The sequence below is a fragment of the Dama dama genome, chromosome 20 (assembly GCF_033118175.1).
Source record: "Dama dama isolate Ldn47 chromosome 20, ASM3311817v1, whole genome shotgun sequence".
Taxonomy (NCBI): Eukaryota; Metazoa; Chordata; class Mammalia; order Artiodactyla; family Cervidae; genus Dama; species Dama dama.
The window spans coordinates 97,295,569-97,406,386 of NC_083700.1; the positions used below are offsets into that span (position 1 = coordinate 97,295,569).

General features: G+C 40.3%; 4 protein-coding genes and 1 non-coding gene across 12 annotated transcripts; 2 read left to right on the top strand and 3 right to left on the bottom strand.

The window, feature by feature from the left end:
• Window positions 1-2,111: 2,111 nt before the first annotated feature.
• On the bottom strand, window positions 2,112-6,635 carry TMEM69 (transmembrane protein 69). Of its 2 annotated transcripts, none has more exons than XM_061122029.1 (3): window positions 6,498-6,635; window positions 4,393-4,532; window positions 2,112-3,212 (listed from the first exon to the last, which is right to left on the bottom strand). In XM_061122029.1, exons 2-3 carry the CDS (start codon window positions 4,444-4,446, stop codon window positions 2,499-2,501), a joined length of 768 nt encoding a protein of 255 aa, XP_060978012.1. In that variant the 5' UTR covers window positions 4,447-4,532; window positions 6,498-6,635; the 3' UTR covers window positions 2,112-2,498. The 2 variants fall into 2 exon arrangements, with proteins under 2 accessions (XP_060978012.1, XP_060978013.1); XM_061122030.1 differs by having other exon boundaries at window positions 4,393-4,529; window positions 6,498-6,611.
• Window positions 6,636-7,738: 1,103 nt separating this feature from the next.
• On the top strand, window positions 7,739-68,896 carry GPBP1L1 (GC-rich promoter binding protein 1 like 1). Of its 5 annotated transcripts, none has more exons than XM_061122035.1 (13): window positions 7,739-7,871; window positions 36,490-37,513; window positions 38,356-38,470; window positions 40,933-41,062; window positions 41,451-41,737; window positions 55,307-55,379; window positions 56,474-56,667; window positions 63,329-63,358; window positions 63,491-63,631; window positions 64,078-64,236; window positions 65,157-65,281; window positions 66,664-66,766; window positions 67,832-68,896. In XM_061122035.1, the coding sequence occupies exons 3-13, from the start codon at window positions 38,411-38,413 to the stop codon at window positions 67,982-67,984; spliced, it is 1,455 nt and encodes a 484-aa protein (XP_060978018.1). In that variant the 5' UTR covers window positions 7,739-7,871; window positions 36,490-37,513; window positions 38,356-38,410; the 3' UTR covers window positions 67,985-68,896. The 5 variants fall into 5 exon arrangements, with proteins under 5 accessions (XP_060978018.1, XP_060978016.1, XP_060978014.1 ...); XM_061122033.1 differs by having other exon boundaries at window positions 7,771-7,910; XM_061122031.1 differs by lacking the exon at window positions 7,739-7,871 and adding an exon at window positions 8,371-8,527.
• A 1,213-nt stretch (window positions 68,897-70,109) lies between these two features.
• On the top strand, window positions 70,110-74,614 carry CCDC17 (coiled-coil domain containing 17). Its single transcript, XM_061122040.1, is given in 12 exon segments — window positions 70,110-71,011; window positions 71,121-71,343; window positions 71,437-71,599; window positions 71,772-71,855; window positions 71,952-72,121; window positions 72,313-72,448; window positions 72,451-72,790; window positions 72,907-73,004; window positions 73,157-73,360; window positions 73,531-73,741; window positions 73,815-73,925; window positions 74,221-74,614. Coding segments are annotated over 12 exon segments (2,337 nt in total). The 5' UTR covers window positions 70,110-70,687; the 3' UTR covers window positions 74,494-74,614.
• Window positions 74,615-76,050: 1,436 nt separating this feature from the next.
• Window positions 76,051-105,105, bottom strand: NASP (nuclear autoantigenic sperm protein). 3 transcript variants are annotated; one of them, XM_061122038.1, is made up of 15 exons: window positions 104,933-105,105; window positions 91,029-91,079; window positions 88,520-88,630; window positions 86,279-86,359; window positions 85,122-85,231; window positions 83,427-84,407; window positions 80,142-80,221; window positions 79,419-79,504; window positions 79,234-79,307; window positions 78,556-78,744; window positions 78,252-78,418; window positions 77,806-77,862; window positions 77,630-77,707; window positions 76,786-76,848; window positions 76,051-76,243 (listed from the first exon to the last, which is right to left on the bottom strand). In XM_061122038.1, exons 1-15 carry the CDS (start codon window positions 104,989-104,991, stop codon window positions 76,163-76,165), a joined length of 2,268 nt encoding a protein of 755 aa, XP_060978021.1. In that variant the 5' UTR covers window positions 104,992-105,105; the 3' UTR covers window positions 76,051-76,162. The 3 variants fall into 3 exon arrangements, with proteins under 3 accessions (XP_060978021.1, XP_060978020.1, XP_060978022.1); XM_061122037.1 differs by having other exon boundaries at window positions 76,720-76,848; window positions 104,933-105,104; XM_061122039.1 differs by lacking the exon at window positions 83,427-84,407 and having other exon boundaries at window positions 76,720-76,848; window positions 104,933-105,102.
• Window positions 105,106-106,617: 1,512 nt separating this feature from the next.
• On the bottom strand, window positions 106,618-106,690 carry TRNAS-GCU (transfer RNA serine (anticodon GCU)). Its single transcript has one exon. It is a non-coding gene; the product is annotated as a tRNA-Ser (tRNA).
• Between the last annotated feature and the right edge of the window lie 4,128 nt (window positions 106,691-110,818).

Here is a 110,818-nt window from a genome sequence, read left to right on the forward strand (position 1 = left end):
CCCATCACTTCATGGCAAATAGATGGGGAAACAGTGGCTGACTTTATTTTTCTGGGCTCCAAACAAGTTACTACTCTAGATTATAATCTTTCTACAGAATCACTGAAGTGGAAATTATATGTATATAATTTACTTATGAAATTTCTTACCTAATATTTGAATATTTATACAAAGGTAGGCAACCCACTCCCGTATTCTTGCCTAGGGAATCCCATGGACAGAGCCTGGCAGGCTTCAGTCCGTACAGTCCTTGGGGTCGCAGAGTCGGACACGACTGAGTGACTAATAGAGAGAGAGATACAAAGGTTATATATATCATATCCATTTCCTAATTTATATTTACACTTTAAATGTTTTTTTCTTTTTATGCAACTAAGCATCTGAAAAGACTAGGTTTTCAAGTTAGAATCCAAGGTATTGTTTTCACTGTTTTAAGAAGCTTCTGTATGAGTTGACTTGCAAAACTAGATAGAACATTATAAAAATGACTCCAGATTGACTTTTCCTAGCTTGTACATGTGTGCATGCTAAGTCATGTCAGTAGTGTCTGATTCTCTGTGACCCAGTGAACTGTAACCAGCCAGGCTCCTCTGTCTGTGGGCTTTTCCAGGCAAGAGTACTGGAGTGGGTTGCCATGCCCTTCTCCAGGGGATCTTACTAGTCATTTTATTCTTTTAAGTATTTTTTTTTTTACCAGTTCGTGTTATGTTTGGAGACAAGTTCTATCTACTTCTTGTTGTTCAGTTGCTAACTTGTGTCCAACTCTTTGCAACCCCATGGACTGCAGCAAGCTAGGCTCCTCTGTCCTCCACCATCTCCTGGAGTTTGCTCAAATTCATGTCCATTGAGTCGGTGATGCCATCTAATTATCTCATCCTCTGCTGCCTCTTCTCTTTTAGCCTTCAATCTTTCCCAGCATCAGGGTCTTCTCCAGTGAGTCTGCTCTTCGCATCAGGTGACCAAAGTATTGGAACTTCAGCATCAGTCCTTCCAATGAATATTCAAAATTTATTTCCTTTATTATTGATGGCTTGATCTCCTTATAGTCCAAGGGACTCTCAAGATCCTTCTCCAGCATCATAATTCAAAAGCATCAATTCTTTGGCGTTCAGCCTTCTTTATGGTCCAACTCACATCTGAGCTTCCCTTGTAGCTTACCTGGTAAAGAATCCGCCTGCAATGCAGGAGACCTGGGTTTGCCCGCAGTAACCATCCACATTGATTCTGGAGCCCAAGAAAACAAAATCTTTCACTGCTACTTTTTTCCCTTTTTGTCATTAAGTTATAGGACTGAATGCCATGATCTTAGTTTTTTGAATGTTGAAAGCTTCAAGGCAGCTTTTTCACTCTCCTCTTTGACCCTCATCTAGAGGCTCTTTAGGTCCTCTTCATTTTCTGCCATTAAAGTGGCATCATCTGCATATCTTACGTTGATGATATTTCTCTTTGCAGTATTTGATTCCAGCATGTGATTCATCTAGCCTAGTATTTGCATGATATACTCTGCATGTAAGTTAAATAAGCAGGGTGACAATATACGGCCTTGTCATACTCCTTTCCCAATTTTGAACCAGTCAGTTGTTCCATGTCCAGTTCTAACTGTTGCGTCTTGACTCACAGGTTTCTCAGGAGACAGGTAAGGTGGGTCTGGTAGTTTAACAACCCCGTGAACAGTATGAAAAGGCAAAAAGATATGACACTGGAAGATGAGTCTCCCAGGTAGGAAGGTGTCCAATATGCCAGTATGCTACTGGGGAAGAGCAGAAGGCAACTGCTAATAGCTCCAGAAAGAATGAAGCAGCAGGGCCAAAGCCGAAACAACACTCAGTTGTGGATGTCTGTGGTGGTGAAGGTAAAGTCCAATGCTATAAAGAACAATATTACATAGGAATCTGGAATGTTAGGTCCATAAATCAAGTTCTGTCTATACTCTGCCAAATATCCTGATAAAACCAGAAAATATGTCCAGCTTTTCTTTGAACACAGCTTTCCCTTGTGATAGTGCTTCCTACTGACTTTTAAAGCCACAAATCCTTTCAGTTCAAATTACTAAGTTATGCCAGGTAAAATGAGCTTGGAGATGCAATTTCCAGGGGCAACTGCAATGAAAACTCCACACTAGAGCCACCTTTTATTTTCAGACACTCATGAAGTTTTCCTCTGAGAGTGTATGTGTGTATGTTTTCCATGACTGTAAAGCTCTAGCACAGTGTTTTTCATCTTTTTTTATTTACATTTTTCAAAACAATTAAAACATTGAAAATTTTAAGTGGATGCCTATAACTCATAAAAGACTGAATGAGAATTTTACTTAAGGGTTTTCAAGCTGCTTCTCAGTGATATCTATGAGAGAAAGATTTCTACAAATGAAAAACAGTTTGTAAAGAAAATATCACCTTTCCTGGGAAAAAGCTAAACAGGAGAGGTAGAAAAAGATGACTGCAAAACACAAGGCTTCTAACCAACATGTTAACATTATCTATAGAGTAGTTTTATATTTATTTTACTTGCCCAAGTCTCTTGGGTCCTTTCTCTGGATAAAAATCCTTCACTAGTAAAGTGATTACAAATGAAAAAAAGGCCACTAAAGTGACTACTATCCTTAGGGCTTTGAACCAATTGGGATAATGGGGCAAGAGAAAAAGTTCAGTGTGTAACGCTATCCCCAAACCTATTATGACTGTGACTATAGCTTCACTGAGTCTTTCAGAAATAAAGAAAGCAAACCATGAAAACACAACAGGAGCTATACTATTAGCTAAATTGAGGAAGTCTGGTTTGGCTGGACTACCTTCTGGCAGAGCAAAACCCCATCTGATTCCTCCCAAGAAAGAAAGGAAACTGGCTCCATAAGCCATCTGAGTAAAAGCTAACATAGGAATATAAGTCTTTGTCATCACCATGACCAGTGGTGGAGCAACGAAGGGGATTAGTCCTGCCAGAGTTATGTATAATGCTGGCTTTGGGCTGTCAGGCAGGAAACTGATGGTTCGTGGTGGCTTGGCTGGAAGCACTGCTTGCTCTTGCTTCTTCTTAAAACTGCATAGGGAAGTATGATAATACTGTGTCTTGCTCACACATGCTGGAAAGGATGAGAAAAGCCAAAGCCTTGGAAACAAAGGGGGAAAGTTCTGCTGAAGATATGTCTTGTGAGAAAGTGTTTCTATTCTCCTGCTGGCTCCTGGTCTGACTGTGGAAGTGTACTTCAGCATCTATAGGGAAAACAGAACCAGAAGACAACAAAGCAGACTTAAAAAAGAAAATCACCAAATGTTTTAGTCACAATATGAAACAATATAAAAACCATGTGCTTTCTGTTAGCATGTCAAACTTAAAGTTTGGCGTATAGGGTGATGTTATTGCTGCAAAGACTATTACATAGCTATACAACATGCAAAAGAAGCTACTACTGAATAGAAACCGTGATAATGTTTTGGCCTACCACAATATTATCCCATGAAAGAAATATCTGGAGGAACAGGTAAAGACTAGGCCTTTAGCTTTTGGCATTCTAAACTGCTTCTTCTATTTATAAATTGAAAAAGAAGCTGCACTAATTATTATGGCAATTCTGTTTTATGTAAAGAAAATTAAGCTTTAGACACCACATAGTTTTCATAGCTTCATGCCTTTCTACAAGTCTCTGCCTAGAATTTTAGATTACCATTTTTCTCTCTAGGGAACTTACCTTTCAAAATTCAGCTGAAAACCTTCTCCAATCTGATTTAATTCTGCTATAAGTTAGTACCCTATGCACACTCCTATCATAACTCTCACAGTGAATTAAAATCACATGTTCACTTGTCTGTCTCAGTAGACCTGAGGGCTTGAGCCATATTTTTTTTTGCCTTAAAAAAAAAATCCCCACTGCTATTCATGGCATATGGCCAAAGCAATAACCTCTTCTGCTGATTCTGTTCTTTAGTGAGTAGATGCCATACTTCAGTAGTTACACAGATCAACTGTAACTCAGAAAATACTGGATTAAAGAAAACAAAAGAGCTATTTAAAGAATCTTGGTAGTTACTCAAAATTGCTAGGAATGATTCCATCTTGAGAACTGTTTTTTTTCTTTTTTTGTCTAGAATGTTCTTCCCTGAGGTATCTGCATTGCTCATTGCCTCACTCTGACCACCCTATTTATAAATGCAGTACTTAAAAGTCTACTGTCCCTATTCCCCTTCCCTGCTCTGTAGTTCTCCACAGCACTTACCATTTGACATACTAAATATTTCACTTTGACATATTAAATATTTCACTTATTTGTATTTTACTCTTACCCAGATCACCTAGAGTATGAAGATAAGGATTTTTGTCTTCTTTATTTTACTACTATTGTCCAGTGAAGCAGTGCTTGCAAGTAGTGCTCACATATTTGCTGAATAAACCAACCTTTGAAGATGCTTGGGAAAACTTCTGGATGAAGTGAAGCATACTGGGTCCCATTGAAAGTCTTGCTTAGGAAGATGCCACACAGTTCTGATTACTGTATTTTTACAGCTAAGTGGAGGATCTGAATCAGAAGCATGCTGCTGTGTACAAAATAAGATGTCATTTAATGTTCTTCACTTCATACATAATTTTTAAAAATAGGAATTTGGGGGAATTTCTTCCATATAATAGTTTCCTTTGGAAGCAGTCATTAATGTTTTAAAAAATTTGTAACATGTAGTAAATAGATCCTTTTCTTTGAAAGTTATTTTAGCTTTTGCTGTTGGATGTAAAGAAGAGTAATGCAGAGACAATGTATCTAGATTTTTACAAATACCTCTATCATTTCCCAATTGTGTGACCTTGGATAAATTGCTTCCTTGAAGTGCCAGCCTTCTTATCTTTAGCACTGAAAGTCATAGCTTATCTGCTTTCTTTTTTCCCTTTAGTTATTTATTTTGGGGCTTAGGAGTTTATAGCTTAAAAGTAATGACAATAGCAATCAATACAACCAGCTGTGAACCAGGCATTATAACTATGTGTTTTATATGCACTAACTTATTTAATACAATCACCTCATCAACTTGGTGCTGAGTGATATTAATAACCTGTTAAGAGTGCAGATTTTGGAGTCAAATGACCTGGGCTGGAATTCTGGCTCTACCATGTATTAGTTATGTGATTTTGGACAAATTATTTAACCTGATTATAGTGCAATTCACTCACCTAAGGCTTTTAATAACTACATAGGGTCGCTGTAAAAATTAAATAAGCTAATAGATGTAAAAAGCTGAGCACTGTCCCTAACACAAAGCAGGCACTAAAAAAAAAGAAAAGAAAACCAAACTAGCTATTATTCCCACCTTACAAAATGAAAGCAACCAGTAAGTGGTTGAATGAGAATACATTAACCCAGATCTGTTATGTTTACATGAGTCCCAGTATAAACAAGAACAACAGAAGTGTCTAAAATCCAAAACCCACAGTTGCTGCTTAATTTAAAAACTTGGGGACTTATCTGGTGGTCCAGTGGTTGAGAGTCTGCAGTCTCCCAATGCAGAGGATGTGGTTTGAGACCTGTGGAGGAACTAAGATCCCACATGCAAAAGCAACTAGGCTCTCCAGCCACAAGGAGTCACATCTAAGATCCAACACAGATTAAAAAAAAAAAAAAAAATTGGCAGAGCCCCCTTGCATCTCTCAGAAGATTTCTTTATTAATAAATCTATTTCTCGCCTATTGGGGAAAAAAAACAGTGAACTAATTTCTTGATCACAGATATTAGGGCTGGGTCAAGAAATTCTGTATACCAGACTGTCAATGTCTCTCTCTCCATATATGGAAGCAAGTAGGGAGTTAAGTTATCCCGGGTCAATTAGATAATAAGGGCTTCCCTGGTGGCTCAGATGGTAAAGAATCTGCCTGCAATGCAGGAGACCCAGGTTTGATTCCTAGGTCAGGAAGATCCCCTGGGGAAGGGAATGGCAACCCACTCCAGTATTCTTGCCTGGAGAATTCCATGTCTACAGTGCATGGGATCACAAAGAGTCGGGACACAACTGAGTGACTGCACAAACACACACACACACTTCCTGACTCCCAAACACACATAACTTGCAGGACCGACCTACTCACGTTTGTTCAAAATCACCTTTTTACGGGATTTCAAAAATCTACATGCTCCCTCAACCTTCCGAATTCCCTAGGCACTGTGACAAGTGCTTTCCAACTCAAGGGTATTAAAGCAAAAATGTGCTAGCCTAAAGCCCGGAATGACAACGGGTGAGGAGATTAAGGACAAAGACCCAAGAGTTAATCCACTCAATCTAGGTGAAAATGCTCAATACTTTCACTGCGCCAAACTGCAACTGCAACTCTTAGAGCCAACATCAGTAGAAACTGATGCAACTCTTAGAGCCGACATCAGTAGAAAAGGGATGAATTCTGGACGCAGAGATCCCTGGGAAATAGTGTTCAACAGTGCCCGCAGCTTCAATTTACACCAAAGCCTTGGAGCCCCACCACTTTTCCCAACCTGCACCTGTGGCAACAGCCCTGCTACTCACTTGCCAGCGTCGCACACAGAGGTAGAAACCCGAACTGCAAGAAGAGCTCGGACTCTGGAAAAAAGTCTTCCGGCAAGTGAGAATAAATAGTGCCCCCCTCCGCCCCCACTTCCTGAGAGCAAAAAAAAATGAGTCCGGGTGGAAACTTGACCAGCGCTAGCTAGTTCCCACCCTGGGTTTTCTGTAAAATCTTAGTTCTAGTAGAAACTGGCTTTTGAAGTCTGTAGGGTATATAAATGGTCCTTTCCTTTCTAGTCCAGGTTTCCCAGCCAAGAAAATCTGCCCCACAGAGTTCGGGAAGATAGAGTGCAGTTACTGAGTGATGGTGGTAAAGAAAGGTAGGAGATTTGGAGTCTAGGCCAAGTATGACTTGGCCAAATTGCTTGCTATCTCTGGAACTCATTTTTTCTTTTTAAAAAATATTTATTTGGCTGCACCGGGTCTTAGTTGCAGCATGTGGGATCTAGTTCCGCGACCAAGGATAGAACTGGAACCCCCTGCACTGAGAGTGCGGAGTCTTAACCAGTGGCTCACCAGGGCCAGTGAAGTCCCTGGAACTCATTTTTCACTTTGCATTTAAAAGGGGTTTCTAGGATAGCCTGAGCATATCTCACAGCTCTTTAAGGTACTGAACTAACACTACTTAAGGGGGGAAAGTTCCACTTCATTCTCTTTGCTGGTACCTGTAAATTTTGTTAAGAAATAAAGAAAACAAGGGGCAAGACTTTTCTTTTCATGAAAACTGTGATTAGAGCCTTTAGGGTGACCCGTAAGTTAGATTATTCCTCCTGTCACTCTCTAACTTTTATTTGTGGGCTTTGTGACCTTGAGCAAGTCCCTTCCCGTCTCTGGGCCTCCATTTCACAGTCTATCAAAGGAAACACCATCAGGCAATTTTGTTTATCTGAAAACAAAAGGAGAGCTGCAGGAGTCCACGCTAGCCAGTTCCTCCATTCCTCCCGATTCTTGGTAGTCTAGCTTCCTGGTTGCCGGCTATCACTTGGTTTAGCCTCTCGTACAGAACAGGTTCACAGCGAATTCTTCGTAATAGTAACACTTTTCAGTCGCCATAAGCTTTCACTTTTATTTCCTTCTCGGCCGTGACTGCGCCGCCCCTTCCCGTTATGCGATACCCAATGAGACTTAGAGCCGAAGAAACAGCTACTCCGCCCTGGCACTGGAGCAGGCTCTGGCCAGAAAACCGCCCAGTACTGGGACAGGGGCGTGACGCCAGCGGTCGGGCGGAACTACCACTCCCAGCGGGTAGTGCGTCGGGACCAGCCACTCAGGCCGCCAAAGCCCGGCCGTGCGGCCTGCTGGGGGCTGGAGTCTTAACGGCGCGCGCACGTGAAAGGAGGAAGGAAGGAGCCGAAGGTGCGAAAGGGTCGGAAAACACACGCGCCTACAAAACCGGTTTGTTAGTACTTGTAAGGTAGTTTGGAGAAGTGCGCTTGCTGAGAGGTGGGGTGTGGGAAGATGCAGAATGAAGGGGCGGGGGAAAATGGGTGCACATATACACCCCCACCCACCCATTCACCGGCGCCCAGGCCCTAGTGCCTGGAGAGGAGATATGAAGGGGAGTACCAAACCCAGCTGGTCTCCGCCTCTGAGGCGGCGCTAGGAAAGACTGTGTTCAACTCTGTAGAGGGGCGGGGGCGCCGCCAGGAGCCGCAGCGGAGGGAGCTGGGGGCGGGGCGAGGAATAACCGCCATCCTCTCGGCTAAACGTTGGCTGCTTGGGGCGCCGGCGGGGGTCACCCGAACTGGGCTCATGCGCATGCGCCTGCGCCCTTGTGGGCGGTGCGAACGGGTGGGCGTGTGTGAGGCGGGATCAGATTGGGGGAGGGCCAGGCTGGTCGTCGCTCCTCCCCCTCCACCCGGTCTGCCCCTCCTGGGCCGTGTGGGCCGGGCAGCCATTTTGGGAAGACCTTTGTTATGGTTGTGGGCTCTCCACCTCTGCCGGATCAGGAAGCTGGGGACGCACCCTCAGACGCCGCGACTGGTCCCTAACTGTAGCCCCTCCACTGCCCGGTGAGTGAGAGTTCACGACAACGGGCAGAAGGGGATCGTGAGTGACCCGGCGCAGGGCTCCACCCGGTGCCTGACTGACCGGCTGTTGAAACAAGTTGAAGGAGGCTCTCACACAGGTGGTTGGGTGTAGGTCGGTCCGGGGACCGCGAGCAGAGCCCACGGGTCGTGTGGTTCGAACGGGGCACCTTCCCCCACGCGTGGAGCTTTGCACACGACCGTCGTCGAGACTCTGCCAGAGCGCTCCTACTTCAACTTTGCTCTTCGGGTCGGAACACACCTGCGGCTCTCTGGCTCCTCTCCAGGCGTTCCGGCTTGTTGGTGATTGAGTAGCTTGGTTTACGGGTTACTTTTTCTTTCTCTTTCTTAAATTAGAGCCAAGGGCTTTTGTTTTCCAGTGATGGAAAAATCTAAGGGGAAAAAACGTGTGAGTCAAATGTGGGGTATCAGAGGAAAAGAAGAGCTTTAACCCCGCACCCCTGCCCCCAGTGTTCCGGTTCCCCTTGGTAGCGAGGTGTTTTCGTTGATTTAGATTGTCTGTCCAGCCCCTACCGACTCCTCCCTACCTGGAGAAAAAAGCTGGTCGATCTTTAAGTGTTTTAGTGAGGACTTTTTCTGTTTTATATCTACCTCTCCCTACTCCCCGTGAAACTCAAAAGAAAGGCTGAATCTAAAATGGCTGTAGCTTGGGGAAGTGCCCCGAGCATATTAACTTAAATACGTTAACAAATCTCGAATTCTTAGTTATTTTTCCTTAGTTGTTTTTCAACAACTGGGTCTTTTGATCTTACTGTTGTCTTATATTGAAGAGTCTTTGCTAGGTGAAAACAAAGGTGAGGCTAAAGTAGTTTGCTTACTCCAAAAGTTTACATAAGAGTGGGTGCGGTTTTTTTGGTAGTTGCTTATAGTTTTGAAATTGTGCTGTGGTGTTAATTTTATCAGCCAACTTTGTGCTGTTAAAGTTGGTTTGTCATATTTGTTAAAATACTTGCTCTTAATGTTTATTGCTTATCTGGGAAAAATAAAGTTTATGATGGCTCATGTTTTAGTTTAGTAACATAAGTCACATTCTGTGTAATTCTTTCCAAAAAGTATAGTGATTGGTCTTCAGTAGACTTAGATTTGCAGTTTGGTCGATTGCTGGCCTTTTCTAAGGTCTTTTATTTTGGGACATGTCTCAGAAGAATGTAAGACAAATGAAAACAAACTTTTAAGTGCAGTGCCTTATTGTTGTGCCCTTTCAAACAAAAGGCTGTTTTTTTGTTTGCTGCTTTAAAAAAAACGATTAGATCCAGAGGTTTAACTGAAAACAAAAGGGCTTAGAATGGAAATCAAAAACAGTTAACTTCAGTATTTGGGAAGATGCTCCAGTTTCAAGTTGAAATCTGTCTAAAAGATAAAATAACAAAGTGCTAATTTTGAATGAGAAGTTTGGAATTAATAGGAAAATAAACTGTTTTACTTCATCTTCCTTCCCTAGGGAGTCAGTTTCAATTTACCTTTCCACATTGGTTCAATACAAAAGTTTACTTTTGTCAACTCCCCTAGGATTTGTTGTTGTTGTTCTTAAATTATTTTGGTGGTTTTACAGAAAAAACGTTTAAAGTGCTTTATAGAAATTACAAGTCAGTTGCTTTGTGTTTTGCTTTTGTTGACTACTGAACCCATAAACTTGGGTGAGAACTCATTTTTTTAAAGGTTCAGCTTGTGCATACTGATACAAATATTCTTTCAATTGATTCTGAATAGTATCTTATCAAAGTTCTTGAAATTTGGTGGTGGTGGGTGTTAGGAAGCCATTATTTTGAGTAAATTCAGCTTGGTTTTCTCATCAGTGGCTGTTTAGTAGTTTGGTTGAGGACAGCACATGCAGCCATTTTAATAAGTTTGGAATGACAAGAAATCTGGGACATATTTCTGTTTGTAATTAATATTTAAATACTTACATAAAACATAACAATTTTGAATCATACTTCCAACAAATTGCGTATCCTTGTTTTATGATTAAAACATAAAGTGTATGCACTTAGTAACAGGAGTAACTAATGTGCCATTGGCTTACAGTTGCCTGAATTGCTTTATATTTTTATTAGTTTATTCCTGTGAGGTAGATATTGTTTTATTCCCATTATTTTAGTTGAGGAAAATAAGTTCAGATATTCATCCAACTAGTATGTATTTAAACCTAAACAAATTTTAAAATATCCCAACTGAAAAGGTAGTTTGTGGAAAAGGCAAATTGTGCTATGTATTTATGGTTTTTCAACTAATTGTAATGGGGAGGGAATCTAGGTGATACTAAGGTGAAAAACTTGAATGAAGTGTTTGGCTTTCCCCATTCATAGAAAGGGACTGCCCTGGTGGCTCAGGCGTAAAGCGTCTGCCTACAATGCGGGAGGCCTGGGTTCGATCCCTGGGTCAGGAAGATCCCCTGGAGAAGGAAATAGCAACCCACTCCAGTACTCCTGCTTGGAAAATCCCATGGACGGAGGGGCCTGGTAGTCTGCAGTCCAAGGGGTCGCAAAGAGTCGGACACGACTGAGCGACTTCACTTTCTTTCTTATCTTTCATACATAGAAAACATACTACTTCGTAACTGACTATAGTTGCCATTGCAGTTTGAAATGTGGTTGTGCTGAGAGGTAGCTGCCCAAGTCACTTCAAAATCAGACTGATTTTTAAACCCACTGGATTTCTGCTCAAAACAAAACTGGCTAAAATCAACCTTGAAAAATAATTGAGTGAGATGAGCAGAACTTCTTTTGTCCACAGGTATATCTTAACTAATAAGGTAAAATATTGCTTATGTTATGAATTTTATAGGTGATTTCAAATATACTCCACAAATATTTAAAGGCATCTGATTCTGGGAGGGATTGGGGGCAGGAGGAGAAGGGGACGACAGAGGATGAGATGGCTGGATGGCATCACTGACTCGATGGACATGAGTTTGAGTAAACTCCGGGAGTTAGTGATGGACAGGGAGGCCTGGTGTGCTGCGATTCATGGGGTCGAAAAGAGTTGGACTGAGTGACTGAACTGAACTGAACTGAATAGTTGTTTTTATTTCCTGGAGCCAATAAACAGCCTTTTGGTCAGACTTCCCTGGCAATCCAGTGATTAAGAGTTTCGCTTTCATTGCAAGGAAACCTGGGTTTGATACGTGGCTGGAGAAGTAAGATCCTGCATGCAGCATGGCATGACAAAAAATAATAGTAATAATAAAAGTTATTTATTATTTTTTTAAACATCGACCTTTAACTAATCTGTTGGACATGTTATTTTTCAAACAAAATGGTTCAGTCATTCTTTTAAGAAACACTAAGAAATGCTGGAGGCTATACTGTGGTGCCAGTTTCAGCCTGTTAAGGTCTAGAAATGCCTAGGTGACTATAAAACATTCCTGCCACCCAGGAACTTAGTAGTTTAGCAGATAAACACAAAAATATTCACAGGATAACAACACAGAAAGCTGTCTTTCTTAAAGCAGTTAATTTTTAACATAGTCATTAAGCTTACCTTCCTTTTCTGTAATAAAACTACTTTGCCATATATTAATCAGATGTCAGACAAGAGGATCATCAGTATGAACAAAGTTTTAGTGCACTTATCTGAGTAGCAGGTCTGTATGTGTGGAATAAGTTGGTTGTGTTTTTGGTTTTTTGTCTTACAAGAATTAAGTTTGATTATACTTTATATTGCAAACTCTGGTTTCTGCTGATTATAAGTTTGAAAGTGTTAGTCCCTCAGTCATGTCCAACTCTTTGCGACCCCATGGACTGTAGCCCACCAGGCTCCTCTGTCCATGGAATTCTCCAGGAAAGAACACTGGAGTGGGTTGTCATGCCCTTCTCTAGGGGATCTTCCCAACCTAGGGATCGAACGTGGGTCTCCTGCATTTCAGGCAGATTCTTTACTGTCTGAGCCACCAAAGGTTATATATTTAATTGTCATTATATAAAAAAGTTCTCTTCTGAATTACTGCTGTCCTTGAAGTTTACAAGTATGTTGAAAAGTTGGTTTGGGGGTTCTTTAGTTAGTTAATTAAAAGGTAGAACTGTCCAGTGTTCCAGCTATGTGCTTATGAATTATTAGCTCTGCTTCTAATTAGTCTTAACCAGGTATGGTGGAAGGATAGTGAGAACCATTTATTGAAGGCTTCATAAGCTAGAGGGTGTAACAGAGTCCATTATATATATTCTTGTTACTCCTTAAAACACTTGTTTAAATAGGTGATATTAATGCTTCTATACGTGAGTGTACAGAGGATCCAAGCAGTTCAGTGGTTTGCATAACATAGTGAAAGGTGGGGACTCAGACAGCTGTCTGATTCTGAAGCTGGATTTTCACCACATCATGTAGAGAGATGGTGTGGTGGTATGATGGGCATAGTGCCCTTGGTTTGAATCTCTGCATTACCACTTAAAGCTTTGAAACTTTGGTAAAGTTTTAGGTATGATTTCTGCCTGCTTCTTTGTTAAATGGGGGTAATAATACCGTCTCATAGAGTTTTTGTAGGAAATAAATAACATTTGTATAGTTCCTAGTACAGTGCCTGACCATTGTAAGTACTTCATGATTGTCAAGTAAATCTTTCAAAATTGTCTTTATCTTTTACTCATTGAATTAAATTGTATGGAATCTGAACAGCATATGGGCTTTTTGGTATTCCTTTTTTCCTTTTCTAGTTATTACTTTTCTGTTGACTTCTCTTTATTTGAATCAGTATCCAGGCCCCACACACTGTAGTTGACTGATATTCTTTTAAGCCTCTCTTAGTTTGTATGTTTCTTCTGGGTTTTTTCCCTTGTACTTTGTTGAAGAAACCAGGTTATTTCTCTTGCAGTTTCCCCCATTCTAGATTTTCCTGTAAATTGGTAGCCTTTTTTTTCCCCCTGGTTTGTTCAGTGTTTCTCATATCATTTTCTCACAATTTCTCTGTTGAGCAGCATAGAGTAATTGTATGAGATATTAATCCTCCTTCAACATGGTTGTAAAATGGAGTGTTTGTTTTGGTCCTGTGCCCAATTCAATGTTAACTTTTCCAGGTAGTTTGTTTCTTGTCCTTTTTTTCCCTACCTAGTGTTTATTTGTTGTATTATAAAATTGAGCTAATTATGCTGGGTTTGTAGTGGTTTTGTCTTCTTTTTTGGCTACTAGTGAGTAGTTTCCTCAGCCTGTTTGGTCTGAAAATTTCTCTTCTCAAAACAGCATTTTTTTCCTATTGTTTACGCCCCGCCCTGTGTGTGCGTGTGCGAGCCAGGCCTCTTCAGTCGCATCCGACTCTGTAACCCAATGGACTGTAGCCAGCCTACCAGGCTCCTCTGTCCATGGAATTCTTAGGGTAAGAATACTGGAGTGGGTTGCTGTGCCCTCCAGGGGATCTTCCCCACCCAGGGATCCTGTCTCTTATGTCTCCTGCATTAGCAGTCAGGTTCTTTACCACTAGTGCCACCTAGGAAGCCCATTTCCCTCCTAGTCCTTAACTATTAAGCATTACACCTATGGAGTACTCACTGTAAACAAAACCCTTTTTTTATTTCCCTGAGAAAAGCATCCAGGCACTGTTCTTAACACTTTACATATATTCACTCACTTAATCATTGACTTTCCAACAATCTCCAATTACAGATAAGGATTTGAAGCAAAAAGAGGTGAAGTGACTTGTCCAAAGTCATGCAGCTAGTACATGGCAGATCCAGAATCTAGAAGAGCTAGAAGAGCAGATCCAGAGTCTGCTCTTCTAACTTAAAATTAATGTTTGGATTTTGAGCAAAAAATTTATTCTTGAGAAGAGATTTTTAAATATGCTTGTACATAAAACTAATCCACTTAGTTATCTGACTCTTATAGCCGGAATTTAATGTGTCAGATTGCATCAGGTGATAAATATACTTTTGTAACATAGTATGTTTCATAATATGTTTGTTTATTTGGAACTGTTGTAATTTAAGTAAATTACATTTCTATTAGTGGATAGTATATAGGTAGGTTTGTAGCAGGTGCTTGTGACCTTTTAATAGCAAAATGTTGGAAAGGAGATAACTACCTAGGTTGCAGATTTTAGTCTAAAAATTTTGTACTTTGTGAAATTACTTTCAGGTAATGTTTTTTGGAGAATGAATCAGAAGGCACAATGAATAAAATTTGTTACTAATGGGAAGACTGGGAAGATTTATATGTTGGACATTCTAGTAATTGGACTTGAAAGTTTTTCTTTGTTTCTTTTGTCTGTTTACCATTTAACCCTGTTCCAATATTGCCTTTTTGTGAAACTTGGTGGGAGTGGAAGCTGGAGAAGGACATGTAACTTGTTGGCATATACACTTGTACTTTCTTTCCCAGGCCCCTGGTAGCTGTGACCCAGCTGTGCCAATCAAGTACACTTGACTGGGTACTTGAATCTGGAGTGAGAGAGCTACAAAAGAGCAAGGACAGTTTAGAATTAATTCTGTTGACTTGTGGCAGTGGCATACTAGCTTGTGGGCAGTTTTCTGAGAGACTTCTTCCTGTGATGTGACTTTGGTTGGTGGTTTTGACTGCTTAACTTGACTTGATTTTTACAGGTTTGCCAAATCATTTTTTTTTTTTTTTTTTGAACTCTTAATATCCTGTTGATAAATTTCCTATTCTGCTAATATGCCAAAACCGGATTTCTGTTTTTCAACGAAGGATCCTAATTTGTAAACTTGACTAATAAAATTTGCCCCTTCTAAAAGATACAGTTACTGCCTCTATTTAGAGTGGTGTCCTAACTCAATAAATAAAAAGTCCATGAATGTCTTTTTTAAAGATAAATCTAGGCAGGAATTTTCCCTTTTATCCACTCCCAATTCTTAAGAGCAGTCGTTCTCAACGTTTTTAAATATATATGGGATAAGGCCTGGACACTATTAGTTTATTAAAGCCCCCCGTGTGATTCTGTGTTTAGTTCTTTTATTTTTTTAAAAAACAGTGAATGTGCTGTGTAGAATATTAGAGTATACAGATATGTGAAAATAAAAACTTGACATTCCTGTCATTCAGAAATCACTACTGTTATCTTTTGGTGCATTTCCCCTCCAGATCTTTCTCTAAGCACATATATGTAAGTTTTTACTTTTATTTTACTAAAATAAGATCAGTTTACAGCTTGGCTTTTTTTTAAACTGGGTAATACCCACACTCCATATTCCTTTCCTTTGGTATGCAGGTGCTATTATTCAAATTTCCCCAGCTGATCCAAAAAAAAAAAAAAATGTTTGCTACTGCATCTATCCAAACTAGTATCTGAACCAGGACCTTGTCCATTGTAACCCTTTGTTTAGGGAATTTCTTAACAGTCCAGTGGTTAGGGCTCAGCACTTTCTTTCCATGGCCTGGACTCAGTCCCTGATTGGGGAACTAAAATCCCACAAGCTGTGCAGCGTGGCCAAAAATAAATAAAGTAAAAATAAAAGTATTTTAAAATGCACTTTGTTTAATTTGTCTTTAATCTAACTTTGTTGTTGAGTTGCTAAGTTGTGTCTGACTCTCTTGTGACCCCATGGGCTATAACCCACCAGGCTTCTCTGTCCATGGGATTTCCCAGGCAAGGAAATGGGTTGCTATTTTCTTTGCCGGGGATCTTCCCAATCCAGGGATTGAATCTGTGTCTCCTGCATTGGCAGTTGGATTCTTTACCACTTGCACCACCTAGGAAGCCCTTAACCTAGCTTAGTCCTTACTTTTCAGTGATGCTGACTTTGAGACTGGACTGGTTGTCCTGAGAGTGCTTTTGTACAGTTGCATTCTTATGGTATCACTTAGTTTGTTCCTTTTGTTCCTGTATTTATCTCTAAAGTTTACAGGTAAAAGCTTGACAGATTTATATCTAAACATTTTGGTGAGAATACATCATAGTTCTATCTCATTTTGCATCATGTCATAATTCACGTAATACCTTGTTGACCTACTTTTAGTAGTGCTAAGGTTGGTTCTTGGATTAAGGTGATAATAGTTGTGTCCATATATTAAATAGTAAGTCTTGCTACTTGCAACAAGAAACTAATTTGAGTGTTGCTATTTTATACAAGTTCCTTGTTTGTTGTTAATCATTGGCCTAATTTTTTAAAGACAGCTTTATTGAGATAGAATTTACATAACAAACTACCCACTTTACATGTACAATTTAATGGGGGGTTTTTTTTGTTTGTTTTTTAACTATATTCACAATTGTATAACCATCGCTACTATCTAATTTTAGAACATTTTCATCACCCCAGAAAGAAGTCTCATGACCATTAGCATTCACCTCTTCAACCCTAGGCAGCCACTAAACTCCTTTCTGTCTCTGTGGAATTGCCTATTTCGGACATTACATATAAATAGAATTATACAGTATGCAGTCTTTGGTGTCTGGCTTCCTTCACTAAGCATAATGTTTTTAATTTTCATACATGTTGTAGTATGTTTCAGTATTTTTCTTTTTTGTTGCCATATAATCTATTGTATGAATATTCCACATTTTGTTTTTTTACTCATCAGTTGATGGGCATTTGCATTTTTACCTCTTTGCAGTTGTTAGTAATGCTGTTATGAACATTCATGTCTTGAGTTTTTGTGAGGATATATGTTTACATCTTTCTTGGATCTTTCTAGAAGTGAAATTGCTGGGTCATATGGTAACTGACTTTTTAAGAAACTGTTTTCTGAAGTGACCCCTTGGTCTCTTGGGCATCTTGAGAGAAATATCTCTCCATATCCTCTGCTCGCTTTATAATTGGGTTGTCTTTTTACTGTTGTAGGATTCTTTTTTAATTGAAGTTTGACATTTTATTTCAGGTGTATATGATAATTTTATAATTACAGCAGATATCACAAGATAAGCAACGCAATAAGTCTAGTTAACATTTGTCACCATATAGAATTTTTTTCTTGTAATGAGAACTTGCAACTTTTAAATATTCACTGCAGTATAATCAACAGAGAGGCCTGGCGTGCTGCGGTCCATGGGGTCACAAAGAGTTGGCTACAGCTGGGCAACTGAACGACATAATTAACTGTGGGGCTTCCCTGGTGGCTCAGCAGTAAAGAATCCACCTGCCAGTGCAGGAGATGCAGGTTTTATCCCTGGGTAGGGAAGATCCCCTGGAGAAGGAAATGGCAAACCACTCCAGTATCCTTGCCTGGAAAGTCCTATGAACAGAGGAGCCTGGCAGAATATAGTCCATGGGGTAGCAAAAGAGTCAGACATGACTTGGTGGCTAAACAACATAATTAACTACAGTCACCATGCTATACCTTTTATCCCCATAGCTTATTTATTTTGTAACTGGAAGTTTGTACCTTTTGACCCCTTTAACCATTTGGCCCACCCCACCCCACCTCTGGCAATTACCAATCTGTTCTCTTTATATGAGCTTGGTGCTGCTTTTTCAGATTCTACATATGAGTGAGATCATAAAGTATTTGTCTCTCTCTATCTTATTTCACTTAGCCTTGTACCCTCATAGTTCTCCATGTTGTTGAAAATGGCAAGAATTCGTTCTTTCTTATGGCTGAATAATATTTCAGGGTGTGTGTGTGTGAACATGAATGGGGGTGCATAGCTTTTCAAGTTAGTGCTTTCCTTTCCTTTGGAAAACACTCAGAAGTGGAATTGCTGGATCATTTGATAATTCTGTTTTAAATTTTTGAAGAACCTCCATACTGTTTTCCATAGTGACTGCACTAGTTTACATTCCAATGAACAGTGCATAAGGGTTCCCTTTTCTCTACATCCTTGCCAGTATCTTGTCCTTTTTATAACATCAATAACTATTCTCATAGGTTTAAGGTGATATTTTATTATGATATTATTTGGAATACAAGTCCCTTACATGATACATGATTTGCAGATGTTTTCTCTCTACGTTGTCCTTTCACTTTCTTGACTGTGTCCTTTGAAGCACAAATGTTTTTAATTTTGTTAAGAAAGTTCAATTTATCTTTCCCTAACTTAAAATCACTCCTCTGTTTACTTTTAGCTATTATACTAAGGCTTTTGACCCACTTATAGTTAATTTTTGTGTTATTGTAGTGGACATCCAGTGGTCATTGCACCATTTGTTGAAAAGAAAGACCATTTTTCCCCTGTTGATATATCTTGGCTTCTTTGTTAAAAATCATTTGGCCATACTTACTAGGTTTACTTCTGGTTTCTTGGTTCTGCTCCATTGACCACTGTGTTTATCCTTATGCCAGTAGGCAGAATTGAAGCCCTTATATATGTTCCTTTTTGATTATATATCTTTGTGTCTTTCATCCTGAATTTGGTGTTGGTCATTCTCTTGTAATTTTAAGTGTGCTTTCTTTGACTATATCCCAAAACTAAGGCTTCCCTAGTAGCCTAGCTGGTAAAGAATTTGCCTGCAACGCAAGAGACCCCGGTTTGATTTCTGGGAAGTTCCCTTAGAGAAGGGATAGGCTACCCACTCTAGCATTCTTGGACTTCCCTGATTGCTCAGATGGTAAAGAATCCGCCTGCAATGTGGAAGACCTGAGTTCAATCCCTGGGTTGTGAAAATATCCTGGAGGAGGGCCTGGCAACCCACTCCAGTATTCTGGCCTGGAAAATCCCCATGGACAAAGGAGTCTGGTGGGCTACAGTTGATGGGGTCACAAAGAGTCGGACTCGACTGAGTAACTAAGCATTTCCCAAAACTATCTGATACTGTTACTCCTTTTTTGTTTTTATTTTTTGTACTCATTTTTTAAAACTTTATATGGTATCATAATTTTTTATTTTTAACAACTTTTTTATTCTCTTTTGTGAGAGTCATCAATTTTGTTTGTGCACATCTCTAATGTGATCACTTCCTGCTGTACAGCACTGTACAAACCCACAATTTAATCAGTCTTGTGTTGTTGTTTAGTTGCTAAGTCGTGTCCAGACTTTTTTGCAACCCCATGGACTGTAGCCTGCCAGGCTCTTCTGTACCTGGAATTTCCCAGGCAAGAATACTGGAGTGGGTTGCTGTTTCCTTCTCCAGGGGATCTTCCCGATGCAGGGATCAAACCTATATCTCCTCATTGGCAGGCAGATTCTTTACCATTGAGGCACCAGAGAAACTCTAAATCAGTCTACTGGTGGACATTTAGGTAATTTAGTTTTTTGTCTACTGTATACAATCCTGTAGCAAATATTCTTAAGCATTTTGTCTTACTTTCATGTATGGTTAAGATTGGGTGGGTCATAGATGTTTCACAGCTTCAATTTTGTATTTGTCAAACTGTTTTCGAAAGTAGTTGTATGAGTTTACACTCAAACCAGCAATATGTGAAAATTTCTTGTTGCTTTATATTTTTATCAGCACTTGATAGTTTCAGGATTTGTTTTTGCCAGTTTGGAGAGTGTGAGATAGTACCTCATAATTTTACTCAGGTTTTGAAAGTATGAGTTTATGAGTAATTCTGAGTAATACATTATGTAGTGCTTTATTGTATTTCAGAACACTCAATTATCACATGCATGTCTCTTATGGGCAGGGTAATATGTTAAATATGCATTTATATTTTTTGACAGATAACTTGGTCATCATTGAGTTTGTACTAGAATTTTTTTGTTTGTTGGACTCCTATCATGTAATAGCAGACCTTATTTATCAGTATTCATTTAAATCATGCTGGTAAGTGTTATCTTAACAGACAGAAATGCAGTGAAAGAAATCTTTCTTTGAAAGAAAGGTATATCTTATCTCTTTTTGGTTCATTGAAAGATGTGCTCAAATTTCATGGCTTAGAAGTTGTAGGTATGAGTTAATCTCCTGAAATTAAAAAAAATAAAGTAGAATATGACCCTGGGCTCTTTCCTCTGATGAAATAATAATGTGAAGGTTAAAAATTAAGCAAGGCACCAGTAACCCTGGAGTTCTCCTTATGAAGGACTTGGGAGGGAAACTAATGTGCAGTTAACAAATGCGTATAGACTGTTGTAGGGTTTCTCAGTCCATTAGAGGACTTGAAAGTGGTAGACATTTAAACCTAAGTAATATTTTTTTCAAATCATGAGATTTGGAAAGGAAATTTTAGGGCCAGTGAATATCTGAAGATATGCAAAGTCAATAGTCTTGGACTCTGCAGTTTAAGGAATAAGGAATGTTTAAAGAGAGGTCTTAAGAAAGGTTAAAGGAGATGCTAATGGATAAAGTTACCAACATTTCTTAAAGAAATGATTATTTAATGGTCATCCTGTCTGTACTAAGAGATTACCACATTTGCTCTTAATCCCTATCAAGCATAGGGAAATAAATATATAAACAGGTAAATAATACATGGTGATGGATACCTGAGTATAGGTATGTGCATGATCTAATGCTTCATGAAGTAGAGATTTATTTAAGTCACCCACTTAGAGGTGAGAACTGAAGACTTAAAAATGAATGAGATGGTGAAGAGATTCCAAAGAAACAAAATGTGCTGCATCAGAGCTTTTAGGTAGTGGTTATATTTACAGAGCAAAAGAAAAAGAATAAGGAAAGTAGTAATCACGGAGTAGGGAGAAGAGCAGGATATCCTGATGCAATGGATGGTTGCCACTCATGCTGCTCCCTGACAAAGGTTACACCAGTCCTTTGTGAATATTTTCAGTGTGGATGTGTCAACTTTCCTGTCTCCTTTCCTTCTTTCCTAACATGAATGAGTTGTAGTATAAGAATAGACAAATGAACAAGTGGAACAGAAGTCTAGAAACAGATCCATGCATATGTAGAAACAATTTAAAATTGAGCTGGCCTTTTGAGGGGTAATAGCCCACGGCTTACAGGATCTCAGTTGCCTGACCAGGGATTGAACGTGGGCCATGGCAGTAAAAGCCTGGAATCCTAACCGCTAGGCCACCAGAGAACTCTGAGCTGGCTTTATAAATCAGTGGAGAAAGAATGGTTTGGGACTAGTTACTCATGCAGTAAAAAAAAAAAAAAACTGAACCTGTACTCATACTGGATACAAATCAGTTCCAACTGATTGATATCTTAAATGTGAAAGGCAGAACTATAAAACTAAGAAGATAATGTAGGTAAATTCTTTGAACTTTAGGGAAGAAAGGCTTTTATACTTTAGATTAAAAATATGTATCTTAGGAACTTCCCTAGCAGTCCAGTGGTTAAGACTGTGTGCTACTGCTGCACAGAGGGCACCAGTTCAATCCCTGGTTGGGAAACTAAGATCCCACATGCTGGATGGTGTCCCCCCCCAGCCCTGCCAAATAATCATGTCTTGATCAGCAATTTTGACTACATTTTTTTCTCAGCTTTTTATTTAAAAATTTTATTGGAATATAGTTGATTCACAATGTTGTGTTACTTTCGGGTGTGTTGATTACATTTAAAATAAGAACTTATTCATCAAAAAGAAAAAAAAACCCATGAAGTTGGAAAAAATGGGTCTAATTGTAGTCTCTTACTTCAGATAAAAAGACCAGCTACTGAAAGAATGGTAAAATGATAAGAATAGATAATTTTACCAAAAAATGAAACAGAAAGAGATGATAAATAGATTAAATGATGCAAAGACTGTGGTAGGTCATCATTTTATACCCACCAGCAGAGCAGAAAATTAACTGCCAGTCTAGCCGTATCTAGCTTTGTGAGAGTGTGGAGCAGATGGAACTCTAAAAATAACCACTTCTGCTGGTGTAAATTGGTGACCTGATTGAAAAGCAATATGGCATTACCTTGTGAAGTTGAAGATGTAGTACCTGTTAGTCAGCAATTCCTTCATTTATTTATGTATGCATTCAGCAGTGAGTACCTACTATGTAAGATAATGTTCTTTGTGCTTTGGTTCAGTAGAAGACGTTAAAAATGTACAGGAGATCAGTCCTATAGAAAAATGTTACTTGACAGAATAAAAACAGATTGCTATCAGGTCACTTCTTGTTTTTCACTTTTTTGGATAAAGTTCTAAAAGTGTTATGTATAGTTTGTTAAGCAGTGCCACTGCATTCTTTGAGTCCTTCTAGATTTACCTAAATGATATAAAAAAAAATCGTTCATCAATCCATCATCAGAAGTAATTTTTATGATCTGTTAGCTGAGAAATAGGTTACATCCATTTTCAGTTCTGTGGTATAAGCAGATTGTAAACTATCCTATCTATGAGATGATGTTGCATTCTAGGAAATATGCCAAAAGCTTGTCCAATTACTAAATTGTATCTATTGAGTTTCCCTGTGGTCTGTTTTGCCAAAACTTTCACCTCAGGTTCAAAGGATTTGTTAACAGAATAAGCCACTCATTATATACAAATACATAATACCAATATTTATTAGAGCATTATCTAGCTTACTTTCAATATACTAACATTAAAAGAAAAGAGAACTAGAAACCGCAGAAGATACATCACCAAATTGGTCTTTTTATTTCAAATTGGGTTTTGACAAACATCTACACTCAAGGAGTGCTGAGAAGTCCCTTGTCACAGCACATCTGGAGACCCAACTGGGAAAAGGTCCCAGGCAGCCAGTCAGTTCTGAGGGTGACTGCAAAATTGCAGTTCACGATTCCCAAGGGTAATCCTAGGACGCAAACTGATAGCATCATCAATCTGTGAGCAAACTGAAGCTCTGATTTATGTTCACGTGTAAAACTTCAATTCAGTCGAACAGTTGTGTCTGACTCTTTGCGACCCTATGGACTGCAGCACTCCAGGCTTCCCTGTCCATCACCAACTCCCGGAGCTTGCTCAGACTCATGTCCATTGAGTCGGTGATGCCATCCAGCCGTCTCATCAGCTGCCACCATCCCGTTTTCCTCCTGCCTTCAGTCTTTCACAGCATCAGGGTCTTTTCCAGTGAGTCAGTTCTTTGCATCACGTGGCCAAAGTATTCACATTTCAGCTTCAGTATCAGTCCTTCCAATGAATATTTAGGACTGATTTCCTTTAGGACGGACTGGTTGGATCTCCTTGCAATCCAAGGGACTCTCAAGAGTCTTCTCCAACACCACAGTTCAAAAGCATCAATTCTTTGGCACTTAGCTTTCTTTATATAGTCCAACTCTCACATCCATACATGACTACTGGAAAAACCATAGCTTTGACTAGATGGACCGTTGTTGACTACTCTCTGCTTTTTAATATGCTGTCTCAGTTGCTCATAACTTTTCTTCCAAGGAGCAGGCGTCTTTTAATTTCATGGCTGCAGTCACCCTCTGCAGTGATTTTGGAGCCCAAGAAAATAGTCTGTCACTGTTCCGCTGTTTCCCCATTTATTTGCCATGAAGTGATGGGACCGGATGCCATGATTTTATGTTTCTGAATGTTGAGCTTTAAGCCAACTTTTTCACTCTCCTCTTTCACTTTCATCAAGAGGCTCTTTAGTTCTTCTTCACTTTATGCCATAAGGGTGTTATCATCTGTGTTTCTGAGGTTATTGATATTTCTCCTGGCAATCTTGATTCCGGCTTGTGCGTCATTCAGCCTGGCATTTCGCATGATGTACTCTGCAAAGAAGTCAAATAAGCAGGGTGACAATATACAGCCTTGACGTGCTCCTTTCCCAATTTGGAACTAGTCTATTGTTCCATGTCCAGTTCTAACTGTTGCTTCTTGACCTGCATACAGATTTCTTAGGAGGCAAGTAAAGTGGTCTGGTATTCCCATCTCTTTAAGAATTTTCCACAGTTTGTTTTGATCCACACAGTCAAAGACTTTGGAGTAGTCAATAAAGCAGAAGTGTTTTTCTGGAACTCGCTTTTTCGATGATCCAGCATATGTTGGCAATTTGATCTCTGGTTCCTCTGCCTTTTCTAAATTCAGCTTGAACATCTGGAAGTTCACTGTTGGTTGAAGCCTGGCTTAGAGGATTTTGAGCGTAACTTTGCTAGCATGTGAGATGAGTGCAGTTGTGTGGTAGTTTGAACATTCTTTGGCATTGCCTTTCTTTGGGATTGGAATTAAAACTGACCTTTTCCAGTCCTGTGGCCACTGGTAATGTCTCCAAATTTGCTGGCATATTGAGTGCAGCACTTTCACAGCATCATCTTTTAGGATTTGAAATAGCTCAACTGGAATTCCATTACCTCCACTAGCTTTGTTAGTGATGCTTCCTAAGGCCCACTTGACTTCACATTCCAGGATGTCTGGCTCTAGGTGACTGATAACACCATCGTGGTTATCTGGGTCATGAAGATCTTTTTTTGTATAGTTCTTTTGTGTATTCTTGCCACCTCTTCTTAATATATCATCTGCTTCTGTTAGGTCCATACCATTTCTGTCCTTTGTTGTGCCTATCTTTGCATGAAATGTTCCCTTGGTATCTCTAATTTTCTTGAAGAGATCTTTAGTCTTTCCTGTTCTATTGTTTTCCTGTTTCTTTGTATTGAAAACTGAGGAGGGCTTTCTTATCTTTCCTTACTATTCTTCTGAACTCTGCATTCAGATGGGTGTATCTTTCCTTTTCTCCTTTGCCTTTGATTTCTCTTCTTTTCTCAGGTAATTGTAAGGCCTCCTCAGACAACCATTTTGCCTTTTTGCATTTCTCTTTCTTTGGGATGGTCTTGATCACTGCCTCCTATACAATGTCCTGAACCTCTGTCCATAGTTCTTCAGGCACTCTGTCAGATCTAATCCCTTGAATCTATTTGTCACGTCCACTGTATAAACGTAACGGATTTGATTTAGGTCGTACCTGAATGGACTAGTGGCTTTTCCTACTTTCTTCAGTTTAAATCTGAATTTGGCAATAAGGAGTTTGTGATCTGAGCCACAGTCAGCTCCCAGTCTTGTTTTTGCTTACTGTATAGAGCTTCTCCATCTTTGGCTGCAAAAAATATAATCAATCTGCTTTCGGTATTGACCATCTGGTGATGTCCCTGTGTAGCGTCGTCTCTTGTGTTGTTGGAAGAGGGTGTTTGCTATGATCAGTGCATTCTCTTGGCAAAATTCTGTTAGTCTTTGCCCTGCTTCATTTTGTACTCCAAGGCCAAATTTGTCTCTTATTCCAGGGATCTCTTGGCTTCCTACCTTTGCATTGCAGTCCCCTGTGATGAAAAGGGTATCTTTTTTTGGTGTTAGTTCTAGAAGGTCTTGTAGGTCTTCATAGAATCATTCAACTTCAGCTTCTTCAACATTAGTGGTTGGGGCATAGACTTGGATTACTGTGATATTGAATGATCTGCCTTGGAAGTGAACAGAGATCATTCTGTCATTTTTGAGATTGTACCCAAGTACTGCATTTCAGACTCTTTTGTTGACTATGAAGGCTACTACATTTCTTCTAAGGGATTCTTGCCCACAGTAGTAGATATAATGGTCATCTGAATTAAATTCAGCCATTACGGTCCATTTTAGTTCATTGATTCCTACAGTGTCCACTTTTGCCATCTCCTGTTTGACCACATCCAATTTACCTTGATTCATGGACCTAACATTCCAGGTTCCTATGGAATATTGTTCTTTATGGCATCAGACTTGACTTCCATCACCAGTCACATCCACAACTGGGTGTTGTTTTCGCTTTGGCTCTGTCTCTTCGTTCTTTCTGGAGTTATTTCTCCACTCTTGTCCAGTAGCATTTTGGGTACCTACCAGCCTGGGGAGTTCATCTTTCAGTGTGGTATCTTTTTGCCTTTTCATGCTGTTCATGTGGTTCTCATGGCAAGAATACTAAAGTGGTTTGCCATTCCTGTCTCCAGTGGACCATGTTTTGTCAAAACTCTGACAAAACTTGGAATGTTGTTAAGCCCAGGGCTTGGTTGACCAGCCCCCCTCCAGGGACTCAACAGTCTTAAGATTCATCTGGTATCTTATCTATGCTGCTGCAAGGCTTGCACTCAGACCACAGTCAGAGCAGTGTCCAGGCCGATTAGAAGCAAGGTCAGAGGCCTGCTCTTCTTTGTCTCTGAAGCCTAAATAAGACTATTTAACTTCCCTAATATGGTGCCCCAGTTAAGAATCTGCCTGCCAGTGCAGGGGATATACAGGTTTGGTCTCTGGTCTGGTAAGATCTCACCTGCTCCAAGGCAGCTAAGCCCATGAACCACAACTACTGGAGTCTGCGTGCCCTAGAGCCCATGTTCCATAACACCTCAATAAGAAGCCCCCACACTGCAAGTAAAGTGTAGCCCCCACTCATCACAACTAGAGAAAGCCCTTGTGTAGCAGTGAAGACTCAGCAGAGCCAAAAATAAAAATAAATAAAAATTTAAAAGATAAAGTATACCTATTACTTTTTTACTTAAAAGCAGTTTTTATGGAGCCAAAATTAAAACAAGATTGGCTAAAAATTAGACACTGCATATTTTGGAATTTTCTCACAGATTATTAAAAAAAAATTAAAACCAAACCTCAGTGGTATTGTAGAAGTAACTTTGGAGTTGTCGTATATAGTATAGATAGAAAAGAAATTTCATTTCATGGTTAAAGGTTATGCTTTCATTAAATGAATTTAAATGACAAGTCAGCATCTAAGAGGAAGAAATGATTAAGTTGAAAGAAGTTTTTTTGTTTTTGCTTTGTGGTTTTTTGTTTGCTGTTTGTAAGTTCAGGCCATTATGTCCTAGATTGCATGTTGGGAATATTTGTATTACCTAATATGCAGATGTAGTTTTTAATCAATTTATTTTGCTAGGAACTTTTTTTAAGCAGTAAAACTCTTTTAAGAGTCTTTATAAATTATTAGTCTCTGGTGGTGGTTGTGTAGTCACTGAGTTGTGTCTGACTCTTTGTGACCGCATGTCGTAACTCACCAGGCTCCTCTGTCCATGGGATTTCCCAGGCAAGAATACTGAAATGGGTTGCCATTTCCTTCCCCAGGGATCTTCCCAACCCAGGGATCAAACTCATGTCTCCTGCATTGGCAGATGGATTCTTTACTGTTGAGCCAACAGGAAAGCCCAAGTATGTGGTAGGAATGAGTAAAGGTGCAGTGAAATACTGATATATGATAGTGCATAAATGAATATAGTATCAAATCTTTCAGCAAAAGTCAGTTAAAATGTTTCTTCATGTCTTGAATAGCTGTTCAACAAAATGTAATGCAAATCCCCAACATATGTCTAGTATGTTCCCTTTAATGTTTTCAAACTTTGTAAGTTCCTTTTATTCAGATATGTAATGTTGGTCTCGTAAAAGTAAATTTTTAGGATCTTTTCAACCTCGACAACTTGGAATCATGCAAAGCATGTACTGGGACACATTTTAATGCAGCTAGGACACAGTCTTAAACACAAGTAAATGAGTCCTTGCTGAGCTTCCCAGTAGATTGCTACTTCCCAGAATTCAGGAGCATTGCTAGGATTCTTTCACCTAGGTGAAATAATGCTTCATGCCTTACCCTTATCTAACTTTGTGCTCTCATCATACTTGCTTACAGTAGCATTCTTTGATACTAGTAAGGGACCAAAAAGTGACATCATTAAACAAAAATTGTTATCACTCCTGTCACCACATTCTACAATGAGAACTCTCCAGCCTGAATCAAAAGACTTTCTTCTTAATCCACTTGGAATAGCACACCATAGTAAGATGGGTGAGGAGAAGGGCACTTGTGAAACATGCCTGGGAAAGAAGAATTAACGTGAGGTCTTGACCACAGATGCCTTTTTCTTTTCTTTTCTTTTCTTTTCTTTTAATTTTATTTATTTATTTCTGTCTGTGTCAGGCCTTCACTACTGTGTGGGCTTTTCTCTAGTTGTGGAGAGCCGGGGCTACTCTGCAGTTGTGGTGCATGGGGCTTCTCATTGCATTGACTTCTCTTGTTCTGGAGCACAGACTCTAGCGTGTGTGGGCTTCAGTAGTTGGAGTCCCAGGCTCTAGAGGACAGGCTCAGTAGTTGTGGCCCATGGGCTTAGTCGTTCTTCAGCATGTGGGATATTCCTGAACACAGGGGTTGAACCTGTGACTCCTGCCATGGCAGATTCTTCACCACTGAGCCACCAGGGAAGCCCCACACAGGTGCTTCCTTATACGGAAACTTTATATGCATTTTCAGAGAAGTGAACATATAGAAGTAGAAGGTAGAGAAGTTCCTTTCAAACTCTCTGTCCAATTATCCCTTTTAGCCAAGATCAGTTGGTATAAGCCTGATTACATTTTGTAGAAAGAACCCCTTGTGGCTTCTTTGCATTCTTTCCCTGAGCTAGCTGTGGATATGATAGGTCTTTGGAACTTCATGGCTCAGCAGTTCATGTTCTGAATCATTTTTGCCTGTGATGGAGTTGGATATATGGATCATGTTCTTTTAAGGTATTGGCATGGCTAAATACATGAGATTGCAGTTTTATTCAGATCAGGACCATGGGACTTCCCTGGTGGTTCAGTGGTTAAGAACTTGCCTGCCATTGCAGGAAATGTGGTTCAATCCCTGGTCTGGGAAGATTCCATGTGCCTTGGGGCAAATAAGCCAAGGCCCTCATGGGCCTTGACTACTGAGCCTGCGCACTGCAACTAAAGGCCCTCGAGCCCATGCCCCACAGCAAGAGAAGCCCGCACACCACAACTAGAGAGTGGCCCCTGCTTGCTGCAACTAAAGAAAGCCTGCATGCAGCAGCGAAGACCCCATGCAGCCATAATAAATAAATAAAGTTTATTTTTAAAGGATCAGGAACCATGTACTTTAAAGCCACATTTTTTATGTGCTTCTTTTTTCTTAACACCAAAAGGTTTAATTTTTCGTCATTCAGCTTTACCTGGAAGCCAGCCACTCTTGACTAACTGAGATAAATAATAAGAGAAATAAAGAAGGCAAAAAAAAAGTGTATAAATTAACATCCCTCTTTAGATTCTTGCTCCATAGGATTTTAAGGAATTTGTTCTGTTTTTCTAAGTATTAGAATTATTTCATAACTGGAAACAAATACAGTGTATATAATTCAGAAAGCAGTGAAATTAGAAAATTAGTGTTCTAGACCTAACCCAGTCACTTATTAGATGTGTTAACCTTGGTTAAGTCCCTTAACATTTTAGAGCTTACCTTGGCTTTTTCTTGTTAATCTCTGAGTGGATGGCTAACCTGGTGTTAGGAAGGAAGGAAGAATAAAGTATATGTTAGGAGTTACACAGATTTGTGTTTTAGTTAAAAGTTCTCCCAGAATATGACTAAGTAAACCATCTGGCTTTATATTTCCTTTCATCCACTCTTTGATTGTGTGCTCAGTCATGTCAGACTCTTTGCCATCCCTTGGATTGTAGCTTGCCAGGCTCCTCTGTCCATGGGATTCTCCAGGCAAGAATACTGGATTGGGTTGCCATGCCCTCCTCCAGGGGATCTTCCTGACCCAGGGATCAAACCCAAGTCTCTTACGTCTCCTGTGTTGGCAGGCAGGTTCTTTACCACTAGTGCCACCTGGGAAGCCCTTTAAGAGTCGATAAAAAAGTAATGTGCTGTTTTTATATATTTGTTGGCTTATTAACCTTCAACATGTAAGAAGCACAGCTTCCATTTTAGTGGTAAAGAAACTAGGAGATACTCTTCAAATTTTGGAATTAAGAGGACAGATGAGTGTTCATTGGAGTTGTGGGAAGAAATTAAATTTGCAATGGATTGAAAAATAAATGGGGAGTGAGAAAATGGAGATACTGATAGTACACTGCTCTTTATGGAAGTTTTGTTAAGATTGAAGGGAAATGAACCTAAATACCTAGAGGGATATCGGACTGTGGAGAAAATAAGAGCTAGTGAGGCCATGAACACATGTGGAATGATAATGGGAACTTAACTTAGAGGAAATTGAGATAAGGTCCCTGGCAGGGACATCCTCTCTAGCAACTTATTACAAGGTATAAAATTAGATCATGTTATGAAGTATCTTGTAGATTGCTGGGCATATGGGAAGTAGCCAGAAAGTCAGAGGATTTGTAAAGCTAAAATATTTGACAGATGTTTGTGAATGCATGGTTGGATCAAGTATTCAAATAGGCAGTTCTGATATGCGTGTGCAGGAAGAGAGCATTTTATCTAAAAATTAAATTGTGGCAAAATACATATAAGATTTACCATTGTAACCATTTTAAAGTGTACAGTTTGATGGCAGCAAGTACACTCACAGTGTTTTCCAGCTGTCATCACTGTCAGGTTCCAGAGCTTTTTCATTATCCCAAACATAAACCTCAAATGCATTAAGCAGTTACGTCCCCTCCTCCAACCCCTGGTAACCACTAATTGTTCTCTCTCTCTCTGGATTGGATATTTCATATAAATGGAGTCATGTAATGTGTTGTTTTGCATATTTGGTATCTTTCATTTAGCATAATGCTTTCAGAGTTCATCCTTGGAGCATGTATTCATTCCTTTTCATAGCTGAATAATATTCTATTGTATGAATATACCACATTTTTCTCATCCATCTACTGATGGGCATTTGAGTTTCTTCTTGTAGCTTTTGTGAATAAAACTGCGGTGAACATTCACTTACAAGTTTTTGTGTGGACACGTGTTTTCATTTCTCTTGGCTGTGTACCTAGGAATAGAAATGATAGATTGTATGCTAACTCTGTGTTTAACTTTTGAGGAACCACCAACTGTTTCCCACAGCACCTGCACCATTTTATATTTCTACCAGCAATGTATGAGGGTTCCAATTTCTCTGCATTTTGCTTTGTCATAATCTGTAAAAATTAGTTTATTAAACCTTTGAATCCTTATGCATTCAGGGTACCATGCTAGATGCTGTGTGAGTTTCAAAGAAGGGCAGGACAAGACTTTGTAGAAGCAACAGTTTTTTGGCCTTCTGGGAGTTAGAGTCAACATTTATAACTATCCTGGAAGAAGCAAGTGTTAAGTGCCCTAGAAGGCACAATTAACTTACCTTGAAGATTTTAGACAGAGACTTTACTAATGGGGAAAGGCTTAGTTCTTTTCTTCTTCTCTTAAAAATATTTATTGTATTTTTGGCTACACTGGGTCTTTTGTTGCTTTGCCCAGATTTTCTCTAGTTGCAGTGAGCTGGGGCTACTCTTCGTTCCAATACATAGGCTTTTTCTCATTGCAGTGGCTTCTTTTGTTGAGGAGCACAGGCTTATAAGTCTGCAGGCTTTAGTAATTGCAGTGTACAGGCTTCAGTGGTTGTGGCTAGGGGACTTAGTTGCTCCACAGCATGTGGAATCTTACCAGACCAGGGATGGAACCCGTGTCCCCTGCATTGGCAGGCAGATTCTTAACCACTGTGCCACCAGGTAAGTCCTGAAAGGCTTATTTGTCGACTGTCAGACAGGGGAACTTAAACCCTGTTGTGTAGTTGATAGGAAGCCAGAAAACTTCTGAGCAGGGTAGTAATATAATGAACCTGGACTTTGGAAGAGAAATCTAGCAGCCAAGAGTAGAGGCTGAGGTAGAGGGCGGAAGAGTCTAGTAGTGCCTGTGAACCCAGTTTTGTTTGTTTGTTTTGGCTGTGCTCTGGGACACACAGCCAGGAATCAGTGCCGTGCCCCCTGCATTGGAATGTGGGGTCTTAACCACGCGACTGCCAAAGAAAGTCCCTGGAGCCGGGTTTTTAATTGAAGAGTAACACAGAAATGGAAACTAAGGAGTGGAATAGATAGGACTTGGAGACTCTTATAGAAATCTTTGTAATCTCCTTAGATCTCATCTCTTCTGATTTTAAACATCATCTACCAAACACTGGGCTTCCCTTGTGATTCAGCTGGTAAAGAATCCGCCTGCAATGCAGGAGACCTGGGTTCAATCCCTGGATTAGGACGATCCCCTGGAGAAGGGAAAGGATACCCACTCCAGTGTTCTGCCCTGGAGAATTCCATGGACTGTATCGTCCATGGGATCGCAAAGAGTCGGACACAACTGAGCAACTTTCACTTTCACCAAACACTGACAATTCCCAGAATTCTCTCTCCAGAACAGACCTCTCTGAGATCCAGACTACATACTTGACATTTCATATTTAAATTTTTTAAGTCTTGATAACCACCCTGAAAGAGTTTTGAGTGATGTATTTTTCCTCAGAATTTCTCAGTAGTTAGGCTAAAGTTGCTCCAATTAGTTCTGTAAAAATAGCCACAGCTGCAGAAGGCATAACCAGAGTAAAGACATTTCATTACAAAAACATTTTACTACAAAGGTGAAACAGAATGCTTGTAGTTACACCATCCTAGTAAAACCACTATTGACATTTTAGTCTTTTGCTTCTAAAACAGGAATTTCTTTTTCCTTTATCTGTTCTCTTTCTTCATTTCCCATTTGTCATTCATCTCCTCACCACCACATGCTGTACATGTACATGCACAGACCACACTTTGAAAGCTTGACAGCCTAGTATGTTGGAGATGGTCAGTAAGTAGTTATGGGATATATAACAAATTTGGAACTTTCACTCCAGCAGCAAAGCATCACCAGTTAATATTCCCTCTACAGTCACTGCCTCAGCTGAAACCCTACTAGAGTAATTTGGGATTGAAGACTGACTGGACTTCCCTGGTAGCTCAGACGGTAAAGCGTCTGCCTACAATGCGGGAGACCCGGGTTTGATCCGTGGTTTGGAAAGATCCTCTGGAGAAAAAAAGGGCAACCCACTCCAGTGTTCTTGCCTGGAAAACCCCATGGACTGAGGAGCCTGGTAGGCTACAGTCCATGGGTCACAGAGTCGGACACGACTGAGCGACTTAAACTAAAACTAAACTACTGACCGAAAAGATAATGTATGTCAATTAGAATATGCCTAGTGTGCTTTGTTAAAGGGAAATGTTTGTGTATAAAACAGGTATTTTCCTTCATGTCAATCAGTTTTATAACCTAATAGATGATCCATCTTCCTGCCTTGAATTTCTGGTTCTCTGTGGTTTAAAACAAAATTCTTAAAACAGAAAGGGTGCAACAAATAGTTAATTATGTTATTTTAGATAGAAACTTGATTTGATATTTTTGCATAAGAAACTGTTACAGGGACATTGTCATCATGTATTAGGTATTATAGGTATTGTTGTTGTTCAGTCACTAAGTCATGTCTTTGCAACCCCATGGCCTGCAGCACACCAGGCTTCCCTGTCCATCACTGTCTCCAGGAGTTTGCTCAGACTCATATCCATTGAGTTAGTGATGCTGTCCAGCTATCTCATCCTCTGTCACTCTCTTCTGCTTTTGCCCCTCAGTCTTTCTCAGATCAGGGTTTTTTCGCATCAGGTGGCCAAAGTATTGGAGCTTCAGCTTCAGCATCAGTCCTTCCAATGAATATTCAGGACTGATTTCCTTTAGGATGGACTGGTTTGATCTCCTTGCTGTCCAAGGAACTCTCAAGAGTCTTCTCCAGCAGTTCAAAAACATCAATTCTTTGGCACTCAGCCTTCCGTATGGTCCAGCTCTCACATCCATACATGACTACTGGAAAACCATAGCTCTGATTATATGGATCTTTGTCAGCGAAGTGGTATCTCTGTTTTTTTAAAACACTATCTAGGTTTGTCATAGGATTGTTTCATTGCAAGTATAGATAGACCTAAGTAAAAACAATCCTGAGGCTTTCCTGGTGGTCCTGTCCTGAAGAATCTGCCTGTCAGTACAGGAGACACGGGTTCAATTTCCTGGTCCAAGAAGATCCCACATGCTGCGGGACAACTAAGTGGCAGCTAAGTCCACGCACCTAGATCCTGTACTCCACAACAAGAGAAGCCTGTGCACGCAACAAGAGAATAGCCTCAGCTAACCACAAATAGAGAAAACCTGTGCACAGCAACAAAGACCTAGTGCAGTCAAAAATAAATAAATTTAATTTTTTAAAAAACACCTGAATTATACTGGAGGAACAGTAGCCAGTTAGCTTTTACTCCCTTTATCAGTCAGTGATGTGGTAGTTATTTACCAAGTTACCCAAACTAGAAATCAGAGTGTGAACTTCTTTTTCTCTTTTACTCCCGTATCCCATCAATTATGTAGTTCAGTTTATTTTACTTTTTCCTAAGTATTTTGTGACTTGGCTTTTAATTTGTTTATATTAAAAACTGGTTTTCAAAAAAAAATCAAGTTTTCTCCAGGTTGTGAATTGCAGTCAGTTCTGATTTTCAAAATCTCTAGGCTGGACTACAGAACCAATATCAAGAGATTATCCTTGAACTAACTATTCCTGTCCTCTGTCCATGGAATTTTCCAAGCAGGAATACTGGAGTGTATTTGTGGTGTGGGCTTAGTGCTCCTCAGCTCCTGGAGTTTTAGTTCCCCAACCAGGGATTGAATTCACATACCCTGCAGTGCAAAGTGGATTCTTAACCACTGGACCACCAGGGAAGTCCCTACGCATGATATATATTTATGTTGTGTTTATTTCCTCTTTTTCATGCTGTCTTAAAAAATTATTAATCTGTTTCAAAAGAATTGTTGTTTTAAAAAATCATTCTGATTTTTTCTGACCTTATCTTTCTGTGTTTCTTTAGATTTTTTTTTATTGCTCGTTACCTGTCATGAAAAAAAAAGAGCAATAAAGTTCAGTTTGATTTAATCTTCTTAAAAAATCAGTTTTTAAAGCTTATTTTTTAAGTACTGCTCTAGCTGTTATAGTGCAAATTTATTCACAGTATTTCTTCTACTTAAAGATTTTGAAAGTTTATCTTTGTATTACTTCTCTCACAGTAAGAAATCTGACTCCCATTTTTCCTAATATTTTTTACTTTTTGTTCAAATCCTGGTATGTAACCAACATGCATTTATCATCTCTTCCCTTATATGTATTTCTCCCTAATCACGTCAGAGTTGTAACAACTGTGGAAGGCACATTGCTGTATGGAAGCCTGCAACCCACTTGAATAACGAGGAAACCCTCCTTATTCCTCTTGGGGTTCCCATACTCTGCATTGGACTGTACTGGGACACTCACCTAATGAGGTCCAACAACCTGTGCAGGACTGCTGCCATACACACATTTCAGTATCCTTCCACCCTCGGTGGACACCCTCACATCCTGATTATGCCCCAGTACCTTGCTCTGGCCTCTGGAGCTCCCCCTTTGCTGCTTTTACTTCGCCTGACCGCTCCTAATGGGTTTGTACAGTGTTTCTTCAGGAAGGGGAAGGAGAGTGGGAACTGAAGAGAATATTGTTTCCTGATTTTAACATTGTAAGAGAACATAGACTTTTATTCTTTGGAACTTATTGAGACCTCTTTTACATATTAATAAGGTCACTTTTTAAAATTATTAACGTGTGTGTACTCTGCGTGGTTGATGTTACACATATATGTATTATAAAGATATAAAAAATGTAGAGAACAAGTGAATATCCATCATTCAATTTAATAATGTATTACAGATACAGATGAAGCACCCCGGAACCTTTTTTTGATTCCTTTCCCATTGTTTCCCCACAGAGGTATTTACTGTTCTGAATTTAGTATTTCTTTAAATAGGAATTGATTATATGAGAAATATTCTATAAACTAGTATTTACCAGTGTAGACCAGAATTGTCCATCGATGCAAGCATTCTCTTATATCAGAAAATGCTCTAGCCCTTGGAAGTATGTTAGGAATTTGCCAAAGAAATATTTATGTCATCTCTTACTGCATATCTTACGTCAGAGAATAAGCACTTAAGTCTCTTAATTGATAAGTAGGTATCTAAAAATACGTAAATACATGAGGAATGCTGTGACAGTTGTCTTGTTTTTAAGCATCTAACCGTGGTTAGTACTAAATAATTAAATAGTTGATGACTGTGTAATAAACCAGTTAGTTATGCCTCTTTGACCACCTATGGCAAGCTGTTCCAAATATGAGGGAAAGTCTAAATCTAATGGACTCTAATTTGCATTTCTGAATTGCATTTGATAGCTAATTGGAGAAATGGTAATTTTAAAGGTAGATTTTTTTTCACCTCACTTTTCTAAAATCCTTTTAAAATCCTTAAAAAAATCCTAGCCAGTTATGTTGTTGCTGTAGGTGGTGGTACATTAAATTAATGTTTAAATTGGACTTGAATTTTGTCTCCTAGACCTTTGTCTCCTAGGTCCATCATTTGACCATGTCTCATTTTAGCAATTATATATAGTAATTTTGCCTCTTGTGATACGTTATTTTGTTTTTTCATTTATAGTGATAGATTCCTGTGGCCTTTTAAATGATTGAATAACAATGAAAATGGATCCAAAGTGACTTCTCTACTGAAGCAGAAGATTCTTATTACCTTCCATTAACTCAATTTAGTCTTTGGAAACGGGCAGAACGAGTGAAATACAGAAAACTGAAGAGAAGAAAAACCTCACTTTGGAACTTTCTCCGTGACTGTTCTTAAGCCCTGCCTTTCTACTTGTTTTAATTTTGCTGTGAATTTATAAATAGTGAAGACCAAAGAAATAGAAGAAACATTTGAGAGCTTTATATCAAGAAAACTTGCCTTGAAAGCTGCTATTCTTGGAGGGAAAAGCATATCAAGTTCCTGTCTGTTTTTTTTTTTTTTTTTAACAAGCTTTCTTATGTCCTTAGATTTTGAAGGATAAGACAAATATAAACTCATACCTGCAGACTATTTTTACCAGCTGTGTAAGAATAATGAGATTTATAAATTAAGGGCTTTGTAATGTAGATGTTTTGCTCCTAGAGTTGACTAACTACTCAGAAGATCTTTTATAGCTCGTCAGTGTTTTATTTTTGATCTATCACTTCAATGACATTATTTGACCAAACAAAAGTCATTCTGTCTTTCTAAGCTATGACCTTGTTATGAACAGTATTTGCATTCACTGTGCAAATGTCCATGTATTATCTATTTAAGCAACATCATAGTGCCATCACTCAAGGAAGTTGAATGAGGTGAACATTGATATAGCTCTTTCCCCTTCCCCCCATTTTTTAAATGTAACAAATACTTTTTATGTTCCCCTCCCCCTTCCCCTTTCCCCTTCCCCTTTGGGAAACGTGTCAGGAACTAGATAGTTTAAGATGAGCAATTGAGGGGACTGATAGATTGATCCACACAGAGCCTGGATTCTTTTTGCTTCATCGTAAGGCGTTGTGCTGGCCAGCCTAATTAAGTACCCTTTTAACAAGAGAACCTCGTGGAAATCCAGCTGGCAACTCAAGAAGTTCAGGAAGCAGGACCACAGAGGTTATACTCTGGGGTAAGTATCCTCCTATGTCTAACTTTGGAAGAAGACTGTGTATGTATATGTATCGTGGAAAACACCTACTCTTTTCTGATGTATTCTGGGGACTATCAGTGAGGTGATTTGGAGACACCAACGGATCTCTCAGGAAAATTGATTCTGATTAGGAGAAGTTAATGTGAACTAAATAGAAAAAAAAAAAACTTGAGAAGTTATAACTTCCTTCTCTAGGAAGATTTTTTTCTACTGCTTTTGCCTGAAGTTACCTGAAGCAGATTAATCTTTTTTAATAAATATCTATAGTTTGGGGCTTCCCAAGTGGTGTTAGTGGTAAAGAACCCGCCTGCCAATGCAGGAGACATAAGAGACCATGGGTTTGATCCCTGGGTCAGGAAGATCCCCTGGGAAAGGAAATGGCAACCCACTCCAGTATTCTTGCCTGGAGAATCCTATGGACAGAGGAACCTGGTGGGCTGTATGTAGTTCATGGGGTCGCAAAGTGTCAGCAGTGTTTGAAGCAACTTAGCATATACCTGGCATAGCATATATCTGTAGTTATGAGTAGTTGTTTATTCTTAAGGTTCTTCTGCTATAACCCAAGAATTCATTAGCTTCTGTCATATAACCTTCAGGACTATGTCCCACTTTCTCTGTTTGTGTTGCATATTCATGGTTATATGTTCACAGACTATTGTTTTTGTTTAGAACATCTCTGATGTATGAGGCCAGATGAGTACTCTAGAAAGGCTCAGAGAGCAAGTCTTTCTGTAAAAGGGGGACCTTAAAGTAATCGCAGACTCCTTTACTTGATACCAGGTTCTTCCAAGAATAAATGATTTTAATTTTCTCATTTTCAGATCCTGGCCATGAGGTTGGATGCCTCACCTTGTTGAAAAGAGACACTGGACCTAAATGGCGCAGCATGACTTTGTTCCTGCTTGGCTAAATTTCTCAACACCACAGTCAGCTAAGGTACTATTCTCCATTCTAGTAACTGTCTCAATACCAATTCTTTGCATCCTTGTCTTGTCTTATAGCCTCTGTTTTATAATCTAGTTTTTTCGTGTGTATATTCAGTCTTGTCTGAGAATTTTAGATATATTTTCATAAACTTATCTTTCTTTTATCTTACTTTTAGGATATAAATAGGGTATAAATACTTAGGCAGTTCAAGTTAATGTGTATCCAAGTGTCCTGTTTATTTCATTACATGTTAAGCTTTTCTCATCATGTGGCACACTTAAGACTTCTATGTTAGCTGCAGAACACTTTGGTTTTGGGGGCAACTGGATCTTCAGAATGAAGGTACATAGCCTAAAGTAGTAGTTGATGAGGAAAAAGGATAGACAGTAATTGATTGACTACTACATGACTCTCAGATTAAATCCTATTAAATTGATTAATTTTAATTAATTAAATTTATTTTATTAGTAAAATAAATTTAATTAATTTATTTTAATTAATTTAATTAAATCTGAAATTCTACTTCAGAGACAATGGTCTGATTACTGATTTTGAAGAAAATGTTTGCATTAAGGATAAAAACAAATGGAATATATTCTTGGTAAAGGAAACCTTCCGGGAAGTTAATAAAAATACTTCCCATTTTGCCACCTAATAGAGGAGGGACAAAGTTAATAGCTGGTCTCAGGAAAAAAACATATTTTTAAACATGAATTTTGGGGAAGATGTTCCTGGTCTGTCTAGACCCACAACCCTTTGCTCTAAACTTCAGTTTGAATTGTGCTTGTGAAATTCCCAGCCATCTCATAATTGACATAATCTGCCTCAAGGGTTGGAGGTGGTGGGATGAGGGATTAGATATGGTATCTAGGGAATTGTTTAAAGTAGGCAGATCTTATACCTGCAAAAAACAATTGATTTAGCACCATGAACTTGGTAAAAAGAATTAGGAAATACAATTTATTAATAAATATTTCCATTAAGGCTACAGTAAGCACATTTGTGGTATTAGCATAAAGATAGCCATGTGAAGTGATGAAATAAAATAGAGAATTCAAAAATAGTCCTGTATATTTAGTCAGTTGATTTTTGACTAAAGTACCAAGGTAATTCAATGCAGAAGTGATAATCCTTTTTAACAAGTGGCTTTAGGACTGGATATTTATGGGGGAATAGGAGGGAGAGCCTCAACCTTGACTTTATATCATACATAAAAATTAACTTGAAGTGGATTATAACCTAAGTTGAAGAATTAAAACCCATTAAACTTTCGGAGGAAAGGAGAAATCTTTGTAACACACTGAAAGAAAGTGACAGTCTCTCAGTCATGTCTGACTCTTTGCAACCCTATGGACTATACAGTCCATGGAATTCTCCAGGCCAGAATACTGGAATGGATCGCTGTTCCCTTCTACAGGGCATCTTTCCAACCCAGGGATCAAACCCAGGTCTTCCACGTTACAGGTGGATTCTTTACCAGCTGATTCATCAGGGAAGCCCAAGAATACTGGAGTGGGTAACCTGTCCCCTCTTCAGGAGGTCTTCCTGACCCAGGAATCGAACTGGGGTCTCCAGCACTGCAGGCGGGTTCTTTATCAGCTGACCTACTAGGGAAGCCCTTGTAACCCACTAGAATGGCTAAGATAAAATCTGACAATACCAAGTATAAGTGAAGATATTAATAATAAGGAAATAGATGTAAAGATGTCTCTGACACAACCTGTAGTTCTCCTCTAAGCACTTATCAAATATTGGGAGTGGTGGGCCTGTAAACCATACATTTCATGGATTTTTAAACTTTGGTTTTCTATTATTTGAGAAAAAGACTGTCATAGAATACAGCTGTTAGGAATAGGAAAGGATATACAGTGTTTCTCAAAATGCTTTATTTCAATTGTGTAACCTCAGAGACTTATTCTCTCTGACCTCCTTCCTCATGTGTAAATAAAATGGGGATGATGTCAAATTGTAATCTTGTTATGGGTATTAAACAATGGAAATAAGTGTTTTATAAAACTATAAAAACTTTTGTGTTGTCGTTAATGGCATGCCAAGGTGGTATTTAAACTGTTCCTTTCTCTCCAATTCGAGAGTAATTTACACAAATAAGTTATTTAGAATTATTTTAAAAGCAAGCATCTTTCTTTTCCTTTCAAGATTAACAACATTTTTTAAGTGTAAGTTTTGGAGCTTCTTGTTCTGGATATTGACTGATTCCCTGCCTGCCCCCCCACCCCCCATGCAAGTAATTAAGTAGCCTGTTAATTAATTCAATCAGTGATTAAATAGGCAATGTAGGGCTTCTCTAACTCAGAGAACTATAGCCCTTAACTATGTCCCATGTGCTCAAAATGGAGATTTCTGCCACCAATATTACTTGTTTTCTACAAGCCTGATGCAAAACCGAAGATAATGAAAGAGATTCATACGTACTTATCTGTTTGCTTCTCTATACTTTATTATCATCTTAGTCACCTACAGCGACTTTCGAAAAACACGGAGAGCACCTACCCCGAGGAGATGGTAGATTTGGAGTAAGCCGTCGTAGACATAATTCCTCTGATGGCTTTTTCAACAATGGACCTCTTCGAACAACAGGAGGTAAGACATGCCCAACTTCCATGACTATTTAAGCTACTCAGGAAGCCCAGGCTGAGGGTACATGTCCATAACCTTGGAATAATGATCTTTTGTAAACATAATACTCAATTAGATCCTCCAGTAGTCATTAATCAGCTATATTGGCTTTCTAACATTCTCAGGTTCTCTTAAGTCATTTATTCAGTTAAAGAACTCTTACAGAAATTACATTAAAACAAAAGGATGTATCTTGTGATTTTTTGTGTGTGTGGACTTAATTTTTTATTTAGAAGGTCCCCTGACAGGCTTTGGCAATACCGTAAATTAGATCAGGAAGCATATGGCCCACTTGTTTCTGAATTTCCAGAAAGCAAACACACTAATGTGTTACTTTTCCTTACTTTTTCAGATTCTTGGCACCAGCCCTCCCTGTTCCGCCATGATTCTGTGGACTCTGGTGTCTCTAAGGGAGCATATGCTGGAATCACAGGGAACCTATCTGGTTGGCATGGCTCTTCACGAGGTCATGATGGCATGAACCAGCGTAGTGGGGGTGGCACAGGAATCCATCGCCATTGGAATGGCAGCTTCCACTCCCGGAAAGGCTGTGCCTTTCAGGAAAAGCCACCTACAGATATTAGGGAAGAGAAGAAAGAAGATAAGGTGGAAAAGTTGCAGTTTGAAGAGGAAGACTTTGTAAGTATAAAGGTTTAGTTCTGCAGTTAAAATCTAAAATGATTCTTATACATAAAACCCTGTTAATAATGAGAACATTTGAGGAAATACATAAAAGGGAGTCCTACATTTAGACTTTTATTGTTTTTAGGAAGGAGTTGATTAATATGAAGATGAGGACCAAAATTCCTGTATAATTTTTAGCAAATTTTAATATTTTTTCATCTTTACGCCTTTGGAACTTGAAAGAAATTCTGGGTTTTCTTTAAGTTTTATAAGATTGAATATTCAAATATATTTATGGAAAACTGCTAAATTGTCTTTCTCCAACTATCATGAGGGATTTTTTTCCTCTGATTCTGCTTGCTTTGTGATAAATTTAGAAACACGCAGTTAGGAATATTTTAACTGTTGCCTATATATGCTACTGTGTGTTGAATTATATGCCTTTTGACCTCTAAGCCAAAAGTAGTTTTTGTGCACCTTAAAAAGTTTAATAATATATTTTATTTAACCAGATATATCCAAATTACTATTATTTTAACTTGTAGTCATTATTTTCAAATTACCAAGATAATTTACATTCTTTGTTATACTAGGTCTGCAAAATTCTTTATGTGTTTTATAATTGGACTATATCTTCATATAGATAACACATTCCAAGTGCCCAGAAGCCATATATGACTAGTAGCAAAATCCTGTTAGTGCAGTTGTAATTTTAAGTAGCACAGTAGATAAGCTAGTCACTTTTATGACACCCATTTCATGTTATCAGAGCCCACTAAAGAGTAAAATTTAGGCATTCAGCCCCTACTCTCCCAAGTCCAGCAAATGATCTGGGGGCTCTTAATTTAAATGTTACTTATTGATATTCCTATTTCAAGGTGCCCATCCTTTAAAACTTTACTCATGGAAAAGTCTATAATATACCAATACATTAAGTATTTGACCAGAATGTCTTTAAGTACTCAATAGTCCAAAATGACTACACTAAATTATAATTTTATTTATTCAATAAACAAATTCAAACAAGACCAGTGGTAGTGATTAGGAAACAAAATCTCTCTTGCTCATCACACTTTGAGAACTTGATGAAATCCTCATCAAACCAGCAGCAACAACAAAAAAAGTTGAATGGTATTCCTATTATAAAATGAATTTCATGTTGTAATTTTCACACAATTAAATGAACCTACTGTAGTTGTAATTTCTATCTTACCTGAACATTTATCTAAAATACATATTATGACCACAGTCAGCTGAGCACATGGAAAACAAGATCTCTTTTAGAGTTTAAGTTTCTTGTGTGCGTTACTTTAAAAAAAAAAAAAGATAATGAGAAATGAGAATTGGTGTGGGGTAAGGTAGAAGTTACTTGGAGTACCTTTTAAACTGGTACTGTACTACTGATTGGCATAGTTTGATAAGGTCTATTATCAGTTCTGTGGCTTTTCCAGTGAGAAATGAGTTGAGAACAGAAAGAAATGTTTAAGGCAGCGTTATCCTCACCTGCTAAGTCACATCATACCTGAACAAGGTCATTAAGGGCAGGTTTATTTTTATGGCATATTCTAAGTGTACATTAAAGTATGGAGAAAATGGTCAAGTATACTCATAACCTAGCTTTGTGAATATTGCCATTTTGCCCAGTATGCTCCAGACCATTCTTTTACAAATGAGGCAAGATATTATAGGTGCAGTTAAAGCTTCCCTAACCATATTCTCCTCTTTCCACTAAAGGTAATCACTGTTTTTACTTCAGTGTTTCCCACCATATGTGATTTTTTTACTGTTAGGTTGGTGCAAAAGTAATTGTGGTTTCACACTGAATTTTAAATTGTTAAAATTTTGTTAACCAAAATAGGAACCATTACATTGAACACATTTTTACCAATGAGAAATAAGTTTGTTTATTCCTGTAGCGTAAAAATCCAAGCTTCGGGATTTGACGGACTCTTGGAAAGTATTTTCTGCCTCCCACTAGTTGTGGAAAGCCGTTTCCTTGCAAAAAGTTGTTAAGATGCTTGAAGGAAGTGGTAGGTGGTTGGCAAGAGAGCGGGTGAATATGGTGGATGAGGTTAAATTTCAGAGACCAATTTGTTCAGTTTTTGAAGCATTGGTTGTGCGATGTGTGGTTGGGCATCATCATGCAGAATTGGGCCTTTTCTGTTGACCAGTGCTTGCTGCAGGTGTTGCAGTTCTCTGTGCATCGCAGTGATTTGCTGGGCATACTTTTCAGATGCAATGGTTTTGCTGGGATTCAGAAAGCTGTAATGGATCCAACCAACAGCAGACCACCAAACAGTGACCATGACCTTTTGTGTGTGTGTGTGTAACCTTGGCTTTGGGAAGTGCTTTGGAGCTGCTTCTCAGGCCAACCACAGAGCTGGTCATTACCAGTTATAATATAAAATCCACTTTTTGTCGCACATCACAATCTGATCAAGAAATTATTCATTGTCCTTGTGTAGAATAAAAGATGACACTTCAAAACAGGTTTTTTAATTTACAGTCAGCTCATGAGACACACACTTATTGAGCTTTTTCACCTTTCCAATTTGCTTCAAATGCCAAATGACTGTAGAATGGTCAATGTTGAGTTCTTCAGCAACTTCTCGCATAAGAGCAGCAGCTTCAGTGACTGCTCTGAATTGGTCGTTGTCAACTTCCACTACAGCTGCCCACTATACTCCTCATCTTCAAGGCTGTCATCTCCTTTACAGAACTTCTTGAACAACCACTGCACTATATGTTTGTTAGCAGTTCCTGGGCCAAATGTGTTGTTAATGTTGTGAGTTGTCTCCACTGTTTTACTGCTCTCCATTTTGAACTTGAATAAGAAAATCACTCACATTTGCTTTTTGTCTAACATCATTTCACATTTCCATAGTCTAAAATAAATGTAAACAGCAAGTAATAACTCATTAGCAAAAAACCATAAAGTGAGATATGCACATTAAAATGATGTATATAACATTACCACATTTATTTAAGAATATTCCATTATCAAACAGCAAAATTCAGTAGTGCAAAATCACAAGTACTTTTGCACCAATGCCGTATATGAATGTATCCATCTGTAATACAATTTTGCCTGATTCTGATTTTATATGAATACTGTCACATCGTCTGCTGCTGCTAAGTCGCTTCAGTTGTGTCTGACGTAGTTCTCTTTTATTTCCTTAAAATTGTTTGAGATTTGTCTATATTGATGCATAGGGCTCTGGATCAGTGGTTCTCAACCCAGGAACAGATTTGCCTCCTCCAGAGCACATTTGACAATATCTAGAGAAATGTTGATTGTCACAACTGGAGATAGTCCTACTGACATCTAGTATGTAGAGATCAGAGATGTTGCTGAACTTCTGCAATACACAGGACAGCCCTATAACAAAGAATTGACCAATCCCAAATGTCAGTAGTGCCATGGTTGAGAAACTCTGCTGTGTATCTTTTTCACTGCTGTATAGGAAATATTCTGTTGTATGAATATACTAGGTTTGTTTCTCCATTTTCCTGTTAACAGACATTAAGTTTGTTAAAAATCTTGTTTTGGAGGATAAATCTAAAGAATGGAAACCATGGCATTGTAACTAGAGAAGAAAGAGTGAAAAATAAGATTTCTACCAAAAAAAATAATAATAAGATTTCTATTCAAAGGGAATTAGTGAATAATAAGTAATTCGTTTGAAAAGAAAAAACAGGAGGAGCAGAATTGGAGGGTAGAAGATAAAGAGGTCTTAGTACCAAAGAGATGGGTGAGGTAAATTAGAGGTATGCCTTTGGAAACAGAGGTGGTAGTTGAGGTTTATGAATAGACAGAATCATCTAAGGAAAGTATATTCAAAGAGGAGGTGTGTGGAATAGCAATAAGGGGGATTAAGAAGTGATTTGTTGAAAAAGAATGGGATATATCAAGAAAGAATAAAATTTCTTTTTTTTTTTTTAATGGCCATGCTGTACAGCATGCAGGATCCTAGTTCCCAAACCAGGGATCTAACCTGTGCCCCCTGTAGTAGAAATGTTTCTTAACCACTGGACTGCCAGAAAAGTGTAGCACACATATTTTTAAATGATAGCTGTTAGTAAATGTGAGTGAGAGCTTTGTTCCTGGCAGTTTGATATTACCTTCCAAGGATAAGAGAATGAATCGATGATGCATGGTACACTGTTCTTTGAAGCAGAAGGAGCCAGGTGTTAGGGTAGTCTTATAGGATTTGGACTTTAATGTGTGTGGAAGTAAGAAATTCGTGGAGAGTAAGAAATTTGTGGACAAGAGAAGGGATTCTAAGAAGGTACAACAGTGTAGCCATAGCTTTGAGTCTTACCAAACAGCAGAGCTCCCTTTAATGTCAGGAGCAGTATTAGCAGGTGTACTCTTCACTACTTATATTTAGCATTGTACTGGAGATCCTAGCAAGTGCAGTAAGGCAAGAAAGAGAAATAAAATGCATATAAATTAACAAAGAAATAAAAGTTTCTATTCACAAGTGACATGATTGCTTACATAAATCCTAAGGACTCTAGAGAATTAACAAGGTTTTAGGCTACAGCATTAATTTTTTTAAAGTCAGTTGTATTTTTATATACAGTTGACTCCTGAACAACATGATGTTCAAGAGTTCGAGCTTGCATGTCCACTTGTATGGAGATTTTTTTCAGTAGTATATACCACAGTTGCAGTATATGATATGCAGTTGATTGAATCCACAGATCAGAACTCAACAGCTTATATGTATACAGAGGGCTTTTTACAAAATTTTAAAAAACCTTTGAAAACTGCTTAGGAATAAATTTAACAGAAGATGTGAGAAACATTAATATTGAACCACAGAATATTGCCAAGGGAAAGTAAAGATCTAAATAAGCGATACATTTTGAATGGAAGGCTTTGAATTAGAAGATTCAACATGGTTAGGACATCAGTTCTATGGACTGTACAACCCCAGCAAGCATGCTTTCTTATATTGAAATAAAAAGACCTAGAATATCTAAAGCAATCTTGAAAAAGAACAGTCGGAGGATTTATACTTGCTAACATGAAGACTTTGTATAACACAACAGTAATCAAAATAATGTGACGTTATTGTGCATATAGATTGATAGTGGGGCAGAATAGAGAGCCCAGAAATAAACCTTCATTAATATGTTCCTCTGATTTTCAACAGAGGTACCAAAGTAAGCCAATCAGTGGAGAAAGAAATGTTGTTAACAAATTGTGCTGGAACTGTGTATCTATCTATATATAGCTATAGATGCTGCAAGTGTGTGTGTGCGTATTCGCTTAGTCATATCCAACTCTTTGAGATCCTGTGGACTGTAGCCTGCCAGGCTCCTCTGTCCATGGGACTCTCCAGGCAAGGATACTGGATTGGGTTGCCATGCCCTTCTCCAGGGGATCTTCCCTACCCAGGGATCAAACCCAGGTCTCCCACATTGTAGGTGGATTCTTTACCGTCTGAGCCACCAGGGAAATCCAGGAATACTCGAGTGGGTAGCTTATCCCTTCTCCAGGGGACCTTCCTCGTGCAGGAATCAAACTGAGGTCTCCTGCATTGTAGGCAGATTCTTTACCAACTGAGCTACCAGGGTAGCTTCCCTGATGGCTTCCCCATCTACACCTATACTTTCTCTTAGATATAGATGGGGCTTCCCTGGTGACTCAGGTGGTAAAGAATCTGCCTGCATGCAGGAGACTCGGATTTGATCCCTGGGTAGGGAAGATCCCCTGGAGAAAGGGAATGGCAACCGACTCCAGTATTCTTGCCTGGAGAATTCCATGAACAGAGGAGCCTGGCGAGCTACAGTCCATGGGGTTGCAAAGAGTTGGACACAACTGAGCAACTAACACACACACACACACACACACACACACACACACACATAGGTATAGGTATATATCTTCTCTGCTCCTATCACCTAGCATACACAAAATGAATTTGAGATGGATTATAGACCTATGGTAAGGCCTGAAGTGAAGAGAACTTAGGAGAATATCTTTCTCACATAGCGGATTTTTAAAAAAGATTTCTTTGGACCTAGGAAGCAGTAACCATAAAGGAAAACATTGATAAATTGGGCTTTATCAAAACTTAGGACTTCTGCTCTTATCTCACAGACTCAGGAAAATATTTGCAGAACATAGATTTGAAAAGGGGCCTGTGCCCATAATATGAGTAACTCCTATAAATCAGTGTTTTAAAATTATAAACAAAATTTGAACAAATGTTTCACAAGGAAGATATATGAATGGCCAATAGGCACATGAAAAAATGGTCAGTGTCATTAGTCATAAAGGAAGTGTGGAAATTTAAATTAAGACCACTATGAGATATTGCTCTATAAACTGGCTAATATTTAAAAGTCTGAGGACACTAAATTTGGTGATATTTTTGAGTACTTGGAGCTCTCATGTAGGTGTGTGTAGTAGTGCTGCCATTTTGAGAAAAGGAAAATCTGGCAGTTTCTTATAAAACTAAACATAAATCTGGTGACCCAGTACTTGTACTTTTGTGTATTTACTAAAGAGAAATGGAAATCTATGTACATTTATTGTAATTTTTTTCATAATAACACAAAACTGGAAACTTTTTTTTTTTTGGTGGCCATGCCATGTGGCCCGTAGGATCTTAACTCCCCAACCAGGGATTGAACCCAGGCCCTCAGCAGTGAAAGCATGGAGTCCTAACCACTGGACTCCCAGAGAATTCCCAGCAAACAATTTAAATGTCTGTAGAAACAGGAATAGAAAAATTGTGGTGTAATCATCTAATGGACTACTTAATACTATGCTGTGCTCTTTGCAACCCCACAGACTGTAGCCTGCCAGGGTCCTGTGTCCATGGAATTTTTCAGGCAAGAATACTGTAGTGGGTTGCCATTTCCTACTCCAAGGGATCTTCCCAACCCAATCTCTTGTGTCTTCTGCACTGGCAGATGGATTCTTAATAGACTACTTATTCAGTAATAAAGAATAACTGGATAAAACATGATGAATCTCAGTGAAGCTTTACACAATAGAGTACATACTGCATGATCCCATCTATATGACATTCTAGAACAGCCTTCCCAGGTGTGTCAATAGTAAAAAAAATCTGCCTGCCAAGCAGGAGACATGAGACTCTAAATGCATGGCATGATGTATAGGAATTCTTTGTATTACTTCTTTTTTTTTTTTATTTGTATTACTTCTAAGTCTGAAATTACAGGATTGAAGAGCCAGAAATGACATGGACATCATCTACAGCAAAATAAAGTGAGGTATTGCAGCATAGGGGCAAATCACTAAAAGCTATAAAACTTGAATGATAATTAGGTATTAACATTTGTGCAGAAGAAACTGAAGGAAACAATAGGGCATCGAGCAACCCCAGGATTTTCATAAGAGCCAGGAATTATTCTGGAAAGCTTAGAGGACATTTGAGAACAGCAGCTAAAAATTAGGGGTGGTTTTCCATATCCCCAAAACTAGTAAATACAGAGGTGTTCTGGGATGTGGTTTGAAGGGTCTAAGTGGATCAGTTAGGAGAGAGAAATCTTTGAGTAACTTGAACAAGGAAAGTTAATATAAAAAACTGTAACAAGATGGGGTAATGAGTCATTGGCTAGCAAGAAGTAAAGAGAACTCTAAATAATATAAAGAATACAGAGTTCTGGAATTTCCCTAGTGGTCCAGTGGTCAAGAGTCTTGCTTTGCAGTGCAGGGGATGCAGATTTGATCCCTGATTGGGGAACTAAGATCCCGCATGCTGTGGAGCAGCTAAGCCTGTGTGCCACAACTAGACAGCCCACACTCTGCAACTAAAGTCCATGCATAGCAGGCAACAAAAGATCTGGCATGACACAATGAAGATCCTGCATGCCACAACTAAGACCTGATACAGCCAAATAAATAAATATTTTTTTAAAATATATAGAATTCTAAGGAATTCTGTAATGAGTTAACAGATCCAAGGAGCTGCCACTCACCCTAGGGCTAAGACAGAGTGCCCAAGAGTGCTCTGTTGCCCCATCACCATGCCCAAAATCGAGATTGAGACCTTGTTGGAAGGGCTTAGCTGTGGTTCACTGAATGGCAAAGCAGTTGGTAAGGTGCTTCTTTAGGGAACATACTGGAAACATCCCCTTTAGAGTACCTCATAAAGCTGTTTGTGGGAGATGTCAATGCTATAAAACCACTCAAGTCAGCACTCACTTGCACTTTAGAACTTGGCTTAGAGCGGGAGCAGAGTACTGCAGGAGTCTGCTGAGTAAGCACATAGGAACAAGAAGCAAAAGTCTCTCCTTGCTGTCTACTGACAGAATTACCATGCCAGCAAATTAACAAAGGGAGTTTTTTTGAAGTGCCCAGATAAATTTACATAGAGCAAGCAGAAAGGATGACTGGAACCAAGAGGCAGTAAAATGATAACCAGTACAAAGTTCTATCCCTTTTAATCATAACTAGCTAGTGCTCCCTTCCAAAACAAAGCCCCACACTGACAACAAAACCATTGGAAATAGAATCCAGACTGAGCTGCAGAGACAGACAATAGAGACAAAGGGAAGAAAAGGTTCATATAAAAGGCTTGGGGAGGGGGTGGTGAGCTAGGATATCAAAGAAAGTATGCCATAGTCCTTTTGAGCACTCCATGAAAACAACAGAAGAGAGAGCTATAAAGAGTGATATTAGAAAGCTATCTTGATCCACATTCACAAAAATTCATCACATAAAAATGGAACATCATGAAAGGATGAAGATAATAAGGAACAGAATATCATTTCTATAGATCATGCAAAGTACACCTGCAAGATGTACACAATACAGACAGGAACCATAACCTGCTATTTTAAAATTTGAATAAATGGTACAAGAAAAACATAACCAGAAAAATTCACAGTGCTGGAACTTGGGGAAGAAACAATAAAAGTTCAGAAAAATGAAGACTAAACAAGGAGCACAAGACAGTAAACCAGTAGTGTTTTTCAAGAGTTAAAGGAAACTTTAAATGAAGCTGAAACAAATAGATTGAAATTTAGAATTGAAAAAAAGAGATGCAGTAATCTGACAAAAAAAAATCCAAAAGCTCTCCCTTCAAAACAAAGAGTAACAAAAACGTAAGTGCTAAAAAGTGTAATTCAAGAATAATTTCATGAAATACAGTAAGACTTGAAGCTACAAATTGAAAGGACAGCCAGACCAGTCATCCTTTGTATATCAAGACATAAAGAACAAGTGACTTATAAAAGAAAAAAAAATCAGATACACTTTGACAACAAAGCTTTATAACCCAAGTCAGTGAATTAACTGGATACTCAATCAAAGAAAATGTGAGCCAAGTATTTTATACTCTGTCACGCTTATCTTCATTTATAAAGGTCACAAATAAACAGTGTGTAAGAACATTTTATTGATTATAATGTTGATGTAATGTTGATATTGTTATCTGAGATTATTGTAATATGGGATAAAGTAACTAAATGCATATTCTATATTTTGTGTTCTTGAAAATCAGAGGTATAAGAAAGGAAATACAGATAGAAAATAGAAGATGTTTAGTAAAAAGCCCAAGGCCCTCAATTTGAATTGGAAATATCACTAAGCCATGAGGTATTTAATCTTTCAAAATGTGTGTGTATGCACATGTTTGAGCATTTCCAGGCTCTATCTGCTAAAAACTACTGAACACAATGACCAGTACCATAACAGTGTCCCTAGTGCCCAGATCATGGTCTTGAAATGCCATTTCTGGACAGGATATTTATCAGATAAGCTTAGAATGTTTTGTTATACTATAAAGCAAAGAAAGAAAGACAACTAGGCTTGTATCAAAAGGTTTCAGAGGCCAAATTGAAGAGGTTCCCACTGGCCAAACATGGGGTGTTTCATGCATCAATTAAGGGTAATTTCAAGTATTTGATTTACATTGTTGTTTAGTCACTAAGTCATATCCAGCTCTTTTTTGCAACCCCATGTACTGTAGCCTGCCAGACTTCCCTGTCCATGGGATTTTGCAGGCAAGGATACTGGAATGGGTTGCCATTTCCTTCTCCAGGGGATCTTCCGGACCCAGGGATCAAACCCACATCTCCTGCATTGGCAGGCAGATTCTTTACCACTGAGCCACCAGGGAAGCCCTTAAATAACATTAAATATGATTAAAGCCGTGAGTTTACAATGATACCTCACCCTAGAAACAAGCATGTATTTGATCTTTTCCATATGAATTCTACCACTGAATTGTGGAAGTACATATATTAGCTTATAAGGAAAGGATGATAAAATTAGATCATTGTATTGCAGCTTGTAGTGAATTAATAGTTTCAGGTTATGAGCATCAGTGTCTGCCAACATCACAAAAACAGAAGCACAGCCAGACATTAGATGTCCCCTAAGAAAGGCAGTCCCAAAGAATGCTCAAATTACCACACAGTTGCACTCATCTCATACACTAGCAAAGTAATGCTCAAAATTCTCCAAGCCAGGCTTCAGTGATATGTGAACCATGAACTTCCAGATGTTCAAACTGGTTTTAAAAAAGGCAGAGGAACCAGAGATCAAAGTGCCAACATCCGCTGGATCATCGAAAAAGTAAGAGAGTTCCAGAAAAACATCTATTTCTGCTTTATTGACTATGCCAAAGACTTTGACTGTGTGGGTCACAATAAACTGTGGAAAATTCTGAAAGAGATCGGCATACCAGACCACCTGACCTGCCTCTTGAGAAACCTGTATGCAGGTCAGGAAGCAGCAGTTAGAACTGGACATGAAACAACAGACTGGTTCCAAATAGGAAAAGGAGTACATCAAGGCTGTATATTGTCACCCTGCTTATTTAACTTCTATGCAGAGTACATCATGAGAAACGCTGGGCTGGAGGAAGCACAAGCTGGAATCAAGAGAAATATCAATAACCTCAGATATGCAGATGACACCACCCTTTATGGCAGAAAGTGAAGAGGAACTAAAAAGCCTCTTGATGAAAGTGAAAGAGGAGAGTGAAAAAGTTGGCTTAAAGCTCAACATTCAGAAAACTAAGATCATGGCATCGGGTCCCATCACTTCATGGCAAATAGATGGGGAAACAGTGGAAACAGTGTCAGACTTTATTTTGGGGGGCTCCAAAATCACTGCAGATGGTGATTGCAGCCATGAAATTAAAAGACGCTTGCTCCTTGGAAGGAAAGTTACGACTAACCTAGTTAGCATATTAAAAAGCAGAGACATTGCTTTGCCAACATAGGTCCGTCTAGTAAAGGCTATGGTTTTTCCAGTAGTCATGTATGGATATGAGAGTTGGACTGTGAAGAAAGCTGAGCACCGAAAAATTGATGCTTTTGAACTGTGGTGTTGGAGAAGACTCTTGAGAGTCCCTTGGAGTGCAAGGAGATCCAGTCAGTCCATCCTAAAGGAGATCAGTCCTGGGTGTTCATTGGAAGGACTGACGCTGAAGCTGAAAGAAACTCCAATACTTTGGCCACCTCGTGTGAAGAGTTGACTCATTGGAGAAGACCCTGATGCTGGGAAAGATTGAAGGCAGGAGGAGAAGGGAATGACAGAGGATGAGATGGCTGGATGGCATCACCAACTCAATGGACATGAGTTTGAGTAAACTCCGGGAGTTGGTGGTGGACAGGGAGGCCTGGCCTGCTGCAATTCATGGGGTCGCAGGAGTCGGATACGACTGAGCGACTGAACTGAACTGAAGGAGGAAACACAAAACCAGCAAGTAGTTGCCAAAATAAAAAAGGGTGAGGGGATCCTATAGTCTCTAGAACTGACTACCAATTTATAGGAAAAGCAGAGATATGATATTTTTCAGTAACTTAGAGAAATATATATAAGAGATGTTTTTTGGATGAAACTAAGAGAGGGAAGAAGTGTTTTTTGGTTTTGTTTTCAATTTAACGAGGCTTATAAAATGTTTTTAGTTTGGCTGGTGATGTTCTGTTAAACTGAGTGGTGATTACAAGAACTCTTTGCCTGCTTGTTTTATGCAGTCTTCTGGGTCTGTTATATTTTACTATTTTAAAAAATTAGTAGAAATGGATCAAAGATAACCAACTAAATAGGTCAGTGTTTCCAAGACCCCTAGATAGAATATGAAGAATACAGGCCTATTTAAAACAAATAAGAATATACAGCCATGTAGATTCCTCCTGCCCATACTGTTCCATCCAGAGTGTATTTACCTGTCCTTTTTCTGTCACAGATCTGTCTATTTGTATACTGAGTTAATAGTTCAGATTGTGTCTGTGCTTGTTTTATGCTAGTCCATCTCCTCTTGACAGGTTGAAAATAACACACCTGCTGGGGCCCCACTCCTGGAGATTTTGATTCAGACTCTGTAGTCAAGTCTGAGTATCTGTTTCTCTTGTTTGTTTGTTTGTTTGTTTGTTTAATGTCTCATGGTCATTTGTGCCCAAAGGCCATTTTCCTACTCTGTACCAGGTTGTAAAGTTGAAGTTTGGACACCAATGTCATCCTCCCTATACAGTTCATTATTGAGTCTGTTGCTCTTAACACTTCTTGATCCTTCTTGTCATCTCTTCCTGTACTCATGTCACCTTCGTAGTTTTCTGAACAATGAAATTGGTCTCTTAATAGTCTCCTAGTTGATACTTAAAAGCCATGAAATACATCCTTCAAGCTGCTCCCAGACTTGTAAACTAATGATCAGATCATGTTAACTCTTCATGAGAGATGGATCCCCATTCCTAAAGAATAAGATTCAACCTCCCTTAAAACTGCTCCACAATCTGGCATTTTCCTGTTTTGCCAGACATCTTTTTCCCCAAAGAAAGGGCCTCTCATTCCCAGCACTGATGTTGAGCTGTGTGCAGATCTCTGAATGATTCTTTTTCATGTTTTTCCTGACTTGGTGTTCATTGAGCATTCTGTTCCTGGAATCACCCATTTTCCAGCCTTGGAGTTCATCATTAAGGACTCCTCTAATGAAACTTTTTCCGATAGAACTTCTCTTTCTAGTAGAATTGAGTATTCCTTCCTTAGTACTCCTTCCCTAATGTGAGCGTTTATCATAGCACCTATAACCTTTTATTGTACTTTTGGCTGCAAGTTTATTTGTAGGAAGACTGTCCCTTGTGGGGATTAGGATTCTTCTTATTTGCCTTTGTAAATTCCTAGCACAGTCCCTAGCACATGATGTGCCTCTGCCCTAAAGCAGTCTTATTAGAAATGCTATGGATATTACACATTTCACTGACCAGATTGTGCTCTTTAAATCTGAGAAAAGTGATCTACTTTCTTGTTCATTCAGCTTTCTCCTTAGTTGGCATATATATCCTATAGGAAGATGAGAATTTGCACAGTGTGTTTTTGTTTTTTGGTTTGGTTTTTTTTTGTTTTGTTTTTAATTTTTAATCCTCTTATGTTAAAGGAAATGAAAGCCACAAGAGCCTGAGATCAATGTAAGACCTATTGATTGGCATTTCAACATCATCTGTTTGTTTGTTAATTCTGAATATAGTGTTAAATAAGTGCTGCTGATAAATAGTTATTTGATAGGTTCCATGATGAAGGTTACTTTGCAAAAAGTGCTGAAATGATTAGTTTTCTGTATCAACCATTAATATACCCTTTTTTCCTAGCCTTCTTTGAATCCAGAAGCTGGCAAACAGAATCAGCCATGCAGACCTATTGGGACCCCTTCTGGAGTGTGGGGTAGGTAGATTTGCCATTTTAAAGGCAAAACTTTAAATTTATCTTAGCAGGGAGAGGAGAAAAATTTCTTTATCTCTTTTTTTGTTTCTTTATCTCTGGTTTCTCATCTCATCCATTTGCACATGGTAACTAACACCTGTTAACTGTTACTCTGCCCCCACCCCCACCCCCGAAAATTCCTTTGGGATGTAAAGGTAGTGGAGTCAGAATAAAGACAATTGAGAGCTTGTAGAACCCTGAATTTGAAAGTCAGATTTTAAGCAAATGGATTCTAAAGTATTCTTTGATAGGCTATATAATACCACATCCTATAGAACATTTTGTTCAGCCACGTTCTGTTTGCTGACTGTGGTGGTGATGTCTTTGTTTTTGGCAGTTATAAATGATGATTGTTGTGTAGGTAAGGGGAAACCTATAAATACACACATTTATATGTATATGTTGGGAATAACTAGCTTTATAAAAAAGTTATTAGACAAATCAGTATATTTCAAACCAAACCTGATCCTGTGGCATTGGGATGTTTGGCATTTACAAATTTTACTCTCCTGGTTTCTATATTATTCAGTAGCCAGGCATCTTATTAGGAAGGCTTTAGTGTATCTAAGTAGTAAATCTAAATTCCGAGTTGCAGGATTAAGGGCAGTTGTACCACTTCCCTTTTGTTAATGAATAGCTTTGCTCCAGTTCACTTCATCAGAAGGTCCCATAGCAGACTCCTTTTTCCAGTTTTCTCTACTCTCTCTATTCTCATGCTGACAGGAGTTGCTACCCTTGGATATATTCTTGTTTGGTATATGCCTGAGTGATCACACCACATGTGAGACATGTTATACGCCTGAAAGATTGATGACATCTTCGGGCTTTTTGGTTGAGTATGAATTCAGAATCAAGTGTTTGACATACTACCTTTTTTCTTATGGTTCCTGAGTAGTGTCACTTTTGAGAATATCTGTGAAGTGCACACCAGGAAATGTTTGTCACTTAGTCACAACTCTTAGCTCTTCGTTGAAAGTGAGGCCTTCATTTGAACTATGCTGTATGTTAACCAAAAGGTTTGACATTCTTTTGCTCTCCACCGTTGTGTTTCACAGAAAACCCACCTAGTGCCAAGCAACCCTCCAAAATGCTAGTCATCAAAAAAGTTTCCAAAGAAGATCCTGCTGCTGCCTTCTCTGCTGCATTCACCTCACCAGGATCTCACCATGCAAATGGAAACAAATCATCAACCATGGTTCCAAGTGTCTATAAGAACCTGGTTCCTAAGCCTGTACCACCTCCATCCAAGGTATGATTTGGAATCAGTTTCAGAACCTTATATAGCAGAGGTGGGAGAATAAATAAGAATTTAGTAAATTTGTTTTTTCCTGTTGAGTCGCTCACCAGATATTCATTTGGTACCATTAACTTATATGTATAGTATTTTACTCTGTCTCCAAACTCTCTACTGCTGCCAACTACATGTTTAGTAGGCCTCTCATACTCTAGCTTCATCTTATAAACCTGCTTCTCTTGATTTGCTGTTTTCATTAATGATAGCAACATTATCTATCAGTGAGCTGAATACCATGGCTGTTGCTTCATTCCTCCTCCTCACTCATTCCCCTATACCAAGCAGTTACAAAGTCTCTGTCAGTTTTTTCCTCTATGATATCCTATGTCTTCCTCATCTCACAATTTCAGTGTACCCTTCTACTGCCTCATCTCTCTGTTTATCTTCCACTGAACTGTCAGAATGGTTATCCTTAAGCAGTCTGAATATATTACATCCTTTCCCATTAAGTCCCTTTAGTGATCCATACCATCAGTATACCAGGGGTTGTTGGATAACTTAGCGCCCCCCTGGCGGCAGACAGTAAAGAATCTGCCTGCTGTGCAGGAGACCCTGGTTTGATTCCTTGGTTGGGAAGATACCCTGGAGAAGAGAATAGCAACCCACTCTAGTATTTTTGCCTAGAGAATTCCATGGACAGAGAAGCCTGGCAGGCTAAATGTTATCTGTAAAGGGCCAGATAATTCATAATTTAGGCTTTGTTGGTCACATAATGACATATGACCTTTTGGTAACATACTCTTTTTCTTTTTTTCCCCAACCCTTTAAAAATTGGGGGAAACAAAACAAAACATTATTAGCTTATGGGTCATATAAAAGTAGTCCTCAAGCCAGTTTTGGCCCATGGGTCATAGCTTAGCAACCACTGATGTTATAATACAATGTCCAGACTCCTTAGCACTGGCATGTATAATTCTATATAGTCTAAGCCCAATATGTCTTTTATATTTTACTGCCCTTTCTCTTACCTAGGAGATTTTCCTTCACGTTTATGTCATCCTCTCTGTGAATCCTTTTCTGTCACATACGTCTAAAGATCTAATTAAGTGTTGTAGCTGATTGAATAGCATTCTGTCTCTAATCATGATATTTATTGCATCTGTTTCTTCACTTGGTGTAATCTCATTAAGGGCTTCAGGTCTTTTCCATGTTTGTATCCCTAGCATTCTCACAAAAGCACACAATAATTGCTTGAATAAATTCTAGCCACTGTAAGGAAACAGTTTTTACTGTGTTACTGAGAGAAAATACTAATGAGCATTAATTCACTTTTCTCTGTGCACCAACACTTGTTTAGGCTTCCCTGGTGGCTCAGTGGTAAAAAATCTGTCTGCCAGTGCAAGAGACGTGGGTTCAGTCCCTGGGTCTGGACGATCCCCTGGAGGAGGAAATGGCAATCCCCTCCAGTATTCTTGTCTGGGAAATTACATGGACATAGCAGCCTGGTGGGATACAGTCCGTGGGGCGTCACAAACTCAGACACGACTGAGACTCAAAACACTTGTTTTGTACTTAAGAGCAACACAAAGAAGTACATCATTGGTCCTGAGCCTCCATGAGCTGAAAGTTTAATTGGGATGACAAGATACAACAGTATAAGGTCATATGATTGTATATGAAATAAAATAACAAATCCTAGAAACAAAGCTTAAACAGATTTGGAACAACTAAATTAAAACACTCTTTACATTGTTCAGAGGAGCACGATCAGCTTAGACTACAACCATCAAGGGAAATTTTACTGAGAAAATGTAATTTGAACAGAGTTTTAGAGGCTAGTCAAGATTGAGATAGGAAAAAGCCTGGAAAGTACTACAGATTAGAAGAGGTGGTTAAGTAAAATGTTTTGAAAATAGAAAACAGTGGGCACATTTGAGGGATAATGAATGAACCATTCTAATTGCCTGGTAGTACTGGAAAAATATCAGAACTGATGGTTATTATCCTAGTGATAATGAAGCTTTTCAGGGTAGAGAAGATCACCAAGGGAAAGAGGATACAAGAGTAAAGAATAGGAAAATAAGACTTGGGAAAATACTTATTATTTAATAAATATTAGGGGAAAAAATAAATAAATATTAGGAAAATAACAACATAGTTAATAGGATTAAGAGATTGTACTCAGACATAGAAAAAATGGTAAGCTATCACAAATCTGCGAGGGTGAGTTTAAGATAGCAGCCAGGGTTGTCAGCATTTGTCAGTTGCTGCTGACAAGGGCAATAACTGAAAAGAGGGGGTTTGGACCTCAGCAGTTAGAAAGTTTTTGGTGACTCTGAGTCGAGGTTTTAGAAGAGTAGTGTAAGGCTGAAAAACAAGATTTCAGAGGATTCTATAGTTATGTGAGTGGAAGTGAAGGCAGTGGCACGTCTGAAACTTGACAGTAAAAGGAGACAGTATAGGTGCTAGAAAAGTGAAAGGATGAAGAAAATCTGTAGGAAGAAGCCTGTGGGGACTTTAAATTTACTTGAAAGATCATTAAAGGAACATGACCCAAGAAGAATACACTGATTGACAAGTGGAGTTATTTTTAAAAGGGGTTTAGAATATTTATTTCCTTTGATACAGAAGGGAAAGAATGTGAATTCAGTCAAGAGAGCAACTCCTATAAAGAACGAACCTAGCATGGAAATTAACAGCAGGACTTGTGAGTAGGCAGATGACACTTAAGTCCTTTATATTACAACCTTGAACAAGTTTCTAATGTTCTGAACCTCAACTTCATCATATAAAATGAAGGTAGTAATGCCTGTCTCTTAAGGGTTTTTGAGAGTTTAAAAAGTTTTCATAAGTGTTACTTCATTGGGAATATCTGCAAACATTATGTTAAACTGTAGAAGAAAAAGAAAATAAGTGAGACAAAGTCATAGCCTCAGGGTCTCAAATCTTCTGTGGGTGAAGACATGACAAGGAGAAAAGTCATAACACAGAGCTTAAGATCAGTTTAGCCTTGTTGTGGGGAATTGAGTTGAGAAAAGATGAAGATAGGAAAACCAGTGTAAAGTCTGCTATTAACTGCCTTTGCAAAAGGTAGTAAAGCCTGAACAGGGATGTGATGCAAGTGAACAGAGAAGAGGGGTGGTGATGGCTCACAGTGGGAAGCAAATAAGAGCAAGAAAACAGGGCACTCAGCATTCTTCCCCCAGAAACTGGGATAATTGTGGAACCATTTCACTGAAGTTAGAAAAGAAAGAACGCAGAGTTTTCAGGAAAAGGTTGATGTGAGTGGTTCTGGGACTCTTGAATGTAGGATACTATGGGGAGAGGAGATGACTAATAGGCAGATGTGGATGTATCCATTCATTCATTTTCTCTCTGTGTTTAACAGTTATTAAACATTAAGTATCTGTATGTTTAAAAGCTAAGTTTAAAAGCACTAGAGGCACAAAAATAATCTCAAAGGGTTTATTCTGAGATATAGTGAAGAGACAGATATGAAAAATAATTGTACTGCCTTCTTGGAGAGGGTCCTCATGAGTCTTTACAGACGAGGTCATATTTGAAATGGGTTTTGAAGTGACAAAGGAAGAACTACCATTTGTTGACATCTTACTATGTTCCAGGACATTCACTAGACCTTTTACATAAAATATTTACTTTAATCCTAGGATGTAGAAAATTATGTAATGTGAGGTTGAATGCAGAGTTCCAAAGAATAGCAAGGAAAGACAAGAAAGCCTTCCTCATCGATCAGTGCAAAGAAATAGAGGAAAACAACAGAATGAGAAAGAGTAGGGATCTCTTCAAGAAAATTAGAGATGCCAAGGGAACATTTCATGCAAAGATGGGCATCATAAAGGACAGAAATGGCATGGACCTAACAGAAGCAGAAGATTATTAAGAAGGGTGGCAAGAATACACAGAAGAACTGTACAAAAAAGATCTTCATGACCCAGATGACCACGATGTTGTGATCAATCACCTAGAGCCAAACATCCTGGAATGTGAAGTCAAGTGGGCCTTAGGAAGCATCGCTACGAACAAAGCTAGTGGAGGTGATGGAATTCCAGTTGAGCTATTTCAAATGCTAAAAAAAATTATGGAGTCAGGATTCTTCAACTAGATTTGTCTGACTTCAGCTAGGGCTGTTTACACTGCCCCAGAATACTTCCCATCTTGATCAAGGATAAAAAAGAAAGAGGAAGATGAGAATTCTGGTTTTGGAGTCAGACTTCATGCCATTCTAAGTACTTGGAATATAGTATTGGCAGTAGTCAATTGTTGTAGGCAGTAGTCAGTAGTTGACTAAGTAGTCAACAAACTGTAGTTTTAAAACAGTAGGAGTTTGTTAGGGAGCAAGTAGGTGAGGCATTGCCGGCAGAGGAACTGTGTGTTACCCAAAAATAGTGGGTGGGGGAGCAAAACATGCCATGTTTGGAAAAAGACAAGTGGTTAAGTATGAATGGCAGGTAGTTAGGAAGTGGTGGGACTTGAAGACTAAAGCCAAGTGATGGAGGTCTTTATAAAAACTCAAGTGAGAGTTTAGGGGTCATATTATCAGCTATATGGTTTTAACAACTTAAATGATTAGACAATTACAAGTAACTAGGTTTTCTAATTAAGTTCACCTGGGAACAGATTCCAGTTGGCGAGTACTGAGTATGCCTATACCCACTGAAAAGACTGAAAGGAATTATGAAGTGAGAAGAGATTGAAGGATCAGGGAACTGAGAAAGGAAATACTGGAGTGGGCTGCCATTTCCTTCTCCAGGGGATCTTCCCAACCCAGGGATCGAACTGGGGTCTCCCACACTGCAGGTAGACTCTTTACCATCTGAGCCACCAGGGAAGCCCAAAAAAGGGAAAAGAGTTCAGAAAAGATGGGTAAAGTGCAATCTCTCATTTCTACAAAAACAGACTTTTTAAAGCTGGCTTTTGAATGTAATATGAAGACAAAATTTTTGCTTACTCATTGAAAGAGCTGTTTTATTAAAATGGGGATAGAAGTGTGTGTTAGAGGGAATTAAATAGTAATAATGAACAAGTGAAAGCAGATAACTGACCTGTGCAGAAAAGTTTGGCAATAAAAGGATGGTAGTAAAAAGGAAAATCTTTTTCCCCCTAGCTTCAACTTAATAGAAAGGAGGTTAAAGATACAAAGGAGAAATAATTGATAAATTCACAAAGGAATGAGAACAAACATGTAGAATGATAGAAAGGTAGGGTGGAGCTATTAAAGGAACTTGAGGTGCAAAGAAGGGAATTGGGGAGAGTTCGGCTCTAGTAACTTCTGACTTCTGTCCAGTAGGAAAAGGCATGACCGTTTGAGGTGGAGAGTTGAGATTGGTTTGGAGGGAAGGAGAAGATACTTTAAAAAGAAAACGGTTGATACGTGGTTCATTTTAATGGGGTTTTTTTCCCCTCCCCTTTATTTTACTGGTTGATTGAAGTGTGGATAATGTACAATATTAACAGAGTCAAGGTATCTGGTGACCTTGTACAACTCTGGGAAACTGTGTCTTTGATATTTGGCCTGAATAAGCAGCCATCTTTAGACTTTCTTCAGTGAAAGAAAAAAATTAATCTCCATTCTAGTTGGGTCATTGCCTCTTTTATTGACTTGCATGTTGTTTTTGGAGGCACTGTGGAAAACAGTATTACATACCAGTTGAGTAACCTTGGACAAATTATGTAACTTCCTTAATGTCAGTATGGGCTTCCCTGGTGGCAACGTAGGAGACCCAGGTTCGATCCCTGGGTCAGGAAGATCCCTGGATAAGGGAATGGCAACCCACTCCAGTATTCTTGCCTGGAGAATCCCGTGGACAGAGGAGTCTGATGGGATACAGTCCATGGGGTCTCAGAGAGTCGAACATGACTGAGCAACTGACACACAATGTCAGGATAATTCTCAGTAAAAATTCCACATCATAATTATATCTGATTGGGTTAAGGATTAAATAAACTACAACGAGTATCTGGTATATGGAACTCTGTTAAGTTTCCTAAAGCCTACAGTATCTTCTTTAATAACAAGAATGAAGCTCTTTTCACTCAGACCCTTCTTTTGTCCTAGAGGTCTTTTGGTTCTAATTGTTTCATTTTGGAAAAACAGGCTTTTTCACTTTCTTCAGCCTGACATCAATGATGTGCCTCAGATGGGCTGTGTGACTCAGGGGAAAATGAGTATTCTAGCTACACTATGTTGCCATTTGAGTTGGGGCCAGGGCCAGAGTGACAGAATGGGCCCAGACCCCACAAGGCAGAGCAAGGGAAGAGCTTCTGGACTAAACCAGGATCATCCAGCCATTTATATTGCCCACTCTGCCCTGTAACTTAGCCTCCTGCCATCAGAGTTCTTAGAAAACAACATTTTTTCTGATGTGCTTTGTGAGGGTGGGTTTTTGTCAGGATTACTTCAAAGGTTAACATACCATACACCATTAAAAAACAAAAACAAAAAATTGGGGGGGTCAAATGAGTTTAGAAAATGCTGTAGATTATAGCTGCCTCTCAATTCACATACATGAAAATGCTTTGTGAAATAGCACAGTAAAAGAAACCTATTGTGGAACTATATTCAGCCTAGCATCTCCCAGGCTTATTGGACTAGAGCTCTCTATACCTGTTAATATCCCATGGCTTTTCTGATTCCTATCTACCTTTTCCCTTCAAGGTTGTATACCTTCCAAACGTGTTGAGACAGGTGAGCTTTCATGTTCCCAACATAACATTCCACATACTATTTCCAAAGCTTTTCACTCTTTGCTTTGTGATCTTACAAGCTGAGCTTCTGTCTGTGTGCTGTTCTGACTGATTGTTCTTTCTTCCTATGTAGGCCAGTGCGTGGAAAGCTAACAGAATGGAACACAAATCAGGACCCCTTTCCTCTAGCCGAGAGTCTGCTTTTACCAGTCCAATCTCTGTTACCAAACCAGTAGTACTGGCTGGTGGTGTAGTTTTAAGCTCTCCCAAAGAGGTGAGTGAGGATAAAGGAAAGCAGCCTTTTTTTGTGAAGTTGCCGTTCCCCGTTTACTTAAACTGAGACAAGTGTTGTGGTATGTATAGCTCTAACTTCATTTCCTTTGTAGCTATTCTTAGCTCAGAGTCATTTCTTTACTGGTGATTCCCATTAGCATCCAAAGATAGGCGGTAGCTGGGTGGGGTCTTTGGCCTGTGTCAGACTGGCATTATGCTTGCCTCTGGAGAAAGATCAGAGAGGTGCTATTTAAACCATCTGGTTTTAACTGTAAAAACTCTGCAGAACTGAACTCTGTTTAAATGAAAAGGATAGTTTATTTTTGGTAAAAGACAGTAATAAACAGACTGCCAGAGTCAGGAAAGCATTACCATGTAGAAGTGGCCTAGAGAATCCCAGTACTTACGTTTACTGCCAGGAACAACCTGTTTGTGGTATTTGCCCAGAGCCCCGCCAGCACCACTCCTCCGATTGAGATCAGCTCCTCTCGTCTGACCAAGTTGACCCGCCGAACTACTGACAGGAAGAGCGAGTTCCTGAAGACTCTGAAGGATGACCGGAATGGAGACTTCTCAGAGAGCAGAGAGTGTGAGAAGTTGGAAGATGTAAGACTGTGGGTTCTTCTGGGGCAACATAAGTGTTTTTCTGCATTATATATGTACTTTTTGTTTTTAAGAGAGAAAGATATGGCACATTTTTTTTTAAAGTACAGAGATTTGTTTATAGGAGTAACAGCTTGTGATAAAAGTGAGCTCAGTTCTTTGTTCAGCATATTTCAGATTATGGCTCATTTCAATGATAGTGGCCTTGGGACTTGCTGCTCTTAAAGAGGGCAGCACTGCTTGAGTCTTGAATTGGTCATTGCTGTAAGAAGTTGGTAAACTATAGAAGCTTTTTTTTTAAGGATTATAGTTAACTGTAATGGAAGAAAATCTGACAAACAGAACCATAAAACAAGGGTTTTTGTTTTTGTATCTTGCAGCAGGTTCCTAGTCCAAGAGGTAATGGCATTTGTAGTATCAGGAAACTTCTAACTTTTGGTTACTTTGGACTAGGGTACTTGTGTTCCCATCCACTTTCTAGTTATGGAAAGGACAAAGCCAAAAACCGGAAGAGGGATGTCCTTTTTAAAATGCTTTCTTAAAAGCCACCCCTGCAATTTCCACTCACATTTTAAGTGGGCAGCTGTCAAATTGCCACTCCTAGCTGCAAAGAAGTTTAGGAAAGGGAACTTTTTAAAAACTTAGCACATTGGTTCTTTAGTCCAAGTCGGTAAGGAAGAATAGAAAATCGATACTGCATAGGCAGCTTGTAACTTCTGTCACAGTTGACCTAGCCTGAAGGTAAGATGGTAGCAAGTTGGTATCCTTTGGAAATCTTGGCAAGATGAGCAAGTTCTCATTTTTAAGTGGGGAAAACCTGTGGGCCAAGATGGAAAGCATCTCCTTAATCTCTTAAGATTACTTATCTTGCTCCAATAGATTATTAAACTAAACATGTCCTTCCTTTCCTTCCTGTCCTCCAGTCGGAGGACAACAGCACACCTGAACCAAAGGAAAATGGAGAGGAAGGCTGTCATCAGAATGGTCTTGCTCTCCCTGTAGAAGAGGAAGGGGAGGTCCTCTCTCACTCTTTGGAAGCAGAGCACAGGTAAGTGAAGATCAGATACACAAGGCTGTGTATGACCTACAAGGAGTTTGAACATACTTAAGACAGCTGCACTTCCAGTATAGAGAGAAGTGCCCACAGCAGCACAGCTTGTTCTCTTGTGGGCCACAGGTTGGCCTGTTGCCCACTGGGTGTATTCCTTTATAGATTCAACCAGCTTTCCACATGCTTCTCTCCAAGGCTTTCTTGTAGTTCAGTTTCAGACTCAATTTATGGCTTAGGTTGGAAGGGGTGGAGTGGGTGAGACCTGTTTCCTAGAGCTGTTATGGTGGCCCCTTTGGGCTCTCTCGAGATTTATGAGGCCTCTTCTTTAAATGAGGGCCTTGAACACAGAGCCAAGGTGTCCGGCCAACTGGATGGCAGATGGGACCTGCCAGGTACCTTCCTGAAAAGGAGCTCCTGTCCAGAGGAACTTAAAAAGGGGTAAACAAGATCACATGGTTATGGGGTTCACAATGCCATGAAATTAAGAGCACTCAGAGCGTCTTGCCTGGCGGTCCAGTGGTTAATTCTCCATGCTTCCACTGCAGGGGCATGGCTTCCATTCCTAGTCAGGGAAGTAAGATCCCACATGCTGTGTTGTGCAGTCAAGAAAAATAAATAAGAACTTAGGTACATGTGGCTATGTGCTGATTTGCTCACAGGAGACAGTGAGATTTCTTTGGTTTTGTCTGGGGGACAGTTTGACTCCTTTCTTTATTCTGGGGCTTCAACATAAGAGTTCTCTATAACTCTTAGGCTCTGGAAAGAGCAACTGTATATTGATTTTGTATCCTGCAACTTTGCTAAATTCATAATTATCTCTAGTAATTTTCTGATATTATCTTATACAGTATCATGTCATCTGCAGACAGTGAAAGCTTTACTTCTTCTTTTCCCATCTGAATTTCTTTTATTTCTTTTTCTTCTCTGATTGCTGTAGCTAGGACTTCCAAAACTATGTTGAATAATAGTGGTGAAAGTGGACACCCTTGTCTTGTTCCTGAGCTTAGGGGGAATGCTTTCAGTTTTTCACCATTGAGAATGTTTGCTGTAGGCTTAACTTATATAGCCTTTACTGTATTGAGGTAGGTTCTTTCTATGCCCATTTTTTGAAGAGTTTTAATCATAAATAGGTGCTGAATTTGTGAAAGGCCTCTTCGCATCTATTGAGATTGGAAAGAGCAATTGTGGAGATCCACCATCTAATTCCAAGCACCTAAGTAGTCATAATTAAAGATTATCCTACTGGGTATAAAGAATAAAACCCACATTTCTTCTCTAAGCGGATACCATTGTCCCTGGACAGGAAAGTTTCTGTGGAAAGTTAAGGGCTTCCCTCCCACTTAAAGCTGTATTTTCTTTGCCTGACCTGCTTCTGCTAGATTACTGAAAGCAATGGGATGGCAGGAGTATCCTGAAAACGACGAGAATTGTCTTCCCCTCACAGAGGATGAGCTCAGAGAGTTCCACATGAAGACAGAGCAGGTATGTGGTAAACTTTGCTGGAGACCAGTTAATGAGTAAGAGAAAAAAGTGCTAGGGCAGTCATTGCCCTTGGGAAGTCCCAGTTTTGGGTGTGTCAAGGATCTTGAGAAAGAAAACAGTAAATAAGTCGCTATTGTAGAAATACAGAGGAGCATCCCAGGCCATAACGATCTCCAGTGGTGGACACAGAAACCAGGTCAGTGGTTAGCAGATTACAGAAAGCAATATGTTATTTCATCCTGGAAGCTCTAACTCCTCATCAGAATCACAAGGCTATGTTCCAAGGTTATGGGCTGAGCCCTTGGTCCCTGGGGAAGCAGGCTATGCTTGCAGCCCTGTGGATTCCCTCTGGTACCGCAACCAGAGCCAAGAAACCAAATAGTCTCTCTCAATTTCTTCAACAAATGCCTAGATTCTTTCTCTGAATAAAACACTGCCAGGTCCCTACAAACCTCATGGAACTTAAGTTCTGGTGGTATGTATTTAAAGTATAAATAACAGTGATGTTAAATCCTATAAAGAAAAGTATAGGCTGACATAAAGACTTCAGGACTCAGAACCCTGTTCCCCTATCACTGTCATCACCTGAGAACTTGTGGAAATAAGAAATCTTGAACCCTACCTCAAACATACCGAATCAGTCTTCATTTTAAAGAAATCCTTAGGTGATTCATTTGCACATTACAGTTCAAAAAGCACTGCTATAAGAAATCTTCAGTTTCTTAGAAGAAAGAACATTCTTAGAACTTTCTGGCTAAAATTGAGCTGAAGCCTGGTCTTTCCCAACTTCCCTGATGGCTCAGGAGTAAAGAATCTGCCTGGAATACAGAAAACCTGGTTTTGATTCCTGGGTCAGGAAGATCCCCTGGAGAAGGGAATGGCAACCCACTCCAGTATTGTTGCCTGGGAAATTCCATGGACAGAGGAGCCAGGTGGGCTCCAGTCCACGGGGTTGCAGAGTTGACTGAGCAACTAACACTTTGGCTTTCTGGCCTTTACCAGGCCCCATGGGCCAGTGTAGTGACTGATGATTGTCTTTTTCTTTTTTTCCCATGCCAACCACAGCTGAGAAGAAATGGCTTTGGAAAGAATGGCTTCTTGCAGAGTCGAAGTTCCAGCCTATTCTCCCCTTGGAGAAGCACTTGCAGAGCAGAGTTTGAGGACTCAGACACGGAGACAAGTAGCAGTGAGACATCTGATGACGATGCCTGGAAGTAGGCGTATAAATGCTCACAGTTAAATCTGACCCAGTAAACTCAGCTTGTGTGTTTAGGGGTTATACAGAAGAAATCGTTCTTTTCCTTTTCTTATGTTATTGTTGAATACTTCATGCACAAGGGAAATAATCATATCCCAAAGAGAGAGCGAGCGATTGGCTTGTTTAGCTTTTGTTGTTGTTCTTCCCTGTTATCTGCTTAATAGAGAGAACTTTGTGTGGTGGGAAAGATTTTTAAAACACACATACACACAGTATATATGGGGCAATGCACAGGTGGGAGCTGGCAGTGCAGAGAGGAGGAGACACTGGTCTGCAGCAACAGCTTCTACTACCAGCCCTTGGGGCACTCACCCCTGTGCTCAAGCAATCATTGTCAATGACAAAGTGACTATTGAAGTTATAATTGTATTAAATTAATGCTAATAATTTGGATATTTTATTTTATTTCTGGCTGCTCGGGTAACGTTAGCCCTTAACCAAGCATATGTGGTTTTTTCCCTTTTTTTTTTTCTTTCTGGGTACAGCTGTAAAATATTTGGATATAGGAAATGTTGTGTTATTCTTGCAGCCTTGATATTCAGGGTGGATTGTAAAATATAAATTTTTGTGAGATTTCAAAGATTAAGATTATTTTGATAACATTATTTACAGATTTAAAAGATGTGGTTATCACAAGTCTGTTGAGGGGGAAAACTACTGCATAAAATAACTAACTTGGAATAAATATTTTGCATCAGTTTGGATTGTCTTGTGTAAGAAGTATATTTTCTTTAAAATTAAATGAGTGGATTTAGAGGTCTGAGGAAAATCCGAATTCAGACACACCTGTTTCTCCTTTTAGCAGATACATTTTTGATGCAGAAAAACCTGTGCAATAAACTACCAGTAATAAAACCAGAAACCCAAATTTCCTTTCTGATGCTGTTTTTCACTGCCCATGTATTTGCCAGTGTGCCTATTTTAAGGAACTCTGTGCCTCAATATTCCTGCTAAATAAGAATATAGGGAGGGTGTCCCAGGCATTATGCAAGGCCCTGGGAATGCAAGGAGCACCCAACTCAATAGGGAAGAGAAGAAACAGTTACATTAAAAATGGAATCTTAGGCCAAGATCTGATGGACAATTAGAGGTGAACAGATCACTGATAGTGGCATTCTTTGACCAGCTGTCTATCACGTGGTCCCTAGTGGATATAGCAGCCCAAGATTATACTCTCATGGGAGACAACAAGCCAAGGGGTAACAGGCCCAACCACTAGTTAGGATCCCTGTCTTACAGTGTAGATTTCAGAAGGGGTAGAGACTAGAGGAAGAGAAACCACCATGGTGCTTGGTAGATTCTAAAGGAGAGGAAGGCAGAGTACTAATAAGAAAACTTGGGACTTCCTTGGTGATCTAGTGGATAAGACACCACGGTTCCAGTGTAGGAGGCAAGGGTTCAACTCCTTATCGGGAAACTAGGATCCCATGTGCCATGTGGGGGGTTGAGAGAGAGAGACATTAATAGAAGAAGGAAGGAAAACAAAAAACTTGACAGTTATGACACTATATTAATTGCGAACCTTGATTTCAGTATTAAAATATGAAAAAGTGTGCATCTTAGGATCAATGAAATACTATTAAATGAACTATAAATTGGAAATGAGAAGTATGTTGAGTTAGACATATCCTGTATATTTGGTTTTGGGCTTTGCCACTTAACTAGAGCTCTCAGAACAAATTTCTAAAATGTAGCCCTTTTCTCACTTGAAATTGAGTTGGACTTTAATTACATACTTTGAAACACTTTGTAACCTGCTGCTCCTCATACCTTGGCCTTAAGCACCTGGGGGCAGGGTAACCACTACCTGCTTGTTTAGAAACATGGAGCTAGGTCAGAGCTCCTGTTTCTGTTGGATTTATCTACCTGGGGAGCTGGCAGGGAGATCTGGTCAGCAAGAATGGGGCCTGTGCGGGCCCCAGTCTCGAGTGAAGGGGTACCTTTCTATATTTGATTTCCTCTTCTGATGGATTGTGTTCTCCCAGAACCTTCTTTCCTGGGCTGTGTGGATTATCTTGATGGGGGCCGGGGCGGGGGGTGGGTTGGCAGGAACTGGGAGTTGGGGAGCCTTGGTGTGACTTGGTTATGCAAAAGATGTTACCTCCAGAGAGGCATGGTAGATGGAAATGCATGTTACTCAACCAGCAAATCATGGTTTCCAGGCACAATCCCTTCTCAAGTATTCCCTGGATGGACAATGACATGTAACTTGGGATACATCCACTTGGGCAAAACTAGAAGAAAATGACACTTTTCTGCCAGAGGCTATTAAATGACCAAGATGGAGTTACATGATATGGACTCAGCTATTCTAGGAGGCAGCTGTTTGCTCCCCTTTATTAAATGTAGGCAGGAAAACCAAGGTGTGGTGGTTAAGAGACTTGCCTATAGTCACACAATGAGGTGCAACAATGTTTTAACAGTGTTTCTCAAGCCAGGGACTCCTCCCTAAGGTGACTAAGCCTTCCCACTCATTCTCCAGACCTGCCCACACCTGAGGTGGTTGCCCAGGGAGCTAAAGCTTCTCCCCAAACAAACTTGACCTGGTAAACGTGGTCTTTCCTCTCTGCCTTTGGCTATTTCATCCTCCTCTCCCTTTCCCTCTACCCCTCTATCCTGTTTTCTCCAGGTCTTGGCTGGTGTCAGGAAAGGGGTCCCCTCCCATGGCCTCCCACTCCAGGGAGCCAGGGCTCCTGCCCTGCGGGTCCTGTGACATGGTTTTCCGCTCTTGGCCCCTGCTGGCCACCCACACTCGGCGCTTCTGCATTGGCGGTCAGACCCGGGAGGTGACAGTTGGAGCACAGCCCCCAGTAGCCACTGAACCACGGGTACCCGGGGAAAGGGCCTCCATGGTCATGAGTGGGTATTGAAGTGACTAACTCAGCATTGCTCACCCCACACCCCGTCCACAGGTTGTGCCACAAGAACACCAGGGCCTCCCGGACCAGGAGGCCAGCAAATCGGCTCTGAAGAGGCTAACAGAGGAGGTACACCTGGCTTTCCCCACGGGCTCAAAACAGCATTCCCCCCCAAACTTAGAGATCACGCGTGGGTCAGATTACTCCAACAGAGGCTGCCGGTAACTGTTACCTCCAGGTGCAGCGGCTGCGGCTGTATCTGCAGGAAATGAAACCCTGGATAACAGAAGTCCCCAGGGGGCCACAGGGGCCCTGGAGGTGTTCAGAGGCGACGACTCGGAGCGCCTACTCCAAGGCTGCTGGCAGCCTGGGCGAGCGGCTGCTGGCGCTGCACTGGACTCACGCAAGGCGCGTGGCAGAGACCGCGGCACAGAGCTGGGCCCTAGAGCAACGCGGCGAGGGTGAGGGGACAGAGGGGGGCTAGGGCCCACCTTTCCCCCTTGGCCTGAGGTCGCCCGACGGGAGATCGCCTGACTCGATCTCTTACCCCTCAGAACTGAGCCGGCGCCTCCAAGGTTTGGCCCGGACCGGGAACGGGAAATCATGCATATTCAGTCTGGAGCGGGAGCTTCGAGAACTCCGGGCAGAGACAGGGCGAACGCGGGGAGCTGTGGAGGAGTTAAGGGCGCACGTTCAGCAGTTCCAGGCCAACCCGGTGTAAGCAGGGCGCGTGGGAACCCAGGAGAGCCGCGCCTGCGCGGGGCGGGGCTTGGGCGGGGAGGGGGCTCTGCCTGGAGGCCGCGCGGGAGCCGTCGGGAAGGGGCGGGGCTACCGGAGACCCGCGTCTTGATCTCTGAAGCGGTCCCAGCGCCGCCGGTCCCCACCTCAGCACCCGGCTGAACGCCTTGAGAGAAGCAGAAGTCTGTGGTCCGGTGCTACAAGCCACCCCAGGGACTCTGCCTGCGGAGATTGGGTGAGGTCCGGGCCCGGGGACGGGTGAGGTCCGGGCCCCGGGACGGGTGATCAATTCTGGTAAAACGCTGCTGCCTTCTTGTCCCGTACTCCCTAGGGCCCTGCGTGAGGCCTACATTCGAGGCGGGGGCCGGGACCCCGGCGTTCTGGGCTGGATGTGGCAGCTGCAAGCGGAGGCATCAGCTCTGGAGCTTCGGCGGTCGCGGACCGGCAGGGGTGAACAGGAGCGGGCCAGCCAGAAGACCTCTCTGGAAAGAGGAAAGGGCGGTGAGGGAGGACGCCTTTAGCTTGAGAACCACTTAAGTAAAAGTCCGAAGTAGAACACTTGTCTTTGTGGTGGTGGCAAGACTGTTAGCCGACAAGTCGACCGTGTTCAGAGAGTACCAAGGCTGGAGAGCTGCTCAGAGCAGCTGGTCACCAGAGATAAGAGGTGACAGGTCACATTTGTTTAATCTCAGGAGGACGGGCAGGTGCTGCATTCAAGGAGCTTCTAGCAGTGGAGGCTGAAAACCGGCGCCTGGAGGCAGAAATCCTGGCTTTGCAAATGCAGAGGGGCGCAGGCCAGATGCCCTGGGGTCAGTGAGCACCCAGTTCCACCCTGTCTAGCCCTCCCCAGCAGGCCAGGCTCAGAGAAAGGGGTTAGAGGGACCATGCACAGGGAATGCGACCCGTGTCTGCGCCCCATCAGTCCGTGTCCACGCGCATCTCCAGGTGTCCGCATGGGTTTGGCTCTTGGGGATGAGGTATCTCAGCCCAACTACTTGCTGCGTCCTGCTCAAGGGCCCCGGCTCTTCGCTGTACCTAGGGTGCAGGGAGCCGAGACTTGCGGCCAATCCGAGCCCACGCCTGAGGAGGGAAGATCGCCTCCCGCCTCCAGTGGCTCCCCGGCTGCCGCCCTCCACCGGAGTCCTGTTCTTGGGTGGCGCTGAGAAGGCTGTGAGGACCGGGGGTTGGGATGGGGGCAGTTCTGCTCTGTGCAGCTGGGGGAGCCCAGGGAGCATAGTGTCTGCCTGGGAGGCTTTCTGGAGGAATTAACTCTCCTCCCGGCTCAGTCGCAGCTTCCTGGAGCCATGACCAGAAACCTGGCCAGGGATCCGTACTACCTCCTGCCCTCTAATGACGTCCTGGGCCCTGCACCCTACGACCCCGGGTGAGGCCTGCTCCCTCCTTCGACATCCTCTGTGACTTGGTCACTGCTGCTAGTTAAGGAGACCCACTCAGGCCAGCTAGGATGGGGGAACTGCCTGGGGGGTGGGAGGGTGAAGTACTGGGGTGTGCCTTTTTGAGACCTGTGTTTCCTAGGGCTGGCCTTGTCATTTTCTATGACTTCCTGCGGGGCCTTGAGGCTTCTTGGGTTTGGGTGCAACTAATGACTGGCTTGGCCCGAGATGGACAGGAGTCAGGAGGGTCCACTGCGCTGCCCCCAGCCCTTTGCTTGCCCCCACCTCCAGCTCCTGGGCCCACCGGCAACTGTGCCATCCTTGCCAGCAAGCAGCCTGTACCCAGGTCAGTCCATGGGGATTATTTCCTTGGTGCTTTTTGCCACAGTTGAGGCTTGTCTCTCATTCTGCTGTATTTTCTCATCTGTATAACAAGGACTCTGGCTCTGAGGGCCAAGTCCTAGGAAGGGAACATAACCACTTCTGACTCCTGACACGTTTTTGGTTTTGCTCTAGACTGCCACCCTCACCATCAGTAGCCTTGATCTGTGAGCTCCAGGCCTGGCAGGGGCTAGCATGGGCTAAGGCACCACAGCCAAAGGCCTGGGCCTCACTAGTGCTATTTGACCAGAATCAGAAGTTGCTAAGTGGTTGTTGGCGTCTCCCACTTCGGGCCCTCCCTCTGGACCCCAGCCTTAGCCCTGGGCAGCTGAACGGGATTCCCCAGGTGAGTGTGGAGGATAGGGGCTGGGTCTGCTCCTCCACGTTACAGATGCAAGACCATTTCACTTTTCCCCCAGGTTAATCAGGCCGAGCTCTTTGTGAGACTGGTGAATGCAAGAGATGCAGGTGTCCAGGCCCTGGCAGAGGTCAATCCAGCAAATGCCCATGAGTACCAGTACCCACCTCTGGTGAGGGCCCAACTAGAGTGGGGACACCACAGGTGTGGTTGATGTGGTTAATAACCAGCCTTTGTTGACTACTATGTACTTACCAAGCCATTACTAAGTGTTTTCTGTGAATGAACTCACATGACTCACATATCCTATTAGGTCCATACTACTGTGTCAACAGACAAGGAAATGCGAGCACAATGAGGTTAACCTGGTTCACAGTAAGCAGTTAAGGTGGTGTGACACCAGACGCTGTGCTGTTAACCTCTATGCAAACCGATTGCTACAGATCTACCCTCTCCTTGTTCCACAGGTACCCAACTCATCTTCACCGGAAGCCAGCCCCCTCGCCCCAGCAACTGCCTTTGTTGACCCCCCTCCTCCCGAAGATGCCTGAACCAGCAGACTCAGGCATAAAGAGGGTTTGGGCCCTCCCCACTGCTTTGACCCACCCCCACTGGTTCTGAGTCCAGAAGAAGGGGGTATGAGTAGCTTAATGTGCACAAGACTGGGGCCTAGACTGAGGCCTCTTCTGGGATCTGCAGCTTTACTAACTCCATGTTCTGACAAGTCTGGAAACAAATAGAGATGTGAACACATAACATGTGCTCCAATCCCATCTCTAACTTCAAGCACTTGGCCTTTCTTTACCTATTATCTTTTTGTTAAAAAAGATTGATGTGAGGATTAAACACATCAGGCTTACAGTATTGTCTAGCATATAAATTCTTTGAAAGGTAACTTGGAGACAGTCTTTCATTCAGCTAAAGGAACTCTATGAGCTCCTCCCCATGTTTTTTTTTTTTTTTTTTTTTTTTGCTAAAGCCACTCTTACTGCCCACTTATTTATCCCAGCTTCTTCACATCCTCCAGGAAGCCTTCCAGGCTCTCAAGGTGTCCATAAAACAGGGAGCTTCTGTAGCCTATCTACTTAAAACAACCCAGTCATGTTCCCCCCAAGTTGGCAGGGGGGCTCATCAGAGGTGAAATCCAGCTGATATTACATTGGGCCTGGCCCCAGACCCCAGTGTCAGCAAAATCAAAGGCTTGATAATTAAGAGCTGCCTTTGCCTCCAACACTGATGTTCAAACTCCAGGTTCTAACCTGCTATCTGCCCAGTGCAGCAAAGTAGCCCTGTGAGTGTTGGAATTATCAAACCCCCTTAGGTAGTAGAGGGCTGGCACTGTTTGGAATTCAGATCCTGCCTGGTATAAAGCAGTTTCTTAAAGGTCAGGTCAGAGGCAGCCAAGTCACAGATCTTGCACTGGCTCTGCACCCTGGACATAAGCAAGTGCCCAATGGGATGGCTTCAGTACCAGTGGCCTAAGCACCAGCACCCTTGGACTGGGCAGCCAGAATTGCTGAGCCAGTTTCCACCTTTCAGCCCCACATCCCACTGAAATGCTCCAGGCGGCCCAGGATCCCACTTTAAGATCTTTAAACACAAGTCCAGAGGCCAGAAGCATTTTAGCATCTTTATTTAAGAAGTCAAAACTGTGGACAGGTAACAATTCCAACTGTTGATATTTTCTGTACAGAAAGGTTCAAATATAACAATGTAACTTAACCAGCCAGTTCGCCCCACAGATTCTTCCAACCACATCCAAAGTGACCAGTCAGTCCCTCAGCCACTTGCAAGCTCAATTTTATACAGTTAGCACAACAGTTTTCCTCAAGGATCACTCCCCCCTGCCCGCTCCCCTGCCCCAAGTTTTCTTCAGTTCTTTCTCCAGGACAGGATTATGGCCCTACTTGGAGACCAGGTGGATACCAAGGTGCCACCCAAGGCCTGGCATAGCTGTTATTAGCTCACAAAGTCCATCAAACAGTATCAGCACCAAAGAACAAGACCTTCACTAAGTCTTGTTTTGTAGCCCCTGTCCAGGGAGAGCACCACTCAATTTGCAAGACAGCCCAGGTTCAGAGTATTTATAATGGAAAAGATATAGCACCATTGGAAGATAAGGGCCTGCAGCCATGCTTGATTTTATCACCTCCACAATAGACAGGAATATGGATTAGAACTTCGAACAGAGATCAATACAGAGGAGGACAAAAACACAAAAACCTTTGGCCACTGTATAAAACCCAGAGTGCTCCAAGGGGCACAGATTAAGCCAAGAAAAAAAAAATCAAAGCCTCAACCTTTGCTTACAATCTTTATTGAAGTTATACAAAAAGAATCCCCGAAAAGTGAAAAAATACATTATATACAAAAACACTTTCCATTGGAAGGAAGGCTCTGCTCCCTCTCTTAACATGCGGTACTTTCAACTGTAGCTCCGGCCTCCACTGTCCCCTCCACTGCTGCCCGGCTTTCAGCTTTATTCTCAGCCTGGAAGATAAACAAGGAGCCTGGGCATAAGTGACCCTACTTTAAGCCGTTCTTTCTTAGGCTTGACTGAGGCCAACAACTGAGTTGGCCTCAGTCAGAGGAACAACACAGGTCCCTTAAATTCTGCTTTGCTCTCTACACTAAAAGAGATCACAAGTATACAGCCATTTCCTAACCTTTCTAATAGGGCTGATAGAGCCAGTGTTCATATATTAGAAAGAGGAGCAAGCAAAAGTGACCGAATGGTCTTGGCAATCAAGTGTCTTCTCACACATTCATTAGAGGGGTACCTGTGTTATGTATTTGACAATGAGACATCTTACATTTCATAACCAAACTGTTTCCTGTACAATCATTGTTTTTATGAAAAGTAACCAAATAATCCAAAGATCAAGTTGGGGAACATGCATTGGTTTCCCCAGGCCCTGAGAACAAGGGAAATGAGGCAAGAGTCCAAACCCTGCTTAACTGCCCACCTCCTCCTCCATGTTTTCAGAAACTTCAGTTCCACTGGAAATAGTGTCCCCACTGCCTCCATTCACCTCCGGCTCTTGTTTGGCTTTCTTTGCATCATCTTTCCGGGGGCTCTCTTCCTCTGGTTTCCTCTATAAAGATATAATTAATTGTGAAAGCTTCACAAATGTGCTTACTGTCTTTAAAAAAAGGACAATTATAAAACAATTTTGTAACACATGCCTCTTCCCTATGGTACAAAGATTATGAACACCAGGATTCACAGCTCTAGGGGTCTCCCGAGTCACAGCCTGTCCTCTGTCCTCTGGTATGCCCAAACATACCAGTTCAGCCTCTCTAAGGATGAAGAGTGAGGATAGGGATGAGGAAAAGACAACAGTAACCAACCCACAAATCTGAATTTCTACTGGTGAGTCAGGAAGCAAAGTAAGAGTGGAGGCTCTCTCACAAGTTTAGGGAGGTCTGCTGCTGAATGACTACTGTAAACCTGCCAGTTTCCCAAGATGGGATGATCTGACCAGTGGCAATCTGACCAGCAGCTTTCCTAATAGCCCCTGGACTAAAATAGAACAGTGTTGCTAGAAGACATATTTAATGGAGAACTAGCTTCAATTCTCACTCACTTTTGAAAAATGACTCTCTATATATATATTTCTTTTGGCTGCACTAGGTCCTAGTTGTGGCACTCAGGATCTGTGAACTTTAGCTGTGGCATATGGGATCCAGTTCCCTGACCAGGGATCGAACTCAGGCCCCCTACAATGTGAGCTTGGAGTCTTACCCAAAACAGATATCTTATTGTACCAAGTATTAGGGATATTTATGTGAAAGGTAATTCTCATGTATCATTTGGAGGGAGGGAAATGCAGAGTAGGAAGAATATAGAAAAGAAATGATCACATGTAGATTTACCTTCTTTCTGACAAGGTGGGAAATATCAGTAACACAATTTGATGAGGAAGCACCATCTGCTGGCTTTCTACTGGCAATCTGGGCAAAAAAGAAACCTTTGTTAGCAATGTACTGCAATATAAGAAATATACACTGAGGCCTAATATTTAATTGACAAAAATCACCTGAATACCCACCATGGAAACCGAAGAGCTTCCTCCACTAGGGGTGAAACCTGAAGTAGAGCTCTCCACCTGTAAGAAATGACAAACCCAAGTGGGTCCCAGGATAGAACCCACCAGGTCACCTACCTACAAGCAACTGACTAAGACTTCAAATACTAGCGGCCTCCATATGGTAGCAACATCACTCACCCTCTCTACTCAAACCCACGGTCACACAGTAAATAGCTGAGAAAGAATTCAAACCCACCGCCTGGCTCCAGAGCATACTGTCTTAAGCACTGTATTTACTATTTGAGAGGAAATTGTATAGACTTCTCACATTCCCTCTGACATCCGACTCCCTGGAAACCAAGTCATGAGGAAGATTCCTAGCAAATGGAACACTAGTACCATGATAAAGGGCCTTCAAAAATATCCAATGTGTGACTGCCGAAACTCCACAAGGAAACCAAACAAACCAGAGTTGCTTTCAGAGCCAGTTCAGCTACATTCCCACTACGCTGGGACTCCTTTGCATCTTCTATCTTCTCTCTAATTTCAGGGAGCAGCTCCTTCAGCTCCTCAATTTCTTTCTCATATTCAGTAGGTGATCCTTCAGCCTCCTTCATCTGCTCATTTAGTACAGCTAGAAAGAAAAGGCTGAAGTGATCAGTAAGTAATAGATGACACAATGGACATGAGTTTGAGTTTAAAGAAACATGAGTTTCTTTTAAAAAAAAAGAACTGTCAATACTGGTGTGGAAACAGCTGATGCACACTCACCCATTCTCTTCTCAATGACCTCAATAGATTTGCTGAACTGTGCTACTGCTTCATCATACTGAGAGTTGTACCCATAGGCCAAGCCCAGCTGGTAGTGAGTCTCTGCAAGGAGTCGATCATGGGCTTCCAGATACTGTTCCTGGAGGTTTAGGCAAGCCTGGAACTCCTCCACAGCTTGGAGGTAATTCTCTATTAAAGAGAAAAATAGCAAGCAAATATACATTTAATATACAGAACTTCTAAAATTCCAGACCATCCTGCAGAAACGTTTTCCCATGTTATATTTCACTTTTCTTTGTAGTATCTCCAGGACCCTTGACTAAAATCCATCAAAACAACTTAAAAAACCTATTGGGAGGGAGTTCCCTGGCGAGCCAGTGATTAGGACTCTACATACCCAATGCAAGGGGGCCATGGGTTCACCCCTAGTCAGGGAGCTAAAATCCCGTATGCTGCACAGTGCAGCCAAAAGAAAAAAAACCTACTGAGAGACTTTCATTTAGAGTATCATTTAAAAGACCATTCATTGTTCTAGGAACCATAAGGAATCTAAAACACCTACTGTCCATTCAAAACTAACTGCCCACAATTCAAGTGAGCTGGATTTTAAGGAATTAGAGGAAGGGTAAGGCAGGTGGGGAAACAGTATGTTAGAGAGTAAAACAGAAAATGTATTACCAGATTCAACACTAACTTCTCCAAGTTTAAGATGTGCCTGTGCAGCATAAAGCTGAGCCTCCTTTGTGTCTTGCCTAAAAGAAGGAAAGATAGTTAGAAACCTTAATAACATCTGACCAAGCCTAACTGCTTTGTTTTCAACTGCCAAACTCCCAACCTAAGCCTAAAAGCACCAAGAGTTTTACCTTTTAAAAATGATCTTTGCTAAATCCAGCATATCCCAGGCAAGCTCTAGGTTCCCAATCTCCTCCTCTTCATTTTCTTGAAGGGACTAAAGTATATCCAAATCATTGGTGTTAGGCAGAAGTACAAGACAGGCATCTTTGATTACAAATCAAAATGTATAATTTAGTACAGCTGAGGTGAAGGAGCAGAACTAGTATAGGATTCAAAATTCAGAATTTTCTCTCTAAACCTACACAATGGACCCCTACAAAGTCTACCCTGTATCACCTTATGTCAGTTATTGTTCAGTCACTAAGTCATGTCCGACTCTATGCGACCCCATGGACTTCACACCAGGCTTCTCTAGCCTGCACCATCTCCCAGAGCTTGCTCAAACTCATGTCCACTGAGATCGTGATGCTATTCAACCATCTCATCCTCTGTTGCCCCCTTTTCCTCCTGTCCTCAATATTTCCCAGCACTGGGGTCTTTCCCAATGAGTAGGTTCTTCATATCAGATGGCCAAAGTACTGGAGCTTCAGCATCAGTGATAGTTAGCAATGGTATGTTGGGTCCTGTCCTAACTGACAGGACCCCTAGGACCAAATGGATCTGTCTATTTCCAGCATGAAAAAAGGGTCCTCAATCCCTAACGAAGAAATGACTATAATAATCATGCCTACACTAGTAAACCATAGTCCTAGAATCAGAAAGCAGATAATACTCAGCAAATAATAATTCACCTTGTTTTCAAGAGCTGAATCATTTAGTGTTTCTTCAGCCTTGTCATTTTCTTTATCCTCCTCTTCTGAGCCCTCGGTTTCTGCAAGCAAAAATTCTTCAGTATTGAGAATACTAAGCATAACGGACAAAGATGACAAGACAAGTCAGAAATGCCAATAAACATGTCAAATGACATATATTCTGGGGTAGGACAGGCCAGATCCAAGCCAAATCGGGTAACATTTGAACTGGATATAAATAATAAAGTCAGTGGTTAACAGTCTAATTCGAGTCTAATCCAGACTTAGCATAATGTTAAATAATTCAGACCTTCAATGACCAACAGGCTGTGTTTCTCTTCTAAAAGTCAACCTGCACAGTTCAGATCAAAAGAAATTAACTACTGACTTTGATTCACTGGCTAGAAACTCCCGTCTACTCAACCAGAGTCAGTTGGAGGCCTCAGCCAGTATTCCTGGGTTCTTTGAGCCGACTGTCAGTTAATACTAATAAGGCCAAGAAAATACCAAAAGTTAAATTACTCCAGTCCATTTGAAGCAAAGATGCTCAAGAGACTAGCTTTCCCACAACACAGCTGTGGAGAGAAAAGCATGGCCCTCACCACCTCTCACCAATGAGCATGCCACACTCCAGCCAGCTCCAGCATGTACAGAATCTGCGTGAGCAGTACCACGTTATTTCACTCTCCAGGACCATGTTAAAATCTGCAGCCATACCAACACCATATTTCACCATACTGACAAATACAAGTTAACTGCCTGCGAGGACAGGCTGCTGATAAATAGCTCTACACATTTGGGTTCAAACAATTCATGAAATGGGTATAATGTGCCTATTTCTGCCATCTTTCATTAAGCATTTAACACCATCAGAAGAGCTCAAATACTGTCTCCTGACTAAAAATTAGGCATTAGAGTAATGAAGTCAGGTTAGAAAACTTTTATCTGTCTACCAATATTTCTTTAGGATGGAAACAGGCAAAGAAAAGTCGTATAAATTAGGACAAACTAAAGTCCTAAGAACCAGTTAAAGTTACAAGTTAACCTCTATAGCAAACACTGTTTTATAAGGTACCTCCCTTTTCTCCTGTTGACCATGTAATTTGGTGCTTCTGAAATGTAAGTACTCACCACCACATATCAGTACCTTTCCGTGTCCAAATTTCGAAGTGGTTTGTGTACTTAGCTTCCTAACTTTAGGCTAGATGGGCGGTCTTATTGACTTTGATGATGAAGCCCATCCTCCACTAGAACACTACAGGTGAAACAGATTGAGTGTATTTCTCATAAAAAAACCAAACACTTTTATCTTCCCAACTTGCAGGAAAATTTGACAAAATGTTGCTGTTCTATATTCTTATTTATCTGGTATCTGTTCAACTCATACCAGCATGCTAGAAAGTGACATCTATTTTGGAATAAAATGTCTAGATATTTGGAGTTTTAAATCAAATTTTTAAATTAAAATTCTTATAATGGTCTGAGAAAAATACTTGTTTCTCTTGAGGAATCTGCATTACCTTCATGGAGTGGTGGAGAGGAGCTAGGTTAATGAGAAAGCCATTATTTTTCAACCTGGTAATCTGTACCCAGGTATTAATAGAAATGCACTGAAGGCCTCAGTTAAGAGATCTGTTTATTTTCTAAGCTTCTTTGAAAGTGGAATCGTTTTTGTAGTATGTCATCCTTCAGAGAAAGAGAAACGTTTTATAGATACCATTTCTCTAATCTTATAGCCTCTTCAAAACAATGTGGCGAGAGCTGTGCAAAGCAGAAGAATGACTCTTAAATACCTCTTCAAGGGGTTTTAAGAGAAAACCTCTTTCAAGATTTTTGCAGGCTAGTGCTACCACATAAATTTCTGACAAGAAGTGGGTTAAATGAAGGGATGAAAGTTGCCTTCCTCAGCGTGAGGCATTCTGGGAAGAACACATTCACATCAGATCTAGGGTCATATTCTGGTCCTATGATTTACTGTTTGGCTCCAAACAAGTCACATAACCCCTAACCGTCCATTTCCTCATCACTATAACTGGAGTAATACTAAGTACTACACAGTACTGTATTTTGGAATCAAAAGTAAAGTAATGTATGTGAGAAACTCTAAGACATGAGAGGTTTTTTTTAAAACTGAGGAATTCAGTTCTGTGCTTTTTCCATACACTCTCCTAAAGCCCAATGAGCAGCCCAATGGTGCTACCGTTTAGCCAATTCATTTCTCGTTACCATGCTTGTGCTGGCTGGAGTTCAAGGACCTGCACATAGGTAGAAGGAAGTTAACCAAAACTAGCTACAGATATTGATAATGGGTCTTTGAACATCTCAAACCTAAGAAAACTCAAAGTAGTCAATTATATAAGTAATTATGTGTGTGTCTATATATAAGTAATAACGATTAATTGGACTATACCTGTGGTTATTAATACCAACGTTAGATGAATCTTACAGACACAGCAGAATCCTCAAATGATAGTACAACTCAAGTCAGACATGCCAATTATGTAGTTGCTAATTAGAGGCTTATACATCTTGATGAAATGGAATCATAATTAGACCAATGATATGATACAAAGCATTCACACTTTGTAACATTCTAAGTAACAAAACAGTCAGTTTAGCAGCCAAAGCAAGCATGAAATGAGGAGGGAAAGCTGTAAGAGTGCTTCACAGTTTTCAATTATCTTTTGCAGGGGGCTAATTTAACTAATGTGAATAAGCCTCTAAACACTTCCTGAAGACTGAAAGTAAAGATTACCAGAATTCTTTCACTCTGGTGATAAAACATTCAAGGGTAAACTGCCTTCACTTAAATGGCATGCCTGCTTAAGTGCATCAATTCAGTGGATTCTACTGCTTTAATCCTGCTTCCTAAAGCAGAAAAAAAGGAACTGTGTGAACAGTAAATTTAAAAATCCAGAGGCATGCAAGTGAACATCCATTCAGCATTCTCTGCCAGCCTAGCACACTATTTCCCTACCTACTCCACCCCACCACCCACTTTTGTTGGCTAGTAGAGTGCAACAAGTTACTGATAGCTAGCCAAATCTCAGAAAGGCCTATTTTGCAGTTAGTAAAAGCGTTAGTCTACAAGCCAGCTAAAGACGACTTGCTTTTAACTTGCTCAACTTATCACCACCTTCTTAAACTACTCCCATTTTCATTTAGCCCTTTCCTAATCCAAAGGCAGACGGAAAATTCTGAATGGAAGGCTGACTTTTACCCATGATTAGTGAGTCAAATCCAGAATGTACTCCACCCACTGCAGCTCTTGTATGTCCCGGTTACCTTCACCCTCTTTCATCTGTTCTTCTTTGTCTTGTGCTTCTTCATTAGCAGCTATCTTAACTTTGTCTTCAGGGGATTTCTCAGTAGCCCTCTGGGCCACCTCAGTCTCCACCCCATCTCCAGTTGCCTCAGACTCTTCTACAGACAGCTTAGTCTCCTGGCTAGGAACCAACACTTCCCTGACCTTCTCTAGTCCTGAGCCATCTTTTGTTCCTATCAGTCCTTCTGCCTTAGTTTGTGGTTGAGTGGAGGCACGATCCCCTGCAGCTGACAGTCCATTGACTGCACCATCCTGAGGGAGAACTGTGTCCTGCCCTCCAGGCTTCTCAGAGACTTCTGATCCGGCTTCTGCAGCTGAAGCATCTGCAGCCTGTGTTGTCACCTCTGGTGACTCTTCGGCAGAAGGTAATTCTTGCCCTACCAACTGCTCAAGAATAGCCTTTCCTGGCTCACTTTCAGAGGCAGCTACCTGCTCCTTTGGCTCATCCCCACCCATATCCACTGGCTTGACTACTTCTATCTCCACTGGAGTGCCCTGCTTTTCTAGAGTCACAACAGGTTGTTCTTTTGAAGCTTCTTTTGGTTTCTCCTCTATGCTCACAATTACTTCTCCCTGACCCCCTTTTTCTCTGCACTCTTCTTGGACATCAGTTCCAGAAACTGATTTTCCTTCCTCAGCACCCGGTATTTCCTGATCTGGCTTCTTAGAAGTGACTTCAGCTTCACTCAATCCTTCTGGTGCTGCTGCTCCCTTTCCCTCTTCAGTGGTTTCAGTTAACTGATCTGGAGTTGATTTAACTTTTTCCTGTAGTTCCTCTGCAGGCTCACCGATATCCATATCTTCTCTTCCACCCTTCTCCATTTCAGTTTCCTGTTCTTTATCCATTTCAGGCTTTACCAGAGACTTGTCTTCTGTTTTTTGGGCTTCTTTTTCTCCCATGGCGTCATAAACCTGTTCTCTCAACTCTTCCCTTGCTTCCTCTACATGGTTAAAGAACATGAAGCATAAACATGTCTTCGAGTTTAATGATAAAGGCATAAATGGAAACTAAAAATACATTCCCTTTAAACCCTCAAACAGCCTGGCTTATGTTTTAAGATGGCCTACAAATTACCTGCCCCCTTCAGAAAAGCAAAGGGAAAATCCCAACTAGCAGAGCAACTTACTGCAAAAGAAACCCAAGCTCCTTAAATTAGGTATTATTTTACTTGAGCATTCTAATTATCAGTTAGGTAAGAGATGCCAAGCTTTACATTCTCCTCTCAACACGATATATATATAGTAGATCTGATATGTAAAACTCTAACAGCAAAACCCAGATTAGAAATTAACATTTAATTTTCTTAGACACAAAAAATGTAAAAGGGCCCCAAAAGTCCAGCCATTAAAATAACTGAGCTGCAAACTTTTAAAAATTTACATCAGAAAAATATTTTAGGTTATTTTAATACTCAGAGTATCAATTTAAAAACTAGATTTATTTAGGAAATTAAGTTATCCCCTTAAAAAAGCCTATCATCAAAAAAAAAAAAAAAGCCTAACATCAGTTTTACTGAGACCTCCCCCGCAGTCTCCACCAGATGCAGGTGTAGCCCCAAGAGAGACTATTATAGATAAGGAGAGCCCTATTTCCATCGCTTATACACAAGAAATATACGTCGCATCTCTTGAATGTCACATGCAACTCCACATACCATCTATGTTATCATTATTTTCTACCAGAGATTCTTCTTCTGTTTTTTCTCCTTCCTCCTCTTCCACATGCACACCTTCCAGGGCATTTCCCAACACACCATTCTCCATTCTAGCAGAACAAAAGGAGAAAGCACTAAAGGTATGATGGCTAGAACCTAAGTCTTTTTAAGAAAGAAACTTAGTCCTGTATTACAAAAGCAACAGAAAAGTAAGTACAGGGAATATAAACTGTAAGCACTCATGAAAGAAAAGCAATGATCAAAATGAATATAAACTAAGGTTTTAGGAGCTGAAGAAAATAAACATACCCTTTTATCCAGCCATCAGAAAAACCACTGATGACCCTTATCAAAACGGCCATGTTTCCCAAACTTCTCATCCACCTATATCCCTAGATGGCCAAAAACATTCTGGCAAGATTTTCATGACAAATCCTTAGACTGCTCTACAAAATTAGAAAACTTAGCAAAAGTGAGAGATTAAATAGATTACAGATTATTTGCTACTCTGTGTACCCTCAATATATTTTATTCTGGTTAATAAATTCTGGTGGAATATCACAACAACTTTCCAACAGTTAAGACTCCTTATCCAGAGATGATTCTTCTGTTTTTTTTATTTTAAGACATTTTCACATGCCAAGTGTTTTCAAATGGTCCTTCAGTCCATCCTTGTTATGGATGATCACTATGGGCTAGCTGAGAGTGTTTTTAAAGGTTCCCTCTCTAAACTAGACTTTGGTAAGTTATTGATTATTCACTAATGGAAAGATCTCTACTTCTAATAACTGTAAAAGTCAAAACTTAAGTATAACTTTACTCTTTTAAGTGACTTTCAAAACTCCCATCAAGGGAATTCCCTGGAGGTTCAGTGGTTACAACTCCACACTTCCACTGCTGAGGGCAAAGGTTCAATCCCTGGTCAGGGAACTAAGATCCCACAAACTGTGCAGCACAACCAAAAAAAGAAAAAGAGAAGCAAAAACAACCCACCAATTTTTCATCCTCCTTTCTAAACCCTCTGAGTAAAACCAGTCTCACTCAGTTCCTGTGAAATCTCAAGGCTAGTAAATAATCTTAACAAAGAAACTTAAAAGTTTTTAAATAAATCATTATGATACAAACATCTTACTTTAAACTTAGCTTGAAAGACATACCTTGCCAACTCCAAAAGTGATTTCCCATAAAAAAAGAAGGCTTCTCCACATTCATTAGCTGTCTCTCCATACTTCTTACCTCTAAAAAGAGAATAAACAGCTAGGATCTGAATTAAATTTCTATTTTTTCTAGTTCTTTAGCCATAAAATGACATTTCTTCTGTAACACATCCTTCTAGGAAACCAATACTCTCCCCTCCTCTTGAACTCAAGGTTCAAGGGGACTTTAAGAAACAATGATTAAGTTAATGTTGCCAGTTCTTCATCTATATAGTATATATCATAATTATGTACTTAGATATATAATAGACATTATATAATTAGAATATATATTCTAAAAACACATCTATTTGCTACAATATATAATCTAAGATCCAAGCTATTAATAGGTATTTCTCCTAATAAAAGATAGGGGTCGATATAAGCCGGATTATTGTTAGGAGTTAAGACAGCCTTTGGCTGGGACTAAGGCGTGAATCACGTCCATAGAAAGGCATCATGATAAAGAGTTAATGTTCTTCAGAGCCTGACTGCCTAGATTCAAATCCTGCCTCTAACTTTAAACTTTAGTAGTTAACTTAATCTCACAATGCCTTAGTTTTCACATTTATAAAATGGAAATGTTAAGAACCACTTAGGTCTACTGTATATAAAATCATTCAAAATAATGCTTAGAAATACAGATAGCAATATATATACCAAGTTTAGCTATTAATACCTATAAACATGGAAGAAGCAGAGGGAAAATCACAAGTATAATAAATAGGAAGGAGGAAATACTTTATGTGGAGTAAAAAGACTAGCTTTTACGGTAGTAAAGGATCTGCAGAAATCATGCTAAGTCAGGTCAACTAATAGCCTAAGGGTCTAGTGAGAGTAACCAGAGCAACTAAGCATAAAAGCTATAGTGATGAAAGTCATGTTTAAGGGAAGTCTCTTAGATTAGCAGAATGCATCTCAAATTCTCCTCAAATACCCTTAATGGCAGGACAGTGAGAAAACTAAACTTTTCAGTAATCTGGAAGGAATAAGCTAATAAGTTTGTCTATGGGCTCGATCTTAAAAATTTAGATTTTAGCACTTTACAATGTAAGATTTTTACATAAAAACACCTAATTACTCAGCATCAGATGAAACCTGGGCCCTACCCTTAGCACAACACTGAATACCAGAACCTCAGCTCTTCAGGCCCCGATGATGACAGAGAGGCCAAAGGCCAATAAATCAACAAGAGATTATTGCAGGCATCCAAGAATAAGATTCTGTTCTAAAGGGAGTGAGGGTTAGGAAAAAAATGCACCAATATAACCCTGACTGACTAAATAAAAGGAATGAAGAAGCCAAAGACTTAATCAGTAAGCTTCAAACCTGAAACCCAGGTTTATTAAGCATCTCTTTCATAAGGACGATTTCTTCAATTCCACTGAATATAATGTTATCAACTAATGAGCATGCATGACTGACTTCAATTGCTATTGGTAATGGTATTTTTGAGAAAACAAGTCACAGGCTGAAAGGCTACCACTTAAAAGACATTTTCTCTCAGTGTACAAAGTACATTAAAGTCTTTGGCTAAACTAAATCACTCTTGAGGCACTAAGACTAACCTGTTCCCCCAAGATACAGATATACATGGCCACCTGGTGGTCAACTACCAATACCTAAGAAATTGTACAGGTAACAAAGGTGCTAAGAATATATGAAAAATGCTGTGCTAATAACAGCATTAGTGAGAGGGTGACTAACCATGCCTTGCTTGGGATTACGGACTTTCCCTGGATACAGAACTTCAAGCGTTAGAATAAACACAGTCCTACTATACAGGTATATTCAGTACCCTGGGATATATACTTAAAGGGAAAAGGATATTTTAAAAAATGTATATATAAGTATAACTGAGTCACTCTGATATACAGCAGAAATTAATATAACATTGTAAATCAACTCCACTTCAATTAAAAAGTAAGTTAAAAAAAAAAAAACACTTCCACTGTTAAAAATGGAACAAATCTCAGAACTGGGACAAATTAGTTAGTGATCAACAGAAAACAAATTTCATTTACTCAGGAAAATCAAAGGCTGAAACTGCTATACGTAAGTTTTATAGGAATAAACTCATACATGAAAAATCTTTTTAAACTCTTGCTTTTCATTCTTCTTCCCATTAAACAACTTTTTATGACTCAAGTTTATTAGGAATGTTATATCAAAATACAAAATATACCAAAATACAGTACTTACAAAAGACTAGCTGCTTCCTGGAAGGCATTGACAGCTGCGGGAATATCACCCATTACCAGATGTTTCTGTCCTAATCCCAATAGTTTCTTAGCTTCACTATCCACATCCAGACTGCAAGAAAAAAGATTTTTCAGGTGTCATATGCTTTTAAAGTCAACATTTTTTGAATACCTGCTACATTTAAACCATAGTATTTTATTTCCTTAAACCTCTCAACTGCTCTGGCAAGGCTGAGCTAACCCACAATCTATCACTACAAAAGCTCACTACAAAGTCTGCGTAATCAGTTTGTCTGTTGGTCATCCTTTCAAATCCAGAATTCCATGAAAATTTTAATTCTTTTTAATGTATTTATTTTTCATTGAAGGATAATTGCTTTACAGAATTTTGTTGTTTTTCTGTCAAACCTCATCATGAATCAACATGAATCAGGTATATATATATATATATCCCCTCTCTTTTGAACCTCCCTCCCACGTCCCTCCCCACCCCTCTAGGTTGATACAGAGCCCCTGTTTGAGTTTCCTGAGCCACACAGCAAATTCCTGTTGGCTATCTGTTTCACATATGGTAATGTTAAGTTTCCATGTTACTCTTTCTATACATCTCACTCACTCCTCCCCTGTCCCCATGTCCACAAAGAAAAATTTAATTCTTAATTCAAATGGTCAGTGCTTTTCCCAAAGACAATCATCTTACCTACTTTAGTATGCAGAAGTAGCATTCATACTTCACATTTTGTCACACAGATTATAAAATCATTTAGTGAAGGACTGAGAATAAATTAGCTGGTATTGCTTTCTAATGGACATTCCTAAGTGAAACTGGTAGTGCACTACTTGTACTGCCTTGACTTACGTTAAATAAAGGGCCAGCAAGTTTATCCACCATTGCTTTTTTCACCATCAGTATCAATGTCAACACAGTCAAAAAGGCAAATGTTCTTCCAATTACAAAAAGCTTTGATCTTGCAGAATCTCTCAAAGGGTCTTAGGGACACCAAGGGCATACAAACTATACTATACTTTGAGAACCTCTGAACAAGAGCATGGACCCACATCCAAAAGAAAAGAATGTACGGGTACAGATTTAAGATAAAGTGACTTAACTCAAACAGGGGCTCTGTAACAACCTAGAAGGGTGGGGTGGGGAGGGAGATAGGAGGGAGGTTCTAGAGGGAGGGGACACATGTATACCTATGGCTGATTCATGTTGATGTTTGGCAGAAACCAACAAAATTCTGTAAAGCAATTACCCTTCAACTAAAAAATAACTTTAAAAAAAATTCCCTGCCTATTGCTGATTCACTGAACAATCAAAAATTTTTTTTAAAAAGTAAAATCTTCAAGAGCAAGAAGACAGGTGATGGTATCAACTGTTAAGAAAAAGTTGCTCAGCAGAACAGAACAACTTGGCCAGGGAAACATGCTATAGTTGCTGGGCAGTACTAAGTAACCATTTCAGGTCAGTTGTTACCAATTTATGAGACTTTATGTTTTTCCCAACTATCCTTCATGTTTCTCTCAGAATCAGATTATCATACTTCTTGAAAGATCATAAATGCTTGTAACATTAATAATTACCTATCAGCAGTGTCCCAGGGGTTAATTAAATAGCCTAGCTATATTTACACCTTATGCTCAGTCCAGAAATTTAATATCATGGTATATACCAAGATTAACCCTCTAAAAGTTATGTGAATGTGTTTAGGATCAATCCTGAGCAGTACTCCTTCCACCCAAAAACAAGACTAACTCACAAATCATTAGATAGTATTTGTAGAAGACATAGTTTAAGTAACCAAGATAACAAAGGAATTTAAGACCACAATGTAAAAAACATAAAATAATGAAAACCAAAAAAAAGAAAAACTTAGACTCAAAAAAACCCCAAAAGATGTGCATATATTTTGCAGAAGGATTAGACGGAATTTAGAACAGTGGTTTTCAACGACTAAGTGAGTTTAAGATTTACCAGGAAGTTTTTCTAAAACACTCATACACTCAAAGCTTAACAAATGAAATCTCCAGGAACGCAACCCAGGCATTTACCTTTTGGATAAGCTTTCCAATTACTATGTTTCCTCTGCTTAAGAACTATGGTCACATCAAGATGCAGAAGTTACATGGAAATACATGTGGGCGCAATATAAAATTTACAACTTTCAACAAGAATTAACAACAAAATTGAAAATAGCAACCTTACAAAACTGAGATCTAAATCAGTAGACGTATTCAAACAAAGAATAAGCTAGCATTTGCCAGGCATGCTGTGTACCAAGTAAGGAGCAGAATTAAACAACTTTTAAAATTCAAATATTTTAATCAAATACAAAAAACCCTGATGACATCACTGTCAGGACTCCATACTTTAAAATGAACAAGTACTTTAATATTGACTCTCACTTGTTACCTATTAAAGATGATAAAACAAACTGCCCTCAAGTTACACAGCTCTTATGTCTATGTTCTAGATATAAATCAAATCACACCACTGTAAATAATCATACCTCTCCACTTTATCTGCAGAAGTAGAAGGAGCAGGGGCATCTTCTTCAATTCTGTAAAGAAAAATTAAGGGGAAAAAAAGTAAAAATGAAAGGCTATATTAAGACTAGAAACTTAAAAACATAAAGCCATAAAAAGAGCTATTTATTAAATGTCCAATATATTCAGATCTTACAGAACATTTACTTACATTATCAAATTTAACGCTTATTCATTCAAGTAACTATTGAATGCTTATTTGCTACATGATACTACTAATATAATGAACAAGACAGTTACATCCTAGATTTCAGTTTATAGCTCACTAAAAATAAGTTTGTTTTTTAAAAAAAGGAAAAAGCAAAGTTTCCCAGAACATTCCATTTTTTGGGGGAAAAGTACTAATAAATATCTTAAAAATATTTCATAGTCGTGTTTACTGAAAAAGTCTAGAAATAATGACCAACTCAGCAGCAATGAGTATCCCCTAGAACCTAGACTGTGCTCCTAAAAATCCATTTCCCACTAAAAGGAACCAAGGCTCCATTGAGAAATAACTGATCTAAGACAGGGTTGGAGAAGTACATAAGTGAATCTGGGGCAATATCATGCCAGAAGGCAACAAAACTATATCTGGCATTATTGAGGATCATATCTACTAATGGTCATGCTAAAAGGAAAGGTGGGGAATCCAGGGTAAACCAAGAAGAGTTCTTTGTACTTTTTCAACTTCTCTATAAATTTGATGTTTCATATTTACAAAAATATTACAAAAGCACACTTAGGAGCCAACCTCAACAAAATCTCACTGTCCAAAAGGAGGGACAATGTGAGTGAGCATGAACAAAGATAATAGGGACTGCCCCGGTGGCCCAGTGGGTAAGACTCCAAGCTCTCAATAAGAGGCCCGGGTTCGATCCCTGGTCAGGGAACTAGATCCCGAATGTCCCAACTAAGAGTTCACAAGTCACAACTGAAAGATCCCTCACGCCGCAATGATGATATAAGAGCCCATGAGCTGCAACTAAGACCAAAGCAGCCAAATAAATAAATATAAAACACACACACAGATAATAAGCACAAAGGACCTACTGTGTAGTACAGGGAAATATGCTCAATATGTTGTAATAACCTAAGTGGGAAAAAGACTTGAAAAAGAATAGATACATATATACATATAATTGAATCACTCTGCTGTACACCCGAAACTAACACATTGTTGATCAACTATACTGCAATATAAAATTTTAAACATTTTTAAAAAGATTATAGCTGCAATTGACTGGAAAACTCCAAATATGTTTAAATTCGTGAGTTCTCAATAATATAAACAAAAACAAAAAAACCCATTAGTCATCTGGAAAATGATGGGAGACAACTGCATTATTTTGAAAATTGATAAATAAAGGAAAAGAAGAATTTACCCTTTCTTTACCATACAGTTAAACCTTAGGTAGGTTTCAAGAAAAGGATTGACCTGAGTTATTACTTAGGAATGCTATACACTGACACCATTCACTTGGCACTAACTTAAATCCTTGCCTCTGTTACCTACTCTATCATCAGTTTTCACCTATATCCCAAAGGAAATATTCAGTTAAGGATATGTATCATCTTTAACTGTGGCCCCAAAGCGCACCAGAGTTTAAACCAAGGATGGTTACACCTCAAATGAGAGCAGAGAATGCTGCTAGCTGTGATGAAATGGAGAAAAAGGACAGTGGGAAAACAGAAAACTTTACTACTAAACACCTCAGAAGCCATACATTAGAACTGAAGTACATGCAGCAAGAAAGCTAGGAGTATGAGAGAACACAGAAAGTTGCAGAAGATAAACTACTGAAAACTTCAAAGGTTAAAACATACACACAAATAGAACTTAGTCAATTGATTTTTCATACTTGGACTTTATTTAGCATACCAAATTTATGAAAACAGCGGAGTAATATACACAATATGGACAAAATAAATGAATGATTAAAAAATAGCTTACTCAATTCAAAAAATATATTAATTCAAAAGTCAAATTCAATAGACATTTTATTAGTATCTACTGTATGCTAAGGATCGGAATCAGCCTCCAACAAAAGTTAAAGCAGAGGACACAGGGTAATTCCCTGCTGTCCAGTGGTTAGGATTCGCCCCATCACTGCCAATGGCCCAAGTGGGGGAACTAAAATCCCACAAGCCACAGGCGCCAACGCTCCCCCACCCCAGAAAAAAAAGCAGAGAGGACAATTTGGGAAAAGCAGAAGAGATTATATGACAAGCAGGGGCTAACTATATTGGAATCTGAGTCTTAGAAAATGCTTTAGAGATGAAAAGTTGTCAATTACTTTCAACAGGATCCAGTATCCTTGCTGCTGCTGCTAAGTTGCTTCAGTCATGTCCGCCTCTGTGCAACCCCACAGATGGCAGCTCACCAGGCTCCCCCATCCTTGGAATTCTCCAGGCAAGAACACTGGAGTGCGTTGCCATTTCCTTCTCCAAAGCATGAAAGTGAAAAGTGAAAGTGAAGTCGCTCAGTCATGTCCTACTCTCTGCGACCCCATGGATTGCAGCCCACCAGGCTCCTCCGTCCATGGGATTTTCCAGGCAAGAATATTGGAGTGGGTTGCCATTGCCTTCTCCAGTATCCTTGCTAGAAACTCCTAAACCTTTTATAAATAGTATATTGGTTTACAAGTCTGATGAAAAGTCCTGGGGAGGGGAGGTGGGCAGGGAAATCGGGTTGAAAATAAGCAGACTTCACAGTGACAGGAAAAAAGCACAATTTAAAAGCTAATACGTTCAGCTGCACGGTAAGCGGCAAATGATCTGACCAGAACCCTGGATGGCCCAGGACCCTTATCTACAAATACTTCCTGTCATAGCTTGCTGTTGTTTAGTTGCCAAGACGTGTCAGATTCTTTTGTGACCTCATGGACTGTAGCCTGCCAGGTTCCCCTGTCCATGGAGTTTCCCAGGCAAGAATACTGGAGTGGGTTGCCATTTCCTTCTCCAGGGGATCTTCAAGATCCAGGAATTGAATCTGCATTGACAGGTGGATTCTTTACCACTGAGCCACCAGCGGAAGCCCCTGTCATAGCTAGTTACCTTCAAATAGCTTCTTTCACTAATTCTAGCAGAGTTTCTCAAATTACCTGTGACTGAAGGACCAGACTTTCATTTCAATGTGCAAGAGATGGGTTTTTGTAATATAAAACAGAAATGTCAGAGTAATGTCAAATTTCTTCATTTCCAAATGTTTACTCTCAGTTTTTATACTTAAATCTTTTTTTTTTGGGGGGGTGGGGTGGGAGTGGGGACAGGGCTGCACAGCATAGCTTGCAGGACTTTAGTTCCTGGACCAGAGATTGAACCAGGGACCACGGCAGTGAAAGTGTGGAGTCCTAACCACTGAACCGCCAGGGAATTACCTGAACTTTACACCTTTGTAACTGTCCTTCACCCTACTTTCCATGTCCCCACTTCCTAGGAAACAGATCATTTAGTTTTGATGCCAACCTAAATCATTAAATTTTTATCAAGCTGAGGCACTGAACGTGTAATATCATGAAATTTACTTCTTATATACCCTGTGGTACAAAAGTATGAAGTGGATAAAATTAGGAAAAATGGGTATCAATTCAGTTGCTCAGTCATGTCCGACTCTCTGTGACCCCATGAACTGCAGCACACCAGGCCTCCCTGTCCATCATCAACTCCTGGAGTCCACCCAAACCCATGTCCGCTGAGTCGGTGATGCCATCAAACCATCTCATCCTCTGTCGTCCCCTTCTCCTCCCGCCTTCAATCTTTCCCAGCATCAGGGTCTTTTCAAACGAGTCAGCTCTTTGCATCAGGTGGCCAAAGTGTTGGAGTTTCAGCTTCAACATCAGTCCTTCCAATGAACACTCAGGACTGATCTCCTTTAGAATGGACTGGTTGGATCTCCTTGCAGTCCAAGGGACTCTCAAGAGTCTTCTCCAACACCACAGTTCAGAAGATCAATTCTTTGGTGCTCAGCTTTCTTTATAGTCCAACTCTCACATCCATACATGACCACTGGAAAAACCATAGCCTTGACTAGACAGACTAGACAGACTAGACTTTGTTGACAAAGTAGTGTCTCTGCTTTTTAATATGCTGTCTAGGTTGGTCATAACTTTCATTCCAAGGAGTAAGCGTCTTTTAATTTCATGGCTGCAATCACCATCTGCAGTGATTTTGGAGCCCAGAAAAATAAAGTCAGCCACTGTTTTTCCATCTATTTGCCATGGAGTGATGGGACCAGATGCCATGATCTTTTTCTGAATGTTTTCTGAATGTTGAGCTTTAAGCGAACTTTTTCACTCTCCTCTTTCACTTTCATCAAGAGGCCCTTTAGTAGTTCTTCACTTTCTGACATAAGGGTGGTGTCATCTGCATATCTGAGGTTATTGATATTTCTCCCGGCAATCTTGATTCCAGCTCATGCTTCCTCCAGCCCAGCATTTCTCACGATGTACTCTGCACAGAAGTTAAATAAGCAGGGTGACAATATACAGCCTTGACGTACTCCTTTTCCTATTTGGAACCGGTCTGTTGTTTCATGTCCAGTTCTAACTGTTGCTTCCTGACCTGCATACAGGTTTCTCAAGAGGCAGGTCAGATGGTCTGGTATACCAATCTCTTTCAGAATTTTCCACAGTTTACTGTGATCCACACAGTCAAAGGCTTTGGCATAGTCAATAAAGCAGAAATAGATGTTTTTCTGGGACTCTCTTGCTTTTTCAATGATCCAGTGGATGTTGGCAATTTGATCTCTGGTTCCTCTGCCTTTCCTAAAACCAGCTTGAACATCTGTAAGTTCACAGTTCACGTATTGCTGAGGCCTGGCTTGGAGAATTTTTGAGCATTACTTTACTAGCGTGTGAGATTAATGCAATTGTGTGGTAGTTTGAGCATTCTTTCGTATTGCCTTTCTTAGGGACTGGAATGAAAACTGACCTTTTCCAGTCGTGTGGCCAGTGCTGAGTTTTCCAAATTTGCTGGCATATTGAGTGCAGCAGTTTCACAGCATCATCTTTCAGGATTTGAAATAGCTCAGTATATTATTAAATAGCACTGTAAAGCACTCAGCAGTGATAAACTTACTTTTACTTAGTAGCCTAGACAAAAAGGGCATGAGCCAATCAAGGCCATACTAGTACAGTCATAAGAAAAGACATAATTAAAGCAGTGATTCTTCAAATTTCAGTCCACATGAATTAAACAAATTGTTGGGTCCCAACCCTAGAGTTCTGGTTCAGTGGATCTACTATCAGGTCCAGGAATTTGCATTTCTAACAACTTTCTATGTGATGCTACTACTGGTTTGGGGACCACAATGTAACAAACACCAGATTAGGAAAAAAATTATACACTAATGTTCAGGTCTTATCTGAGACACAGACATGTTTATCCACAATTATTTTTTTTGCTGTTAATTACAGTAGCTACTACATTTAAAACTATGAAGATATCACATAAAAAATCTGTATTTCTGCTTCTCTTGAAAAATTGTTATGTAAACTGTAAAACCAAAAAGTATTAAAGAAAACCATGGGAGAATTACTTTGTAATTCACCTGGAGAAGGCCTTTTTAAATTCAGAAATTATAGAAGATTGATAAATTCTACTCCATCTAATTCATTTCACAAAAGGTTAACTTACCAAATATAGAGTATTATAATCAACAGGAAAAAAGGTCCAACAAGAAAAGATTAAAGGGTATAAGCATACTCACAGAAAATGAAACACAAAGAGCTCAAATGTCTGAATACGTGCTCATACTCTTCAGAGAAACACAAAACTACCATGAGAAAACATTTTTTACCCATCAAATATTCAAAGACAAGAAAGTAAGAGAAACAACTGTTCCCATATATTGCTAAAAGTGAAGTCACTCAGTCGTGTTCGACTCTTTCCGACCCCATGGACCATACAGCCTACCAGGCTCCTCAGTCCATGGGATTTTCCAGGCAAGAGTACTGGAGTGGGTTGCCTTCTCCAGGGAATCTTCCTGACCCAGGGATCAAACCCAGGTATCCAGCATTGCAGGCAGACACTACCGTCTGAGCCACCAGGGAATCAAAAGGAGGGACATGAGGGTATCCAAAAGAGTCATGCTCCATGTCAGGCTTGAACTCACAACCTCAGCAATGCTCTGCATGGACTGCTGTGTAAGTACTGCACGCTAACCAATTGCTAACAGAAGTTTAAATATATATTGCTAATAGAAATTTAAATTTACAAAACTTCTACACCAGTCTAATTGGCAATATCTATCAAAAATAACAAGTGAACACTCTTTGATCCAGCAGTTCCACTTGTACAAATTTATCCTATAGATGAGTCCATGGTTTACAAGATTATTCACTAGAGCATTATTTGTAATAATTAAATTCTGGACAGAATTCAAATGTCCACCAAAAGGAAAACTGTTATGAGACAGCCACAGAATAGAATAAAATGCAGCCATTTAAAAAAAAAAGGAAAACTATGCCTTAATGAGGAAATTACATCCTGATGAAGAATCATCTTCAAAATACATTGCTAATAAAGTGGTCAGAGATGTATCAAGTGTGCTACCATTTGTACGGTAATGTAGAATTAATAACTACAATCTGCTCTTATATGATTAGATATCATTGCTGTTGTTTAGTCACTAAGTCGTGTCCAACTCTTTGCAACCCCCTGAACTGTAGCCTGCCAGGCTCCTCTGTCCATGTATTTCCCAGGCAAGAACACTGGCGTGGGTTGCCATTTCCATTTCCAGGGATCTTCTCCACCCAGGGATTGAACATGCATCTCCTGCATTGGCAGGAGGATTCATGAACCACTGGGCCACCAGGGAAGCCCAAAAGATATCACTGAGGGATACATAATAAATTACAAACACTGGTAAATTATGAACACTGGTGGACTGTAAGGAGAAAATGCTAATAAGGGTTAATTAACATTTCACTGTATACTCCCTCTTCTGGATTTTGAACTAGGAATGTATGTCCTATTCAAAGAAATAATATTTTAAATACCAAAAATATCTGCCACTGTGGCATACATTCTCCCCAATCAAGCAAAGCTGAATAGTGACCTAACACTAATAAGGGAGAATTCACTTCAATCCCCACCACCACGTCACTTTTTCCTGTCTGGCCCTCTAAGCCCTGCTACAAAACACCAAACTACTAAATATTGGTGACTGTTTAGAAACTGGGAAAGGAGAGAGGGTGAATCTTGAATTTTTATTTCTGGGATAGGGAAACTGAGCACTATCCGAGCAAAGTAAGGTACAAGAACAGGATTCGGGACTTCCCTGGTGGTCCAGTGGTTAAGACTTCACCTTCCAATGCAAGGGGTGCAGGTTTGATCCCTGGTCTGGGAGCTAAGTTCCCACATGCCTCGATACCAAAGAAATGTAAAAAGAAAAAAACAAGAAACTAAATTGTAATAAATTCAACAAAAACTTAAAAAAAAAAAAAAAGAACAGGATTCATTAGTGAAAACTGTGGGTATATATTAAGAGTTGGTTGGTTGGTTTTTTTAAAAAAATATGTATGTATTTATTTGGCTGAATTGTCTTAGTTGCAGCAAGAGGGATCTTTAGTTGCAGCATGCAAACTCTTAATTGCAGCATGTGGAATCTAGTTCCCTGACCAGAGATAGAACCCAGGCCTCCTGCACTGGGAGAGTGGAGTCGTACCCACTGGAACACCAGGTAAGTCCCTCAGAGTTGGTTTTGAGGTACTTATAAAACACCTAAATGGGTAAGATTCAATAGGCAATTCAGAGCAAACATGTCATAGAGCAGTACCTATTACATTATCATTTAATCCTCTCACCAAAAAAAAAAAAAAAACAACCTTGTGGTATGTGTCAATATCCTATTTTCCAGAGTAGTAACTTACCCAATTACACAAATGATTTACTAATCTATACATAACACCAATCATAACTCACGCTATATTCTAACTGCCTACTGACTTTCTGTATTCCCCATCCGGATTATGATCTGAGAAATGATGTCTATCTTATCCTAAACTGTATTCTACAATCAACCACAACCTGGCATCTAATCAATATTTGTTAAAGTAAGTGAACAATTCTGAATCACTAAGGGTAGGATTAAGGACAAGTGACTTTGCCACTTACCATGTGAAGTACCTAAATTTCCTCAACTATTAACAGTACCATATCACAAGACTTGTTTTGAAAATTAAATGAGAATGTTCACAGAGTGCTTAGCTCAATGCTTCGCACATAAGGAATCAAAAGATGCTAGCAATCATTAACAATGAAAGAACCAAAAGATAGGAAGAATTAGAGTCCGCATCAAAGGAAAACAAAATTAAGGAGGGAGTATCTGGTATCAGAGGCAGCAAAAGGGTACCAAAAAGAACTAATTAGGAAGCTAAAAATGATAAGGACTACTTCAGCATTTGGACAATGATTATCTTTAGCAATGTTGTTTAAATGACATGAAAGAAAGAAGCCCAATTGAGACAGGATGGACAAAAGTGTATATTCTCAGAACACAGTTGTCCAGTTAGATTGTGATCTGATGACCAGAAACTAGTATCTTATTCATATTTGTATCTCTAAAACCCACCATATTAAAATATATATTGAATATACCTGTTAAATGTATAAGCAAATAGAAGGGGGAAAAATGGGAGACTAGAAATACAGAATCTTATCTAAAGAAGCCTGGCTATGAAAGGAAAGAAGCAAAGAAAGCAACTGGTGGCTCAGACAGTAAAGCATCTGCATACAATGCAGGAGACCCAGGTTTGATCCCTGGGTCAGTAAGATCCCCTGGAAAAGGAAATGGCAACCCACTCCAGTACTCTTGCCTGGAAAATCCCATGGACAGAGAGGATCGTGGTAGGCTACAGTCCATGGGGTCGCAAAGAGTCGGACACGACTGAGCGACTTCACTTCACTTCACCTTGGGAAGTTTGAATGCAGAGAAGATGGTGCTCTATCTAAGGAATACAAGCACCAAGAGACCAAATAGGTAGTTGCTAGACGTGGGGGGAAAAATCTCCAATTGTCTTATCTTCAAATTTTTTTCCTTAACGTAAACCCTCACTCTGTGAAGAAGGCCTTTCTTCTAGAGAACTTTTAAGTTCCACAAGAGGTGGTTTCAACCCTCTAGCTGTCTATTCTGTGTCTGCTCCAAAAAAGCAGCTGAATGCACTTAAAAAAACAGCACTTTTTAAAAAATTCTTGGCCCCAAATCTGAAACAAGGACAAAACTGGCAATCCTACTACATTCCCTAAAATGTCTTCCAAGTCTCCAAAGTAACAATTTCTCTCCTCAAATCTCCTACATTGTATTCCATTCTCCCTTACTTCTAAGCAGGTCTTGCTTTACCCCTCATTGAGCAAATAGACACCATTAGACAGAAAGTCTCCCTCAACCACTAAAACGATCAACCTGCCTGTATCTGTATCCACTCTCTCTTCTTCATGAATGGAAACTTCAGATAGCTGGCTCCTGGCCATTCATCTCCTTGTGGCCATTCCAGATTGCCCAATCTAAAATAACCACCCAGTTACCTCACATCTCTTCAAACTAGGGGAAGGTAAAGCAATTATTTGCATAGCACTTTATCACTGATATTCTCTAATCTACATCATATTTATGGTCTCTACCCCAAGTAGTCTCCATTTAAGAGCAGAGATCTTTTCTGTCTCATTATATAAAACAAATGCTCAATAAATACAGGGAATCCTTGGTGGCTCCGATGGTAAAGAATCTGCCTGCAATGTAGGAGGCCTAGGTTAGATCTCTGGGTCAGGAAGATCCCCCGGAGAAGGGAATGGTTACCCACTCCAGTATTCTTGCCTGGAGAATTCCATGGGCAGAGGAGCTTGGCAGGCTGCAGTCCATGGGGTCACAAAGAATCGGACATGACTAAGGGACTAACACTTTCACTATGCCTTAAGTAGGACCAAAAAAAAAACCTGCTTCACAAAATTTTCCTAGAAGAAAATTTCCTAAAAGAATCTTCCCCATTACTGCTACTAAAACTGAGGTCCACCATGGTAGCCAGAAATAGAATCCAGTTTTCTTGACTCCTAGTCATCAAAGACATCATCTGTCTAGTTTTGTTTTGTTTTTTTCTGGCTGCACCACTTGGCATACAAGATCTTAGTTCCCTGACCAGGGATCAGATCTGTGCCCCCTGCAGTTTTAACCACTGGACCACCAGGGAAGTCCCTCCATAAAAAGTTTTAAGATACCCTTACAAATAAATACATGTTCAGCACCCACCTACAATAGAACAGATAAAGCTATTCAAAAGCAGGCCCCCACACAGCAAAAACAATCACTAAACTGTGTAATGTGGATGGTTCACATAAAGTTGTGTATAAGAGGTCATATAATAACATACCATAGATATAACATTCAAAAATAGACAAAACTAATCTGTAATGTTGTAAGTCAGAACTACCCTTGTTGGGAGTATGGCTTGAAGGATCCCAGTTCCCCAAGCAGGGACTGAACCCAGGCCACTGCAGTCAAACCACTGAATCCTAACCACTGGACCACCAGAGAATTTCCAACAGGCTTTTAATATTTGTTTTTATTTATTTTTTGGTGAACTCTTAGTTGAGGCATATGGAGATCTAGTTCCCTAACCAAGGATCGAATCCACACCCCTTGCACTGGAAACACAGAGTCTTAGCCACTGGACAACCAGGGAAGTCCCATGGAACTTTCAACTTATGCTTTCTTCTAGGAGATGTATAGTTTAAGGCCTTATATCTAGGACTTTAATCCATTTTCAGCTCATTTTTGTATACAAGGGTCTAACTTCATTCTTCTGCATGTGTACATCCTGTTGTCCCAACATGATTTGTTGAAAAGAATGTTCTGTCCTCACTAAGTGGTCTTGGCATCCTTTTTTTTTTTTTTTCTTTTTTTTTCTTTTTTTTGGTCTTGGCATCCTTAACAAAAATCATTTGACGACATGCAAGGATTTATTTCTGGCCTATTACATTCCATTGCTCCATCATGCCAGTACCACCCTGTTTTAATTATTATAGCTTTGCAATGTTTTGAAATCAGGAAGTGAGACTTACACACTTCGTTCTTTTTCAAAACTGTTTTGGCAGGGAATTCCTTGGTGGTCCAGTGGATCCACATTCTCACTGCTAAGGGCTCAGGCCAAGGAAAGGCCAAAAACAACAACAACAAAAATGTTTGGGCTATTTGGGATCCCTTGAGGTTTCTTATGCGTTTTAGGATGCATTTTCCTATTTCTACAAAACTGGTGTTTTGACAGACTGTTGAATCTACAGATCTCTTTGGGTAGTATGAACATCTTAACAGTATCAGGCATTCCAGTCCATGAACAAAGGACATTTTTTGTGTGTGGAATCTTAAGGGTGAACCTCAGGGCTTTTTTTAAAATAATTTATTTTTTTTTGGATGGGCCGCACATCTTGCCCTCTGCAGTGTAATCACTGAGTCCTAATCAATGGACCACCAGGAAATTCTCTGAACCCCAGCTTTTAAAGTGGCAAGTGAAGAATTCTTTTGGACACACATAGATTATCAAAGTTAATGGATGTCATGATGAGAAAGCTTGTCCTAAGTGTACAAGTCATATTCATCTTGTTCAGAAATAATTTCAATATTCCATTTATTTTTCTGATCTGTTCTTGTCCTTCACCTCAAAACCATCCTGAGATTATCAAATATCAGATTTCATTTAAAAAAATCTTCTAAAGAGGCTTCCCTGGTGGTCCAATGGTTAAGACCGAGAGCTTTCAGTGCAAGGGGCTCGGGTTCAAGGTCCTGATCGGGAAACTAAGATCCCACATGCCACGCCACAAAAAAATTAATGAGTAAATAAAATGATCTTGTAAGAACAGGAATTTTTTTTTGCAGGTCCACCGAGACTCTTCTCATTTACACATCTGAGCTAATATACTGGCCTAACATCTCCAATCCACCAAAAATTAGTACAACAGCTACCTTGGCTAAATCTTATATTCTAATTACTGTGACATTAATGCATCTCATGGTAAAGCCTAGTTATTGAGCTTATGGAAAAAAACCCAAACTTTCTGGCCAACCCAATACAAGAAGTTATTGATCTCACTTTAAACAGCTGAATACTAAGCACCAAAATAAGCCTCATACCAACACAGATGAACCTTACACTTACAGAAACAACAAACTCCAGAACTTTAAGGATTGAGCTAAACCACTCATTTTTACTTTGGCATCTCTCATCTAAAGGTACAATTATGTAGCTCAGAAACAATAAGACAGCTAAACTAAAATTCAGTGCACCACATAAGACTTCCTAAGTTTTCTCATTCCTCCTTACCACTACATTACAAACTGTTATATTCTTTATCTACTGTAACATAAAAACATTAAAAATTAGTTAGAACTATTCAGAAAGCTAGTGAGGACAAGGACTGATTTAACATTTAGACAGTCATTGATAAACTTTACCAATGCTGTTTAAATGGCATAAGGGAACAGAAGCCAAACTGAAGCTTTTTAGAGATGACAAAACTGTGGCCCTACGCTCACTACTTAAGCAATGAAAGTGGTATCAAAGTCAACTCTGAATTAAGGTTTATTTCTCATTCCATTTTTTTCTCTCTACTGGTTTGAAAGTTATGTGTTTTTTATTCTTTCAATGGTTATACTGGAATTATAATGTGCATTCTTAATAGAGTCTAAATTCATGTTAATTTTTTTCACCCTCCCCCATAAACGCCTTACCCCTGAACTGTTCCAAGAATTTAACTGAGGAATGCTGCCTTTACTCTTCTCTCCAACTAGCTAATTAAGTTTTCATGCAATTTCCTCTCAAGTAAGCTTTGGGGATGGAGGAAGGATGAGAAATGAGGGAATAAAAACGTGAAATACTAGGGCTTAACCAGAATCTGACACTTAATAATTTAAATTATGTTTCTTCAAATAAACGTCCCGTTTGCCTTCACTGTTCAAAAAATTCCTGAGTGGCACTGTGCCGTTTTTACAGCAATCATGTCTTCCCTTCTACTGCACTTCACGCATAATACTGCCCATTCTCCTAGCAACCAAACGCTGCTACAAGTGAGACCTCAACGCAGCGCTGAAGACGCTTCAGACCTGATCAAGTCCCCTACAAGCAATCAAGTCCCCTGCCAACATTGCTAAAATCAAAAAGAACCACGATGCTCTCCACCACAAAAAGAAATGGGCCTAGCTGTGGGTAGGAGGGTACCAGGTGAGCAAGGAGACCGCGGGGAACAAGCTTCCCGGTGTCCCACCACGGAAGTCCGAGGCGGACCGCGAGCCGCACAGCCCCAAACAATGGAGTTTTCCCGCCTCCTCGGGGCCCCGCCCCCTGCTCCAGAGCCCGCGGAGGGAAGCGAACGCATCAGCGCACGACCCCGCCCCCTAGAGGTCCCGCCCACCCCGAGCCACCAGTCCAGCCTCCTTCCTCGTGCAGGGTTTTTTTTTTTTTTTTTTGGCGCCAAATCTCTGTTGGGTTATTTTCCCGAGGTGTCTGAGAATACCACCGGAGGCGCACACCAGTTGTGTGGGGATAGCAGGGGCATGAAGGCACACCAGCGCTCCTGGGCCCCGCCCCCCCCCACCGATAGCCCCGGGCCGGGGGAGGAAAGAGAGGGGCAGGCAATGGAGACAGCCACCGCTGCCCCCGGCAAGATGGCGGCCGCGAAAAGCGGGGCAGGGGGCGCCAGCCGACCGGCGTTACAGATATTGAGAGAGACTCTACAAGAGGTGAGCTTCTCCAGTGTCCGAGCCTTCCCGAATAGCGACGGTTGTTCATTGGAAGGCACGTCCTCCAACCCTCCGGTGTGCCCCTCCCAGGGAGCCTCCGTCCACCACCCCCTCCCTGAGGACTGGCCAGTGCCTCAAGCTCTCCCTGGTCCGGCTTACTTGTCGGCGGAAACCAGCTCTGCGGTGATGGCGGCAGTGGCTGTGGACTCTGCGGCCATCGTTCCCCTGAGGTGGTGGGCCAACGGACGGGATACAGCCTGTGAGAAAAACAGACGGAATTCGGGACACCAGAGACTTATTCAGGGACAGAAAATGGCAGATTGGAGACCCCGCGCGGCTGGGTCCTCTTATATACCAGGGCCCTTCGCCCCGCCTATCCACTTCCGGATCCTCCCCCTCGAGTTTAAAGGGCCAGGACCCAGCCCCAAACCAACCCAAGGATATCCCCCGCCCGCACCATCTGGTTCTGCCGGGTACCTTTCCTCCCTAGTCTGCCTTCCTCGAAGAAAGCAACTTTTTGCTTCTCTAGCAAGTCGCGTAAGAACTAGGATTTTGGCACTACAGCTCCTAACTGGACGTTGGCCAGCGCCTTCCAGAAAAGAAGCTAGTGCTGCTCTACATTTTTAGAGCGAGTAGCCTGGAGTCTCTTTCTAGGCCCGATACTGTGACTTTCTCTCTGTCCTCTGAGTCGTAACGGACGGACACGCAGGAGCCGAGCACGGGTATACCTGCAACGGCTAGAACTGTTATCGGTGAGAGACGCGTGGCTCTGAACCTCCGCAACAACTGACGCAAAACAGTGCTGTCCTAGGATTGGTCACCGCTTGAAACTACCGCGCTTGATTCAGAGCTCGGGGCTGTGGCGGGACGCAGCTGGCTCCTCCCTCTGGACCCGCCCCGCTTCGACTGGCCCAATCCGCTGACGCCATCCTCTTAGACCCGACCCCAGACTCCAAATCTGACTAGCTGATTACGATTTATCGAGCTTCGATTTATCTTATCGTTTCTCCACTACATGCGGGGGCACTGTGCTTAAACATCTAACGCTATTAACTGTCTTACTTAACTTTACACCAAAGCTTACTAGTGACAACGGTGTTCTCAGCCCCATTTGGTAGAAACGGAAACCAAAGTTCAGAGAAGGTTTGACTAACGCAGAAAGTTGCAAGACAAGTCGTTTATGGGAAGTAGTGTGCCTCATTTCCTGCAGCTGGCTGAGTGGAAGATAACTGGCAGGCTGAAATGATTGCACTTCCTCACACCTGGAGCACCATCCATTGCCTTCCACCATGGCCTTGCGTACCGTGATCAGAACAGTAATTTTATTTTCGTCCAGGTTCAGACATACTGCGAAAGATTCCTGGGGAGTGTTCTTATTCCAGCCTGTCAAGACTCAGGCAGTTGGGAATTTTTAGGGAAAAAGAGCCAATTCCTGTAAATGCCAATTCCTGTAGCAAACAGATGTGGGTTCTCCCTTTATAGCTGGGTGACCTGAGCCAAGTCAAGTAACCATATAAGATTAAATGTAAAATGAGGACAATATCAGTATCCACCCTTTAAGAATATTGTGAGAATTCGAGATGATGCTTCAACAATCAGCACTATGCCTGGGTTATGCTAACCATTTACTAAATGGCTACAACAGTCTGATAACACAGTGACTGGAGGATGGAGCTCCAGGGAGATCTCTCCAGAGTCCTAGCAGCCAGGAGTGGGTGAAGTAAAGTTGTTCAGTCGTGTCCGACTCTTTGCACCCCATGGACTGTAGCCTACCAGGCTCCTCTGTCCCTGGAATTTTCCAGGCAAGAGTACTATAGTGGGTTGCCATTTCCTCCTCCGGGGATCTTCCTGACCCAGGGATCGAACCCGGGTTTCCTGCATAGCAGGCAGACGCTTTACCATCTGAGCCACCAGGGAAGCAGCCAGGAGTAGGGCCTGACAAATCCAGTCCAGAAACTTGTGTGATCCACTCATTTGTTATACTAATTTTTAAAATATTTTTATTTTATTTTTAGCTGTGCAGGGTCTTCATTGCTGTGCAGGGGCTTTTCCTAGTTGTGGCCAGCAGGGGCTAATTTCTCGTTGAGGTGTTCGGGCTTCTCAATGAGGTGGCTTCTTTTGTTGCTGAGCAGGGGATCTAGGGTGTGTGGGCTTCAGTAGTTTCAACACCCAGGCTTAATTGCTCCATGCCATGTGGGATCTTCCTGGACTAGGAATCGAATCCATGTCCCCTGCATTGGCAGATGGATTCTCAACCACTGGATCACTACGGAAGTCCCTCATTATACTAATATTCACTGAACAGCTATAATTTCTCAAGGCTTTGTTCTAAATCCTAAGGACGAAATACATGGTGTCTGCCTTTGAGGAACTCAGTCTTATAAAAAATGGATTTTAAATCCATCCACTACCTTCAGTTTTTACTACCACCACTCATCTCTTGCCTGTACTACTGCATACCTTCTGATCTCTACTTAACCCTCTCCAGAAAAATCTTTTTAAAGTGTAAGTCAGATCATGTCACTCTCCTGAAATAGCTTTCCATTGCTGTTAGAAGAAATTTTGAGCTCTTTATCATTATCTACAAGTCCTACATGATCTGGCTTCAATTCACCTTTCCAAAATTCATCTCATACTACTCCTCTTCCTTCACCTGGTTTTCCTACCACACTTTCTCCCTGTCCCTTTGAACGCACAAGCCCTTTCTCATTTCCAGAGGGCTTTGCACTTGCTGTCTTACTACCTAAAAAGCTCTTCTACCAATACTTTGAATAACTAGCTCCTGTTCTTCCTTTGGCGAAGGCAATGGCACCCCACTCCAGTACTCTCACCTGGGAAATCCCATGGACAGAGGAGACTGGCAGGCTGCAGTCCATGCGGTTGCGAAGAGTCGGACACTACTGAGCGACTTCACTTTCACTTTTCACTTTCATGCACTGAAGAAGGAAATGGCAACCAACTCCACTATTCCTGCCTGGAGAATCCCAGGGACAGGGTCCGTCTATGGGGTCACAAAGAGTCGGACACGACTGATGTGACTTAGCAGCAGCTTTTCTTCCTTTAGGCCTCATCTCAAGTATTACTTCCCCAAAGAAACCTTCCCTAGCCACTCAATCAAAGTTAGCTTCCTAGTGTTTATTTATTCCCTTATACTTATCAAAATCTGAAGTTATTCATTTTTATTTTATTCTTACCACTTCTAAATATATAGGCTTCATGTGCCCTTTTCTGTCTTATTTACAGCTAAATGCCCAATGCATTTACCAGTGGTTGATGCATACTAGGTATCCAAAATGAACTTATCAAATGAATGAATAAAATAATCATAATATAATCATAATTAGAACTGGAAAGAGTTTCACTTAAAATATATCTACTTAAAATAGAAACCAAGATTTGGAGAATTTCCTGGCAATCCAGTGGTTGACTCCATGCTTCACTGTTAAGGACCAAGGTTGGGGAAATATGATCCCAAGAGCAGCGGCCAAAAACAAAACAAGCCACAAGATTTCATAGTAATTTTAAAATTATATTTAACATGATTTAGGGAGGACTTCCAGTTAAAGATGGTGTGTTGAACACATTTATACCCATTCCCTTTGAAACCTGTCTACATAGCAATAAAGAAACTTTTAATTTGTTTTTTAAAGATAGACTGGCAAGATCACAGAGAATGGGAAAGGAAGCAATAGCAACAAAATTTTTAAAGCTGGAAAAGAGATGGACAAGTAGTAACTGACCTAGCACCCAAGAAAGGAGAATTCAGGCTTCCCTGGTGGCTCAGTGATAAAGAATCCGCCTGCCAATGTGAGAGACATGGGTTCAATCCCTGGTTCAGGAAGATCCCACTTGCTGCAGCCAGGTAGGCACTGCTATTGAGCCTGTGTTCTAGAACCCTCAAGCCACAACTACTGAAACCTGAATGCCCTTGAGCTCACACTGGGCCACAACAGAAACTACCACAAGGAGAAGTCTGTGCACCTCCACTAGAAAGTAGTCCGTGCTCATCACAATTAGGGAAAGCCCCTGCATAGCAATGAAGACCCAGCACAGCCATAGATAAATAAATAAAATCATTAAAGAGAGAGAGAGAATCCGAATGGGAAAGCCAAGAAGCTATTAGGTTGACAACAGAGAAGTCACAAAAGGCTCATGAATTGGTTGCAGCAGGTTCTTTTAAGAGTATGGGAAGAAGTACATGCGTCCTTACTGTACATGAGTGCTCAGTTACTCATTGTATCCAAATCTGTGACCCCATGAACTGTAGCAGACCAGGCTCTTCTGTCCATAGGATTTTCCAGGCAAGGATGCTGGAGTGAATTGCCATTTCCTCCTTTAGGGGATCTTCCTGACCCAGGGATCAAACCTGTGTCTCCCAGGGCTTTAAAAAGCAGCTTAGGAAAAAAAAAAAAAAAAGCAGCTTAGGCTGACAAATCGTCTTCCCCAAGGCAATGGAAAACTGGAAGTTTATTTTATGGAGAGGGTAAAACAATAAGGAGGTTGAACTAAGTGAAAGTTGAGGGTAGAAGAAGTATATAGAAAAGAAAGGGATTAAATGAATGACCACATACAAAATACTGAGACCTTGTGATAGACTCCTAGTTGTCTTCCACTATCTATTTTTCTCTCCTATAGTAGTAAATAGAACCCTGATTTTTATTAATTTATTTATACATTCATTTTAGTGCATAGCCACCAGAACAAAAACCAAAATTGTCAATGTCCCTTGGAACTAGAAGTGCTCACATGATGACATTCTGGTCAAAGGAAAGTGAACAGAAGTAACATGTGCAACTTCCATGTAGCAACATCAAAGGGAAGGGGCCTGTCTTTCCAGAAGACATGGTGGTGAACCAACTTGGACAAAGTCAAATCAGTGTGATGCACCAGGAATGACTGTTGGGGTCCTTTAATGGACCAGAACCTTGTGGTGCGGAGTTGACGATAAGAAAGTGAAAGAGAGAAAGAGAGAGAGAGAGAGAGAGACAAAAAAGACCCGGGGACCTAAGCTCTGATGGAGCAAAGGTGCTTTAATGATTTTTCTATGAGTATATATAGGCTGCAGTACAAGAAACTTCTTTCGGGAATGATAGAGATCAGAAAACCAAATGTACAGCAACTGTTACCACAAGGTCAGGAGACAATCCATATCTCAAGAAAGGGGAAGGAGATTAAGCTGTTTTGTCCTAAGGAGAATGTTTACTAAAGGAGACTCATGCTTGCCTCACACAATGACCTCAGTCCCTGGGAGCAGCGTGCTGTTCCGCTTGAAGAGGGACAAAGGACTCATGAGAGACAGCATGTAGGAATCCTCCCGTCAAATATTCCCTGACAAATGACAAATCAGTAAGATGCTTGAAAGTGAAAGTGAAAGTCGCTCAGCTGTGGCCAGCTCTTTGCGACCCCAGGGACTATTTCCTAGCATCGCAGAGCCACTGTACAAGCTCTGGACTACTTACTCCAAAAATGTTATATAAGAGTAAAATAAACTTCTTAGATATATCCATCATATATCAAGCCAAGACTATAAGAATTGCCAAAGAAATAGAGATAAATCATCAATTGTAGTTGAAAATTTTTAACTCATGTCACTCAGAAACAAGTAGACAAAAAAATAAACAGAGATAGAGAAGATACGACCAATATTATTGATATGCTCTAGTGTGTTTGTGTGTGTGCTCAGTCACTAAACATATATAGAAATCTATACTCAAAAAACAGCAAATACAGGGACTTTCTGGTGGTCCAGTACCTAAGACACCATGCTCCCAAAGCAGGGGGCCTAGGCTGGAACCTTGGTCAGAGAACTAGATCCCTCATGCTACAACTGAAGACTCTGCATGCTTCAACTAAAGAAAAAACGATACTACATGCCGCAACTAAGATCCAGCACAGCCAAAAACTAAATATTAAAAACAGCAAATGCACATTATATTCAAACATCATAGATCACTTGCAAAAATGGACCATGTATTAGGCCACAAAGAAAGCCTCAGACATTCTAAAGAATCATTATCATGTAGACAATCTTCTCTATCCACAAAA

Excerpts from the sequence above, each read along its gene's own strand:
- TMEM69 (XM_061122029.1), bottom strand. The coding sequence starts at position 4,446 with ATGGGACCCAGTATGCTTCACTTCATCCAGAAGTTTTCCCAAGCATCT. Across the intron at positions 3,213-4,392 it reads TTTCCCAAGCATCTTCAAAG|ATGCTGAAGTACACTTCCAC; the intron begins GTTGGTTTATTC and ends TTTTCCCTATAG.
- NASP (XM_061122037.1), bottom strand. The coding sequence starts at position 104,991 with ATGGCCGCAGAGTCCACAGCCACTGCCGCCATCACCGCAGAGCTGGTT. Across the intron at positions 88,631-91,028 it reads TCTGCAGATAAAGTGGAGAG|TCTGGATGTGGATAGTGAAG; the intron begins GTATGATTATTT and ends TTTTTCTTGCAG. Across the intron at positions 84,408-85,121 it reads AAATAATGATAACATAGATG|AGGAAGCAAGGGAAGAGTTG; the intron begins GTATGTGGAGTT and ends TTAACCATGTAG.
- GPBP1L1 (XM_061122035.1), top strand. The coding sequence starts at position 38,411 with ATGGCGCAGCATGACTTTGTTCCTGCTTGGCTAAATTTCTCAACACCA. Across the intron at positions 64,237-65,156 it reads AGTGTGAGAAGTTGGAAGAT|TCGGAGGACAACAGCACACC; the intron begins GTAAGACTGTGG and ends CCTGTCCTCCAG. Across the intron at positions 65,282-66,663 it reads TCTTTGGAAGCAGAGCACAG|ATTACTGAAAGCAATGGGAT; the intron begins GTAAGTGAAGAT and ends TGCTTCTGCTAG.